Source organism: Citrus sinensis, chromosome 8 (assembly GCF_022201045.2).
Source record: "Citrus sinensis cultivar Valencia sweet orange chromosome 8, DVS_A1.0, whole genome shotgun sequence".
In the NCBI taxonomy this organism is placed as follows: domain Eukaryota; kingdom Viridiplantae; phylum Streptophyta; class Magnoliopsida; order Sapindales; family Rutaceae; genus Citrus; species Citrus sinensis.
The window spans coordinates 3733057-3862688 of NC_068563.1; the positions used below are offsets into that span (position 1 = coordinate 3733057).

Consider the following 129632-nt stretch of genomic DNA (forward strand, 5'->3'; position numbering starts at 1 on the left):
CAACAATGGCAGCACTTGCCAAAGTTGGGGATTGAAAATCAACATTCAAACATTCAAATCTTTGAATGAAGAAATTTAAGAAAAAATAATTTATTATTTTATAGCCATTTTTGGCTATAAAACGGGAAGTTCTCCATAAGTTTTAAGCATCCCTAAAATCCATTTTCTTGTGAGAGAAAGAGGGCTAAGGGATTTGTGAAGTTTTCTAGAGTTTAGTGAGAAATTGGGTGTATCTGAGGCTTGGATAAGAGAATTATTCATGAAAGTGTGGTTGTAATAATTTTTCACATAGTGAATATTTTTTCTCTGGTTATCTTTTAACAACGATCGTGATTTTTCTCTAGATTTAAAGTTTTTCACGTAAATTCTGTGTTATGGGATTGATATTATTCTCAATTTAATTTTTTCTATTGATTTGTTGCTTGACAAATTATTTAGAATGATCTTGGGAGGAAGTTCAATTTCCTAACAAAATTCACAGCATTCAAGATAATAATGAAAACTTCAATAATATAATTTTTCACCTCATATTCAAATAAGACTCAAATCTCAATGAACCTACTCATTCCTATCATCGAAAAACAAAATATATACATTTTTTGAGAAGTAAAGAAAAGTTATATATATTTGTAAATGATAGAATGAATAACTGAATACCATAAATGGTATAATAAATAATAAATTTTGTTGTAGATGTGGACATATCTGCCATCCGTGCATGTGCTATAAACCTGAGGCAGATGAAATCTTCAATTAGAACATGTATATATATATATGGCCTTATACGATAATGTATTTGTCAGTCATTATTGACCCCCTTTTTATGCATGTTTTTAAAGGGGGAAAAAAAAAGAGAAAAGAAAAGCAAAAGGACCAAAATTTAATGCCCATGTGTCGATAAGGCCCACGGCTCAAAGCGCATATAGCCGTTGAAATTTGAAAATTTGCTATAATCACAAAACGCCCTTATGATTTCGCCTTTTTACTAAAAAGCCCTTCTAAATTCAAATCCCAATACCGCGGTCTCACTTTCACCGTCCTTAATTTGAAATCTTCAGCAAATCTCAGCCGTCCGTTCCCTTCACCATCTCAGCTAAAATTTCAAAATCCTTAAAAACACTCACACTCACAGTCACAGCGAGAGAGAGAGAGAGAGAGAGAGAGAGAAAGATAGAGAGTAAAAATGTGTGATTATTTTCTCGATTTAAAATTTAATAATTTGATAACGCACTAACTTTTTATAATTTCATTGTAGCTAAATATCAGCTCAAAATTTGTCAAAAAGAATTGCAGGAAATCGATTTGCGGCTTTGTTTCTTAGTTCCTCTTTCAGGTAAGCAATTCAACTCTTCTTTGATTTCTAAAAATAATTTTTTTTTTTTTTAATAAAAATTCTGTTTATTTTTTGCTCTTTTTAATAACAGAATGTTGAGGGATTTTAAATTCTTGAAGAGAAATTCTTCGAAGAATGAAGAAATTGAGAATGTTCCAGTAAATCCTAGAGATTCATTAGGGTCTCAATCGAATGCCAGCACGGATTTATCGAGGCCTCCATTGAACTCGCTAAATCCTAAACTTGATAAAACCCCAACGAAGCCAATCAAGCCGAAGAATTCCGATCACGCATTGCCTCTACGGACGCCTGATAGGTACGGAGTTGGGAAGAATCGGTTTGGTTGGGCTAACAAGGGCGAATCTTGCGGTGAATTGCGTGATGATTTGAGGAATTTGACGCCTAGAGTAGGTAATAAGGCGGCGGCGGGGAAGGCGAGTTCGGGTTATAGCGAGAGTAATTCGACGCAAAGTACGCCTACGAAGAGTGTCAGTAAGCCTCCGAGTGTTGGGTTTAAGAGTAAGTTTGATTTGAATGGAAATGGGTGTTCGCGTGGAGGAAATTTTGCTGCCTTGTATAAGGGGATTCCCAGCTCTAGTGGGCCGACCACGGTTGTTAATACTGTTGAAGTTCCTCATTTTGACCTCAAGGAAGATCCATCTTTCTGGATGGATCACAATGTACAGGTATAATCGTTTGTTTAATTATTTTCGTCATCTCGGAAGTGACTGATGTTGTGACTTTTAGAGCTTTCTCAACGTTTTTCTGATAGTGGAAGAAAATTACAAATTCGATGTGTGACATTACTGGGGTTGAGAGTTACATTGTTATGCCGATGGTGTTTTGAATTTTACAGGTTCTTATACGTGTGCGTCCTCTCAATAGCATCGAGAAGAGCATGCACGGTTACAATAGGTGCTTGAAGCAAGAAAGTGCTCAGAGCATCACTTGGATTGGGCAACCGGAAACTCGATTTACTTTCGATCATGTAGCTTGTGAAACGGTGGACCAGGTCTGTTCAGAGACGTGGAAACAGATAATTCATTTGAATTGTCTTGATCTCAGTTGTATAAATATTGTTTGAAAATTGCATTTTCAGGAAATGCTTTTTAGAATGGCCGGTCTTCCGATGGTGGAGAATTGTTTGTCTGGCTATAATAGCTGTATGTTTGCCTATGGTCAGGTATTTCCATAAATTCCAGGATAATCTTATTGGCTAGTTTGTTCTTTTACCTTTTTTTTGGGATAGCACAGTATTGGAATAAGTGAGGAACTCCTTTAATTCTGCAATGATTTTATCTTGGTACATAAAAGGAGGCTTGTCTCTAAATTCCCTGACTTAGATATTTAATTTGATGATTTGATAAATTTTAAGATGAATATAAGCCTGTCTGCAGTATTCCATGTCATGAGGCTTTGCCATATAAAGCATCATGGTATTTGAATGTTGAACTAGAAGTTCCTTAAGCCCTTTCCTCAATTCAATTCTATTTTTGCACATTTATAGTGAAACAATTTCTATTGCATACTCATCCATATGAGGTTATGCAAAGGCGTGCACTGATATATAATAACTAAAACAAAATCAATTAAATTGTTTCTTTATTCTGAACTAAATCAACATGTCAGCCTAATCTAAATTGAATGAGTTCTTTGACGCAGACAGGAAGTGGTAAGACGTATACAATGCTTGGGGATATTGAAGATTTAGAAGTTAGGCCAAGCCCTCATCGCGGAATGACTCCACGAATATTTGAGTTCTTGTTTGCCAGGATCCAAGCTGTAACTTCACCATTCTTTGCTTGATCTAACTATGCCTTTTCCTTTTTTCACATAGATTCAAAAACTACAATCAATTCAAAAACTACGATCAATATTTGTTTCTCTAACTTATTTTTCATTGCAGGAAGAGGAAAGCCGAAGAGATGAGAAATTGAAATATAACTGCAAGTGCTCTTTCTTAGAGATATACAATGAACAAATTACGGACCTCCTTGATCCGTCATCTACCAATCTTCAGGTTAGATATACATACAGGTATATATATTTTAGTGGACATGTCCTTTTCACTATTGGATTTATTTTCACTGTGTTATTTTCTTTATTGTAGCTGCGGGAGGATGTTAAGAAAGGAGTGTATGTGGAAAATCTCTCTGAAATCGAAGTTCGAACAGTGGGTGATATCTTGAAGCTTTTGACTCAGGTTATAAATCTTTGATAGTTGTCTTGTCTAGTTTGAACAGCTGGAAATGAGGGAACCATGTCTGGCCTTACATTAAACTGTTGTTTGTCCTACATAGGGTTCTTTAAATAGGAAAGTTGCGGCAACAAATATGAATCGGGAGAGCAGTCGTTCGCATAGTGTCTTTACCTGTGTAATTGAGAGTAAGTGGGAAAAAGACTCCACAACTAACCTAAGGTTTGCAAGACTAAACCTTGTTGATCTTGCTGGTTCCGAAAGGTAATATGTCGTACATGAAATTGTTGAACTATGTATACATGAAGTTGTAATTGCATGATGCTGATAACCCCAATCAACTACTGTTATAGGCAGAAAACTTCTGGTGCTGAAGGCGAACGTTTAAAGGAAGCGGCTAACATTAACAAATCACTGTCAACACTAGGGTAATTTTACTATTAGTATATTTCTTTAAAATCTCTTTGCATTTGATGTTTCGGTTGTGTTTTATCTCTTCATTACCCAGTTGTCAATATTACGGGTAAAAAATATTATTTGCAGTCATGTAATTATGATTCTAGTGGAGCTGGCACATGGGAAAACAAAGCATGTCCCTTACAGAGATTCAAGGCTGACCTTTCTTCTTCAGGTTCATACTAATTCCGCATCCTGTACCTCAATTAGTTCTACATTTCTTGGTCCTGATGCAATGTCCGCCACCAAATACAATGCAGGATTCTCTTGGTGGGAACTCAAAAACAATGATCATTGCCAATGTCAGCCCTTCTATCTGGTTGGTTCATTTTATCACATGTTTGAAAACTACATCTCCTCATTTTAACTCCTAAAAAAAAAAAAATCAAATTGCTATTAACCTTTTTATTTGTTTGTATTTTTACATATTGCAGCTGTGCAGCTGAAACATTGAACACTTTAAAATTTGGTCAGCGAGCAAAACTTATTCAGAACAATGTAAATTACTTTTGTGATTAATGCCATATAATTAAATTTCTCGAAGGCATTGATTATTTTTTGACTTCTCTTCATTTATATTAATTTATTTAATCTCTCTTCATTTTATAGGCTGTGGTGAATGAAGATGCAACTGGGGATGTTATTGCACTACAGCACGAAATAAGGCTTCTAAAGGTGTTTTTTTTTTTTTTTTTTTCCGGATCTCATATTTTTTCAAATTATTTCTTGTGTACCCAATAATTTGCGATGTAAGTGGTTTAAATTTTTTTGAACAGGAGGAGCTTTTTTTTCTTAAACGCCAGAACATCTCTAGGTCCTTGTCATTTGGTTCAATAACCGTAGATAATATGCAAGCACAAGAAAATGCTTGTGTGGAGAACATATATGAATTGGATCAACAGGAGGTTGATAATTCGATTGGATATGAATCCAAAGGCGTCGTCAGAATGTCTACAAAACAGGTATGCTAGTTTATGATGCATAAGTTAGCCAATCTGTATGGTGAATGCATATGTTTGAAATAAGAAGGATTACAACTGATGGTTAAGAGAACACTTAAGGGTGCATGTCTATAATTTTCTGTGTTTATGTGAATATAAATTAATGTTCGCTACTTTATTTTAGTGGCCTGTCAAGTAAAAATTCAATATGCATGCCTTCGTGTGTAGTTTCCAAATTGAAATTCAACAGTCATTTACTTGATAGAGACTTGTTTGTTGATGTTTCCTGTTGTGAGCATTTTATATCAATGTCAATAAAACTATGTACTTAATTTCCTCCCTATTCGCATTACTGATTATGAATACTGCTGAAAATGATGATGAATCAGTTGAAATCTTTGGAGACAACACTTGCTGGTTCCTTAAGAAGAGAGCAGATGGCTGAAACTTCTATCAAGAAGCTTGAAGCTGAAATAGAACAACTCAACCGTTTGGTATTTTTCAACTCTTTATCTCCCAAACTATTAGAAAAAAAAAAGGAAGAAGAAGAAGAGTTAGTTTACCTTTGAATTGCCATGTAATTTCTTACTTAGGTTCGTCAAAGGGAGGAAGACACCAGGGGCACTAAAATGATGCTCAGGTTTCGGGAAGACAAGATTCAAAGAATGGAGTTACTCCTGGGTGGCTCGTTGCCTGCAGACTCTTTTCTATTGGAAGAGAACAGAGCACTCTCCGAACAGATTCAGCTGCTTCAATCAAAAATTGATAGGAATCCTGAAGTAACCCGCTTTGCGTTAGAAAATATAAGGCTCTTAGAGCAACTCAGGAGGTAGTTTTCTTGAATTAGCAGAGAGTTCCAAGATACCTTTTCCATATTTAACTTATTTCATTATTGTGGAGTAAATAGATTTCAGGAATTCTATGAAGAAGGGGAGAGGGAGATACTGTTGGCAGAGGTATCCAAACTGCGTGATCAGGTGTTTGTCGAATCTGATAGAAAAAAGGTGTCATTCTTTTATTTGATTTGTTCTTTGGAGCATGTATTAACTAAAAACCCTTTCTTTGCAGCTGCTTCAGTTTCTAGATGGTAACTCTCAGCTGCATAATGATGAAACTTTGGAAATTAAACCACAGGTCAATTAAAATTTCTTACTTTCTTTTATATTTTTAGTTTTTCTGAATAACCAATATTCTACTTTTGGAAAATTAGAGAGAATTTAATGGAAAGGAAAATTATCGTAGTCTTTCATTTGTTAGCAGTTCTGCAGTTTCCTTGGCTACTGCTGAACTCAATATCTCTTTCTTCCTGATCTTTGCAAAAACATTTTCGCTGATGCAGGAAGCTGTGAGCATTAGCAAAGAAAATGATTCTCTCCAGTTAGAGGTTGCTTCTTACTCTTACTAAGAAACATATCTTGAATTTTTCATTAATTTATCTGACATTCCCCTTCCTTCTTTTTGTTTCAGTTGAAAAACACTCTTGGTGAGTTAAATGACTGTAAGCAAAAACTAAACTCTTGCTTAGAAGATAATGCAAAACTTAATAGGTATGAAGATCTGGTCATCTGTTCAATTTTTTTTTGGGTATCATATTCAGAAATCAGGCCCCTTAGCTTGCAGTTTCATTGCATTTGGTTTCTTTTTTTCTTCTGCAGAGAAATACATGATCTACAGTCTATGTTGAAGGATTTCAATTCTGCATCCTATGGTCAAGATAAAGCATCTGGAAACATAAAGGTGTATATCTAGAGTACTTTTTCTACTGAACTGAGTACATATTTTATGATGAACATGAAGAAGAAAAGATGAGAAACAGATTAGCCTGATGCAGCCCTTAATTAACCAGTCTCACCCTGCAAATTTAGTTGCATTCCTTCTGTGGTGTGCTTGCTTATGTACTTTTCTTTTATTCTATTTCCTTATTTTAACTTAAGCCACATATGTATTATGGTTCAATTTTATATTAAGCAATCATTAACTTTTTCAGGGTTCTTTGGGAGCTCCAACTTTTGAGATGGACGAAATGGATTCTACGCAGATGATGAAACATGCTGAAGAAATTATGGATTTGCAGCTGGAATTAGATATACTAAAGATTATTCTCAAAGAAGAGAGAGCATCTCACACTGAGTTAGAGAAAAGGCAAAAATGCTTCAACGGAGACCTTCAGCTGGCAAAAGACCAACTTTTATTGATGAGCAAACAATATGAAGACACTTGCAATGAGCTGAATGAAGCAAAGTCTGTCATTGAAGCTCTTGAGTCGCAACAGATTCTTTCAATCAATGAGATGGAAGACCTGCAGCAAAATAACAATCATTATGTGAAACAACTGAGAGAACAGGAGCTTGAAATTAACGCTTTAAAGGAGAAACTTTCTAACAAAGAGTTGAGAAATCTTCCATCCTCTAATCATTGCAGGAGTGAGGGCTTGAAATTAGAGGCACAATTTAGGAGAATGCATGATTCTCTTGATAAGGCCAAACGAATGAATATCTGGTACCAAAGTGATCGTGACTTTCATGTGTCTAATGAAGCAGAAATGGATGAAGTTCGTCGTCAAGCTGAAGCTGAAACTGCTGAGGTCATTGTCTGTATGCAGGAAGAGCTTACAACTCTTCAGCAGGCAGTCCAAGATTGTTACTTGAAAGAGATGGAGACTAAAAATAGTACGAAACTTTTGGAAACTGACTTGAAAGAGCTGCAAGAAAAACTAAATCAGATGACTGAAAGTAATCAGTGGTTACTTCATAAGCTTGAGGAGAAAGATGAAGAACTAAGGACATTAAAGGAAGAATGGGAACTATTGGGTAGTGAAGTTGAGGAAGTTTTAACCCAGGGGCACGAGACACTGATTGATGCCTCTGATCAGCTTGACCTCATTTCCAGTTCATTTCCACAGAAAAGGATCTGGGTGTCTGAACAAGTTGGACGGTTGATTAGAATCATCTCTGAAAAGGAAATATTGATTGAAGAACTCGGGAGATGCCTAGAAGATGCAAACAGCAAAAGAAGTGAAGTGGAGTATATGTTGAAATCCTTGCGAGGGGCAGCACTAGTGATTAATGAAGCACACCAGCAAGAATGCATTGAAAAGGAAGAAGAAATACTCCTGTTGAAATCAGAGCTGAGTGAGAGAACATCTACCACAGTAGAACTGGAGGACCGGATGAAGCTTGCAGAAAAACATATCCATAAAATGTCAGTTTGCGCGACTGCAGCTTTTGTAATAATTGGTAGATTTTCAGAAACCACTGCTAATCATCTCAATGCATTAAAGGAAAAGGACCTCCAGTTTAAGCTGGTGGCAGAGGCAAACTTGAAGAAGGATGCCATTCTAGATGATCAGGCAGCAGTCATTGAAGAGTCAGAGAAACAGATCCAGTGTTTGCAAAAAGAACTAGCAGAATTGAAGGAAAATTGTACTGAACTTGGACAGAAGCTCTATGAGCAACGAAATTGTTATATGGAAAAAAAGCTTGAAGATATTGAAGAAAGTGACCTTTTGCAGACGAGGGAGAAATTAAATGAGCTAAAAGCTGGTGTAAGCGCACTCAGGTCATGCATAGGCTTGAACGTGGAGCACAATTATAGACCAGAAAGCCATAATACAGAAAGGGATACTTCTTGTGACGGCACTGATGAAGGACGGGTAAGCTAAGTTTTCCTTTCTAAACGAAGCTTAGTCATTCTCAATAATTTATTTATGTCCTATTTAAATTTTTCAAAAGATGTTTATTTAGTAATTGCTGTATTTGGCCGTTATTGCAGTTAGATGCTGAGACAAACAAAAGTGTAGATGTCCATTTTGTTGATGACAAGAAAACTGAATTTTCTGATTGTTCTTCTAGAGCAAGAAAGAGTTTGTGTGACTATTCTTGCAAACAGAAACAGATGGAATCTGGGAAAAGTTTTGATGATATGCATCAAAAAGATGTTACCATTGCTCTTCTGAAGAGGGAAATAGATTCTGCCATTGAAAGTTTAAAAGAGGTTCAGGCTGAAATGGCCAAACTACAGTATGAGAAAGAAAAGATGTTGATGTCTGAGAAACAGTATGAGAAAAACATGAAAAATCTCACAACTGAGGTGCTTACCCTCCAAGCAGCTATCAATGAGTTTCAGAAGCAATCGGAACTCAAGATAGAAGCTATCACTCACAAGGTCGAGGCAGTTGAACACATTGTGCAAGAAGCTGGAACTTATTGGTATGAAACAAAGGAGGTAACTAGATCTACTTTTCTGATGTTGTATTCCAAGAATCATCCTCTACAATTTATCCTCAATTTAGATTTTCTTTCTGGATCGGTATTTTAAAAATGTACATGACACTTTTTCAACCAGCACTTATCTCCATTCTTGATAATCTCTCTTTTAAGGAATAAATATCAACTTGATTGGGCTAATACAATCTATAGCAATAGCCATTAGGATCCACTGCCTGTTGATACCTTCTTGGCTCATTCCACTGAAACAGTAAGGCATAAAATTTGCATCATTTATATATTTTATCTGATCATCTAGTAACTGCATCAATTTGTTGTTAACAATTTTTACAGACTCTTGAACTTGAAGTTGGAGATGCAAAGATGGTTGCAGCTCAGAAAGCTGCTGAGGCTTCATGTGTTTTTGCTAAATTTGAAGAGGCACAAGATACAATGAAAGAGGCAGATATCTTGATCAATGGGCTGATGATAGCCAAAGAGACAATGAAGCTGGACATAATAAAGCTGAAGCAAATGGAAGTGACATTGAACAAGGAGAGAGATATGCTTTTAAATGAGGTTCAAAGATTGCAAACTATCAATGATATGAAGGATCATCAATTCAAAAACTTGGAAAATCAGTTTGGAACAGACTTGGTGGAAACAAGGGAGTCGGTTGTGGAGTTAGAGGGTATGATTGCAGATTTGCAGACTACATTTGATGAGAAGCTTATGCCCATAGCTCATGATTTTCAAGGAATGAAATCTCTAATTTCAGACTCGACTAAGTTAATGAGATCATGGCTGGAGGATATCTGGTCAGAGATAGTTGCGAAGGATTGTGGTATGGCGGTGTTACATCTCTGTCACATGGGAATTTTATTGGAAACAGTGGCAGGAGTGAATGCTGAGAATAGTTTGCTTGAACATGGCCTCTGTGAATCTAACTCTGTGATAGCTGATTTGAGAGAGCACAATCTTAAGTCAAGAAAAGAGCTAGAAATGTGTCGAGATATCAAGGGAAAACTACTGGCTGACATCAAGAGAAGTTTTGATCAGGTCACGAGGAAGGAAGAAGAAGCTGGGGAGCTTTGTGCCAAGTTAATCACTTTCGAGAAAAGAATATCAGACTTGCAGCTTCAAGAGGAGTTGATGTTTGAAAGGTTTAACCAGATGGGATCTCAGCTTGCTATTCTGATGAAAGAGATGGACTTGAGTAACAGAAACATTGTGGCATCACTATTGGATCAGGAGAAGCAGCGAAAAGATAATGAAGATGTTTTAAAAGCTGAGGCTGATTTCCTAATGTTAGATTCAAGTTCAAAAAGCTTTGAGTCACTTGTTTTGGCATTGAAGTTAGAAGAAATGGCCCTCCAAAAAGCTGAATCAGAAAGAATTAATATCATTTGTTGTGCTGTCATTGAGAGCTTAAAGAAACAAATGATTTTCTCAAAGGTAGATGCAGGGTTGATGGAGCAGTTATTGATGGATAATGATGTTGACCTGACCTTTCTACAGAAGGAAGTTGAAGAAGCTCAAAGGGATAAAGATGGCATGCTTTCAGAGCTGGAGCAAAGTAGACTGAGGACTACACAGTTGGACATAGAAAATAAGGCTCTTGAAGAAGAAATTCAGTCACTAAAGGAGGTTGCTTGTTCAAACAATATGCTGAGAAGTCAACTTGGGGAAGTTATGGAAACAAAGGTCACACTGTCAAGCCAGGTTCAAGCACTTGAATCCGAATGCCACAAATTACAAAATGATTTAAGGATGAAGGAGGCTGAGTTAGAATCTTCTTCCAGTAATATTGCTTCTCTCTATCAACAAAATCAGAAGTTGCAGAAGGACATTTCCTTGTTGGAATCTGCGATATGCAATCTTAAAAATGACCTGGCCATGAAAGATACAAAGTTAAGCAGAATGGGAAGTTTGGAGGAACACAACGAGTCACTGAAAAGTGAGGTAAGGAAGTTGGAGACAGTGAATAACTTGATTCTCCAAGATTTGGAGGAAAAGAAATCTGAATTTGAATCATCTCTTAGCCGCATTCATATCTCTGATATAGAAAATAAGAGACTGCAAGATAAAGTTTTGTCCTTGGAGTCTTGCATTGACAATTTGGAAACTGATCTGAAGACAAAAATGGCTGAGCTGGATGAACTCCAGCATTCTCAGTCTGTCATGATGGATGATGTAAGCTCGAAAGGCCAGGATTTGGAAATTTTCTCCAACAGAGTAAATACTCTGAGGGAAGAGAACATTTCCTTGACGAAATCTCTCTCCACAGCAAGCCTCAACATTTTGAAGTGTGTTGATTCTGTTAAAGCTATGGATAGGAAAGGTGGCAAATTATTTAATAAAATAAATGAAGAAGGTTTTACAATTCTTGATAACCTGTTTCACGTGATAAATGAAAATGAAGAGAGAATATGTAAGTTAATGAATGATTTTGATTGCCTGGAGTGCCATGTAGAAGAGCTGGTGTATGAAAACAAGAATCTTCGGTCTGAGATATCAAGGAAGGATGATGTTTTAGAAGGATTGAAATTTGATCTGAGCCTGTTGCAGGAATCTGCATCTGGTACCAAGGATCAAAAAGATGAAATTGAGGAAATGGTGGCTTCTATAGAGGCCTTAGAAGACGATCTTCCTTTAAAGTCAAGTGAGCTTGTGGAGGCTGTTACTCATAGTCAAATGCTTGAAGCTCAATTGCAGGAAAAGCTAAATGTGATTTCCACTCTTCAGTCTGATATCTCCAGACAGCAAGAGACTCTAAAATTGCTATCTGGTGAAAATTTGGAGTTGAGAGCTGTTATTGAAGATACATTGGCTGCAAAGAGTTCTGTTCAGGAAGAATTAGCCAAGAGAATAAATAAAACGAAGAGCTTGGAAATGGAACTCCGAGAAATGAGTAATGCTCTTGGCCAAATGAATGGTACAATTGAGTCCTTGAGAAAAAATCTGATTGATCTCACTGGTGAAAGGGATTACCTTCACATGGAGGTGCTTAGATTGAATGAAATGCTGGAAAGGGAACAAGCTCGGGCAGAAGAGAATGAAGCAACTGCTATAGAAGCTCATCAGGTTACTTATATTTAACTCTTACAAAATTTAAGAAGATTATTTTTTCCCCCTTCTAATTCAACTTTGCTACATTAGTTAGCTGAATCAAGAAAGACCTATGCGGAGGAGAAGGAAGCAGAGGTGAAGCTTTTAGAGAGGTCTGTTGAAGAGCTAGAATGCACTATAAATGTGCTGGAAAACAAGGTGAGTTCTGAAATGTGTTTGGTCAAATGTACATGCATTGTCACATTTGTCATGCTTCATGGATATGCCATTGTTAGGTTGATATTGTCAAAGGAGAAGCTGAACGACAACGGTTGCAGAGAGAAGAGCTAGAAATGGAACTTCATACTGTAAAGCACCAGATGCAGAATGTTGAAAATGTGGATGCTGACATGAAAAGGTCTTGGGCAATTATTCCCATTATTCTCTTGGTTGGATAGTGCTGATATTTGTGCTTAGACTGGATAGAGGTACTGTTGTTTTCTGATAAATTGCTGTTTTTTTAATTCATCTATAGCCATTTAGAGGAGAAGGAGAAAAACCTTCAACAAGCCCATAAGCAAATACAACTTCTTGAGAGGGATATAGCTGAAAAGGCAGCAGAGGTGAAGTTCTTTAAACCAAGATTTTTGTTGTCTTTGTATCGAAGAAAACCATTTTGTCGTTTCCCCTTGTTTTTAATTACTATAATCCAATGATTTGATGTGCTATGAATATGAAATGCTTATTGGCAAACAGATTTCTCAATGCGAAGCACATATATCTGAGCTAAATCTGCATGCAGAAGCACAGGCTAGTGAGTATAAGCAGAAGGTATGCCAGCAGATATCGCTGTCTGATTTAATTTTTCAACTGCAAATAGTTAGATGGCAGTTACAGCATCTGCTGTTTTTCTTGATTTTTCAAGTTCTTTAACATAAAAAAATTTCTGTATCAGTTCAAAGCATTGGAAGCCATGGCTGAACAAGTAAGACCAGAAAGCCACTCCAGCCATGTTACATGTTCTTCATCAAACAAAATAGAAAGAAATGCCTCAAAGCCTAGGGGTTCTGGTTCCCCTTTCAAATGCATTGGATTGGGGTTAGCCCAGCAACTAAAGCTGGAGAAGGACGAAGAGATTACTGCCGCAAGGCTGCGCATTGAAGAGCTAGAACATTTGGCCGTAAATAGACAGAAAGAGGTAGCCTTCATTGCCCAATATGATTCTGAAATTTCTCGGACATTTGATTTGTATAATAATTAATTATGATTCCATGTTTCCTTGTAGATATTCTCCTTGAATGCAAGATTAGCTGCTGCTGAGAGCATGACCCATGATGTAATCCGTGATTTACTAGGAGTGAAATTGGATATGACTAATTACGTGGTAATGGAATATAGTTCTGTACTCTGAATTATTCATGGTTGTTATACTTTGAATTGATTATGAAGATATAAAATTACTAAAAAAATGTAATTCCTGAAATGAGCATTTTTATGCTTTGTCTTACCCTTTGGTTAATGCAGTCACTACTGGATAATCAGCAAGTTCAGAAGATAGCAGAAAAGGCACGTCTTAGTAATGTAGAATCTCAAGTAAAGGTATTTTTGGTGCCTAAAACAAGGAAGTTACTTTTTTTGCTTTTTTTCCTCTTTTGGTTAAATCTTGAATTTTATCCTTTATGCAGGACCAGGAGATGATCAAGCTTAAGCAGCAGCTGAATGAATTCGTTGAGGAGAGGCGAGGGTAAGACTTGTGCAAACAATTTTGTTGTTTTCATCATTTTTCTCGAAAACGATTTTTCTGCTTGTCTAAGCCTTTTCAAGTCCTATTTTCCAGATGGCTTGAGGAAATTGAACGAAAACAGGCTGAGATGGTAGCAGCACAAATTGCATTGGAAAAGCTTCGCCAGCGAGATCAGACGCTTAAAACAGAAAATGAAATGCTGAAGGTTTTGTCTTGAAAATTTCTTTTCACTGGGCTTCTTGTAAAAATCAGTTATTGCACGAAATAAATTGTTGCCTCTACGACTCTTTTTCGTTTACTTTTTTGGCCTTACACCTGTTCATCTGTTCAGATAGAGAATGTAAATTACAAAAGGGCCGTGATGGAACTTGAAGGAGAAGTAAGGAAGCTGTCTGGCCAACAAAATCTCCATCAGCGAATTCATCATCATGCCAAAATCAAGGCAAGATATCATATAGATCGTGAATTTTTCTAAATTTGATCAAATCAATCTTTGTGTACAGTTCAATAATTAGGCTCTAGTCTGTTAAATCATCCAATGTTTCTGTACTTGCCTTTTACAGTTGATTAATGTTGAGTGAGAGTATTCTGTGTTGCAACAGGAAGAAAACAATATGCTTAAGATTCAGAATCAAGACCTTGGTGCTAGATTACGGAGAACTGAGGTTAATCTTTCACGTGCGAGGGAAGAGCTTGCTCAATATCGAGCTTCTGTAGGGAAAAATCCCTACATTGATTTTGATGCAGAGGAACGTTTAAATAACCAGCTGAAGGTAAGTGAAATTACAGACATAAAATTTGTGCTCAAGTTGTAGCTAGAGTCAATGGCAGTTAACTCAAGTGAATTTGCACCAGGAAGCTGAGGAAGAAAGAATGCAGTTAGCTCAGAAGTTGATCGGCTTATGTACCAGTGTTTTAAAGGCATGTGTAAATAATAGTTAGTTATTTTGTTGCAATACGGAACCGGATCATTGACATTTTTACACTGCTATAAAACTTTCAGGCAGCTGGAATAACGAAACCGGTTGCTGATATAAATCCCGCTGTGGCTGAAGAGGCGCTTGAGCAGCTCGAGAGTAGAGCTGCTTCACAAGAAAGGGAATTGCAAGACTTGAAGTTAAAGGTAAACAAAAGGACGAGTTCCGTTTCCTATTGCTTCATTTTGCATCAGCCATTGCCAAAACTTTTCGTGAACTAACAAACAATGTAAATTTGTTTCCACAGAGTAGGCTTAACGATGAAAGAAATCGATTATCCGAGATGATGACTCAAGTCTCTCCAATAAACCTCAGGACTGATCAGAACTGTCAAACTCCAAGAAGGTTATCTCAAGCACCATATCTTTCTGGTTTAGATAGATAAGGCACATCATTATACACGATGATACACGATGTACATTTGCTTTACACTAGCTCAACTGTATGTAATTTTGTTCGTTTAATTCTTGTTGTGGCTGCTTGAGTTGTATGTATATCAATCAATTCTTCCGCAGAACTGTAATATTCCAGTGTAAATTTGTGTGTAAGTCAATGGTGACATGTATATTTTTCATGAGTTTTTAGCGACACGGCCGTCCGATATTAAGGAGAAATTCTAGAATACATTTGACATATATGTATTTATCTTGTAAATCATTGCATAAGTGGTGGTTATATTAAATTTAACTACACATGTTACACATGCATCAATTTGTTATAATACGTCCGAGGTATTTTAGAATTTATCGATACTAAGAAGCTTAATGTAACGCCCTTGGTCATTTAATGCCGAAATGCTGAGTAGCGGGCAACCTGATGTGTCGGTGGAGTTAATGTACAACTAAGCAATTCGTTTATGCCTTCTTTATCTTCTTCCTCCTCTAGAAGTTCGCATTTTCTTTTCCAATGGCCTCTTGGCAGGCAAAAATTGGTTCAAGAAACATATTAAACAGACATATTAAGTTAATGGCGATGATCAAATCAAAAGTAATTGGTTAATTTGAGAAAATTTAAACCTCCAATATAAGTAATGGTTATTTGAAAAATCAATAAATTTCTAAATAAAACTATAAGCGGTCAAAATAATAATACTTATATGGTGCATTTGACACGTTGTATTACATTAGTTTAATACAAACGTATTGTATTTTGTTGTATTACAGTAACACTCTATTATAATATGGTGGTACACTATACTGTATTAATTTTTAATTATATTATGCTTGGTGTTGCACTGTATTGCATTAATTTTTTGTGATTAATTTAAATTATCTATTTAGAAAATTATCCGAGTAAGAATTATATGGTATAGGTGATAATATTTGATATTATTAATTTCAAATTAATATTATTTAAATCTATTCATATTTAAACATTTTATTATTGGTTATATTAAATTATTAAACAATAATCAATTTTTATAAACTAATTACAATAATATAACTAAATAATGTAATATTATGTTATTAAGTATTTATTATTAATTATATTACCTTATCAAATATTAATCAATTTTATATATTAATTATTATAATAAAATTAAATAATACATTATTTAATTATATTTTTATATAATAAAAATTAAAATATAATATAATATTATTTATAATAATAATTATAATACAAAAATAAAATAAAAATTAATATTATATTATATTAAAAAATTATAGTTATTTTTTATTATTATCTCATATATATATATATATATATATAGAATTGTTGGAACAGTTTTCGAGACAAAAACTAGTGGATGCACATAATGGGTCCCAACATGTGCAGCCAACCCGAAAAAAAAAAAAGAAACTCGTGGATTCCCAAATATCAACAGCCAACAGCCCCCGGTGGATTATATATATAGCCATATAGGTGCTAGTGCGGCTTCGGGTTTAGCTAATGCCACACATTAGTTTAGCTAATCCCGATTTGGATCACTGTTTGGGAATCCACGGGGGCTGTTAGATTTCAACAACCCCTGTGGCTTTTTTTTTTTTTTTGGTTGGCTGCACATGTTGGGATCCACCATGTGCAGCCACTAGCCTTTGAGCAAAATTGAACTGAAAAAAAATAATAAAAATCGATTTGGTTCTTTTTCTTTTTTAAATTCGATTTTTTTAAAACTAAAAATCTGAATTTATAAATACCGAACCGAATGGTTCGGTTTGATTCGGTTTTCAGATGAAAATTATAAAATCCGAACCGAATTGTTATTAAGGTGTTTTTGTAATTTCACTATAGCATATATAATACACAAATTACACATGTTTGCACGCTCGGTCTCGACTTTATTCTCTCACTTTCAGCTGCCTGCACGAAGCCACAAACCCAAATACTAAGTTCGATTTGCTGGTGGCCGGTACTGCCTTATCCTTAGTGTTGACTTGTCGTTGTCGTTCCTTCCATTGCTCTGTCGCCAGCCACCCAGCCAACTAACTTGCTCTGTTTTCTTTTCTTTTTCTTTTTCTTTTTGAAATGGGTCTTTTTTTTTTTTAAATAGCTCTTTGATCTTTTCTAATTTCATGTTTGCCTGATTTATTATTATTGTATTGAATTATTAATAGTATTTAGGTTTATTAGCTTTGTCTAGATATGCGTATGTCACTGTACTTCTTCGAATCTTCTATTGTGAAATTGTGCTGTTGGGTGAGGAAGTCAGGAAGTTGAAGATGAGGAAAAATAATATCATTTAGATCCCTCTCTTTTATGAAATTGTTAAATGGTCCAATATTTAGAAAATGTTTACGTATAAAAATTCCGTTATAGCCTAATTTGTTTGCAAAGTTTTCAAAATAGTCCTTTAATAAAACTTTTAAGAAAACCGAAATCGAACCGAAACTGACCTATTGATTTTGGTTCAGTTTTTATTTTCGTAAAGACCGAATGATTTTTTTTTTTTTAATTTTTGGGACCCGAATTGATCCGAAACCGAATTGAACCAAACAGATGCCCGCCCCTAGATTTTGGGGAGTTTGTGGCACTTTGATCATCAAGAAGACTTGGAGATACGCTTATTTTCATGTTTTTGAGAAAATAAAGGATTAGTTTCTCACATTTTTGGCATTAAATGTTGTTCGTCTAAAGAGAAAAATGTGGGAAAAGAGTGGAGCTAGGGAAACCTGATCTGAAGTTTCCAAACATGCGCGAAGATGAGTAATTCCTTCTTTTCAACAATGTTTAGAATTTGAATGGCTTAGAAGTGTTAGTAAATTTGTTGTACTACTGCAAGTGTTTTGTCATAATTTTTTTGTAATGCTTCAATCCTTTTGTGAAAAAAATAAACTTATAATACTGTGTAAGCTTCTAGCTACAAGAATATTATTTTTATCTGATGATTATTAATGTGTACACTTTAATTTGATATCAACCTTTACCGTATTCTCAATCATTTAATAAATATGATGTAGGAAACACTAAAAGCTTCTTTTAAAGATATTTCAAACAAGCATGATTTTTCCAATAAAGATGTACGTGAATATTCCTGATTTGAGTTTTATATCTGGTTGAAACTGTGCAAGAAACTCAAGTTGAAGAAACACCAATTGCTCTTGAAGATGATATAGTTGAAACAATTTTGCCAATTCAAGTTGAAGGCTCAAGAATTATTCTTGAAAATAATTTCCCCAAGGTAATTGATATGTTAATACCTATATACACTGAAGACAAGAAAGTTGTTCTTAATGAAAAAAAACAACTGAAAAGGTGAAGTTTAATGGAGAGCAAATTGAGCAAAATTTGAGGAAACACAAAAGTCAATTGAGCATTATTTGTTTGTGGAAATCTTTAAATTATCGAAGCGCCACTAACAAATTCAAGATGAAAATGAAGTACGGCTACTTTCGAGTTTTAAAAAAAAAGTTGATATAAAGTGCTACACATTCGCGTTGCACGATCAATTTCTCTTTCACTATAAGTTTTATTCTCCAGAAAATTTTTGTTTTCAATAAAACTCGAGTACGTACGAATTTTTTTCAAAGAGAAGGAGACTGACAAAGGAAGTGTATGGACATAAAATATATTAGAAATTGTATATTTTAAGGCAATTTAATATTTCCAATATTCTCACTTGTGCAATTTAATATTTCCAAATCGAATAAAAATGAAACGATAAAGCCCAAAATGCAGCCGTTTTTTGCTGTGATTGTTAATTCGCTTATATAACAGTTATGTGTAGTGTAGTGAGCAAACTAATTTCATTCCATTGGATCCAGTCAATCCAATTGCATAATTTTCAGAGGTCATTAAGGTTTTCAAATGTTACTACTCTTAATATGTTGTTTGGAAAAATATAATTGATGATATTATTATGGTTCGATCATTGTTGGTGCGGCTAAAATTTCTTGTATTTGATTTTTATAACAAGTTAGAGTGAGATTTGAAGTCCAAGATAACAGATAAAAAAAAAATGTGAGAATTGAATTTGCATATATAAAAAGTTTCAGATGCAATTATCTTTGTTCCGAAAAAATTCATCCGAATGTTATAATTGTCTCGTTTATGTTTGAAGTTGATGTTTATTTTATAAGTGTTTCCTTTATGTTGGAAGTAGCACTGCATCGAAGGAAAAAAAAAAAAAAAGGGCTAGAAAAAGTGCAAAATATAATGCAAATCACCAGTAAACGAAATTAAATTATCCATGGAATGACTTTAATATATAAATCTTAGATATTAAGTTATAAGAAATGCAGAGCTTTCAAGCTCAATCTTGCCGATTTTACACACCATTGTCAAGTCTGTTGACCAATTATGATCGAATATTGTGGACTAATGATGGAGAAATCGAGCTTTCCGCTCCATGTCTCAAGTGTTACACGCACGCCATGTGTGGTACCTGCGATGAACTTGACGGGTGAGTTTATCGCCTTCATGGTGCCTCGAGAAAGTACCTAAAGACAAGGGCTACTCAAGCATAAGATGAGAGGTATAGATTATCATATCTTCAGAAGTATCAGTCTTCAAAAGCATCCCATTGTCTTGCATTAAAAAAAAAGTAATAAATAAATGAATAGAAGCCGCTTCAAGGTACTATTAATGTGATACATATTTGTCTTGCTAGTTAATCAGAAATGACAAATATTATAAGAAACCAAAAGGCTAAAAATAGAGGAATTTGCTACTCTATCAAGATCCAAGATCCAAGATCTTTGCAAAAAGCCAGCTTTTCCACCCTTCTTCGAGAACAATAAAATATCTATACAAACCGTAAATACATGTAAATTGAGAAAATTGTCATAAGATGAGCTACACCTGCTTGAAGAAAGACTTTAACTTATTGGAACCAAAGTTAGTTGGTGTGAGTAGTTCGGCACTCTCACTCCTTAAAAGAGGTTAGGGGTTCAAGCCCCGCTCTCATATGGAGTCACCATTTTGCCCAGTACTTTATCCCTTATGGGCCGACCTGGTGCGAGTAGGAATTAATTTAGATTGTGGTACGGGCTAAAATGTGTCTCCCATAGTTAGGACTCACTCAGGACCACCTCGTGGTTCAGACAAAAAAAAAAAAAAAGACTTTAACTTATTGGCTTTTAGCTATCTGAATCGCGAATATACCAATTCCATTATGGCCTCCATGAACCTGACAGTTTAATAGCTATTGATTAAGCCCCCGCCATATTTAAATAACATTCCTTTTTCTGTCAGGCATTTGGATAAACAGCTTAAAAACAAATTGCGTTATGTTGGAGTGTGTGTCTTCTTTATTTTTTACCTTATCTCTTATTTTAATAAAATAAAAGTTATTTTATATATAGAGCTGTCAAAATTTGACACGAACCTTAGAATTATTATCATCACAATCTTAGAATTATTAGGTGTGAAGACTAATTCTAATAATACTTTATTATTCAATGCACTTAACTAATAATAAATGTTACTCGTTCATATAATAATCGTGACTCTCGTCATGTTCGTTGAATAATATCACAAAAAAATATAATCATGCTCATACAATTATGGCTATCTATTATATTTCTTTTTATTTAGATTGAAGACACCAAATGTTTCTATTATGCCGTGATTAGTACATAATTGAGTAGAACAAAAAGGTCATTTGCGAGGGCAAATACCTTTGGTAAATATTGTTTGGAGGTAAATTTGGGACATTGATTTAGACCAATTGGTAGGGGACACGTGGTGGTAGAGAATAAAATAGAAGAAAAGTCATCATTATAACTGGAATATGGAGGATCGCTTCAAAGCATCAACGTTAGGGCTGGGCAATTTCGGATTCGGATCGGGTTTCGGATAATTCGGATTGAAAAAAAATCCATCCGATTTTAATTCGAACTTCAAATCCGATCCAATCCGATCCGAAATAGTTCGGATCAGATTCGGATCAGATGAATATTTCGGATAAGTTTGGATTCGAATCGGTTCGGATTGCATTAGGATTTGGGACCTTTTTGACAATTTTTACCAAAAATTAATGAAATCTAGAATTAATGAAACACAAGTCCTTACACAATTCTTTCATTAGCTTCATTATCAAAAGCTCAGGGTGTTATATGATAATTACACATCCAAATATAAGTAAGTCGAGAGCTTATCTCTCTGCAGCAACCTTTCAATCTAGTGTTCACGCTTCGTCTTCTTGATTTGCTCATCACAGACTGCACATTCAATTCCTTAGACAATCAAGCAATAAAGACAGGAACCTTACACAATGAACAAGTCGGCTTTCGCGAGGTTGCTTTCGCCGTCAGTTGCTCGTCGTGAATGGCAACTGGACGTTGATCAAGATCCGGCTGGGTTCGTTCCGTTTGTGTTGTCGATGGCGTGAGTCGCCGTGTGCGTCAGGTTGTGGCCTGTGTGTGTGGTTTGTGGTCGTGGGTTGGTTTGGCTGGGTTGCGTGGTGCGTCAGGTCGCGTGGCTGGGTTGGGTGGGTTGTTTTGTGATTTGGGAATTAGGTTTAGCTGTTTAAGTTTTCAATTTTTCATTTAATTTCTGTTTCTTTTTTTTTTAAGGAGCAGTGCAATCCGATCGGATTAATCCGATCCGATCCGATCCGAATCAAATCCGATAGGATTGCACAAATTACATCCGATCGGATTTGAAGCAAAATCCGAATTCGATCCGAATTTGTTCGGATCGGATCTATCCAAATCCGATACGATGCCCACCCCTAATCAACGTAAGCCCTCAGGTGTGGGCGCTGCATGTCATTTCAAAAGGAATAAGTATCTTGTCCTTTTGGCTAAAATCTAGGGACCAGTAGAAAAATAGATTAGTTGAGCATAACAATTAGAAAAAGACACGTCATTATTCCTCAAGTATTCCCCATAAGGTAACAGGACCATTATAGCAGCACTTGTCACATGGCAACTGTCAAGAATTTTTAAGATATTCTAGTAACACTATTATATAGCTACACATGTTCAAATTTGAAGGATTTTAGGCTTCTTGGGATATGGATTCTGTAGAGCTTCCTCTTCTTTTTCCATCATTTATAAGGGTCAAGTTATGGTGTAATTGTAGTATTATATTATAACTGCGTTTAATTATTAGATTTAATTATAATGATAATTATGGGTTAAATTTAATGGTTGAGTGCAGCTGTGGTATGGTACCACCATCGCACCATAATTTTGCTCCATTTCTAAGGTTTTTTTTTTTAAGAATTTCATGAAAGATATTGACCACTTCATCTCCCAAAAGAGCATTTTCCCTATTCTTCTTTTCGATTATTTTTCTTTTTTTAACAAAATCTATTCTCTCCATCATGCTATCATTCACTAGAAACAAACTTTAAAAAGGTTCTATTTATATTGTAATGAAAATTATATAATACTTCACTTACATAGTAGATTGAAGATGTAGGCAAAAAGGCTGAACCACATAAAATTTTATTTTCTTTATGTTTCATCCTTATTTTCTACTTATTGTGATGATTTTGATGCCTAGATCACATTTCATTAATGAACTCACCTGTCTTATACCATGAGTTCTACTGAGCTCCCTAGCTAAGCTCTCCATAAGTATCTCCCAATTGCACCTTAAATACTTTAACTCTCAATATCAACTCTCTAAACTAACTCTCATGAGCTCCACTAAGCTCCCATATTAGTCCCCACTTAAAACACCTCCTATCACTTCCAACATCACCTTAGCTAAGCCACCTGCCCCCTCAAACATCAAAAAACACACTTAAACCATTATTAGCCCAATCTCCCTTAATTGTAAATTTATTTGTTTAAATTGGATTTTAGCTATATAAATTGTTGAAATCAGATCCTAACTAACTAAATTTGGTGAAGACATATACATATGCCCTTGAAAAAATTCATTTCCGAGAGAATCATGCCGTTGAACATCGTAGTATCAAGTTGCGTTGGAAAAAGATAATTTCCAATAAGTCATTGGAGGAAAAAATATTTTATTTTTATAATATGGTTGTCGAAAATAACATCAACTACCCTCAAAACAATCCCTTGGAAGTCAAATAATTACACAATTCCAGCTGCATTTGCCCTTGAAAATACTAATTTAGGCGGTCAAAAATGTGTATCCCTTTTCTTGAGTGTTCTCTTTTATTTATTCAATAATATTATTTCATAAGCTTTTTTCTTCTCTTTTCCATAATATAATATAATATGAATTTAATCTTTGAAGTATCTATATTCTGAATGAATATGAGATAACCAACAAAATAATAATACATAAATTAAACCCATTAAATGTAGCATTATTAATTTCAAAATTTCATAAAAATCACATTGGCCAACCAAAAGTACAATTTAAATGATAAGTTTTAATATTATCGTTTACGTAAAACTATCCTAAATGTATGCACAAATTAAGTGATCGCAAAACTTGAATATTTTCCTCTGGAATGTCTTCTTCATTAATGTCATTAAATCAGGGACTGATATAACTATGTAATAAAGGATTAATCTGAAATTACTCAAATTCCTACTTTTAAACTATATGCCTTTCGCCATATTTAGCACACAATACGCATAATAAAATAAATCAAACATGTCAAAAGCCATTTATATAAGTCCTGCAAACGAGGTTAAAGCTGTCCAGAAGCTAAGAATATACATATAAATATAACAAGCAACAAACTAGCATTACTCACTTCTCGAATCTGCAATGTAAAGACTGAAACAAACTCACTAATCTTATCCTAGGGAAGAACAGGGATCTCCCACCCCTGATAGGTACCATATTGAGGTATGAAGCAACCTGTGAAAGATAAAAACTCTTTAGAAGAAGAAAAAGAAGATTGAACTATTAGAAGAATAGATAACAGAGATTTAAAATTCCTTAGCCAGCCGCTCAGCCACCTTTTAAGTTTTAAGGAATGAATACAGATGTTCATGCATTAGAAAGAAAAGAAGAAAGACATTATTAGGATTATTTTCGTAAAAGTTTTTCAACAAAAACACTTGAAAGTTCAGAGAAGTGAAAAGCTAGCTCTCTGACTAAGCACTTGAAACAGCTCCCGGGAAAAAAAGAAAAAAAAAAGAAGTACCTATCAGCTGGTTTCAGAAAAAAGGCATTTCAGCTTACAGATGGCATTAGGTCTAGATCATATAAATAATTTTGTCTTTGTCTTTGTCTTGCAGGTGTGTTCCTAATTAAATAATACCAACTGCTGATATTACTTCTGTAGGCTTACACTTCCAATTTATAGGAGTATATATAATATATTTATTATATCATCACCGGATTAGTTTAGCCATCGAGCGTTGATTAGTGTTAAAAATTACATGTTTATTAAGGGGTAAAAATGTTATTTTGTACTGTTAATGTAATGTAATTTATACTTGTAATTGTGTAACATATTGTGAATTTCTAATTATTTTTCTAAGTATTTGATTTTGTGTATTTTTGTGTGTTTATTAGGTAAAAATAATAATTTCATGCAATTTGAAGCTTCAAACAAATGTACGGATGTCAAATTTAGATTCTGAAAGTCTGAGAAATTATGTCATTGTCGAGGAGGATCCGAGACTTTTGTTGTAAATTTTTAAGTTTTTACCATGGTAAATGTGGTAATTATAAAATTATAAATTTTTATCATGTTAGGTATAGTAATTGTTAGTGGAATGTATTGGATATGCTTGAGTGGATTAAGTTAGGTTTATGTTTTATTAGTGGGACAAATGTAAGGATGAGATGTAATTATATTTAATTATTTGTGTGATGTGAATTTACCATGTATTAGTATAAATAGACAGGAGGGGGAACAAACCTCTTCACACCTTCTCTTCTCTTATTTCCCCCCAATTTTTTCTTCTCATCTCTCTCTGTAACATATTTTCAATAAATAAACTTAGTTTTATTTTCAATTTTCAAGCATTTTTTAGTTATGTCTTTTTTTTTTTGTTTTTAAAGAAAATTCCTTTCATTTTAAATATGTTTAGCTAAATATTAGTAGTTAGGGGAAGGTGAAACTCTTAGTAAAAATATGGTTTAATCAAATTCTATTTTTAATTTTATAAATTAAATTATTTTCTATTTAATTTTATCCATATTTTATATTTTGAAATTTTGATTTATTGTAGACAAACATGGGAGTTTGGCACAATGAATTTTTAATATCTTAGTATAAAGTATGGTAAAGTGGTATTTTGATTTATTGTAGACAAATTAAGTTTTAGCACATTAGGTTCTTAATCCATAATAAAATAAATGGAAAAATAATTTTAATTTATACAATTAATCTCTTGGAAAATAAAAATAATTTGTTAAATTGTATTTATTACTAAGAGTGGATCCATAACCCTAACTAATTCAATTTCATAGTTTTTCTTAAATTAAATTGCATATTTTTAATTATAATTTTATTTTTTTTATAAACTTAAATAAACAATTTAAATCATTTCTTTGAGGATCGATTTCGGACTCACCGAGTTATAATAGAATAATACACTCTTATACTTGGGAGTTAGAAATCACTTTTAAATCGTGTGAAGAGTTATCAAGTATAACTATGTCTTTGGGAACGTAAGATGACAATTACATGCATATATGTTCATCTGTGAGTGTAGGCATAGAGTCAGTGTTCAAATTTACATGCAATTTTAAGTGTTTCAAATAATAGATGGGTTCAGATCTTTCACTGAAAACGGAGTCATGGATAACAGTTTACTCCAATAATGATGTAAACTAAATCAGACATGTCCACAATCAAAAACCAAATTAAAAAATAGGGGAAAAGGCTGGAAATATGAACAACAGAATTGCAGAAACATGAAGTAGAAATATTACAAGGCACTTGGACCGGGTACCTACTCTATGGAGTAAGCAAAGGCTAAATGATGATAAAACCCCTTTGATGCAATATAATCTTGATCATCTTTGCTCACGTTATTGTAATTTTCTTCTCACACAGGAATTCCATGGTGGATTGGATTGAGCAATTCTTTGCGTGCATCCACAGTTGAATTGCCGAACTTCGTTGACTCCACGAAATCTGATGTTTACTTCCAATAGTCTCCTTGGAAAACTTTAGCATGTACCTACTCGCATTCATAATTTCCGTGCATAAAAATTCTCCGGAGTGAAGGAGACGCAAAATGTTCATCCACTAAAATCACAACGCGTTTGTAAATCCATTATCAGCATAAATTTTACCCGAAACTTGCACCACAGAAGGTGTGGAGATGGAGAAATTCCACGTTTGCGTGCACTGCACACTAAACATATCGATGTCTCTCATTAATTCATGGAATTGTGAGGTCAATAACAGAACAGTCAGTCTTAGGATTTTATATGTATATATAGTAGTCTGAGTTGCATATCTTTTCAGTAAAACACAAAAGCAATCCTATTGCATATTGCAGACATGGGTGACAAAAATTGTGCTTCCTTGGCACTTCTGTCTATTTTACTGTTATCAGGAATTTTGCACCTGGAAACCATAAAAGCACTTGGTTCTGGTTGCAAAGAAGTTGAGAGGAAAGCACTACTTCAGTTCAAAGAAAACCTTGCAGACCCTTCAGGCCGGCTCTCGTCTTGGGTCGGAGAAGATTGCTGTAGATGGAGAGGAGTAAGCTGCAACAACAGAACTGCAAGTATCATCAAGCTCAAACTCAACAACCCATTTCGACACAGTTTTGACCAATATGAAGATGATGCAGGACACGAATTGGGTGGTCCGATTGGTCCATCTCTGCTTCAGTTGAAAGATTTGAAATACTTAGACTTAAGCATGAATAATTTTAAAGGTTTCAAAGTTCCAGAATTCATTGGATCACTAAAGGAACTGAGATATCTCAATCTGTCAGGCTCATTTTTCAGTGGGACTATTCCTCAAAGTCTTGGAAATCTCTCAAATTTGCTTTATCTTGATCTCAATAATTTTCTGGATCAATCAAATCAAATAGGCCTTGGATGGCTTTCTGGTCTTCCTTCCTTGAAGCATCTTAACTTGGGAGGGGCAGATCTTAGCAAGGCTGCAGCAGACTGGCTTCAAAGTATTAGTATTCTTCGTTCTCTTGTTGAGCTGCACCTGCCCAACTGTAATCTTCCCATTCTACCTTTCCATTTTCCATCTCTTAACTTCACATCCCTTCAAGTGCTTGATCTCTCCAACAATGGTTTCAACTCAAAGATACCTCACTGGTTGTTCAACATCACTAGACTTTCGAGCCTGGATCTCAACACCAACGATCTGCAAGGTGATATACCAGATGGATTTGCCAGCTTGAATTCTCTCCAACAGCTAGATTTGTCTGGAAATTCATTCCTCGGAGGCCGGCTCTCCAGAAATTTGGGAAAGCTATGCAATTTGAGGCCTTTGAGGCTTTCTACAAGCAATATCAGTGGCGAGGTGAGTGATTTCATTAATGGTTTATCTGAATGCACCAATGGCAGCTTATTAGAGAATCTGGAGTTAGGATTCAATCAACTCACCGGTGATGTAACACCCCAAATCTACAAGTGCGGAGCACGTGAAGAAGGAGGTTACTCACAAATCATTAATCTTTACTCATAAGTTTCAAACTGAAATTCCTCCAATTCTTATTCAAATAAATCCATAAATCCAAACGTCAAATACTAAATAATCTCTCTCGAGGACATATAAAAATAATAACAAAAGTCTCAAACTCCAAATTACACGTTCATAATAAAAGTAACTAAATAGAAACACAAGTTTATTCCTCCTCTTATTCAATAGCAAACGGAAACTGGAAATCACTAACTCCAAAGCTAAGTGCACCTCTCAAAAGAAACTTAATCTGCAAAAAAGTAATGACGAGGGGTGAGCCGTCAACTCGGTAAGTAAAACCATTCCTAACACACTAGGCCTATCGATACCAAAAATATTGCAAGCCTTCTTTTGTTTAAAGCATATATCATAATCCATAATTTTCATAAAACGATATATCACAATAACATAAGATAAATTCTTAATAATTCAGAATATTCGAAAGCATATTTACTTACGAAGCAAATCATGTAATACGTATACAGAAAACAAACAGGTTAGCTCATGTCACATAGTGTCACCTATAGTCCCGGTGACCCGGCCAGAAACAGAATCAGAATATCGTGTGCACATTCAGAACAGAAACCCAGTACTGGTCCAGACGGATATATCGTATATTACGATCAGAATCAGACTAACTATGGACAATGAGCCAAAGCATTAAGAATCTCATACAGTCATCATAATTGAAATCAAACATAGGTACAAAACATTCGTATCAGTTTCATAAAAGTTCATATCAATAATATAGGCTTGCATAACATTTTAAAGATAACATCATAAAAGGTTGTCATGTCATAAAATCATTTACATATTAAAAAGCATTTATAAAATACTTTGTTAAAAAGAATAGTTTGAAAACATTTACATAAAGCTAATTTTGTTATCAAAATTAGTAATCCTTTAAGTAGTATCAAAACATTTATACTTATAATAATAATATCAAAATACTTATACATATCCAGTACATTAGGAATGAAGTTACTTACCTCGACAAATGAACTTGGATTAACACACCTCTAAGCTTCTAAGAGCCTCAAACTAGGGGTGGGCAAAATCGGGTTCGGGTCGGGTTCGGGTCAACCCGATCGGGTTTCGGGTTGTTCGAGTTAGAGAAAAATTAACCCGAATTAGTGACCCGACCCGATCCGACCTGAATATAATTCGGGTCGGATCGGGTCGGGTCACTAATTCGGGTTACGTTCGGGTTGGATCGGGTTGGATTTAAATAACTATTAAACTATATATATACACCATGAAATATTGAATTTGAAATTATGAAACTTCAAATCTTCAAAACGAGTTCGGGTCGGGTTGGAGGCTTCAGCCACTGCAGCAGATGGCAGCAGCTCACGGCAGCAGCCCGTGGCAGTAGATCGCGGCAGCAGATGGCAGCAGATCGCGGCATAGATCGCGACAGCAGATGGCAGCAGATCGCTTGTTGGGTGTCGGTTTCGGCAGCAGATTTCGTTTCGGCAGAGTCAAACTTCAGGCCTTTAGTTTCGGCAGCACTCACAGCAGATTGGTTCTATTCTGTTTGTTGTTTGTGTGTTTCACAATTCACAGTGTGTGACTGTGTGTGAATTGTTGTGAGCTGTGAGGTTTGCCCTTTGCCATCTGCGTTTGGTGTGCAGTGTGCGTGTGTTGTAAAGTGTAAAGTGTAATGGGTGAGTGATTTTTTTTTTTTTTTGGGGAAGACCCGATCGGGTATTCGGATCGGGTCGGGTTTAAACCGACCCGATCACAACCCGATCGGGTTGGCTTTTCCTCATCCGATCGGGTTGCCATAACAACCCGATCCGACCCGAACCCGACCTTTTTCGGGTCGGATCGGGTCGGGTCGGGTATTTTGCCCACCCCTACCTCAAACACCTTCAAAACCTTAAACAAATACAAGATATGACAATCAATAACTTATTCTAAGAATTTGATTTTCTAATTCATACCCGTACAGGTCTGATTCTCGGAATTTTAACTCTTAATCCAAGTCTCAGAATGATATAAAATCCTATGGAACCATTTTGGACATCAATGAGTACCCCATGTAAAATTTACAAGAGAATCCGATATCAAAAACATTTTAAAAACTATTTACTTAGCAAATTCGAAACTGTTTTCACATAATCTAAACCAAACAGAATGGGTTCCGTGATTTTTATAAAATAAAATACTAATAAAAAAATTTTGAAATTAAAACTGGGAATCCTAGACACATATATTAACATACATATAAACTTTCAGAATTTTTTTAAGTTCATTTGGTGGTACAAATAGTCTTGTGAATCTGATCACAATACTGGAATCGTGGATTTCCAGTGCAGTGGTTTCTATTTCCAAAATACGTATAAAATTGAAAACGAAGTTGAATTTAATGAAATAAAATTTAATCAAGAAGCCCTACATGTCTAGTTTCCAGAAATATAAATTTTATAAGAAAATTCGTTCATAAAATATAGTTTTAAAATTCGAGATCCTCATGCTGTCCAGAATCATCCTGTGCTTAATACGTCAAGGATTGATTAACTAAACTCATACTAAATCAAAACCCTAAGCAAAGTCTAAATATATTCTAAACCATGCATCATGATCTACAACCATTAGAATCGTGCCAATATAAACCCTAGTTAGATAGAGTGATTAGAAATCTGTTGAGAACATGGAGAACAACTTACCCGTCGCTTTGATTTTCTCCTAAACAAAGGTTTGAATCCTAAGATTTGGGTAAGAGCGTAAAGAGCAGCAGAGAAGAAGAATAAACGTTGTGAACTTAGGGTTATGGAAGGGGGAAAAGTATGTATTTATAGGGGATCTTAAGAAACCCTATTCAATAAGGAAAAATAACTCTTTTCTAAAATGATCTCATAAATAACCTCTATTTAATTAGTACCCCTTTCTAAATAAGGGTTATAGGCCACTCATAATTCTCAATGAAAGCCCAATTTCCATAATTTAATATGTATGGGAATTTGTGGCGTTACAATTTCTCCCCTCCTAACAAAAATTTCGTCCTCGAAATTAAAAGGTTACCGTATGCATGGAAGAGTTGAGGATACTTCTCCAACATTTCTGCTTCTCTCTCGTAAGTGGCTTCCTCAATAGAATGATTCATCCATCGTACCTTCACTAGGGGAATAACTCTATTCCTTAATACTTGTTCGTCTCGATCGACAATCTCAATAGGCTGTTCCTCATACGACATGTCTTCATTTATCTGAATCGGTTGATAGTCTAGCACATGTAAAGGGTCTGCAATGTACTTTCTTAACACAGACACATGAAATACATTGTGAAGCCTAGACAGACTTGGTGGTAAAGCTATGCGATAGGCCACCGGACTAATTCTCTCTAAAATCTCAAATGGTCCAATAAATCTAGGGCTAAGCTTTCCTTTCTTCCCGAACCGAAACACCCCTTTCCATGGCGATACTTTCAAGAAAACAAAATCTCCTTTTTCGAATTCCAACTCACGTCTTCGACGATCTGCATAACTCTTCTGTCTGCTCTGAGCTGTTTGAAGACGTCCTCTAATCAACTTGATTTTATCAACAGTAATCTGTATTAATTCTGGACCCAAAAGTTTTCTTTCACCAACTTCATCCCAGCAGATTGGGGACCTACACTTTCTTCCATATAATGCCTCAAATGGTGCCATGCCAATACTCGAATGGAAGCTATTGTTATAAGCAAATTCGATCAACATTAGGTGCTCTTCCCAACCACCACTCAAGTCTAGGACGCAAGCTCGAAGCATATCCTCAAGGGTTTGAATAGTCCTTTCGGATTGCCCATCTGTCTGTGGATGAAAAGCAGTGCTAAATCTCAATTTCGTCCCCAACTCTTTATGTAAGCTAGCCCAGAATCTTGAAGTGAACAGTGGATCTCTATCAGACACTATTGACACTGGAACCCCATGAAGCCTCACTATCTCCTTAATGAACAACTTAGCTAGTTGCCCTACATTGTCTGTACTCTTCCTTGCCAAGAAATGAGCTGATTTCGTCAATCGATCAACAATTACCCAAATGCAATCACATCCCCTCCTAGAACGAGGTAATCCAGAAATGAAATCCATTGTTATGTGTTCCCATTTCCACTGAGGAATAAGAAGCGTTTGTAAAGTTCCTACTGGTCTTTGATGCTCAATCTTTACTTGTTGGCAGACTAAACACCGAGACACAAAAGCAGCAATATCTCTCTTCATATTCCTCCACCAAAAACTTTGCTTTAGATCACGATACATCTTAGTACTACCAGGATGCATACTGTAAGATGATTCATGAGCTTCTCTTAAGATCTCCGCCTTCAACTCTTCGTCTGCTGGCACGCATAACCTTTGTCCCAACCATAATCCATCCCCATTATCAAGTCTAAATCCGGGCTTATGTCCTTTGCCCACATCTTCATGGATTTTATTGAGTTCTATGTCGTTCTTCTGAGCTACCTTAACTCTATCAATTAGAGTGGGTTGGACTGTCAAATGTGCTAACACGTCTGCTTGCCCATGAGTAACTACCTCAATCCCACATCTCCTCAAGTCTTTTACCAAATGAGATTGCATGGTGATAAGATGAGCCATGCACCCAGATGATTTCCTACTCAAGGCATCCGCTACCACGTTTGCCTTACCTGGATGGTAATTAATAGAACAATCAAAATCCTTTACCAACTCCAACCATCTTCTTTGCCTCAAATTCAATTCCTTTTGAGTAAACAAGTACTTCAAACTCTTATGATCGGTGAAGATCTCACAAGTCTCCCCATACAAATAGTGTTTCCAGATTTTTAGAGCAAACACTATAGCAGCCAATTCCAAATCGTGTGTTGGGTAGTTTTGTTCATGATTCTTTAGCTGCCTAAAAGCATATGCTATAACCTTACCATGTTGCATTAAAACGCAACCCAAACCTTTTCTGGAAGCATCACTGTAAATCACAAAACCTCCACCTTCAGAAGGGAGAGTTAAAACGGGGGCAGTCACCAAATGACTCTTGAGCTCTTGAAAGCTCTTTTCACATGCCTCATCCCAATTGAACTTCACATTCTTCTTAGTCAAATTAGTCAATGGTGCTGCTATACTAGAAAATCCTTTGACAAAGCGCCTATAATAACCTGCCAATCCTAAGAAACTCCTTACTTCAGTCACACTAGCAGGCCTTTCCCAATTCACAATTACCTCCACTTTGGCTGGATCTGCTGAAATACCATCCTTCGTCACTATATGTCCCAAAAACATCACACGATCAAGCCAAAACTCACATTTCCTAAATTTTCCATACAACTTCTTCTCCCGCAATGTTTCTAATACAATCCTCAGGTGCGTCTCATGCTCCTTCTTACTCTTAGAGTAAATTAATATATCATCAATAAAGACGATGACAAATTGGTCAAGATAAGGTTGGAAGATTCTATTCATCAAATCCATGAACGCTGCAGGAGCATTAGTTAATCCAAAAGGCATAACTAAGAACTCATAGTGTCCATAACGAGTTCGAAAAGCTGTCTTCGATACATCCTCACTTCTTATTTTCAATTGATGGTAGCCAGATCGTAAATCAATTTTAGAGAATACCGCTGCACCTCGTAATTGATCAAAGAGGTCATCAATTCGGGGAAGAGGGTATTTATTCTTGACGGTAACCATATTCAACTGCCGGTAGTCTATACACAACCTCATTGAACCATCTTTCTTCTTTACGAACAAAACGGGAGCACCCCAAGGCGACACACTAGGACGAATGAAACCCTTATCTAGTAATTCTTGTAGCTGGACCTTTAGTTCTTTAATTCAATGGGTGCCATCTGATATGGTGCCTTGGATATAGGTGTAGTACCAGGAACTAATTCTATAGTAAACTCAACCTCTCGATCTGGGGGTAGTCCCGGAAGATCTTCAGGAAATACATCAATAAACTCCCTTACAATAGTATGTCTTCAAGGCACGCCCCATCGGGATGGTCAGCAACTATATACGCTAAAAATCCTTCACACCCCTTCTTTAGCATTTTCATTGCCTTAACCATAGAAATCAAAGCTTTATGACTCTTATGATTCCCTTGAAAATGAAATTCTTCCTCGCTAGGTAGGCGAAAAATAATTTCCTTAGCAAAACAATCTATTGAAACATGGTAAGGTCCTAACCAATCCATCCCCAAAATCAAATCAAAATCGTGCATCTCTAAAGGTAGGAGATTCACAAGGAATTCTTTATCACAAAATCTGATCACACATGACTTATAGACATGATCTATAAACTGGCAATCCCCCATAGGGGTACTAATTGTCACGTGAACATCCAGTGGTGTGATAGGCACATTAGCATAACGGGCAAACACACAAGATACAAATGAATGTGTAGCACCAGGATCAAAAAGAACTTTGGCTTCTCTAGAGAATAAGGACAATGTACCTGATACTACATCATTGGACACCTCAGCATCTTTTTCTGTTAGTGCAAAAACACGCCCTTGCACCCTTGGTTTCTTCCTCTGCCCTTCGTTAGTCGGAGTATTTGTAGTCTCGCTACGTCTCTTTGGGCAATCTATAATCCTATGCCCAGATTCTCCACAAGCAAAACAAGCTCCAGTTTTCCAATGGCATTCACCAGGGTGCCTCCTTTCACAATGTCGACAAATGGGGTAGTTCCTCCGAGCGGTGTCACCAGTAACACCCTTGTTATCCCATTTGTTACCTCCACCCTTATACTTCTGGGAGTGAGTGCCCTGCCTAAAGGAACTTCCATTTCGCAGTCCACCTTGTTGATTCTTCTTATTTCTCTGATCCCTTGTAACTTGGGCTTCAAGATTATCCTTCTCCGCAAGAATTGCTCGGTCCACCAAATCGGCATAATTGTTAATCTTAAGGATGGTCAATCGCCCTTTAATGTTAGGACGTAACCCTTCCAAGAACTTCCTACACTTACTACCTTCATTAGCAACCAAGGTATGAGCAAAACGAGAGAGGGCAGTAAATTGTTCCTCATACTCCGCAACAGACTTTGTTCCTTGAGTCAACCTCAAGAAATCAACCTCCATCTGATGTCGAACTCGTTCAGGAAAATACTTTTCATGAAAAGCCTCCAAAAATAACTCCCAAGTAATGGGTGCATCTTGCAAGCCAGCCCTTATGAGACGAGATTTGGCATCCCACCAGTGGTCTGCCTCACCCTGAAGGACAAATGAGGCTAATATTACCCTTTGATCATCATTACAACCCATAGCCATAAATATCTTCTCCATCTGTTTTAGCCATGCCTCTGCAACCATGGGATCGGCAGTCCCCTGAAAGGTAGGTGGTCCCAATTTCTTAAATCGTTCTAAGTTCACCATAGCCCCATGATCTCTTGCGCCACCTTGCCTTTCAACTGGCACATTCTCTTGTGCCCCAACTCTGCCTCTAGCCATATCTTGAATTAACTTACTTTGTTGTTCCATCAATCTAAGCATTGCGCGCATCATAGGATTTCCTTCGTTAGCCATCTCGTACAAGGTTGGGTCAGCGTCGTCAGCGATACCTAAAACATCTCTCGAGCTAGAGGCATGCCTAGCACCTCCCCTACATGACATCTCTTGACTATAACACGGAGAATAAATAAATAATTAAAAAGGGTAACTAATTCATAGCTAAAGGTCGTGCAAGCGTGCAGAGTACTGAATAAGTAGTATAACTAAGAAAATTTGATATTGTAAACAAGAGCAATAAATATTTCATTCTACGTTAATACCAAAGATCATATAACAAGAGTTATTACAAAGTCGCAAGCAACATAGAAAGCCAAAAAGACCAAAATAGAATTACTAGTCATAAATGATTACTCCTTGCCTTAAAATATTTAATCACTCTATTAACCTCAATAAAGTCTACAGAGTTTCATGTCCTACAGCCACAAAGTTCATAGGTGTACTCAACCGGATAGGAAAAAGGATCTATCTTTACTTTCCTTTCCTTAGTCGTGACTCCATCTGTCTCGATTTCCTTAGGAGTTCTATAAGGTAGTTTATTTAGACCTGGAGATACCCATCCTTTGCTATAGTAAGGCTTAAATCAAGGTCCTGTCCAAAATATGCGACGTATTACAAGCTTATTCTTGTTAGCTCCCTTGCCATAAACACGTAGTCCACGTATAGCCTCATTGAGCTTCTTTCTTGAAGCTCCAGGTCCTGGAGGAGTATCGATGTAGACCTCTATAGTCCGTCTTAGTCTATCATCCATTCGCTGCTTATGAAGTCTCCTAAGATCTTTGACAAGAACTCCTCCTAAGATAAATTGTTTGGTCCTATCAATTTCTGTCCATCCCTTATTCTTGGCACTTTTCATAACCATATTGTCCTTCTTCATGTCTACAAAGCAAATGTAATCGATTTAATTAGACAATCTAATTAAACCGTAAAAGAAAGTCTACAGAATCCTAACCTAGTTGCTATGATACCACAATTGTAACACCCCAAATCTAACACGTGCGGAGCACGTGAAGAAGGAGGTTACTCACAAATCATTAATCTTTACTCATAAGTTTCAAACTGAAATTCCTCCAATTCTTATTCAAATAAATCCATAAATCCAAACGTCAAATACTAAATAATCTCTCTCGAGGACATATAAAAATAATAACAAAAGTCTCAAACTCCAAATTACACGTTCATAATAAAAGTAACTAAATAGAAACACAAGTTTATTCCTCCTCTTATTCAATAGCAAACGGAAACTGGAAATCACTAACTCCAAAGCTAAGTGCACCTCTCAAAAGAAACTTAATCTGCAAAAAAGTAATGACGAGGGGTGAGCCGTCAACTCGGTAAGTAAAACCATTCCTAACACACTAGGCCTATCGATACCAAAAATATTGCAAGCCTTCTTTTGTTTAAAGCATATATCATAATCCATAATTTTCATAAAACGATATATCACAATAACATAAGATAAATTCTTAATAATTCAGAATATTCGAAAGCATATTTACTTACGAAGCAAATCATGTAATACGTATACAGAAAACAAACAGGTTAGCTCATGTCACATAGTGTCACCTATAGTCCCGGTGACCCGGCCAGAAACAGAATCAGAATATCGTGTGCACATTCAGAACAGAAACCCAGTACTGGTCCAGACGGATATATCGTATATTACGATTAGAATCAGACTAACTATGGACAATGAGCCAAAGCATTAAGAATCTCATACAGTCATCATAATTGAAATCAAACATAGGTACAAAACATTCGTATCAGTTTCATAAAAGTTCATATCAATAATATAGGCTTGCATAACATTTTAAAGATAACATCATAAAAGGTTGTCATGTCATAAAATCATTTACATATTAAAAAGCATTTATAAAATACTTTGTTAAAAAGAATAGTTTGAAAACATTTACATAAAGCTAATTTTGTTATCAAAATTAGTAATCCTTTAAGTAGTATCAAAACATTTATACTTATAATAATAATATCAAAATACTTATACATATCCAGTACATTAGGAATGAAGTTACTTACCTCGACAAATGAACTTGGATTAACACACCTCTAAGCTTCTAAGAGCCTCAAACACCTTCAAAACCTTAAACAAATACAAGATATGACAATCAATAACTTATTCTAAGAATTTGATTTTCTAATTCATACCTGTACAGGTCTGATTCTCGGAATTTTAACTCTTAATCCAAGTCTCAGAATGATATAAAATCCTATGGAACCATTTTGGACATCAATGAGTACCCCATGTAAAATTTACAAGAGAATCCGATATCAAAAACATTTTAAAAACTATTTACTTCTCAGCAAATTCGAAACTGTTTTCACATAATCTAAACCAAACAGAACGGGTTCCGTGATTTTTATAAAATAAAATACTAATCAAAAAATTTTGAAATTAAAACTGGGAATCCTAGACACATATATTAACATACATATAAACTTTCAGAATTTTTTTGAGTTAATTTGGTGGTACAAATAGTCTTGTGAATCTGATCACAATACTGGAATCGTGGATTTCCAGTGCAGTGGTTTCTATTTCCAAAATACGTATAAAATTGAAAACGAAGTTGAATTTAATGAAATAAAATTTAATCAAGAAGCCCTACATGTCTAGTTTCCAGAAATATAAATTTTATAAGAAAATTCGTTCATAAAATATAGTTTTAAAATTCGAGATCCTCATGCTGTCCAGAATCATCCTGTGCTTAATACGTCAAGGATTGATTAACTAAACTCATACTAAATCAAAACCCTAAGCAAAGTCTAAATATATTCTAAACCATGCATCATGATCTACAACCATTAGAATCGTGCCAATATAAACCCTAGTTAGATAGAGTGATTAGAAATCTGTTAAGAACATGGAGAACAACTTACCCGTCGCTTTGATTTTCTCCTAAACAAAGGTTTGAATCCTAAGATTTGGGTAAGAGCGTAAAGAGCAGCAGAGAAGAAGAATAAACGTTGTGAACTTAGGGTTATGGAAGGGGGAAAAGTATGTATTTATAGGGGATCTTAAGAAACCCTATTCAATAAGGAAAAATAACCCTTTTCTAAAATGATCTCATAAATAACCTCTATTTAATTAGTACCCCTTTCTAAATAAGGGTTATAGGCCACCCATAATTCTCAATTAAAGCCCAATTTCCATAATTTAATATGTATGGGAATTTGTGGCGTTACAGGTGATCTGCCCAATTCTTTAGGATATCTTAAGAACTTAAGATATCTTGGACTTTGGGGCAACTCCTTTGTTGGTTCAATTCCACCATCAATAGGAAACTTGACCTTTCTGAAGGAATTGCACCTCTCATCTAATCAAATGAATGGATTCCCGGAAAGTTTTGGGCAACTCTCAGCAATTGAAGTGTTAGATCTGGATGAGAACCAATGTGTTAGAACTCAAGTTAGAATGGAAGAAAATTCTTATCTCAGCAACAAGAATTAATAAATCTGATAATTCTTCTGTTATTTCAGAGTTCTCCAATTCGGGTTTGGAGTAAACCACAATGAAAAATCTTATTTTCCTCCCCCAACTACTTGTTTTACAACTTATTAAATAATGAAGCAAAGCAACGGCTAACTCCTATTTTAACTCAACTACTGAAGCTACTAACAAGATATAGAGATTTTCCAGCACAAGACTCGGCCCTTTATGCATCCAACACTTGACCAAGCCTTTTAGCCCCCACGTCATTCGTATTGCTCACATCCAGAAGTGCCAGATACTTTGGATTAGGCTTCCTAGCCCTGGTGGTTTTGCGAGGTTCAACATATCCTCCCCCTGAGACATTGACCTTGCCCTTAAGGTCAAAATCTGGAAACTGCTGCTTAACTTGATCCACCGACTCCCATGTTGCTTCCTCTTCAGGCAAATGACTCCAGTGCACCAAAACTTCCATATGCAACTTACCCGTGCGTTTCACCCACCTGAAATCCTTTACTGTTGCAGGTTGAAGTTCCAAAATTCCATCGTCAGATACAGGAGGTGTTGTATATAGTGGCACCTCGCCGTCTCCTATTCGCTTTTTAAGACAAGATACATGGAAAACGGGATGTATCTTAGTTCCTTCAGGCAGTTGCAATTTATAAGCTGAAACTCCAATTTTTTTTATAATTGGGAAAGGACCATAATATTTGCTGGCAAGTTTCTGGTTTGCTCTTTTGAATACCGATTGCTGCCTAAAAGGCTGAAGCTTTAAATAGACTAAATCACCAATATCAAATTGCACATCCCGACGGTGACGATCAGCTTGTTGTTTCATTCGATTTTTGGCCATCTCCAAGTTCTGTTTGAGAAGCTTAAGAAGATCATCTCTACTCATCAATTCCTTACCTACTTCATGCACATTAGAGCTCCCGGGTATATACCTGGAAACACTTGGTGGAGGTCTCCCATATAAGGCTTGAAATGGGGTGAGATCGATAGCACTGTGATAAGTCGTATTGTACCAAAATTCTGCCCAAGGAAGATGAGAACTCCATTGCTTAGGGTGCTGACTAACCATGCACCGAAGGTATTGCTGCAAACTCCGATTCACCACCTCAGTTTGCCCATCCGTCTCTGGATGGTATGCGGATGACATCTTAAGCTGCATCCCCTGCAATTTGAAAAACTCCTTCCAAAAGTTACTGGTGAACACAACATCGCGATCGCTGACTATAGTGCATGGGATTCCATGAAGTTGAGCGACATGATCTACAAAAACTTCTGCTATCTTTTTTGTTGTAAAAGGATGGTTGACCCCGATAAAATGAGCATACTTTGTCAATCGATCCACTACCACCAGTATCGCGTTCTTCCCATTGGAGTTTGGTAACCCCTTAATAAAGTCTAAGGAGATGTCTTCCCATACTTGAGATGGTACCGGAAGAGGCTGCAGAAGGCCAGCAGGTGATCGTGATTCAGACTTGTTGCGTTGGCAGGTATCGCAAGCGGCTACATATTTTTTAACATCGTTTTTCATACCATCCCAGTAGAAGTTTTGGGCAAGTGGTTTCCATGTTTTGAGAACACCCGAATGTCCTCCGATTTTAGCGTCATGAAACTCTTGTAGTAGACGAGTTTTGAGGGAAGACTCAGGTGGAATCACTATGCTCCCTTTATAGTACAGTAACCCATCTTTCCAAACATACTTATAACTCTTTTTTGAATCAGCTTCCCTTTGAGATAAAATTTGTTGTACCCACAGACTTTCTCTACTTTCTTTTTTTAACTCCTCCCAAATAACAAATTCTGGCCGAGAGATTGCATGTATAATTGACCCTCCTCCTTCCCTTGACAGAGAATCTGCATCACTATTTTCTTTGCCAGACCTATATTTAATGTCATATTCATATCCCAACAATTTGGTAACCCATTTTTGCTGTTCCGGGGTAGTTACTTGTTGCTCCAAAAAATACTTTAGGCTCCGTTGATCAGTGAGGATTTGAAATTTTCTCCCCATAAGATATGGTCTCCAACATCGAACAGCCTCTAAAATAGCTAGCATCTCTTTAGAATAAATTGGCCATGCTCTTTTTTGGGGTCCCAAAGCTCGGCTGAGAAAAGCTATAGGACGTCCCTGTTGAGAAAGAACAGCTCCTATTCCTGCATCAGAGGCGTCAATCTCAATAACAAATATTTCATTAAAGTTTGGGATAGCCAATACCGGCGTAGTAGTCATGGCAGTCTTGAGTGCCTCGAATGCCTCTTCGGCATTTTCTCCCCAATTAAATTGTCCCTTTTTTAGTTGTTGTGTGAGAGGGGTTGCAATGGTGCCATAATTTTTTACAAATTTTCTATAGTACCCAGTAAGTCCTAAAAATCCCCATAACTCCGTCACATTCCTCGGTCTCGGCCAATTTCTCATGGCTGCAATTTTTTTATCATCGACTTGGACTTCTTTTTGAGAAATAAAATGTCCCAAATATTCAATCTTGGTTTGTCCGAATGAGCACTTGGACTTCTTAAAAAAAAACTGCTGGTTTTGCAATATTTGGAGCACAACCCGCACATGTTCCAAATGCATCTCCCATGAACAGCTGTATATTAGGATATCGTCAAAAAAGACGAGAACAAACTTACGTAATATTGGCTTGAATATTGAGTTCATGGTTGCTTGGAAGGTTGATGGGGCGTTACACAAGCCGAAAGGCATGACCAAATATTCGTAATGGCCGTTATGTGTTCGAAACGCCGTCTTGTGAATATCTTCGGGATGAACACGAATTTGGTGGTACCCAGCTCTAAAGTCCAGTTTTGTAAAATATTTTGCCCCATGTAACTCGTCAATCATATCATCTACTGTTGGGATAGGGAATCGATCTTTGATTGTAACTTCATTCAATGCCCGATAGTCTGTACAAAATCGCCAAGATCCATCCTTTTTCTTTACTAGAAGAATCGGCGAAGAGAATGAGCTGTGGCTAGGTCGTATGGTTCCATTTCTAAGCATTTCATCCACCTGTTTCTCAATTTCATTTTTTTGAAAATAGGCATACCTGTAGGGACGCACGTTTACTGCTGAAATTCCCTCCTTAAGAGGTATTTTATGGTCTATATCTCGGACCGGTGGCAGTGAGCGTGGCTCATCAAAAAGTGGGGCAAACTCGGATATTACTCCCTTAAAGTCATGAGGAATTTCTTCATGTTTTTTGTTATTGTCTGTTGCCTCTCCAACCACTACAGCAAATAAAACTCCTCCTCTACTCAACTTCTTTTCAAGGGAGTGTAGGGAAACTGCTGTGGTATCGGGATCCTTTAGCCCGCATATCACTTTCGATTCCCTTTGCCAATTGAATTGCATGGTCAATTCATTTCAATCGCATAAAATAGGGCCCAACTCCCTCAGCCATTGAACCCCCAACACAACATCCAATCCCTGCAAAGGAAGAGAAAATAATGTTACTGTTATAGGGACTCCTTAAATATTCATGTATACCCCCTCATGTTTGTCTTGGCACGTTATTTGTCCTCCATCAGCGACCTTCACATTAAACTTTTCAGTGGAGATGACGGGTAAACGAAGATGGCGAGCCACTCGGTCGTTGATGAAGTTGTGACTTGACCCACTATCTACCAATACCGTCACTGGATGTTTGTCAATGTAAGCCCGAAGTTGTAGAGTGCGAGGTCCTTTTCATCCCGAAAAGGCATGCATGGTAATGTTAAAATAGTGGCCCTCATTTCCCTCATTTCCTTCATGTTCCATGATCGTGGCACTTGCTTCTGATTCGTCTTCCCCATTGACTCCTCCTTCGATCACAAAAAGCTGAGGCCTGTTGCATTTGTGGCCTGGTGTGAATTGCTCATTGCAGTTAAAACATAGGCCCTTCTCTCTTCTATGCTGCATCTCTTCCCAAGTTAATCGTTTTACCGGGGCACCTCCGGTTGGTTTCGAAGCCAAGTTGTGCAAGGGCGGAATGGTGTTGAGTGTCACAACCCGTTGCATCCCCGTTTTTCCGAATTCTAGCTTCCCTTGCCTTCGTCTCCTGGTGAGCTGATCGTCCTTCATTCTCGCTATTCCAATGGCATCCCGTAAAGACTGAGGCCTAGCCATTCGCACTTCATCAGCGATTTCCTCCTTTAAGCCTCCTAGAAATGTTCCAATCAAAGCTGACTGGGGCCATCCAATAACCCGAGTTGCTAATTTCTCGAATTCCCGTTGGTAATCTCGCAAAGTTCCCGTTTGTTTGACCCGAGATAATGCTTCATCAAAGCACTCGTACCCCGTTGGACCAAATCGTGCCATGATTTCCCTTTTGAACATTCACTGCCAGGTAATTATTATCCCTTCATCCTGGTACACTCGCTTAAGCCACTGCCACCATTGGTTAGCCTCTCCTTCCAAGTGAAAGGAAGCTAAGCTGACCCGTCTTTCCTCTGTGGTATCTTGAAACTCAAAGTACTGCTCCACACGGCTTAACCATTCTGTCGGATCGTCCCCAGAAAACCTTGGAAAATCCATTTTGAAGAAACGATTGTGTGGGTGGGTTCCCTCTTCTCGGGTGGCCATTCCTTGTAGCGAGGAAGAAGCCAACTCCCCTTGATTCAGTTGTGGTTTTTCTTGTGTCAACCGTAATCCAGAAAGGGCATCCAACACCTCCTTCAGCCTTCCCTCAATTCCATTTATCAGGACTCGCGTTTCCCCTGTTTCAGTCACTGATCGTTGCATGACTTGACGCATTTCTTGAAGCTCCATTTCCATTCAGTCGAGTCGTTCTTTGTTGGTGCCCATGACAGAACTTGCTCTGATACCAAATATGTTAGAACTAAAGTTAGAATGGAAGAAGATTCTTATCTCAGCAACAAGAATTAATAAATCTGATAATTCTTCTGTTATTTCAGAGTTCTCCAATTTGGGTTTGGAGTAAACCACAATGACAAATCTTATTTTCCTCCCCCAACTACTTGTTTTACAACTTATTAAATAATGAAGCAAAGCAACGGCTAACTCCTATTTTAACTCAACTACTGAAGCTACTAACAAGATATAGAGATTTTCTAGCACAAGACTTGGTCCTTTATGCATCCAACACTTGACCAAGCCTTTTAGCCCCCACGTCATTAGTATTGCTCACATCCAGAAGTGCCAGATACTTTGGATTAGGCTTCCTAGCCCTGGTGGTTTTGCGAGGTTCAACACAATGGGAGGGTATCATAACTGAAACTCATTTTAGGAACCTCTCAAACCTAAAAGAAATTTCATTATACAAACTATCGGCAAACATTTCCTTGATTTTCAACATCAGTTCTCATTGGATTCCTCCTTTTAAACTCACATTCATCAAGATTAGATCGTGCCAACCAGGTCCAAAATTTCCAACATGGCTTAGAAATCAAACTGAACTGACAACTTTGGTTCTTAACAATGCTAGGATTTCAGACACCATACCCAATTGGTTCTGGCAATTAGACTTGGCCCTAGATGAGCTAGATGTAGGTTCTAATGAATTAAGTGGAAGAATTCCAAATTCATTAGGCTTTCGCTTTCCAGGCACAGTTGATTTGCGTTCAAACAGATATGAGGGTCCACTCCCACTCTGGTCATTCAACGTGACAAAACTGTACTTGAACAATAATTTGTTTTCTGGGCCAATTCCTCGTGACTTTGGCCAAAAAATTCCCTTCCTGACAGACTTGGACATCTCTTTTAACTCTCTAAATGGTAGCGTTCCCAAGTCCATAGGCAATCTACAACAATTACTGACATTGGTCATCTCTAACAATAATTGTCCGGTGAGATTCCTCAGTTCTGGAGCAACATATCTTCCCTGTATATTCTAGACATGTCAAATAATAGTCTTCCGGGTGAAATTCCCGACTCAATAGGTTCTCTTCTTTCAGTCAGGTTCTTAATATTCTGTAACAATCATATTTCTGGGGAAGTCCCTCCTTCACTGAAAAATTGCTCAATGATGGAGAGTCTTGATCTTGGAGACAATCAACTGTCAGGCAACATTCCAGCTTGGATAGGAGAGAGCATGCCATCATTGTCAATTTTGCGTCTGCGATCCAACTACTTCAATGGAGCCATTCCTCCTGAATTGTGCAAGCTTTCTGCTCTTCACATATTGGACCTGTCCCACAATAACCTGTCAGGATTCATTCCTTCCTGTGTAGGAAACTTCAGTCGTATGAAAATTGAACCTCCACATTCTGTTGAATATGAGGGAAGTTTGCAAGTGGTGCAAAAGGAACTGAATATGTATTTTATTCCACTCTTTACCTTGTAAATCTTATGGATCTGTCAAGCAACAATCTATCAAGAGAGATGCCGGTAGAGCTTACAAGACTTATTCATTTGGGAACCTTGAACTTGTCACAGAATCATTTGGTGGGAAAAATACCAACACAGATTGGAAAATTGGAATGGCTGGAATCCTTAGACCTATCCAAAAACAAGCTTTCTGGTTCTATTCCTCCAAGCATGGTTTCACTTACATTCATGAATCACTTGAACCTGTCATACAACAACTTGTCCGGAGAAATACCAAAAGTCAACCAGTTTCAAAGCCTCAAAGATCCATCAATTTATGCGGGTAATCTAGCACTTTGTGGCGATCCATTACCAAAAAGGTGCTCAGAAATTGATGGAACGTCGTGGGTTCCTGATGGAGATAAACATGAGGAAGATGCAAATGAGCATGACAAGCTATGGCTTTCTCTCAGCGTGGCACTAGGTTTCATTGTGGGATTTTGGGGAGTTTGTGGCACTTTGATCATCAAGAAGTCTTGGAGATACACTTACTTTCAGTTTGTTGATAAATAAAAGATCAATTTCTCACATTTTTGGCAGTAAATGCTATTCGTCTGAAGAGAGAAATGTTGGAGAAAAATGGAGGTGGGGAAACCTGATCTGAAGTTACCAAACATGTGTGAAGATGAGTAACTATTTCATCAAAGCAATATTTACAATTGTAATGGCATACTATCTATTTATAAGCTTGTTGTAATGCTGCAAACCCTTTTGCGTTTAAAATAAAGCAACTTAAACTGCTGGTTTAAGAGTCCAAAAGGTAAGCAAATGTATTTATTAAAGATGGATCAATTTCTCTTTAAGAGACATTAAAGTGGATTAACTCGGTTTATTAAATGGCCTAATTTAAACAATTTACATCTTACGTGCACATTTGCAATCTTATCTCTAATATGAATACGTTCATTTGGTGTCTAAAAAAATTGTATCGTTCAACTTCGAAAATAAGTGTGAAAAAAATTTAGAATTCGAATTCCGCTCATGTTGGAGAAAAGAATTCAAATTTTAATCAATTTAGTAAAAGAAAAAAAATCAAATAAACCTTTTCAAATTACTATTTTGATTATGTTAATGGTGTAGTTTTGCAATTTTCAACGCATATTTTAATGTTGTAAGTTCACGTTTAATTTACACAGATTGAAATGGAGAGGAACATTACACAGTTGTAAAATTAAAAGGAAACGGGAGGATAAAAGAGTAAAATCACTGAGAAGCTCCATCCACCGACGCGCTCACGCGCTTCTTTGATAAGTCCACAGTAGGTTTCCTTAACCGACCAGGAATAGAACAAATCCATTAATACTCCTAAGCACTGCTCTTAAAATTTCATTTCTTAGTCCCTACTTTCTGAAGCACGAAAGAAAATCAACGTAATGGCGACAGCATTCCTTCACTCTCAGGATTGCCTTCGCAATTCCCGATCCTCTCCTCGCTTCAACAAACCTCCCCCCGGCCCTAACCCTAATCCTAGCCCTAAACTCTTCAACCATCGGCCCAACGAAAGCTGCGCTCCGGCGATGATCAGTCTCAGTCCTTGATGGCGATCAAATTACCCTCACAAAATAACCTTGTGATCGGCCGGGTCAAAATCCTTAAATGCGGCGAGGCGGTGCTGCCGCCTAGCTTGATCAAGAAGGAGGACGCTTCGGAGAAGTAAATCGCAGTTTGTAGCAGTAATGTTGAGTCTGATAACGTGGATTTTGTTGCTGGTATGGCGTTCTTCTCGTCGCCACCTCCCAGTACGGTTCCTCTTCCGCGGTTTTTGGCTATTAACGTAAACCATACGTCTACTTGTGGTTTGGTGTGACTTGTGAGCGCGGGTTTTCCTTCAAGTCTTCAAAATTCAAATTCAAAAGGATTAGGATTTCGCAAGCGAAAACAATGTCGTTTTAGTTTGATTTTTCACAGTTTCATTTCCTTTTCTCTCCGTGTAGTGGTAGTGGGTGTCCATATAGCCCGGTTGGGAGTATGGTAAGGTAGTTGAGCTGCCAAAGTCTAGTAAGATGTTTGATAACACTTGTAATTGGGCGTTGGCAGCTTAGCAAAATTTTTTTCCTAACTCTTACTCTACAGTTGTAGTTTTTACTCCACAGTAGTTACAGCTTAAAAGTCACAACACCTCATTCCCAAACACACCTATAATATAGTATATGTACTTGTTGACTGATGTTTGTAGCGGGAAAAGTTTTGTTTCTTAATGGCGTTCACGTAGCAAATTGCAGCAGGTATTCATACACCACGATAGTTTGAAAATTATTTCAGTACCTTAAAAATAGAATTTGCCAATTTTTTTACAAATACCCTATGAAAAGCTCACATGAAATTACTAAATTATCCCCATCTTAAAATACTTAAAAAATACTTACGCAGTTCAAACGTAACATTGCTCAAACAAACAAAATCAGATGGCTAATACGCATGAGCAAACCGAGCCTGGAAAGGAGAATCTGCCGTAACTGAGAAAGAGAAGACTGGTTGGTCATTGCACAGTCACCTGCGACATTTGAACTTTTGCAGCAAAATTGTCGAAATATGACTTCTTTAGGTAAATAATTCCTTGTAATTAGCTTTATTGTTGATATATAGAAAAAAAAATTAGGGTTTTATATTGAAAAAATAGATTAAATTAGTTGTGGGTCTCTCATAGGGTAATTTTTAAAAACCTCCCCTGAGGTTTAGGCTTGTTGCAAGTAGATGGTGAGAATCTGTTTATTTGTAAAATACCCCCTACTGTCAGTTAATTTTTACATTGACCGTTAGTTGACCGTGCAAAGACAATATTGCCCTTAAACAACAGTTTGTAGTCTGACACAACTAAAAAAAACTGAAATTGTTGGCGCGAAAAGGACAAACCTTATTTTTTAACAATTTTATCCCTGTCAATTCCAAAGATTTACAATATCATAAGTAAGAATTATGACTATTTTACCTTCTTTAAATTATTGATATTTCCTTAAAGTTCATACATAGTCATAATCATAGGTAAGGATTGTCACATTATAGGAACAATTTGTAGGAACTTTAAGGAAATATCAATAATTTAAAGAGGATAAAATAGTCATAATCATTACCTATGGTATTGTAAATCTTTGGAATTGACAAGGATAAAATTGTCAAAAAATAGGATTTGTCCTTTTCGTGCCAACAATTTCAATTTTTTTTTTAGTTGTGTCAGTTTACAAACTGTTGTTAAGGGCAATATTGTCTTTACACAGTCAACTAACGGTCAATGTAAAAATTAATTGACAGTAGGGGGTATTTTACAAATAAATGGATCCTCGCCATGTACTTACAACAAACCTAAACCTCATGGGAGACTTTTAAAAATTACCCGTCTCTCATAATACATTGAAAATCAAATTTCTAGCTATTTTGCTTAATAGAAATGGTGAAAAATTGATGGATTGTGCAAATTATAATTAAATCTTATAAGGCCATGTAACTCAATATTCAAGGTTGTGTTATACACATTAGTAGGGATGGCAAAAGAATCAGCCCGGATCCACAAAGATTCGGAAAATCCAGATTCGGAGTCTAAAAAAGAGGATCCGCACGGATCCAAATCTGGATCTGAATTAATTTTAATTATATTATAAATTAAATCAATTTTTTATTGGTAAATAATTAAAATATATAACCTAAAATTGCAAACAACAAATCGTGAAATCCAGTAACCCTAAAAACACACACGACTGCTCCCATGGCCCTGCTCTTGTACCTCACCTCATCGTCTGCTCCTGTACCCCACCTCATCGCCTGCTCCCTTGCTCGGCCTAAGTCTCATGCCGACAATGGAACACACACGGCCGCTCCCATGGCCCTACTCTTGCGCCTCACCTCATCGCCAGCTCCCCTGTGCAATTGCACCCTTGCTCGACCTCAACCTCACGCCGACAGTGGACAATTGACTGATACCTTCACTGTTCAGCTACTCTTAACCACCCACAAGCCACAAGCGACTGAAATCAGTCCCTGCTCAGCTACTCCCCACCACTCACAAACGGTCGAAATCAACTCGCTCCCCACTACTCACAAATGGACGAAATCAGAAACACAAAAGGTGAGCCAACTGCCAAGCCCACACCAATTACTTTTCAGTGAATCAATATTCATATTTTTAGTGAATTAATATATAAAAGCATAAATTTAGTGAAAAATCGTGCCTGGACCTTTACGAATTAGCTTAATTTCAGTTTTGTTTTAATTACTTTAATTAGATTTTTTATTTAATTACTTTAATTTCAAATTATTGAATTTCTAAATTACATTTTAAATTATTGAATCTTAATTTTGCAAGTTCGGATATCCGGAATATCCACCCTCATCCGTTATGGGTATTACCCGCATCTGGATCCGTATAATTTTTTACGGATCCGGATGCAAATCCAGATATAAAAATATATATCCGGATTTTTTCATCCCTACACATGAGTTCCTGTAATGCACAACCCTCAGTCGTTTATAACATGACTTTCTATAATATTACATGACCTTCGGTCATGTAGTAAAGGTCCTTCACGACTTTCGGTTGTGTATTACACAACCCTCATGTATTACACAGCCTAATACACAATTACATAAATAGATGACCTCAAAATTACACAACTTTTGCCATTATTATTAATTCATTAGAATAGTTTATTTCTTTGAATTATTGCTATGCAGAAAATGTCAACAAAAAATGTTCAAAAAAAAAAAAGAAAAGCAGCAAACTAAAAGTAAAAATTACTAATTTGTCATCTTTAGACTTAATAAGAATAATAAAAAAGAAATTTAGTGATGAACAACTGGGGATTCTTCGCAAATCATATTTTAGGCACTTTTTGGACTTAAACGAGTTTTAGTTTTGTGCCTAGTTATTGCACAAGTTGGTATTAAGGCACGTGCATTCATCTGATAAGGCAATGTATTTTAAGATATGAAAGAAAGTTTGTTGATTTTCAACGTTTGAATTTGCATTAATTACAAGATTGAATTGTGAATAAATTTATAAACCTAACTTAGACATTGTTAACAACGGTAGTCATGTATGTGATGTTTTGTTGGGTGGTTGCACAAAGTTCACCAATACAACTCGATCAGACATTTGAAGCAACCAAGTTCAAGGATGATGTGAAAATGGTTAAATTTGCCATGTTGTACTTTTTGGAGGTTGAATTACATTTAGTTTGATTTTTGAAGGAGATGAATAGATCTGATCTTTGTTGATTGTTATCAAAATACACATGAGCTCGCCTCTTAGCTATATAAATGCAGTGTTACTTGACATGTATTTGGCCAAAATATGATGTTCTTGGATAGAGCATTTTTATTGAGGAACTTAGAAGGAATGCAATAATGACCTTGGTTCAATTAGGCTCAAAATTATTCCTCTGACTTTTCTTGTATGGTGCAGATGCTTTTACCATATGGTAAGTCATTACTTGGACACTATTCTTTCTATCTAGTTATTAGTCATGATAAGTCATGGTAAGTCCAATTATGAGTTACTTAATATGTATCTAGTCAATTTCCTCTCATTGCTATACTTTTTTCCTAATTGATTTCATGGCATTATTATATTCAGGTAGTCCTCATATGTATAAACATGTGCTTGGGCAGAGGAAGAAAACACTTTCAAAATTAAAAAAAAAGAATAAAATGGTTGTAATCTTTTTAACTGCAATGTTCATTACTCTATTCTATCCAATATTGAAAAATCTCAAGAGAACTTTGTTTCTTGATAATAATTATGGAAATACGAAGGAAATAGGACAAAGCCAAGTAGTACTTTGGACTTGACTAGTACTGGCTATTAAGCAAAAGTGCCAAATTTTATAAAATTTCTTGGTAATTTTTCTTCCTTTTTTTTCTCAAACTATGATATATTTTCGACATAACTTTCTAATGTGTTTATTAATATATTAATAAATTTACATTTTACTAATGTACTATTAAAAAATAAAAACCATATATAAATTAATTGAAGCATGAGTCACACAAACAATTTATCAAATGTGAATGTTGAATTGTAAAATAAATAAAAAAAGCATGACTCTCTTCCGATGAAGGACGAGGTGAAGGTTGTCTATCCATAGGAATTGCCGAAGTTGATTTATGTTCAAAAGTAATGCAGAGTGGTTTTCTAAACTTCATTCCAATAGCTACTTCCTCTAAGAAAAGCTCCACATAATCGTTGGTTTGAATTGTAACTGATGGCATAGGATCAGATGTCTTAGACTTGAACTTTATTGTGATTTCAAATTCTGAAGTATCTATATCAATGACTTGAGCTACCTTCTCCACCAATTCCGCATATGTTGTCAATCGTGGTATTATTATCCCTTTAACCTTAGAACCTTTGAACCTATACTCGTCATTTTGTTCAATTCATTCATCATTGAAGAGATTAGACACACGTACCAAAACCATAACTATTAATACAATAAAAACAATAATATCAAATTTCACATATTAATAACTGCACGATTTACATGATCTATATGCCTAACATGACCTACATGACTACACGACCCACACAACTATATTTACTTACACTACTACATTACTTACACGGCTTACATAACTGCATGACCTACATAACGTACACGATGTTGAAAGGAATACACGACCCAAAACATTGTCACTATAAACACATGTTCAATAAGATATATCCTGCTAAAAAAATAATTCAACAACCTACATTACATGTATTTGGACATATAAGGAAATATAGTGAAAAATTTGAAAATAAAACATTATAATGTGAGGAAATTTTCTAAATTTTTCTAAAAAAATATAAAACTTAAAATCCAACAACTAGGGGTGGGCAAACGGTTCGATTTTTGCCGAACCGAACCGAAAATTTTGGTTTGGTTTGGTTCGGTTCTATGAGCAAAAACCAAATGGTTTAAAAAATCCTGAACTGATTGGTTTTTATTCGATTCGGTTTAAAACCGAACCGAACCGAAAAACCAATCGATTCGGTTCAATTTAAAAAAATATTTAAAAATTAAAGTGAAATAATAAATTTAAAATCAATTTCAGTAACAAAAATTCAAAACCCTAAGGCCTAAATCACGATTGCATACTGCTGCTACCCTTGCCTCTCTCCCTCACGCCTCTCCCTCGCGTCTCTCTCTCCTCACGGCGCAACTCCTCAACGGCGGCACCACCCCTCGGCAGTATCTTCCCCCTCTACGCGTGCACGGTGCGGTTCTGCTCAACCCCTCTCGGTCTCTTCTTCGCGTCTTTCCCTCACCTCACACCACGGTCAGCGCCTAGCACAGCCCCTCAGTAGCAGCACAGCCCTTCCCCTCACTGCTGCAGGTTATTTTGTTTAATCTATGTTGTGGCCTCTGTGTTTGAATTGAAGCTTATGTGGGGTTAAATTTGTGGAGGTGTTGGTGTTGGTGTATATCAGTTGCTGGCAGTGTGGAATTGTACAAGTAAAATAGTTGTGTAATTGTATATTGTGAGAATATTGATATGTAAATAGTTGTATAATTGTATATTGTGAGAATATTGATATGAATTCGGAATTTGGATACAGAAAAATGAAAAGGTTTCTTTTCAGACATCTTTGCTTAGCATGACCTGCCATTTTATATTTTTATGTACTGTTTTTTTATTGACATGGTTGCCTAAAAATTATGATCTTCATCGCAATGGCATCATAGATTTTTAAATTAGCTTGTTACTATGAGTTGATATGCAATAGTGAACACTTACAATATCTAACTTTGATGGGTAAACTGTGACTAGCCAGAACTTATGTAGTTAAAAGATAACTAATTTTTCCTGGAATGCACCTATTGCACCATATATCTGAACATCTCTAGGCATGTATGTAAATTGGGATTTTGTGCAAGTAATAGTGATATGTTTAACATTTCTGTAATGGCTTGGGAAAGTAGATTGAGATTATCCAAATGTGCTTAATTCAGTTCAATACTTCAAATTATTAAACAAATCATTTTTCTTATTTTTTTTTATTTGATTTATTTTAGATGTCTAATTATTCAAGAGTTCAAGACAACCTTGATTGTGTAGCCGATGATTTGGAACATGAAGTTGAAGTTAATGATAATGAAAATGATTCGGCAACAATTGTCACTGGTGGAAACAAGCGGAAAAAGTCATCCTCATCCAAACCACCACTACCGAGGAAAAAAATGGCTCTAAGATCACTAGTGTGGCAACATTTCACTAGAGTTCCAAATGATCATACAAAGTGTAAATGCAACTACTGTGGTCAAGAATTTGAATGTAGGACGGTCGGGTACGGGACTAGCACTTTGAGAACTCATAATCGTGAAAGATGTCAAAAGTTCAAGGACTTGCAAAAAAACCAAACAATATTAACTCAAGATGTTGGTAGTGATGAAGTTGTGGCAAGGGGATTTAGTCAAAAAGCTTGTAGACGGGCAACCGTGAAAATGATTGTTCTTGATGAATTGCCTTTTTCTGTTGTGGAGAATGCGGGTTTTAGGTATTTCTGTAGTGTTGCAGCTCCGAGATATCTTCTCCTATCACGAAGAACCATTAGTAGGGATACTCTTGAGATGTATTTGGAGGAAAAGGTTAAGTTGAAGAGTTTATTAGCGGGGAATAAGCAGAGAGTATCTTTGACCACGGATATTTGGACTTCCATTACAACAACTAGCTACATGGTCATCACCGCTCACTTTATTGATAGAGATTGGAACTTACATAGGAAGATTATCAGTTTTAACACTGTTAATGATCATTCATCGGAGACCATTAGTAAGGAACTTGAAAAATGTTTAATTGATTGGGGTATCGAGCGGGTGTTTACTGTAACTGTTGACAATGCAAGTCCAAATGAGGGTGCTCTTAGGTACTTGATTGATAGAGTGAAGACTTGGAGGGATGATGGCTTAGTGTTGAATGGAGATTATTTGCATGTTCGTTGTTGTGCACACATATTGAATTTGATCGTTACTGAAGGGTTGAAGGAATTAGAGCAGAGTATAGTTAGTGTTCGGAATGCGGTGAAGTATGTGAGATCTTCCATTGCTAGGATGCAAGCATTTCAAATTCGTGTGCAACAAGAGAAGATTAAATGTCGAGGAAGTGTGATTTTGGATTGTCCCACTAGGTGGAATTCAACATATTCCATGTTGAATACGACATTAAAATTTAAGCCGGCATTTGATCGAATGGCACTTGAAGATAAGCTTTATGATGCTTATTTCAATGAAAAAGAGGGTGGAAAGAAGAAAAGGGAGGGACCGCCATTGTACTGTGATTGGGAAAATACTCGACGCATAGTCAAGTTTTTAAAGACGTTTTATGATGCGACTTTGCAGTTTTCTTCATCTTTGAAGGTAACATTAAATCTTTATTAAATTTTTAAAATTTTTGATATATAATAATCTGATGAAGTTTATTTTAGCTTTATTAACATTGTTTTTATTTATATAATAGAATATAAAAGATAATTAAAAAAATTCTATAAGCTATATTATATTTTTTATGAGCTATATTTTTTTAATTTTTGATATATAATAATATGATGAAGTTTATTTTAACTTTATTAACATTATTTTTTTTTTAGGTGACATCAAATATTTGTTACAATTTGATATGTCAAATTGAACAATCTTTGGGATCATTGTCCACTAGTAACGATAGTCTTTTGAGTTTCATGGCAATTAAAATGAAGGAAAAATTTAATAAGTATTGGGATGGTTGTTTCAAGATAAATAAGTTGTTGATTGTTGCTTCCGTACTTGATCCAAGAGGAAAAATGAAATTCGCAACACATTGCTTTGAGAAATTATATGGCAAGGATAGTGCCAAATGTGTTGAGATGAAGGAAATGATCAAGAATTTATTGATTAAGCTTTATGAGTCTTATAATGCACAATACAAACCGAGTGGAAGTGGGAGTGCAAGTGGAAGTGCAAGCGGAAGCACAAGCGAGAGCCAAAATTTAACTAGTGGAAGTGGAAGTGGTTCGAATTTTTGGGATTTGGATGATGATGATGATGTTATGATTGAGGATCCTTTCTCCAAATTTAGTAAAGCGGTTGCGGTTAGTGAAGGTAGCCCGGAGTTATCAAATGAGTTGGATCTTTACTTGATGGAGAAGACTGAAAAAATTGCAAAAAGTAATTTGGGCACTAAATTTGATATTTTATTGTGGTGGAGGGTGAATAGTGCCAATTACCCAATCTTGTCAAGTATAGCAAGGGATGTTCTTGCTATTCCGGTGTCTACTGTTGCCTCTGAGTCTGTCTTTAGTACTGGAGGTCGTATATTAGATCAGTATAGAAGCTCTTTGACTCCAGACATGGTGGAAGCATTGGTATTGTTACAGAATTGGTTGCGGACTTCTCTTTTCGTGGATACAACGACGGACCTAAATAAATTAGTTGAAGACAATGAGTTTATGGATCAACTTGCGGAAGGTATATTTTGTAAAACTTTAATTTAAATTTACTTTTTAAGTATTATCAATATTATATAATTTGTTAAATTTTAATCTAAGTTTATTTTTTAAGTATTACTAACCTTGTTCAATTTGTCCAATTTTTTTATGTAGAACTTCGCAAATCAACAACAGCTGACCAACTTTGTAGGTCAACATGAAAATTGCGGTTGAACATAAACCATTTTAGGTAATTAAATTGATATATATTTATTAATTAATTATTAAATCGCTTTATTTTATTTAGTTTAATTATTGAGTGCTTTGGCTTATTTTGAAAGTTTGAATTTTGATGTAGGTGATGTGGGTGGCGGATGAAATTGTTGCTTGTGTATTGAAGTTGAAGGCTTCTCTTATTTTGTTTTGTTTAGAGTATGGGATTTTCATGAAGATGATGTGGGTGGTGGATGAAATTGTTGCTTCTCTTATTTTGTTATTTACTTGATGGCTTTGTATTTGAAGTTGTTGCTTGTGTATTTTAGACTACTTGTGTTTTATTTTTTTTGTTATGAACTTATAATTTGTAATAGATTTTAAATGTAGGTGTGTTTTTGAATTGTGACTATTTTGTATTAGGAGTTTTGTTATTTTGTTTTTTACTTGAAGGCTTTGTATTTGAAGTTGTTGATTGTGTATTGTAGACTTATTGTGTTTTATTTTTCTTGTTGTGAACTTATATTCTGTAAAATGTATGGAAAAATTGTAAAATGCAGAAAAATTAGGCGAAAAATGTAAAATGCAGTAAGATTTGGTTAAAACTGTAAAATCCATAAATATGTGCGAACCAAACCAAACCAAACCGAACCGAACCGAAATATTTCGGTTTGGTTCGGTTCTAAAATTCGGTTCGATTTGGTTTGAATTTTTTAGAACCAATTGATTCTGGTTCGGTTCGGTTCGGAGCCCGAACCGAACCGAACCGGAAAATGCCCACCCCTGCCAACAACATTAACATACCTTATTGGGTTGTTTAATGAGCAATGCACCTCCTTTCAATTGAAAAAAATGTGGGAGTTAAAGAGGTGAATACATAGTTGCATTTGTGTAAAAGGTTATAAGAGATTTTGAGAGATTTTCAATAGGAAGAGATTTTGAATGTAAGAACTAAGAAGAGAGTGAAAATGAATGAATTTGATGTTTTCATTAAGGGCATTTTAGATTTTACATACATTTGTTAGGGTATCCATGAAAATAAAAAAGAGAAGGGGTATTAAATAATTTTACAACTACCAAAGGGTATTTAATTAAAAATCCCGGCATTCACGTTGATGTATTTTGATCTAAACGATTTCGTTTAGTACCTGGGTTTGGTTATTGTTGATTAATATTTGTTAATTTTGTGAAAGAGAAAGATAATTTCAAAAAATTTATTGTGCTGTTTCTTGAAAAAAAAATAGTTTTAAAAGAAATATAGTAAATTAATTAATAGAAGAAAAATATGGAAAATCACTATAACCACTAATAAATAAATTTGAAATTAAGTCAGGTCAGACTCATTCTCAATTCAACCGACCCGATGACCCCTTCAAATATTTAGGGGTGGGCATCTATTCGGTTCGGTTTCAGAATAAATTTTTTTAGTTCGGATTGGTTCAAGTCCGAAAGTTAAAAAAATCATTCTGTCTTTACGAAAATAAAAACCGAACCGAAATCGATAGGTCAGTTTCAGTTTGATTTCGGTTCGATTTCAATTCCCAGTTTCAGTTTTCTTAACGGTTTTATTAAAGGACCATTTTGAAAACGTCGCAAACAATTTAGGCCATAACAGAATTTTTAATCGCAAACATTTCCTAAATATTAGGCCATTTAATAAGTTTATAAAAGAGAGGGGACTAAATGATATTATCTGTCCGATATCGTCAACCTCCTAGAGTCGTGACTTCCTCACCCAACAACACAATTTCAAAATGAAAAAACTGAAAAGGTACAGTAACATTCGCATATTCAGACAAACCTAATAAAATTAAATACTATTAATAATTTAATCCAATAATAATAAATAAGGCAAACATGAAATTGGAAAAGATTAAAGAGCTATTTCAAAAAAAAAGAAAGGCCCATTTTAAAAAAAAAGAATAGAAAACAGAGCAAGTTAGCTGGCTGGGTGGCTGGGGACGGAGTGATGGAAGGAATGGCAGCGCCAGGTCGTCAGTTCGGTTGGAGTTTTATAATTTTTCATTCGAAAATCGAATCGAACCGAACCATTCGGTTCGGTATTTCTAAATTGAATTTTTTTTTTTAATTTTAAAAAAATCAAATTGGGGAAACAACCGAACCGAACTGAATTTTTTTCGGGTTCGGTTCAATTTTACCCACCCGTTAGTAGGGTTTTACAGTTGATGCTCCTAGAACAAATTCGGACCTTTTTTGTTACGCAAAACTTAAAAGCACCCATTATTTATTCTTTTTCAGCAAATCCCACTTCATATTTCAATTTAACCATCCAATCGGACCAATATAAAATGTAAGCTTTGGTTTAATGCTCTGTACTCAGAAGCAACTTTTCTAAAATCTTATTTAATATGAATTTAATTAGCATTTGATTGTGCAGAGTTTGATACAAAATGAGTGCCGCAACTTTCAGTTCACTTTGTTTCTCTCGAGGGTGTTTCTGGAAGGTTTGTGTCCCTAAATTTTCAATTTTAATGCTTTAAAAAAAGATTAAAAGAAGGAAATTTAGTGATTTTTATGTTAATAGTTCATGCTATTGAGTAATTCTGAGCATGGATGTTCAATATAAATGAAAATATTTACTTTTCGTTACTGGTTTTCATTTTTTTTAATTTTAGGATGAGGCTAAGAATTCTCCAAGGGTGATGAAGGGAAGTGGGAAAGTAAAGATCAGTGGTATAAGAGGTTCTGCGACTTTGCCAACGAAAAGCTTGCAGGTAGAAGAGGGGAAGACTCAAAAGTCTGAAAAGCAAGTCCGCATTGGTCTTCTTGGCGCAAGTGGTTACACTGGTGCAGAGGTTTGTAGTACATGGGTGTGAGTATGCATGGAAATTGGGATGATTAATTGTTTGTTCAGTTGCAAATATGAGTGAATTAAGGGAACTAGTGAACAAACTGATAGCATATATGTTGCTAAGCTCATATGACTGAATTAAGGGAACTAGTGAATTCTTGATGAAAGAAAATTATGATTTTAGCGATGGTTGTGTCCTGGAGTTTTCCATTTTATTCCTTTTTAAGCTGTATTCATTTTGTATTCAGGAGTTTGCACTGGTTCCTTTTGAAAATTTAACCTTTCAAATCAAGCCATCTCTCTGCAACTTGTTGTCTGGTGACAATCCTTTTTACTTTTATCTTGCAGATTGTACGACTCCTTGCAAACCATCCATACTTTGGCATTAAACTGATGACTGCTGATAGAAAAGCTGGCCAATCAATTGGATCAGTGTTTCCTCATTTGATATCACAGGTCTTTGTCATTTATCTTTGTTCAGCTTGAGGTGATGTGATAGTTAAGTTTGTTGAAATAGTTCTACTCTCTCAATAACCAACATCTTCCTCTGTAGACTACATATGAGTTGCTTTTATGTTTGCAGGATTTGCCAACAATGGTTGCTGTCAAGGATGCAGATTTTTCAAATGTTGATGCAGTATTTTGTTGTTTGCCTCATGGAACCACTCAGGTCTTTTCTTGTTGCCTTAACATCTTTTAACCTATTCAATCTGTACTTTCTGGGCCTGATGAATTTTACCTTACTTATCATTATAATGCATTTACTGAAATAATATGTCATGATTATTGATTTTATTCACTATGTTCTCCAGGAAATCATCAAAGGACTTCCGAAGAGTTTAAAGATTGTTGATCTTTCTGCAGTAAGCTTTGAGTGCATAATTACCGCTTTCCATTCTTTCTTGGTTCCTTCTACAGCGACCTGCAAAGAATTTTGAAAATCTCCTCATATAAAGTATTATCTGACATTTTTCAGGACTTTCGATTACGTGATGTTTCTGAGTACGAAGAGTGGTATGGACAACCACATATTGCACCTGATTTGCAGGTGATTTTCTTTCATCAGCAGACTGCTGAATTTGAGGATCCAGAGTCAAAGTATATGTATGGTTCCTTTGGTATCATAAACAGTTTTGGGCTTCAAATAGTTTTTACTTAATTCTGAGAAATCTTTCTTGGCTTAGAAAGAACTCGTATGCATAGATTGGTCTAGGATAACAGTATTTGTTGCTTTGTGCTTCCTCAAACTACACAACCTATTTCAGTTATGCATTGCTGAAGGACTTTTTGTTGACTATAGTTTTCTATTCATCCCTGGAAAGATTTTGTCTGTCATTAAAATTTTTTATTCGAGGGAATAATGTAATGTAATATTGATTCGGCATCACAACCACAGCCAACTGCCTCTATTTTTCTTTATTATTCTTTTTGCTGACAAGTGGTTTTGTGATGGTCCAGAAAGAAGCTGTGTATGGTTTGACAGAAATTTTGAGGGAAGATATTAAAAATGCACGCCTTGTAGCTAATCCTGGTTGTTACCCAACATCCATTCAACTTCCTCTTGTTCCCTTGATACAGGTTTGCATTTATAAAAATTTTCTTTTAAGATTATTTTATTTTCCAGAGTTTATTAGCTATTGAGAATTTAATGAGAGAGAAGTAAATTGAAGTATCTTGATAATTTTGCTGCGGTAGCGATGTTTTGATATTTATCAAGCACATCTTCAAAGGAAATGGGTTTCCTTCTTTCACGTTTTCATTTTTTTATTTTTTATTTTTATTTTTTTTTAATTTTCTCCTGGAGGGTCGAGATTTATAATCTGAACATAAAGAACAGCAAGGAAGTAAGAGAGTGCATCATTTTGGATAAGATAAACTCGATCGATTAATCTTACCATTGAAGTATATGTACTGTAGTTTTTAGTTTATTATTTCATTTCACATATGGGAGTATATGTGTTCAATCAGTCATGCGGAGTATTCAGGAAGTTGACAACTTAGTTATTAGTTCCTGATGGCCTTGGCTGCTTGATTACTTCTATGCTCTATGGAAGTACCATCTATGAATTTGGAGATATTGGCTCGTCTTTAATAATTCGTGAGGATGTGACATAGAGGGAGAGTTATCTTGATTAAGGCCTTTAATTTTATTTTCCCAGCAGTGACATGTTACGCTTATAAATTCTATTATGATGGTTTAGAGGTTTTTTATTTCATTAGTTACTATTAAAGCCCTCTGATTTCTGATATGCTTCTGCTTTCAGGCTAATTTGATTCAATATAGAAATATCATTATTGACGCAAAATCTGGCGTGAGTGGAGCAGGTTGGGATGGATTCATTCACAACCCTTTATCCCTCTGCATATTGTTAGCCATTTACAATAAATGGTAGTTTTACTATTCCTTGAATGGCCTCTGATTTCTGGTATATTGCAGGACGTGGCGCTAAGGAGGCTAATTTATACTCAGAAATAGCTGAAGGCATTTATTCTTATGGTGTCACAAGGCATCGTCATGGTAATTATTTATCAACAGATGAGAACCACATTGCCTTTGGATGTATAAATGATATTTATGTAACAATGTCATGATCATGGGATGAAACTAATGAACCTTAACCTACTGCCTTAAAAGCCTGTTTGGGATTGGGGTGAGCATTTAAGGTACAGCTGTTGTGGAAAAAAAACAGTAATTATGAAACAAAAATTAATAGTATATAGTAAATACAATTTTTAAATAATTATTTTGACAAAATTATTAAAGATATAATAAATTTTTCATCATACAAGTGAAAAACCATATCAACATAGTTTTCAAGCTACAGCAGATAGTGTTTACCAAACACTTTTAAGCTACAGTTGCCCAACTGCAATCCCAAACGCACCCTAAATGCTTATCTTTTGTATTGTAACTGTTGATTCTGACATATTTTCTCTGATGCAGTTCCAGAAATTGAACAGGGACTGACTGGTTTTGCAAGTTCAAAAGTAACAGTCAGTTTCACTCCACACCTAATGCCAATGGTAACAGTTTCACTCAGATGTTTCTAATTTGTTTTTTTTTTTTTTTGGGTCTCTTCTTTGTTTGCAAAAAGAACTGTGCTTTTGCTCTTTTGCAGATCCGAGGCATGCAATCAACTATATACGTTGAAATGGCTCCAGGAGTGACAATTGAGGATTTATACCAGCAATTAAAAATCTCCTATGAGGTATCTCTTGCATAATAATTTTTTTTTAAAACACATTGATATAATACATATTGTTGTGCATGCATTCACATACATACTTTCATAGTGATAAAATTGGTGATGGTTTGTGTCTGATTGTGCAGCATGAGGAATTTGTGAAGTTGTTGGAAAAGGGAGTTGTCCCTCGGACTCACAATGTTCGAGGTTCTAATTACTGTTTGATGAATGTCTTTCCTGATCGAATTCCTGGAAGAGCAATAATTATATCAGTTGTATGTGGCAATTCCTCTACAGTTGTGCTCCACGTTCTTTTTCTTTCTAATATACTCGATATGATGTATCATTGTTGCTAAGCTCTCGAAACATTTCTGCAGATTGATAATCTTGTGAAGGGAGCATCAGGTCAAGCTCTTCAAAATCTTAACATAATGCTGGGATTTCCGGAAAATACTGGGCTTCTATATCAGCCCTTGTTTCCTTAGTTTCTTTTCTTAATATGTTTAAAGAGTAAGCAGGCATTTTCAACACTAATTAACAAATCCCTCTTAGCCTACCCAAAACTCTCTTGAAAATTAGTATATTTCGTCTGCCGACTATGGAGGCTGTTCAGGTTACTTTGGGGGAATTTTGTTTTCAAAGCTCCGACACCCTTTTGAAGAGTTCCTCTATTTTGTCGAATTGTCGGAGAAGAGTGGTGCTTGAAGCATGTAGAATGGTATAACAGGAGTCCATGTGTGTAATAATGAATATTCACTTATCAGTGTTGAGGGGATTTTGAGAAATTGTTTTAACATTTTGTGCTTGCAAGTGGTGGTAACGCTTCAATACACCAATACGAAGTGCTTTTTATTCAAGTTACAGGAGTCTTCCAATTGTTGGAATTACATGGCTGCCTCTTGATGATTGGCATGATCGTGTTCTATTACCACACATTTAATTATGTAAAATTCGATAATATTAACTTTCATCAACTCAAAATCAAACTTTTTGTATGGCTCAATTGTTAGTCATCAAACAAAGGTGGAGTTCTGACTTCCGAGAAAGCTAATTTTGTGATAACAAGGCCGCGAGGGGTTGACAACTCTAATTGTGAGGGAGGGCAGTTAAGTCTTTTCCTCATTCAGATGGTGTTAAACTTCGAAGCTTGGACACGTTCGTAATGTTTTGTCAAAATACGGGCGTATCTGTGACGTCAGCAGCGGATTCCGACTCAAATCCTTAAACCCTTTCCCAACAGAAAAGAGGCAGAAACATCAAAACCAAGCGGGTCTTCTGCTCTTCGTGATTTATTCAAGATCCATCTTATCCTCCAACAAAACACGAACCATGGCTTTTTCCGTTTCTGTTTCTCTTTCAAGCTCATAGCATAACAAAATTCCTTCAAATTTTCAATTTTATTTGTAAAACTTTTAACATTTTCGAAAATGGGAACCAACCCATATCAGTCTCACTTGGTATCTGCCTCCACTCATCTTCATAGGTCCTCTATATTACCTCTTCATGGACTCAAGGTCAGTTTCTTCGATAAAAAAACATTTTTTTAATAAAAAGAAATTAAAATTATATAAAATTCTCTTTTGCTTTTGTTTGGTTATGTATTTGGTGGTTCTGTATGGTTCATTTTCTCTGTAAATGTTCTTATAAAAAAAAAAGTTTCTCTGTAAATGTATTTTTCTGATGGGAAATGATTCTTCAGCAAATTTGGATGTGTCCTTGTTTGGGAATTCAGTGCAGGTTTGTTGGTTTATTTTATTCTTTATATTGCTCTTTTCTGAAAACTTGAAATCCCTTTAATTCATATTACAATCTTAATTTTAGCTGATGAGTCATGCCTCATTGAACTTTGTGGATGCACTCATTTTTCTGGTTTCATCTTAATCTAAAATGAAGTTTACTTATCCTTTTTTTTATTGAAAAGCTTTGAGAGTTAAAAGCATTTTTATGATTGTGCATAAGTTGGGATTGGAAGGGGATGGTTTCAAGGTTATTAGGAAGTCAAAGAATGTGTCTGTGTTAGTACTTGGTTGTTCATGACAAGAATTAGTAACAAGATTTGATTGTACGTCTCATTTACTGAGTATTTTTGGGGCTTGGACATAATCGTGTTAATGCTTAATATTTCTCTGGTAGTTTGAGATTTAATGTTCTGGTGGCCTTTTTGATAGCTGTAATATGATTTTTTTTTTTTAAATTCCCTAGTTTGATTCCACATTTTCGCTAGTACCCAAACACTCTTCTTTTAACTGGCAATGACATTTTATTTTTTATTTCTGCGAAGATAGATTGATATCTCAATGTTAACTTTTTTTATTTGTCACGTCATGTTATCATCTTACTATGAGGTGGCCCTCGTTGACACTCTTTACTTTCTAGCAAATAAAACACTTTTTTCCCAGATATCAGATGGACATAACTCTTATTGCAAATTGTGCTACCTAGGCCCCTGCTCCTCAGTCTACATTTTTATGGTGAATAATGAGCGAAGAGAAGTTGTTGGACTGGTGAATTTTGGTTGCCTTTTGCCATATAGCCAGAGGGATGCAATAGAAGTTGAACGGTTCTGGTTTAGTATATAGAAGATGCAATAGAAGTTTGAACGTTTCAGGATTAGTATATAGAACTATTATAGAATATGTTTGAGATTCATACCAGCTCTAATTCTGTAGCTAGCATCTTCCTTAATCATTGTACTGCTTGGCCACCAACAATCACCCTACCTTTCCATCAGTTCAAGTGTGACCGTCTGGTTTTGTGATCATAGGATATGCGTAAACTCGAAAGCAATTTTATTGAATGGCTATTTCGCAAAAAGAGTTCAGGATGTAGAAACAATATTCTATTGGTTTTCGTGTTTTACTTTAGAAAGTACTTATTTCTATTCTATTTGTGAGTTAACAATCTCATTTTCTTGTTTTAGCAGGTGTTACCTTATTTTAGAGCCAGTAAGTTAAGACTAGGTGCTAATCGAAATGGGCCCCTATGGAATGCTAAGGGCAATATCTGCTGTGCCATGAACATGGCTGCAGGACAGTCAGGTGATCCTGAAAAGTTAAATTTGGACCAGCTGGTGAACAGGGTAAGAAAATTGTGGGACAATTCTCCTCAGCCTGTGAAATCCTTCCCCTGGAACAGAGCGTTAGAGAACTTCATTCAACTCATACTTGATCTTTTCATGGCGGTTGTCAAATATCTGAGTGTACCTTTATTGGCAGTTTCCTCTCTCAGTGAGATGTCCTATTGTGCACATGAAAAAAAGTTGTTTCTTGTGCCAGTTCCCTTACTCATTGGCATGGCTATTTCCGACCTGTTAAGAGAAACTATTTTGGATCTATCTCCACTTCTCAAGGTAAAAATAATTATCAAGTTGAGTTGAGTATTTTGGAAATCGAATACATCAGCTGAATAGACCATGAGGATATTCTATCAAAATCCTATGCCATATTTGTTTGAGAGAGCTAAATCTCTCTTTCAGTTCTAATAGTTATTGATCCCGTTCTTCCAAGGACAGAGAAAAGTATATGTATAAAAAATTACATGCATGCATGTCTTTTATTGTATTTATTTTATTGTTCTCAATATGTTATCTGGTTTGGTTTGCAGGATGCAGAAGTTCCATGGCATCTGATTGCTATTGGGATATTCTTCACTGTGATCAAATTGCCAGGTCCGTACTATCCATATTGGGGACGCTTATTTATTCCTCACTTTGCAAATGGGGCTCTGTGGAGGACTCTGTGGTTTGCTTTTTTGTGGTATAGAAAGCCAAAGAAGGCATCAGAAGCAACACCATCGAATGATTCTGTAAACACTGGCCTTTCTGAACCAAATAAGCTCTGATTTCATCAGGTATAGTGTTTTGAACTTGGAGTAAATGCCTATCCTTAAAGGACGAGAGTATCGACCTTCTGCTAACGGAGGTGCAGTCTGACAAAATATTAACAAATGCGGCTCAGCCTTTTTCAATCTTTCTTTCATTTGACATCTTTCTTTTGTACTAAATCAGGTGATGCTTATTTCTACAATCAAGACTAGGTCTAAGGTCCAATTCAGGCCAGTTCGGCAAATTCCTCTTAAGTACAAGGTAGCTTTGAATTGAGCTTCAGATGTATTCTGCATCGGACATCATTGGTGAATGATAAATGCATTTGCAACATTTTGATAGATTTTCTTTCTTATTTTCTTTTCCCCATTTCTGTATACAAGGTTCAGGATAAGGCTGGGAACTTTTGTGTAAGAACTTTTTCTGTTTCATGATATTCGACTCAAATTACATTCCAACGACGTCAGAATTCAGAATTTCAGATCCCCTTTCAGAAACAAGAGCCATTTCATTTATTTATGCGGTGGTAATTTTAGATTACATTTTCAAGTTTCCCGGACACTTTGGCAAAGTTATAATGTTACATACTGAGACCAGATTTAGTTTTTGTTTGATCTCTGTTGTCGGACGCAACTTTAACTTCACTGCTTTATAACCTCCTGGAAAAAAAGAAAAAAAAAGAAAAGCAGAATAGAGAGAGAAGAAAAGTTGTATTCGGAAACCCAATTTTATACGAGGAATGGAATGCCACCAATTGGAGCATTTAGAACAGTGAATATTAAGCTTAACTTTTAAGTGCTATTGTTCCAAGGTTAACAACATTGCTTGGAGGCATACGACTGATGATATAAATCAAACTTCTAATGCAGAGTTGACAAAATGACAAAATATAAATCAAACTTTGGTCTGCAAGCCCGTTTGTATCTCTTAACTTAATTTTGAAAGTGAATCACCTGAAATGTTTTGACTAACACTTTCAATTTTTGTTCTGAAATTACATGGCAGGTTTCTTCATTTTCGGTCTTCCATCCTGATTCTCTCTTGTTTGGCTTGCTTGAACGTTGAATCCACTCTTGATCATGCAGTTCAAGTTCTTCTTTTTCCGCATAGATTTAGGCTTATTGGATTTCAGACTTGGAAGGTCTTTACCTGTTCCTGGGAAAACGCAGCATGTGGGTGATTCCATTTAATTAAATATGATTTGAACTCAAGATCTTTGATTACATGTAGCGAAGTAATTGAATTGAGGATGGAGGTTCAGAGCATCATACCATTAGCGAACCCATCAAATTCTTGATTCCTTCTGATCTGATCTGATACAGCAACAATTCTTTCACACCCATTTTTGTTGAAGATTTGAACGCTGAAACACGTATTTCCATCATACGTGAAGAGTAAAAACTCAGAGTCACCTAAAGAGTTGTCTCTGAGAAATTTCAGCCACCCATCCTGAAGAAAAACTCCAATGCCAGTTTCACTAAGTTTAACAGTCCATGAACGAGCAGAGCCTTGAACTGTTAGAGTTGCCTTTTCAGATGATTCCTTTGATATATGCTTCAAGAATTCTTGTGGTATTTGCTTCATCACATCAACAAGCATAAAGAAAAAAAGGATTAAGTTAGTGATGGATTCACAAGCTGAAACAAATTATATTAATCAAATGAAAAGAAGATTAGCCACAAGAAAATTAACATTACAGGAACTTTTCCGTCAAGGATAATATGGTAGAAGCATGGCGCTGCATCGCCTTGATTCTCCCATTTCTTCTCCATTTACTTCTTGGGCCAAAACAATAACAAAGCACAAGAAACTTTCACATGCACATTGAATCATTAATTAGTGCAACTGTGAAGATAGTATATATATTGAAGAAAGGATTATTCTAATTTCAAAGCTCAAGATGTTACCATATATAGTTGGGTTTGCATTGCGACTGATATTTGTATGATCTTGAGCAATCGAAGGGCTAAGATAGCTCGGCTTGTCTAGATCATGACCACTGTGCCTGAAAATTTATTACAACCTTGAGTTGAAGGTGAAGAAATTCTAAGATAGGCAATATTTTGAGCTGCCACTGAAGGCAAAACTATCTTATTTTATTTACCATTGAAAAAAAAACTACCATTTTACTATTTCGGAAATTTTATTTTGATAGGAAAAGAATAAATTTCTTTGAAAATTCTTAATAAAGCATACTTTCTATCGATAGTGACCATAAAAAAATATCGAACTATCAAAATGTTCCTAAACTACAACCTAAATCCCACAGGAATCCTATAATTGAAAACAGTGTCAACAATAGGGAAGCCACGTTGTGGGTTTTGACACCATTATGAATGATTAACTCAAGTTCTCTAAATTTTTCAAGCTAAAAAAGCAACACCATAGGTAGAAAACATTAGCACTGTAGAGATTTTTTGACCATTCCTTTCTATGTCTACTGTCTGTTTTTTAGTCCGCTTTCAACACTGGAGATTGGCAATTGAGCAATCATAATAGACTTCGTCAAAACACTTTGAAGGCATTAATGTCTACTCAAAATTGGTATTGGACAGGAACCCAATTGCATATTTATCTTTGGAAACATGACTTGATTCAATGGACCCATCGTTATCAAGGACGAGAAGGATTGGGGAGATGCTGAGAAGGATTAAGGAATTGATGATACAAGAAGTGAAGAATAATTGCAGAAAACGCATTTGGGGTAATCCGTCTCATAAAAGTGAAAGAATAATAGTTGGTAGGACATGGGCTCATAGCACACTCAAGCTTTCACTTTCTCGTGGCCTTAATTTTAAAAACAATCTTTAAACTTTTAAGATCTATTAAGACCTCGGAGTTCATGGCACTTCTAGTTTATAAAACCGTTTTGTAAATGCAAATGCGTATGAGTTTTCATTCACATATCATTCATGGACTGGGGATCGATCGAGAGCAGGAGGACAGAGGACTATACATACATACATTAAATTTGACGTCGACAAAAAGCACTTCTTCACTGTCTATCATTTCAGCTCAATGTTATTGGATTAAAAAACCAGCAAATTTAGTAAGTGATTAGAAATAGGGAAGGAATTAATATTCCCCTTCTCTAATGCTCTTTCATTTAGATTGGGAGCAGTGATTAGAGATGCAACGGGGAATGTCATAGCTGCTGCTGTTAAGACTTCAAGATTTCATGGGGATGTATCGTATGCGGAAGCTGAAGCAGTAAGATGGGGTTTACAGGCAGCTGTGGATGCAGGTTTATCCTCATTAATTATTGAAACTGACTCTCAAATGGTGGCTGATTTAATTAACAATAGAAAGGGCAGCAAGAATGAGATTTATTGGGTCATTTCAGAGATTCAAAACAAGCTCAAGGATCTCCGCAATGTTAAATGTCATTATACACTAAGATCTTGTAATGCGATTGCCCACTCATTGGCTAGCCTTTGATCACTTAGGAACTGTTGTTTGATTGGGTTCTTTTTCAATCGAAATTATAAATGTATTCAACTTTTTTGTTTGAATGAAAGTTAGTATTCCTTCTAAAAAAACAAGCAAATTTTAAATTGTTGTATTTCTCCGACTTACAGGAAAATCTTGTCTGTAACTTGTAAGAGTCAAGATGCTGACCTCATATTAATTATTTAATTTCCAGACTAATTTTATGCGCATTTAATGCTCATCAATTTGGAAAGTAAGGGTGTAAAAGAATAAATAAATAAATTGAGGGAGATTGATAATTTTAATTTTTCTCGTGACTTATATATTAAGCCTGAATGTTCAAAAGTCATCTCATACACAAGTTACAGACTCTAGTTTTCTCTAAAAAGCTGCCATTGACATGGACTCTGAGAAAATAATGAAGCTATTTGATACATGCTGGTTTGAGATGGAAATCTTGAAAAAGCAATCAATCTTCTCAACTTGTTCAAAAGTTGAAGCAAACCGAGATCACCGAAATGAAGAAAAGCCATTGAAAGTAGAGTTTTTGCAATTCCCTGCGCCTTTCACCGTCGAATTGGTCTTGAACTACAACCGCGCCGATATACAGATCAGTTTCCGGAGCCGTGATCATGGGATAGCTATCCTTTTGACAGTCCAGGAAATATAATGGCTCACTCTTTTCGGTCGACTGATGGGAGGTTTCGTCTTGATGCCGATCAGAATTGGGTGGTGGGCACAGTTCCAGGGAGTTCTGATATGCAAACTGTGGCTTTGCATGACCTTGGTCGTGAATTCTTGTAACTACACCTCCATTAAATTATAACCTTCTTATAATAATAAAACTACTTTGATTCCAATTATATGAAAATAGAGAAGCTTTACTATATGTTAATTTAGAAGTGTCTGCGCGAGCGGAGACACACACAATATCGCTAGTAACCCAAAATTAGCAAGTATGAATTCTTATTATATAAAAAATGAAATATTTGTACCTTTTGAAAGTTACATTATATTGTAACTTACAACAGTTCAAGAAAGTAATTCCCAGCTAAACTATATTGGTGCAACTCTTAGGTTTTGTGTAATTAATATCATTATTATGGATAAAACTGTGGTGCAACTGTGGTACCGTGCCACAGTTGCACCCAACTGTTGGATTTCTACTTATTCAAGTGGACCCCACTCATTTGAGTGGATCCAACGGCTGGTGCAACTGTGGCACGGTACCACAGTTGCACTGTAGCCTGACCCCATTATTATGTTAACATACAATGTTCAAATCAATGAAATTAAACTTTAATAATATTTGGTTTGACATTCAACAATCCGAAATTAAATAAATATTTATTTCCTTCATGTTGTCGAGAAAATTATATTTCACACTCTTTTATCTTAAATTTCTTTCTGCATCAAGAAATTTTTTACGCATTTTCTCATTTGATGTGTCTGACGTGTAACAATTTATCATCTTCGATAATTTCTTTTTCCATTCTTTTTCCACATATTTTCTCAAAGAAGATAATTTGTGAAATTTAAGTGGGAGAAGATGAAAATAGATTGCGGAGCCAGATCGGAGGGTTTTTTGTATGAGGAATCGTAAATTGACTGGTCAGAATCTCTTCACTCAGGAAAACCAACAAACCCATCCTTAACTACAAAGTTAAAGAAGATCCAATCACCTACTGACAATATCTGAGGTTTAAAACAGCCTTGTTCCGCTGGATTGCATGATAAAAAATATCTGCTTCCAGATGAAGCAATTATGCAGAAGAACAAGACAGCCTCCATGTTATTAGAGAATACAATTCACGTGCTTTCTGCTTGTAAACGTCAGCCTTCTCCATTGAATTGCTGCAGCTGCCATACTTTGCATTCCAGAAACCTGAAAGCTCGTAGAAAGCAACTTTATGATTCATTCGAGGAGAAGCCTGAGAGCTGAATTTTTACTGTAATTACACTGAAATGGCCAAAATTTTATATGTCAAAGGTAGGCCAAAACTGAGAGCCAACCCCCTTGCTTGTTGGGCGATTCTCTCCTCCATTTTACATTTTTATGGTAAGCAGTCCAAGTACTTCCTAGTGGTATGAATGATAATTTTTTGGACTGCACTTGCCACAATGCCAGTTAAGTTTTGTCAGGACAGATTACTAAATTGTAATATCGGTATAATTGTAAGAAGAAATGCATGGCAATCATTTGCATCTCAAATGATCTATTATTAATAATAGAATAATAAAATTAATTTGTACTTAATACATGGCAGTCATAGATTGGTCACACTTATTCTAGGATAGGAACTTTACAAACATAGATTAATTAAGGTGGGTCAGGCTGGCAACACCAAGTTAGGGGCTCAGTTGATGCAAATGCATAAACTACATACGTTTTGGAAATCATAAAATACTCAGGAATTCAAATGTTATGTTATTATTCGCTGAAGATAATGCAATTTTTGCTTTGGTGGTTGAATGGAACTATCAACTTGGAAGCCACCCAATTTAATTTACATGGCGTTTTAGCAAGGATGATTCTGATTTCAAAGTTTAAAATGTTACCATATATAGTTGGGTTTGCACTGCGACTGATATTTGTATGATCTTGAGCAATCGTAGGGCTAAGATAGCTCGGCATGTCTAGATCAGGATCATTATAACCTTGAGTTGAAAGTGAAGAAATTCTAAGATAGGCAACAGTTTTTTAGCTGCCGATGAAGGCAAAACCGTGAAGAAAATATTTTTATTTTACAATTAAAAAAAAAAAGAAACTACCTTTTTACTATTTTTCGAAATTATTATTTTGATAGGAAAAAAATAAAATAAATTTATTTGAAATTTCTTTGTAAAACATAATATCTTAAAATTTATGATACATGACATGATATAACTCATTAAAAGTTAATTAAAACACAACAGAACCATGGATCATGATAACCTATTTGAAAATTAATTTTACAAAAAAAATACATTGAAAATTCAAATAAAATAGTTTTTTTTTAATATAACAAATAGGTGTTATTTTTTCTTTCATTTTTCTTCGTCCCTTTTACATTATGATAACACCGAACTTCCGAAACCGTTTATGTAACAAGATCCACCTGGCATCCAACATAATCGTTTCCCGAATTTTTAAGGGAGTTTCCCTTGAATTTATTTATTTCTAGGAATATCAAAGACTCACTCAACACAATTTTTTTTATCACCTATTAATATGTTTTATATTTATTAATACAATAATTCAAATATCAAATTTCGGAAAACTCCAGCTTTTCATTAAAGACCCCATCTCTGTTTGCCCATGCTTCATTGCTGAATTTTAAAGAATATATTTTTGAGCATTTATTGGAGAATATTGAGCTCTCTCATGATATTTGAGGGATGTTTAATTGTTCCCTTTTCTTTTTTAAATCAAATTCTTTTGGTTAATATTTCTAATTTGATTTGTATTTATATTCCGCAAATAATTGATCATTTCTCTTTATCATCTTTAGTTGCCATTGAAATTGGTTCCCTTTGTTATTTTCTTGATAGCTTTTTAATTTTGTTTTCTTAATAAATAAGTACGCTGTTTCTTGGCCAAGATGGGTAAATGTGGAAGTCACATGATGAGGAGAAGAATGATCATGGTGATACACATGATGATCGTGGTGATGATGGTGAAGAATTATGCATATGCAGATACGAATATAATCTTTAATCCTTGTGATGATACTAAAGTTAAGAGATTGGATGGTTTCACATTTGGTCTAGCATTTTCAACCAAAGAAGCCTTTTTCTTGGATCAAATTCAACTCTCACCTTGTGATAGTCGCCTTGCCTTGGCCACCAAGAATGCCAAACTCACCATTTTCAGGCCGAAGGTCGACGAGATTTCCCTCCTCACCATCGATGGTACCAATTTCAATCCGGTACATACTCAAAAAACGACATTAATTTAGTTTCAAATTAAAATTCGGTTAAACATTTGCCCTTGGAGTACACGTTAAGAGCAAGTTTGCCTATCATCTTTCTTTATTTTATTTTTTTCCCAATCAGATTTTGTCTGGTGGGTATGTGGTAGCGTTTGCCGGGCGAAAATATGCAGCAAGATCGGCCCCAACATTGGTCGCTGATAGTACTCACACTGTTACCAATCTTACTTTGGTAAACACATTAGCATAAGCAATCTTTTTTTTTTTTTTTTTGAGTCCTTATTTTTGAGCTGCAGCAGAATTCTATTGTTCCACAGGTTCTTGAATTTCAGCAGGGTACACTCGAGAACTTGTATTGGAAGAGCTTGGGATGCGATTCGTGTTCAGGGGAAACATCTGTTTGTATCAACAACACAGTCTGTGCGGTGCCAAACCTCAAGTGTCGGAACCATGGGGGTCCAATTGATTGCAATGTAGGTATACAGTTGACATTTTCAGGCACAGACGAGAAGCGACAAGTGCTTAATTCATGGTACGAGGTGGAAAATCTTCGAAAGCTTTCTTTGTATGATCTTTACTCTAACGTTGCTGAAGCTGTACCCGGGCACCCCCAATGAGAAGCGTTTACAAGAAACTATGCAAAGCTTCCCCAGGCTACACAGTATATATACATGTGATGAACCATATTAGTAGAAAGTGTTTCTGTAGCAAAAATGCTAAACAGATAGCTCGGTTTGCCTAAGAAAGTGACGAGTTTAATAAAATATTTTGATGCTTGACGTTCATTATTGGTTTGAGGCTGAGCCACCCTTGTTTGTATTGGTGCCTGTGCACCAGATGCCGGCCTTCATCAAATTTTCAGCAATTTTAAAGCATTACTTCTCGTCTCGATTTCTTAATAGTTTTACCAAATCAGATTAAACTCAATGAGTGATCATCGGTAAAAGACACCAAGATGTGCAAGCCCTACAAATCAAAATAACAGAATTACTGGGGTTAAAAGAATGGATTTCCGGAACTTAATACCTCTCACCCTTTCTCGCTTTGGCAAATACAAGAATTTTGTTAGTAATTATTAAAAGAAAGAATAAATCTCGGTTAATTATGCTCAATAACGAAATCGTGGCATAAGGTCTTTACAAACACATAAATACAAAGATCAAACAAAGATCCTTGTAGATTTTGGACACAGTTCAATATTTGCTGAAAATCCATAAAAGCCTTGTTCCTCAAGAGCACTTAATACTAAAAGTCTCTGAGAATTGAGAGAACCAGATACTAGCGGATGTACTGGTGAAAGAATTTTCATTTCAAATTTTAACGAATTTTGGCACCATAAAATTATTAATGTTCGGAAGATCCAGAATCAAGAATAATGAAAGAATATCATTGATGCCTCGTCAGTATCTGTACACACTCCGCAGAATACAAAATCCTTGTAAAATGGTATTGCTTGAGTCAGCATAAAGTACTACAACAGCTAAGAAATTGCTATACATACTCTTAATGTACAATTCTGTACAGTTGGAATGAGCAATGCGAAGCTCCTCAAAAATTCCCGAGTGTTTCATCAATCCCAGTGCTTGTTTCATAATATGATCACGGGCAATGCCATCAAAAACTCATGGCGCCTAATGACCAGATCATATAATCTTCCAATTCTTGGAAAAGACTTGCAGCATCTGAGCCTCTTAATTGCTGGTGAAGAAAGAGAGCTGTCTCAAAAGAAGCAAAGATGTATACTTCCTATGCAGGCGGAGCAGGCATCTTCTCACGAAGACTTAACAGAAGATCTCGTAGCTCAGGGAATACTGACAAGATTAGGAGTTCAAGGATGGCATATGCAAGTTGCTTCACACATACAGTAGACTGCATGATTGGGGGGGGGGGGGGGGGGTTAATAAATTAAAGCTATTTTAGGTCAGATAAAATATCAAAGAGCACAAACAATTACGGGGAGAATACAGAAAGATAGATTCCACTCTTAACAGCCAATGGGCAAACACATAAGGAGATTAACCTGAGTGAAATAGTAAATGTCTCTTGCACAACGCTTGTATTGCTTACTCCCAATCAAGCTGACCAAGGCTGTAGGAGCTCCATCTGCAAAAAGGAACGAAGTTTTATGTTGATTTCTAATCCTAATCAAATAATTAGCAGAGAAAGTAGTTGCAGTCCAGTAGTTTCCGAGAGGAGGCCATGAAAATCAAATAAACTTGCGAGAATACCACGAAACAAAGATCAAGCTTTAAGTTCAAATGACTGATCTCAAGACGAATAAATGTCAATCTTTACAATAAAGAAGATTACTCACCAAAGAGCACTTTCTTGACATCACTTGCTCTACGAGCAGCCTCAAGTTGTTCCTCAAAGGATCCTGGTTTTAAAACCTTACTCCCACCAAGTTGGCTTACAGCTTGAAAAGATTTCAGATCTGGTTGAGCATCGTCTTTGGTCTGAATATTCCCCACTCTAGTAAAAAATGTGCCACCAGGCCAGAGAACCTGAAAGAAAAGCAATAATTAGGAACATAAAATAAAAAATTTCAAATGCGTCTCCTCTTTTCACCAGTCAATTCTCTCAATCATATCCCATTTATAAAGGACCTTGACCATCACACCAAATTTAAACTTGGTACACTTCAAAATAAATTATGTCAACCAGAGGCACATCAAATGATAGTCGCTCCTAGATTTCAGCAAATGAAACGGAATGTTTCAAACAAATAATCAAGTTAAAAACAATAAATAAATGAAACGTGACATGTGACCGGATGCAAATGGGAGACAATAATAAATCAAAAATAGCAGCTCAAAGTATCTGAATGTATCTCTATACTTTCATAGAAAACAATTTTAACATGCAAATAAACAGAAAAGCTCACACTAAGCAGGTTTTATATGCATGCACTTGTCAAATATAACTGTCATCAGCATACTCATCCTGTGGGTCTATCGGACATTTGACAGCATTGGGTTCGCTCATTACTGATTGTTAATAACTTAAACCCACACTTGTTTTTAACCTTCCGACATGAGAAAGGCAAAAGGGCATTCAGCAGAAGTCAATTCAGTGTTACGAACTATGAAGAAGGCCAAGCAACTCAATTTGGCTTTCACCTGACTTTTCAGAGAGACCATCAAAGTTTTCTCTCATGCTCTAGCACTGACGAGCCAGAGTATCATTAACACTCTGGTTCTATGGTCTCAGAAGATAGTCCAGCACAATGCTTAAACAAAGATGCTTTCTTTCATGGATCACTTTTAGCATCAAATAACAAGAGATCTCTTTCTACATTGTAACTCAAATAATGTTCTTGCCAATTGCACATGCTAACATTTCTCTAGTTTAAACTCTAAATCATTTAGTCAGTTTCCTGAAACAAAACATTGCAGGGCTAGTACAAGGTTAATGATTGAAGCCTTCTTTAAGGAAATTTACAAAACATATAAAGTGGATTTATTTAAAGAAGCCTAGGACTTTATGGGTTTTTAAAACTGAGCTATCTATACAGTGGGATTAAAATGGATGCAATGGCGCTTCAGCTGCCTACGTTCAGCACAAAAATCTCAGCTTAAAAGTCCCAGTAGGACTATGCTAAATCCTGTCAAATCTGCACACTTTGGAGCTGATGTCCAAGCGTGAACTCTAATATACTTAAATACACAGCTACCCAACTTATATATGTTAAACCTATGAAAAAAGCAGAATCAGCTGTTAATAGGCTGCGTTTATAATACTTGTTTGAAGCCTCTCACCAACTGATGATTGCATGTATAGCTTTAGATTACTGAACTTGTCAACATAAAGTATATAGTTGACTATTATAATTAGTTTGAATCTTACATCTTGAAGCCACCGAATCCCTAGCGCAATATTGTCTTCTCTTCGAAGGCAATATATCTGCCTCAAGAGCCAGTCATCAATAGCATCTTCCATTACTAGCTGAAGTATTTGCTTTGACATCCAAAAGACCTGTCGTCTGCGTTGACCAAATACATACATGATACATATTAGACAAAAATTATACAAATCCTTGATAGTAGAGCGTTATGTTTGATGTGGTCATATGACTGCAAAAAGATAATTGCTTTAGGGTAAACAGACATGAATATAGGAAGCCTAGAAAGCTGTGAATAACCATTAGCAAAGTCTGGAAACGGTTAGTATTGTTTGGTTCCAACTAACAAATTCCTTAAAAGTTTCTATCATGCACACAAAAAAGTAAAAGTGAAAATAAGCCAGAATACAAGAAATAAAAATAAATTATAATACTCAAAAAATAGAAGTTCAATGCTACTAAGACCATGCTTAAGTTAAAGTTCATGTTCATGGACTGGATGATCATATATATGTATTATGTAGCAAAGAGAATGTCATCAAGGTAATAGCTCAAGAAAGTTCACAAAAAACACAGGAAGGCCAAAGGATAGCTTCTTAAAATAAACTATCAGTAGTAGAAATGCTCAAATGTTATCCATTCAAAATGTGATGGCAATAACAGCAGCATAAAAGAGATCTCAACCAAGAAAGTTGTTACCAGAAGAAGAACCAGAAGAAAAGAACATGACACTTGATCATAAAGTAACAAATGTGACAAATCTCAGTCGTTAGCACTTTGTAGTTAAAAGAGCGATGAAAAGAGAACACTCTTAATTATTGAAACCCTCTAGATCATTGTCATACATAATTCCAAATTCTCGAATGCAAGAAAACAACAATTCAATCACAGTTTCTGGTAGATGAAAGGGCACATCATAATTGTTTACCACTCTCAGAACAAATTCACACAATTGACCATGCAACGAACCAATACTAAGATGTTGAAACAAAAAATGATCGCGCAATTACTCAAGGCAGGAAAAATTTTAGCTCACCTTAGCCAGCCTCTTCTCTTAAGTTGAAATACCTTGTCCACTAAATTCAATAGAGGCACACTTACGTTGGACGGAGTCCACTGGAAGAAAATCAATTATAAACAATAAAATATCTCATACAAAAATATACCAGGTTAAAAAATTTAGCAAACAGGCTATATTCTTGACCTTACGGAAGTAAATAAAAATAACAATGAATGCACCAAAAAGAACTGGATGCAAACTTATATATACAAGTAGTACGCTCAAAAGGTACGCAAGAGAAACATGAATATCAAATAAAACACAGAAATCTAAAAACCAAACATCACTCTATTAAGTGAAAGAGATAAAGAATTACTTGAATCATCATAAAATTGCAACAATCCCAACATAAACCAATAAGTACACTCTAAAGTCTTTAAGGTCATCAATGCATTTATACATAGTCTGTATGGAAACTTTCAATACACTAGTTATCTCTATATCACACATATTGTTTAATATTGCCTTTAAAACCTAATATCATTTTCAACCCAGTCCAAAATTCCCTTGTCCCTGAAGACATTTCTACTGACAAAAAAATGGAGCATTAAATAGGACAGACGGTGAAATCAATTATTAGCAATTCCTTGAAGTGGCAAAAAGATATATCATCACCGATTGAGCTTGCTAACAGGTATTCATTATTGAGCACTTCTGCCATTTTTGCCTTGCCACCCTACACCTTAGCCTTCGACTCAAGAATTTAACTTAATGGATGTTTCATCATACCGTGAAAACTCCAAGAACTTTTTACCATGCTACCTCAAATATGATAGGTATTTAAAATTAACACGGTATCAAGATACTCAAATTCATGCGCAAAACCAATATAATGCCAATTATATGAACATTACCTCTGGAGGCATTCCAGCTGGATCTTCCAAATGATCTGGGATTAGTGGAGAACTGGCAGCAGGAAATCCAACCTGGCCAATCCCTTCAGTTTTTGCCTCTAAGCTAAATTCCTTCTGTGTGGCTAAGTTCCTAGACTCTTCACCACGTTTCACTACCCGAGGTGGAAAACCTTTTGAGTTCAATTCATTGTCTGAATGCCACCCAGTTCCTTGTGCAAAAGATGTGACCTCCTGAAGGTCATAGCTTCCATCTTTATCACCGTCTTCATTGTCAGAGAAGCTGTTCACGGTCTCAGATGTATTTTGCCTTACAACACATTTACTAATTTCATCGGTACTCAATGACAAGTTTCTACCAGAGATTGAGGAGGCATCATCAGTGGGGGAAGGTGAACCAACAACTTTCCTCATCAAGCCATCCGAAACCCCTTTAAACTGCCGTACAATGTCATCCACGGCATCATCCACATTTACTGTAATAACAACAAAGGACAATTAAATGGTCAGAAAAATCACAATAACTCATCTAGGCTAAAATCAAAATTCAGGAAGAAAACAGAAATATAATTTTGCCAGAACATATTGGGTGAACTACTTATTTTCAATCACAAAAAAATTCATTAAGAATTGAGTTCCATACGCGCGATAGTTCCTCCTCAAATAGTTGGCAAAATAAACTAATTCCATTTTACAGTTTCTCACATATGAATCAGATTGAAAACGAGATGTTCAAAGCCATCCAGGATACACACACAAGCACCAGTATGGACAATAAGAGACAGACTTCTGATGGTCAAAATTGAATAAAAATGTGTGTATGTGTATGTGAAAGAAAGAGAGAGAGACTTTGACAAATTGAGATCGTTAAAAAAAAAATAATAATAAATAAATAAATAAGAAAGAGGAAAAACAAATTTATGACATACATAGTGATGAGGAACATGCCACTTCTATTAATAAAGGAAAAATATGTCCGGCTAATAGAATAAAGTACACTGAGTAATAATATTAAATAAAAGTCTTACTAATGACCAACTCTTAGAAAAGTGCAAATGGTAAGCCAGAAGATGAAAGAGTTTGTTTAAAATCATGAAAACAACTATACTGGATAATTGTCGCAGTTGAAGAACCTATGAAAAATCCACGTGATGGGATCTCTTGCACTATAAGTAACAGGATAATAAAAGGCAATAAAAAAAAATGTATAAAATTCAAGAGTGTGGTAACAACAAACAGAAAAACCACATACCTGCTAGGGTTCTCATCACTGATGATGATTTTCCAAAAGAATAATTCTTCAAAATCAAAAGGCTATATTAGTGATTAGATATATCTCAGCTGACCAATAGAAAATGTAAATTACTGTTGTAAATGAGTTACAGTATTTAGCCAGAAAACTAACACTGACTGTCATGAAGATACAAACCTTCGAATTAACACTTAAAAAATCCAAGACTTCATGTTGTTCAGCAACATTGGCTATAGAAAGGAGATCCTGTGGTATAGGTAACAAAACTGAGACAAGAAGAAAATGGTGCTGCCATTGAAGAGAATAAGACAGAGAAGGAAGTCAGAGTACTTGTAGATATTTGTCAAGCTGAATACAGCGCTGATGAACAAAAGCATCCTCGGTGCTTGACGAGAATATCCTTTTGGGGGGTAAATGTAATGTATAGTTTGGGAATTCTTTAAGATGTCGATGTAATCGTTCAAAATTTCTATATCTACATGGAGACAAGAACAAGAGTCAAGTTAAAACCAGACTCAAATCATTTCTGCTACAAAATGAAGCATACTGATATGGAAACTCCAGGAACTTTCTTATTAACTCATTGCAACCAAACTAACTTGTGGTTACCAGACAAATTCTCTAATGCGTATAAAACATGTGATCACATGGTACTCTTGTAGATATGAAATAGGCAAGTAGAAACCTTCTTTTCACAAAGCAAGTTCTTTTTTCTGAATCTGTCACTGCAATTGAATACACTGCAAAAGATTTTGACCCAAGTTTCTCAAAATAAGCTCCCATTACCTGTACACATAGGTCAGGAAAGCATACAAAATATAACTATGACTTGAAGAAAACATCATCCATGATATATCTAGAGACACAAGCTCAACAGAAAAGGATTGTAATGGCTGATCATTTTATATTTTATGCATCTCACAAAAATTTTAGATAAAGATGCTCACCCGGCACTTGAGCTTGGGGCAATGTTGTCCATCACTGCAAAGCATTACATCTGAGGCATTCTTATGCCCAAGTTCTTCCCCACTCCTTCCAAAATCAGGGCTGTAAAACTCAGCAATGATGGACCCTCCACTTTCTCCTGTAAACGCTTTTTTTGAATCAGGTTCAGTTTTCAAAGCAGAAGTGCTGCTGGATTTCTTAATCCTACTTCGATTTGCATCTGCACCAACGCTATCAGTATTATTCAACAGATCCCCATCAAAATTTTGAAACAATTGTGTTTCCTTTTTACTCCCCTCACTTATTTGAGTTACAAGACTTAATCCTGGTGGTAGCCCCAGGAGTGCTTTCTCCCCTGTTCCTGCAGATAATCCAATCCTGTTGGTGAGCACATCCTTCCCCATATTCGTAGTAGGTACAGCACTATGTATTCCTTGACCCCCCATATTCGTAGTAGGAACAGCACTATGTACTCCTTGACCCTTCCCTAGGTATTCCCGGACTCCAGCTTTTTCTGCACGTTTCTGCTCTTTCTTCTTATAATTTCTTCCTTTTGTCCACATGTTTTCAAGATTTTCGGGAGTAAGAACTTCAGTTCTTCTTTGGGTCACAGCCTCCAGCATTTGTGCCCACTCAGCAGCTCGCAGATGCACAGACTCTTCCTGGGATGTATTATCATCCAAAGACATTTCTCTTTGATTCCCAAAATTTGTTGGTATCATATCAGTCCCTTGATTATGCAACGAAGAGAATTGTCCTGAGATCGAATCTCCCATTTTCATTTCCCCTGTACGCTTATCAACACTCAACCCTCTATTGCTATCATCTCTGATAGCAAGTAAAATGACTTCAATCAATTCATTGATATACCTGGTTAAAGAAAGAATTTTATCGGATGGTTAGACATTCAAGAGAAGAGAAAGGCATAGAATACTTCACGTCCTCTGAGAATTTCTAAAAATAAAAACTCAAATGTATGCTGTTACATGTATAATCCGTTGAAAGTATGGTATGATTATCATTCCCTTTCCCTCACTACATTAAGTGATGTATATTGGAGTTGTAACAATGTCCTCAACTCAGCATTTCAGATGATTTTAACAACAAATATTCCATTTGCAAAATAATTAGTTCAAGAAACAAGTCTAGTCTAGCACAGTCCACAGGTAGTTCAAAAGCTTGGACTTTCAAGTACCCTTAAAACCTCCAAAACCCTTCAGCATTAACCAGTCATCTAGGAGAACGCAAAAAGAGAAAAAGAGAAAGAGCAAAGTTGAAATTACTACAACGATAAAGCATCAAAATAAATCATCATGAAATTATATACTGATTTACTAAAATTATTAGAATTCAACATATCCAGAGTGTTTCCCAGATTAACACGTGAACTGTGTGTTAAGAGCTAAAGTTATCCCATCTTCACACAAATTATTAGAGAAAGAGAAAAACTAGAAGATATAGTTTTATTTTGGAAACCAACCATGAAGATTTAAACATTTTTCAGACAAAGAAAGCTTAAAAATCAAAATATTAAAGCTATAAAATATTGAATAAGAATCAAGAATTGTCAAAAAACTTACGAAGGACTTGCCAAATTCATAACAGGTTGTATCACCAAACAAGTTACAAGCTCTCTAGCAATTGTCCGAACAATGGGGCAATGAGCTTCTCGCGGTCTTAGCACTACCGTTAGCACTCCACTCATTATGCGCTGAAGAACCTGAGAGAGAGAGAGACAGCACAAATTTTTTAAGCAGACCACAAACAGAAAAATGTCAAGATAAATTAAAGTATTAATGGAGCTCTCCAACCACACCTTGTACTCACTCTCAGGAGATATCAATGCTGGATGAAGCTCCTTAGATGCCGTAAGATGGTATTTCAATCTTTCATCCCTCTCCTCAGATGATAGCGTTCTCATAACATCAACACCTATAACTGCTTGGTTTCTTCTGAAAAGATCTAAGTGATCACCTATTAGATCGACTACATCCCTGAAAAATAACACAGTTATTTCTTGATGTTCTTTAAGTGCCCTTCTATTATCAAACTTGAGAAAAAAATTTTAGACTTATAAATTTCATTTTATTTTATACCTCGTTAGCAAGTCAACAAGATTTATTGTTTTGACCCTTCCCGATATTTCACCAATTGCATCCATGATAATGCTTCGCATTAGCTCAGGGGCCTCCCTATCCGGTGTAATATCTGAATACCATAAATCATCCACAAAATCCTTCAAAATTTTATCGATAAACTCACTGATTGCAGACTCCACAATAGGAGAATCAATTTTCCGCTTCCATTTTTGTGGGGCTGATGCATTAGAAAGACGTGAATCATTCACAGACAATTGTTTCTTCTCCAACAGAGAAAGATAAGTTTGAGGATGTCGTGCCTTAACTTTCCAGGATATTTCTACCTCATTAGATAGCATTCGCAATGCACAAACAATAAGAATTGATATGGGCAAATTCACCAACATTGATGTGCTTGTATCTGCATTGAATAATTAAAAAGAAAATAAATATAGTACACAGATAAGCAGTACATTATACAGAAACATATTTGAAAAGATAGCATATCAATCTCCCAAAAACTGGTACTGTAAGAAAAACAATCAGTACCAGCATCAAAGAGTTAGACCAAGATTCTCCATGATTTGGTTGCTCTCAGAGATTGAAAAAACACTTTAATAAAATCTGGAATCCAACTTGGCATCATTAACTTAAGCAATGAAAAAGCTAAAAGAAGAACTTACACTAGCGTCATAAACATTTTGCTGAGGTCACTGAGGTTTTCCATTTTACGGCCCCTGAAGTGTTTTCTACTTGACAGCTAATGTCTACTTACTATCCACTGCTAGTGATTTCATTCTACAGCAGCCGTGGACTAAAAGCCACAACATCTCAACAAAAAACATACCCTTAGTTCGGCGCCACCAAATTCAAAGTTATCCTTTCATAAAAAAGGTATATAAATGAAGACTGGCCCTATCATTAACACTAATTTCCAATTTCAAATTACCAAACACAGCTTAAACACCAATAATAAGACACCATAAATACCAGCTAAAAAGCACACAGAATTAAATGATGTAAACAAGTTCAACAATGCAACGACAATTCAAAATTCTAAAACGACACCCTAGCTTAACCTAAACTATAAATTAAATTCAACACAAATTAACCGAATAAAGCAAAAAAAAGAAAATTTAAAAAAACACGAGAATTTGATTGTTATCGTACGCGATAAGAAATAGCAGACCGCGAATATCAACAAGGCCCACCACACCGTCCGTACTTTGGCTTCCTCGATCAGATCTTGTATCGTCTCCATCGCCTTCATTTTTTTTTCTCTGTTTAATTAACAGAAAATTGCTTAAATTTTCAATTGACTAGAGACATCGATATCGCTCGAGGATATTGATCGCGCGAAAAGTAAGGCCTTGTTCGGTTTCTGGAGACGTGGTGGCGTCTGTCAGCTAATTGACTTTATACAGCAATTAATTTGTACGCAGCAAACATGAGGGAACATCAGACTCAGAGCATCTGAAATTTGATTTCGCTAGCTTCTGTTTTTGTTTTTTTTTTTTGGCATTTTTATATTTTTATTTTTAATTTTTTTTCTTGGTCTTGTAAATGGAAACAAATTATACGTGCGAAAAAGAAAATTTGCTAAGCGTAGTTACGCTCGTTGTTCCGTTACTTTACACGTGTAAAGTCGGGGATCTTCTCAGTTCATCTGAAAATTATTTCGATAAATTTTTGCTATTTATTACTGTAAATATTATTATGAAAGTTATGCATAATAATGCCTGATAACCAATAAGAATGTTTGCTACTTAATTGAAGCACCTGACAAAAATTGATGCCGGTAGGAGGCGCATATGGGTGACAGCGTGGACAACGTGGATAATACAAGTCAAGTTGGCGCTGTGTTACAAATGTTTCCAACTCATTCCTGCGATATGATTATGAAAACGGTCGGGCAGAACAGAAGTATGCTTCAATTAAAATACCATTCCAGAGGACAAAGGAAAAAAAAAGTTTTGAATTATATGATGAATGGGCCGAGATGGGTCATTTCTGGGCTTTGAATGCCCAATTGGTTTAAAGCATCATCATGGATATAAGTTCGACAATGGGCTTTAGTGATAGGAGTCAAGAATCATAATATTTGTGATTGGCCCATCTGCGGTGGCATTTATTTATTATATCACATAGAGAATCCAAAATAGTAGGAATTCCCTTATCCCATTGAAAAATAAGCATATCTTATAATTATCTATGATCGTTTGCGTCTCTAGTGTGATCGAATCCTTCCAGTAGTAATCAAATGAACTGCGTTATAGACATAAAAGCGTAAGAACTCAAGGTACTCTATTGTTCCCATCTTTATCTAATTCGAGGAGTAGAGTCAGGATCCCTTGAGTTCTTAACAAACATAATATTATGTTTTGCTCCTATAAATAAAAAAAAATGGATAACTTTTTTTAATGCATCATCGTGCATAAGAATATTAGATTACCCAATATAAAAGATTGAAAAATCATCACAAACCACCCTTTTTTTCTTTTTTATTTTGATTTTTGAATTTTTTTAATGGTATCTTTTAACTTTCCATATATAGAAATAGAAACAAATAGACTTAAATATTAGAATCTTGTATTATTGTCAATATTAAATTTATAAGACAAAAGATAAATCAAGTAATGAGTATAAATCCGGTGAGGTATTAGTTACAGTAACTTGTAAGGTATCTTTGTACACACTAATATGTTTTTAATAAAATGTATCTTGATATTATTTTTATTTCGTATTTTATTAGGATACAATCCAAATTTTTATATTTATCCTTGCAATTGCAAAGACTTATGTCCTTTGTTTCTATTGAAAGAGTTAGTTATTAGGTTTTGAAGACGAAGGCGATGGTAGCGAAACCAACTTAATTAAATTTTATTTGGAGTCAAATTTTTAACTTGTTTTCTTTTGGCTAAAACTAATTTTGTTTTAGTTTATTGTGAATAGGAGAGATCAATGACTTCTTCTTCTTTTTTATTTTTTTATTTTGGGGTGACGGGGGTGGTGAGGGGAAGTATAGCATAAAAGTGGTCATTTTATAAAATCAATCAATTGAGATTTGACTTGTTTACCTCATCTCCTTAATTTTAAGGTAGAGGGTTCAAGTCTCATTAAGTACCTATGAGAGTTAGTTTTCTATCATTACTTATGCAGAGATTTAGTTTTTATTTTGAGTTTTGATAGGTTGGCTATGTTGGACATTGATTGTTCATTTATATTTTGGCTTTGGTTGTATCATATAAAATATATATCAAAGCAAATAAAAATTAATAATCTATCAAAATAAAAAGTCGATCTATGGTCTTATTGGTAAAAGCCTAAAAGTTCATTGATCCAAACATTATCAACTAATTATTTTTGGTTGGAAATATTTTCACCCCATTATTTTTGTAAATCCACCACATTTCTAGAAAATAATTACAATGAATTTACTTTTTTTTTAAAACAAAAACAAATCAACAAAAGTTTTGTACAATTAATCAACTAAATCTTTCTTATATATATATATTTACCACTTAGGTTTTTTTGTCCATCTTTGATTACAAAAGCTACTTTGATATAAATTTTATCTGACTATTTTATCCTTATGATATAAAATGATCAAATTACCCTTATAATCATAAGTTGTTGTATCTAATAGTCTAGATATTTAATTTTATGGCTTATAATTTAATGTTTTTAAATGAATCTAATAATTATTTTTTATATCCTTACATGCTAATGACATAAATTTGATAGTCCAATAATTTACGTGAATATTCTATCTTAAAGACATTATATTAGTTTAATTAAAAATTAGTGATCATACTAATAAAGTAATATTAATATATTATATAGAAACAATGAATTCCAAATAAAATTAAAGTAAATTTTTAGTGCTTTTATTTTATAAGGGTAAAACAGCCTATTAAACTAACCCTAAATCAATCATTATAATCAAATATAATAAAAAATTAAGTAAAAAAAAGTAATGATATAGTTACAAACTCTTGTATAAATTTATTTTATACAAACTGATGTAGTATTATAAAATTGGTTGAATTAAATATCTTTCTACTCACATAATTTATTTATATTATTTTATATTTTTATTCAACTAATAAATTAATGTCACATTAATTTTTATAAAATAAATTTATATAAAAATTTGTAACTATATTATCGCCAAAAAAAACTAAAATTTAATTGAAATGTCCCTATCCATTATTTTTTGGATAAGTTTGAAAGAAAAAAGTCCCCTGCCCCCGGCCCACCTCTCATTGTGCCCGTTGTCCGCTGCCCGCGGTATCGGCGCAACGCTACGTTTCGACAACCCACTTTTAAACCAATGTGCCACTTCCGCATGCCAATTTCCCCCTTATTAAAATCATTATATACCAATTCCCCCTTACTATTTTCATAATGACCAATTTCCTCCCTGCCGTTATAACAGTAACAGAAGTTGCTCAATTTTTAAGTACTTTTACCTATTTGCCCCTAGTATCCAAATGACAGGAGATTGGCGCCAATTTTCTTAGCTCTAGTGGATAAAATTACACAATCACCCACATGTTTTAATTGATATATAACAAAGTGAAATTTTAAAAGTGCCCTTACTTTTAGAGTCAAAAAGACTTCATTGCCATTAATATATGGATTGAAAAAATGAATATTAATAGGAAGACTAACGTTTATTTTCTAATTTCATGAATCAAGCTATATATACCCGTAAAACACAATTGCAATAAGCCTAATTTGCGTCATTTCTGTCAAACCACATTCCTTGCACAAACATTCCCGAATATTCTATCATTTCAACCATTTATGTCTCCACAATTATAATCTTGCAAAAATATAAATACCCAATCACTTATTACAAAAACAATCTAACAAAATCTTACCGCATTGCCAAAAAAAAATTATATATCTTCGTTATAATCAAAATCAAGGAGTAATCGTTTGACGCATCAATGACATATAAGCTAAATGTAATCATAATATAAGAATATTCCATCATAGCTGACCAAAAGTAAACACAATATTCAAATGGGTATGAATTTTATTGCCACGTACCCAACGAATGAAGCCACCTTTACCCCCTGCTACAATAGTTAACAAAACTAATTAGATATCATATTTTACAAGATACTACATGCAACCACCAAAGCCATCGGGCATAGAAGCTGATGGTTGAGTTGCATTCAACCTATCTTTGCTCTCTTTTCTGACTTTTTTTAGAGTAGGCTTGGTATTAATAACCCCATCATTGTTGTTGTTACCAGTTCCTTGATCATGCCCTTGTCTAGCCCTCCTTTGCCTCGCTATAATATATGCAGGTTGTTGTTGTTGTCCAATTGTACTTTGAGGTCCATATATTCCTAAAAAGTATTAATTTAGTTATTATTCATGGACATAAAAATAAGGAATTAACATAGAAGTTGAATATTACCTGGTGCTTGTTCAGGTTGTGCTTGTGCAACTACTTGATAAATTTGTGCTTGTGAAGCCTGCATAGACCTTACTTTACTTTGCTTCACTTTAATGGATGTAGATAATTTTTGTTGTCCAATTAATTGGTGAGCTTTATTTGTTCCTGAAAAAAATATTATTATTACTCACAAACATTAAATATAGGCACTTTTTAAGGTTAGTCCACTATATGCTCCTACTGGTAGAGCTTCTCGTTCTACTAGCGCTTGATAATTCACAGAGCTTGAGCAAACATCCTTCTCTTTTTACAATGTCAAAAGCTACATCAATTCAATAAAATTTTATTTCAGAATTTATTAATATTTAATATTTATACCTTGTAAGTTGGGCATTTTTTTTTGTTGTGCCCCATTTCATGACATATGCTGCATTTCACAGTGAATCTTCTCTTATAGAATGGTTTCTTTTTAGCTTCATTCACTTCTTTTCTTCTATTCAACTTGGGCCTCCCCGGTTGAACTTTTTTTACAGGAGGCTTTAAAATTGGCCTATCAATTTTAGGCCAATTAGTCCTGTCTGGAAGGGGATTAATTGTTGCTGAATAAGTAAGCAGATATGCCTCCCTTGTTAAGCTCTTGTCAACATAATCAGATGGCTCGCCATGACTATGTAAAATTCCAGCCATGGCATGCTTGCATGGAAGCCCACTCATCTGCCACCCACCACACTCACAATACCATTTGTTCAAGTCCACAATATAGTGCCTTTCCATGTCAGGCATAATCTCTACAACTTCAAATTGATATTTGTTTACTTTTATAATTGACACACATCTTGCAGCCTTGGCAATCTTAGCAATTTTTTTTTGTACTCATGGAGGTATATTTGACTCCCAATCCTCACACTTCTCCCTTCTCTTTATCATCCTTTTCATAAGCTTCATTCTAATAAATTCAAGAAGCTCTAGAATCGATTTCCTTTTATACTCATTTAGATAACTATTCCATGACTCTGACATGTTATTTGTCACATGATCAGTCTTGTAGAATGGGTCAAAATGATGGCATGACCATGTGCTTGGATCATTGTCAACTAGCCACTCGTAAGCATTTTCATCAATTTTGTTTATTGTTGTCATTACATCATCAAAGTCAGTCTTGTTAGTGGCTCTTGCCGCTTTCCAAAAGTGTTCCCTCAAAATCTCAGCTAAATGTTGTTTTCTAAAGTTGGCATACACATGTCTTGCACAATATCTAGTTTTAGAACTTGGAAAAACATCTTGAAGAGCATGAATTAAACCTTTTTGTCTGTCAGACATAAATGAGATAGCCATATCATTGTGGATATTCATATGCTCTTTAAATAGTTCTAGAAACCATGTCCAACTCTCCCTCGATTCAACCTCACATATACACACAGCCAAAGGAAAAACACCATGTTTGCATCTAAAGCAACAGCAGAAATCAAAATGCCTCCAAAAGATGTCTTCAAGTGGCAACCATCTAAACCAATGAATCCTCTGCACCCCTTCATGAACCCTTGCTTTGAAATTAATTTTTACTGTTGCATCGTTGTTAGTCATAAGCAAAACATTGGCATAATCATTTAGTACAGCATATGAGTTAATATAATCACCCTCGCACATTTTTAATACCCTTTTCTTGGCCCTGTATAGCCTTCTCCTATTTGTAGCAGTACCAAATCTATTTAATAATACAGAAGCTATAAAAGATGAAGAAATCCCAGGATTTGACTTAATTACACCAAATAATTTCTTAGCCACCCATTTACTGGTTGTCTCAGGGTTCTTAATAAGTGGTATGCACATGTGCGCTCCACCTTTGATTGTTTTGATCATGAAACTAATTTTATCTACCATCAATGAAGCATGAATTCTCCACTTGCATCTTTTGTTTGCACATAAAGCAGTGACTCTGGCCCTCTCATTCTTCTCCCTGTGTAGAACACAACCTTGTTGGATTGCAAATTCCTTAAGGACACTCCTGAATTCGTCAACAATAGAAAACACCTGACCAACCTCCAATATGATTTCTTCATCAGCCATTTGTCTGAACCTTTGTGCTCTTAATTCTCTGGCCAGCATTTGAATACTATCTTCATCTAAGTTCAAATGAAAATCATCAGGTGAAGTATCCTCATCACCACTTTCATAATCAGATAGAAGTGCCTTATTGTCAAAATCAGAATTATCACTAGAATCTATTATGTTTTCTACATCCTCATTGTCAATCTTCACAATTTCCCCAATTTCATCATCAGTCCAATTTATAAAATCCACACTGTTGGCATCGTCATTGTCCAATGGTTCATTATCATCATTGTCTAATGGTTCGTCAGTCCATTTAGTTACTTGTTCATGATGAATTGCATCTGCCATTGTAGGTTTATTGCCTTCCTCATAAGCCTCAAACATCCTTTTAAGAGTATTTTCAGAAGAATTTTCAGGAATAAAAGATGTTTGATGATTTTCAAGAATGTCTGATTGCATTGCCTCCGATGGCAATGACTTCATTTCTAAAAGTAATAAAGTAATTTTTCTAGATAGCATTAGGTTCACAAAACTCAACAACTCCATGTCAGTCTCTAGTAACTGCTTAGCACCTGAAGAAGGAATTTGAGCCATTATCATGAACTTTTCATCATCCAGCCGATGTCTATTAACTACTTTCTCCATAACATCATTAATTAGAGCCACCAAGCTTAAACATTCTATCTCATATTCACCTAGGTCAATTAGTTTACCATCAAAGTGAACCTTGACATGTATTTGATCCATCTGTCAATATAAATATTCAAATCATGATACTTAGAAAAGAAAAATTAACATTTTTTTTTAATTCAGGCACATGATTCAAAATAACTAACAATTAAAAAAATAATTTTCTTTAACACTTATAAAGAAGAATACCTTAAAACATAAACAAAGCCAATTTTTTTCCCCAATTCAACATCAATCCGTACACTGAAAAAAAAAATACAAAAATGAGTTATTCCTTAAAATAAAAAACCAGAATACCGATTACTTAGCATCCATATTATTTATAGGCCTAAATATATTTATCAGAAAATTTTTCTGAAAATACCCATAAGATTATCACTTCAGCATCAACAGACAACAATTAGTAAATAAAGATAAAAATTTCGGTTGTATTAAATGTGTGCTTTTAAGCATTCACTAACCTGGAATGGTAATAGAATCATCTCCACATGTACACAAATGCTTTAGCAAAAAGACAGTTGAAAAAAATTTGATTTTGAAACTTTTTCTCTGACACCCGAACTAATAAGAAGTAAAGAAAATGAAAAGCCACTTTCTCTTTTGGATAAATTTACTTTAAAAACCTTTTATTTTCATCTAAGTTTATATTTTATTGTGTTAAAACCTAATTTTTTACATCACATGTCAGAATAGAATTTAAAATTCAAAAAATAATAATTAAATGACATTCTTATCCTCATTTTCAATTACTGTTATAACGACAGGATGGTAATTGATCATTATAAAAATAATATGGTGGCAAGTGGTATATGATGATTTTAATATGGGAGAAATTGATAATCCCCCTAATAATAATTCAGGATCTCCAATACAATTATTCCCATCGACGGCAATCATTATATCTTAAAAAAAATCACAACCGTTCAATAATTAAAAAAAATCTTTTAAATGATATAATAAAAATATCTTATCCTTATCCACTAACCTGGTCCCATCGCTACACTTTCCCAGACCTTCCAGCATAAGGAAGAGATATTCATACTCGTTAGTATTTAACCCATTCTCCACGACCAAGCAAAATATAATGTCTACAGATACAAAAACCAAAACCACTCTGTTTGGTTACGATGTTAAAGTCGATCGTTGCTGGCTCTTGTTCTGTTCCGTTACAGTTGCAAGCTAAAGATAATCTTAATGCAGGAGCATGTTTCTCTGATACAACGAAATCCGCTTCAGTGGCTTGCCGTTCTTCTTCTTCGAGAACCAACGCTTATAATGTCCCAAAACTCGAACCCTTTAGCCGTACTAAGTTAGAACGTGCCGTCAAAGAACCCTCCTTGATCGAAAAATCTGAAAACGATCTTGCAGGTCCATTTCCGTTACTTATTTTCAATTTTTTTTAATAAACTTTATTTGATCTTATTTTAAATAAGCCTTCTGTTATCGTTTCTTTGCAGATTATTGTTCAACACTTGAAGGAGATGATTCCTACAGTTGCTGGAGAGCTTACTTTGAGCTCAAAGATCTTGAAGTAAGTTTATCCATTTACTTCATATCATATTGCCCTTATCTTAAATTCAAATGGAACTTTGTATGTGAACTTTAGTTCTGTGTGAAATTGATCAGAAAGAATCGCCAAAAGAAGAGGTCGAGAAACTGGTCCTGCAATTGGGTGGTGTGAAATCTTTAATTGGGTGCTTACATGGGATTTCATCAATACGCAAAGCAAAGACTGATGGGTTTGCTTCGGAAGAAAAACCATTTGGTTCCAAGAGAATAGAAAGCAGTTCGCGTCCTGTCCCGGATGGGCTGCCCAAGACCCTGGAAGAGCTTGAGGAAGAAGAGAGAGCGAGAATGCCTGATTCTCCATACACGAGATTGCTTAGAGCAAAAGGGAGACTCCCTGCTTGGTACTCGCTTGCCCCTGATCACGAAACAGATTGATAATTTGGGCGAAGAGGTTTAACAAGTTTTGTGTTGGTTCATTGCCGATATTATCATGGATCTGGTCTATTATTTAAATGTGGGATTTTTGTTCTTTGATTGATTGTCGTAGCGAAGTATACAGTTCCATCAGTTGATAAGTTATATAGTCTTAATATCGAATATGTGCTTCAGAGCAAACACCTTTTTGCATATAAATAACTCCAGCTATTGAAATCTTCTTGCAACATTCTTTATAGCAAGGCTAATAATGCTAACTTACGGTTCCCTCACATGAATAGTAAATTATGTGGGTTCACTTACTATTTATATAAGAGGAGGATGGTAAGTTACATATATGTAATTTTGGGAAATCCTTATAGCAATTTGAGCTGAGCTGAAACAGACTGTTTGTTTGGCTGCTTTGTTGTTTCATTATAAATCTTCATAAACAGGGTGGCATGATAGTAAATTTGGTTTCAATTATCAGTGTATGTTCTCTATGTGACACATTGAAGTCCACTGATCATTTCCAGGCCACAAAAGAATAAGCTTGACCCAATTATCAATGAAATCAACCGGAGAACAGAAACTACATCTCAATTAATTGAGCCAATTCTGCTTACATGTGCAAAGTTCAACGGTAAAGCCGTAAAGGAGGGCTTCTCAGGCTGAACTTAGGAACTTGTGAACTAATATAAGCTATAATTTTAATCTCATTTAACGGTGTTTAATCTCTGCGGATTTTATTGATAATGATAAATAAGATCATCCTTAACCGTTTGATTAGTGAAAACCATGGAGTTGTCTGCCAAGTGGCAAACAGGGTGAACTTCAATTGCCTTCCTCATGTCATATTCTTCTGATTAAATACAATCAATTTTGTCCGACTGATTATCATATACAATCGGTCAATTGCCATTTTTAGCTTTGCTCAAACAAAGAAACAACTTCCATTAACTTATCTAAAGTTTAGTTATGCACCAGGGGTGCTCCAATCTCCCGGCAAAATTGGTGGCGAAAAAACAGAGACATTTTTCCTTTTTCTTTTCCCAGTCTGTCAGTGGCTCGAAATCCTTAACCTCTACCTCTATATATAACACCTCCCCTGCCATTGGGATCCACAGCCTGCTATATGCAGCCTTGGACTTGAAACCAAGGTGTTAACAAGTATGGCTAACACCAGAGGATTGCAGGTCTTTGGCTGTGTTGTTCTCGTCTCCCTTGCATGCTCGTCTTTATCATCCATTTGTTCTGCTTTGACTGATGCTGAAGCGGCTTTCATTGCTCGCCGCCAGCTCTTAACATTACCAAAGGATGGAAAACTTCCTGATAATTTCGACGATGAGTATGGTCTTAAGAACAAAATTTTTTCCAATGATAGGCTGAAGAAAGCATATGTTGCCCTTCAAGCTATCAAGGTAATAGCTCAAGAAAGTTCACAAAAAACACAGGAAGGCCAAAGGATAGCTTCTTAAAATAAAATATCAGTAGTAGAAATGCTCAAATGTTATCCATTCAAAATGTGATGGCGATAACAGCAGCATAAAAGAGATCTCAACCAAGAAAGTTGTTACCAGAAGAAAAGAACATGACAATTGATCATAAAGTAACAAATGTGACAAATCTCTGTCGTTAGCACTTAGTAGTTAAAAGAGCGATGAAAAGAGAACACTCTTAATTATTGAAACCCTCTAGATCATTGTCATACATAATTCCAAATTCTCAAATGCAAGAAAACAGCAATTCAATCACGGTTTCTGGTAGATGAAAGGGCACATCAGAATTGTTCACACTCTCAGAACAAATTCACACAATTGACCATGCAACAAACCAATACTAAGATGTTGAAAAAAAAAATGATCGCGCAATTACTCAAGGAAGGAAAAATTTTAGCTCACCTTAGCCAGCCTCTTCTCTTAAGTTGAAATACCTTGTCCTCTAAATTCAATAGAGGCACACTTACGTTGGGCGGAGTCCACTGCACGAAAATCAATTATAAACAATAAAATATCTCATACAAAAATATACCAGGTTAAAAAATTTAGCAAACAGGCTGTAATCTTGACCTTACGGAAGTAAATAAAAATAACAATGAATGCACCAAAAAGAACTGGATGCAAACTTATATATACAAGTAGTACGCTCAAAAGGTACACAAGAGAAACATGAATATCAAATAAAGCACAGAAATCTAAAAACCAAACATCACTCTATTAAGTGAAAGAGATAAAGAACTACTTGAATCATCATAAAATTGCAACAATCCCAACATAAACCAATAAGTACACTCAAAGTCTTTAAGGTCATCAATGCATTTATACATAGTCTGTATGGAAACTTTCAATACACTAGTTATCTCTATATCACACATATTGTTTAATTTTGCCTTTAAAACCTAATATCATTTTCAACCCAGTCCAAAATTCCCTTGTCCCTAAAGACATTTCTACTGACAAAAAAATGGAGCATTAAATAGGACAGACGGTGAAATCAATTATTAGCAATCCCTTGAAGTAGCAATAAGATATATCATCACCGATTGAGCTTGCTAACAGGTATTCACTATTGAGCATTTCTGCCATTTTTTCCTTGCCACCTACACCTTAGCCTTCAACTCAAGAATTTAACTTAATGGATGTTTCATCATACCGTGAAAACTCCAAGAACGTTTTACTATGCTACCTCAAATATGATAGGTATTTCAAATTAACACAGTATCAAGATACTCAAATTCATGCGCAAAACCAATATAATGCCAATTATATGAACATTACCTCTGGAGGCATTCCAACTGGATTTAGTGGAGAACCGGCTGCAGGAAATCCAACCCGGCCAATCCCTTCAGCTTTTGCCTCTAAGCTCAATTTCTTCTGTGTGGCTAAGTTCCTAGACTCTTCACCACGTTTCACTACCCGAGGTGGAAAACCTTTTGAGTTCAATTCATTGTCTGAATGCCACCCAGTTCCTTGTGCAAAAGATGTGACCTCCTGAAGGTCATGGCTTCCATCTTTATCACCGGCTTCATTGTCAGAGAAGCTGTTCACGGTCTCAGATGTATTTTGCCTTACAACATATTTACTAATCCCATCGGTACTCAATGACAAGTTTCTACCAGGGATTGAGGAGGAGGCATCATCAGTGGGGGAAGGTGAACCAACAACTTTCCCCATCAAGCCATCTGAAACCCCTTTAAACGGCCGTACAATGTCATCCACAGCATCATCCACATTTACTGTGATAACAACAAAGGACGATTAAATGGTCAGAAAAATCACAATAACTCATCTAGGCTAAAATCAAAATTCAGGAAGAAAACAGAAGTATAATTTTGCCAGAACTTATTGGGTGAACTACTTATTTTCAATCACAAAAAAATTCATTAAGAATATAAGAATGAGTTCCATACGCGTGATAGTTTCTCTTCAAATAGTTGGCAAAATAAACTAATTCCATTTTACAGTTTCTCACATATGAATTAGATTGAAAATGAGATGTTCAAAGCCATCCACGATACACACACAAGCACCAGTATGTACAATAAGAGACAGACTTCTGATGGTCAAAATTGAATAAAAATGTGTGTATGTGAATGTGTATGTGACACAAAGAGAGAGAGACTTTGACAAATTGAGATCGTTAAAAAATAATAATAATAAATAAATAAATAAGAGGGAGGAAAAACAAATTTATGACATACATAGTGATGAGGAACATGCAACTTCTATGAATAAAGGAAAAATACGTGTGGCCAATAGAATAAAGTACACTGAGTAATAATATTAAATAAAAGTCTTACTACTGACCAACTCTTAGAACAATGCAAATGGTAATCCAGAAGATGAAAGAGTTTGTTTAAAATCATGAAAACAACTATACTGGATAATTGTCGCAGTTGAAGAACCTATGAAAAATCCACGTGATGGGATCTCTTGCACTATAAGTAACAGGATAATAAAAGGCAATAAAAAAAAAAATGTATAAAATTCAAGAGTGTGGTAACAACAACCAAAAATACCACATACCTGCTAGGGTTCTCATCACTGATGATGATTTTCCAAAAGAATAATTCTTCAAAATCAAAAGGCTATATTAGTGATTAGATATATCTCAGCTGACCAATAGAAAATGTAAATGACTGTTGTAAACGAGTTACAGTATTTAGCCAGGAAACTAACACCGACTGTCAGGAAGATACAAACCTTCGAATTAACACTTAAAAAATCCCAGACTTCATGTTGTTCAGCAACATTGGCTATAGAAAGGAGATCCTGTGGTATAGGTAACAAAACTGAGACAAGAAGAAAATGGTGCTGCCATTGAAGAGAATAAGACAGAGAAGGAAGTTAGAGTACGTGTAGATATTTGTCAAGCTGAATACAGCTCTGATAAACAAAAGCATCCTCGGTGCTTGACGAGAATATCCCTTTGGGGGGTAAATGTAATGTATAGTTTGGGAATTCTTTAAGATGTCGATGTAATCGTTCAAAATTTCTATATCTGCATGGAGACAAGAACAAGAGTCAAGTTAAAACCAGACTCAAATCATTTCTGCTACAAAATGAAGCATACTGATATGGAAACTCCACGAACTTTCTTATTAACTCATTGCAACCAAACTAACTTGTGGTTACCAGACAAATTCTCTAATGTGTATAAAACATGTGATGACATGATACTCTTATAGATATGAAATAGGCAAGTAGAAACCTTCTTTTCACAAACCAAGTTCTGTTTTCTGAATCTGTCACTGCAATTGAATACACTGCAAAAGATTTTGACCCATGTTTCTCAAAATAAGCTCCCATTACCTGTACACATAGGTCAGGAAAGCATACAAAATATAACTATAACTTGAAGAAAACATCATTCATGACATATCTAGAGACACAAGCTCAACAGACAAGGATTGTAATGGCTGATCATTTTATATTATATGCATCTCACAAAAATTTTAGATAAAGATGCTCACCCGGCACTTGAGCTTGGGGCAATGTCGTCCATCACTGCAAAGCATTACATCTGAGGCATTCTTATGCCCATGTTCTTCCCCACTCCTTCCAAAATCAGGGCTGTAAAACTCAGCAATGATGGACCCTCCACCATCTTCTGTAAACGCCTTTTTTGAATCAGGTTCAGTTTTCAAAGCAGAAGTGCTGCTGGATTTCTTAATCCTACTTGGATTTGCATCAGCACCAATGCTATCAGTATTATTCAACAGATCCCCATCAAAATTTTGAAACAATTGTGTTTCCTTTTTACTCCCCTCACTTATTTGAGTTACAAGACTTACTCCTGGTGATAGCCCCAGGAGTGCTTTCTCCCCTGTTCCTGCAGATAATCCAATCCTGTTGGTGAGCATATCCTTCCCCATATTCGTAGTAGGTACAGCACTATGTATTCCTTGACCCCCGATATTCGTAGTAGGTACAGCACTATGTATTCCTTGACCCTTCCCTAGGTGTTCCTGGACTCCAGCTTTTTCTGCACATTTCTGCTCTTTCTTCTTATAATTTCTTCCTTTTGTCCACATATTTTCAAGATTTTCAGGAGTAAGAACTTCAGTTCTTCTTTGGGTCACAGCCTCCAGCATTTGTGCCCACTCAGCAGCTCGCAGATGGACAGACTCTTCCTGGGATGTACTATCATCCAAAGACATTTCTCTTTGATTCCCAAAATTTGTTGGTATCATATCAGTCCCTTGATTATGCAACGAAGAGAATTGTCCTGAGATCGAATCTCCCATTTTCATTTCCCCTTTACTCTTATCACCACTCAACCCTCTATTGCTATCATCTCTGATAGCAAGTAAAATGTCTTCAATCAATTCATTGATATACCTGGTTAAAGAAATAATTTTATCGGGTGGTTAGACATTCAAGAGAAGAGAAAGGCATAGAATACTTCACGTCCTCTGAGAATTTCTAAAAGTAAACACTCAAATGTATGCTGTTACAAGTATAATCCGTTGAAAGTATGGTATGATTATCATTCCCTTTCCCTCACTACATTAAGTGATGTATATTGGAGTTGTAACAATGTCCTCAACTCAGCATTTCAGATGATTTTAACAACAAATATTCCATTTGCAAAATAATTAGTTCAAGAAACAAGTCTAGTTTAGCGCAGTCCGCAGGTAGTTCAAAAGCTTTATTGTTTTAGACTCATAAATTTCATTTTATTTTATACCTCGTTAGCAAGTCAACAAGATTTATTGTTTTGACCCTTCCCAATATTTCACCAATTGCATCCATGATAATGCTTCGCATTAGCTCAGGAGCCTCCCTATCCGGTGTAATATCTGAATACCATAAATCAACCACAAAATCCTTCAAAATTTTATCGATAAACTCGCTGATTGCAGACTCCACAATAGGAGAATCAATTTTCCGCTTCCGTTTTTGTGGGGCTGATGCATTAGAAAGACGTGAATCATTCACAGACAATTGTTTCTTCTCCAACAGAGAAAGATGAGTTTGAGGATGTTGTGCCTTAACTTTCCAGGATATTTCTACCTCATTAGATAGCATTCGCAATGCACAAACAATAAGGATTGATATGGGCAAATTCATCAACATTGATGTGCTTGTATCTGCATTGAATAATTAAAAAGAAAATAAATATAGTAAACAGATAAGCAGTACATTATACAGAAACATATTTGAAAAGATAGCATATCAATCTCCCAAAAACTGATACCGTAAGAAAAACAATCAGTACCAGCATCAAAGAGTTAGACCAAGATTCTCCATGATTTGGTTGCTCTCAGAGATTCAAAAAACACTTTAATAAAATCTGGAATCCAACTTGGCATCATTAACTTAAGCAATGAAAAAGCTAAAAGAAGAACTTAAACCAGCGTCATAAACATTTTGCTGAGTTCACTGAGGTTTTCCATTTTACGGCCCCTGAAGTGTTTTCTACTTGACAGCTAATGTCTACTTACTATCCACTGCTAGTGATTTCATTCTACAGCAGCCGTGGACTAAAAGCCACAACATCTCAACAAAAAACATACCCTTAGTTCGGCGCCACCAAATTCAAAGTTATCCTTTCATAAAAAAGGTATATAAATGAAGACTGGCCCTATCATTAACACTAATTTCCAATTTCAAATTACCAAACACAGCTTAAACACCAATAATAAGACACCATAAATACCAGCTAAAAAGCACACAGAATTAAATGATGTAAAAAAGTTCAACAATGCAACGACAATTCAAAATTCTAAAACGACACCCTAGCTTAACTTAAACTATAAATAAAATTAACACAAATTAACTGAATAAAGCAAAAAAAAAAGAAAATTTAAAAAAAAAACCCGAGAATTTGATTGTTATCGTACGCGATAAGAAATAGCAGACCGCGAATATCAACAAGGCCCACCACACCGTCCGTACTTTGGCTTCCTCCATCAGATCTTGTATCGTCTCCATCGCCTTCATTTTTTTTTTCTCTGTTTAATTAACAGAAAATTGCTTAAATTTTTAATTGACTAGAGACATCGATATCGCTCGAGGATATTGATCGCGCGAAAAGTAAGGCCTTGTTCGGTTTCTGGAGACGTGGTGGCGTCTGTCAGCTAATTGACTTTCTTCAGCAATTAATTTGAAAGCAGCAACAAGAGAGAATATCGGAGCATGTAAAATTTGATTTCGTTAGCTTCTCTTTTTGTTTTTTTTTTTTTTTGGGATTTTATTTTTGTTTTTTAATTTTTTTTCTTGGTATTTTAAATGGAAACAAATTATACGTGCGAAAAAGATAATTTGCTAAGCGTCGTTAGGCTCATCGTTCCGTTACTTTACACGTGTAAAGTCTGGGATCTTCTCAGTTCATCTCAAAATAATTTCGATAAATTTTTGCTATTTATTACTGTAAATATTATTATGAGGGAAAATATCCACCGTCCATCTATTTTTTACATCTTTTTAAAAAATATACAACTCTTTCATTTTTTGGCTGAAATCCACCTAAAGTTATATTTTTTTCACTTTTCCACTTCCGTTTGGAATCCGTTAAGAAAACTAACGGAAACTTAAAAAAATGACAATTTTACCTCCAAAACGAAAATTACAATTTCACCTTAAAAATTATAAAAAATAATCAGATTAAATCTAATAATTTTCTCCATCGGTCAATAAAAAAATTAATTCCACAACCATCAAATACAAATTTTTTTAAAAAAAATATGTCGGTAATTAGAATGCTAAATTATAACAGTGGTATTAAAAATAGCCTAATCTCACAAACCATCAATTGAATTTAAGATAAATAAAGTTTTATTATTCATTGAGTTATAATCTCTAGTAGTTAAGATTTTTTTGTACTTCATTAACGTACCAATAATGATATTCATTATTAAATCTTATTATTTTTGGTATTTTTTATGGTGAACTTGTAATTTTCGTTTTGAGGGTAAAATAGTCATTTTTTTAAGTTTCCGTTAGTTTTCTTAACGGATTCCAAATAGAAGTGAAAAAGTGAAAAAAAATATAACTTTAGGTAGATTCCATTTAAAAAATAAAAGAATTGTATATTTTTAAAAAATGTGTAAAAAATAGGTGAACTGTTGATATTTTTTATTATTATATAAGTTATATAAATTTAGGGACAAAATGCCTGATAACTAATTGCAGCGAATGACAAAAATTGATGCCTGGTAGGAGGCGCATATGGGTGACAGCGTGGACAACGTGGATAATACAAGTCATGTTGGTGTTGTGTTACAAATGTTTCCAACTCATTCCTGCGATATGATTATGAAAACGGTCGGGCAGAAGTATGCTTCAATTAAAATACCATTCAAGAGGAAAAAGGAAAAAAGAAAACTTTTAATTATATGATCAAATGGGCCGAGATGGGTCATTTCTGGGCTTTGAATGCCCAATTGGTTTAAAGGATCATCATGGATATAAGTTCGACAATAGGCTTTAGTGATGGGAGTCAAGAATCATAATATTTGTGATTGGCCCAACTGCTACTGCATTTATTTATTATATCACATATAGAATCCAAAATAGTAGGAATTCCCTTATCCCATTGAAAAATAAGCATATCTTATAATTATCTATGATCGTTTGCGTCTCTAGTGTGATCGAATCCTTCCAGTAGTAATCAAACGAACTGCGTTATAGACATAAAAGCGTAAGAACTCAAGGTACTCTATTGTTCCCATTTTTATCTAATTCGAGGAGTAGAGTCAGGATCCCTTGAGTTCTTAACAAACATAATATTATGTTTTGCTCCTATAAATAAAAAAAAAGGATAATTTTTTTAATGCATCATCGTGCATAAGAATATTAGATTACCCAATATAAAAGATTGAAAAATCATCACAAACCACCTTTTTTTTTTTTGGATTTTTTATGGTATCTTTTAACTTTCCATATATAGAAATAGAAACAAATAGACTTAAATATTAGAATCTTGTATTATTGTCAATATTAAATTTATAAGACAAAAGATAAATCAAGTAATGAGTATAAATCCTGTGAGGTATTAGTTACAATAACTTGTAAGGTATCTTTGTACAAACTAATATGTTTATAATAAAATGTATCTTGATATTATTTTTATTTTGTATTTTATTAGGATACAATCCAAATTTTTATATTTATCCTTACGATTGCAAAGACTTATTTTCTTAGTTTCTATTGAAAGAGTGAATTCTTAGGTTTTGAAAACGAAGGTGATGGTAGCGTAACCAACTTAATTTTATTTGGAGTCAAATTTTTAACTTGTTTTCTTTTGGCTAAAACTAATTTTGTTTTAATTTATTGTGGATATGAGAGATCAATGACTTCTTCTTCTTTTTTATTTTTTATTTTTGGGGCGAGAGGACAGTGAGGGGAAGAGTAGTATAAAAATGGCCATTTTATAAAATCAATCAATTGAGAATTTGACCCGTTTACCTCCTCTCCTTAATTTTAAGGTGGAGGGTTCAAGTCTCTTTAGCACCTATGAGAGTTTGTTTTCTATCATTACTCATGCAGGGATTTAGTTTTTATATTGAGTTTTGATAGGTTGACTATGTTTGACATTAATTGTTCATTTATACTTTGGCTTTAGTTGTATCGGGTAAAATATATTTCAAAGCAAATAAAAATCAATAATCTATCAAAATAAAAGGTCAAACGATGGTCTTGTTGGTAAAAGCCTAAAAGTTAGTTGATCCAAACATTATCAACTAATTATTTTTGGTTGGAAATATCTTCGCGCTCCACTATTTTAATATTTTTGCAAATCCACCACATTTCTAGAAAATAATTACAACGAGTTTACTTTTTTTTAAAACAAAAATAAATCAACAAAAGTTTTCTACAATTAATCAACTAAAATTTTCTTATATCTATATATTTTTTACCGCTTTCTTTGGCCATCTTTGATTACAAAAGTTGCTTTGATATAAATTTTATCTGATTATTTTATCCTTTTGACATAAAATGATCAAATTACCCTTATAAACATAAGTTGTTGTATCTAATAGTCTAGATATTGAATTTTATGGCTATAATCTAATGTTTTTAAATGAATCTAATAATTATTTTTGATATCCTTACATGTGAATGGTATAAATTTGATAGTCCAATAATTTATGTGAACATTCTATCTTAAAGAACATTATATTAGTTTAATTAAAAATTAATGATCATACTAACAAAATAGTATTAATATATTATTTAGAAACAATGAATTCCAAATAAAATGAAAGTAAATTTTTAGTGCTTTTATTTTATACGGATAAAACAGCCGATTTAAACTAACACTAAATCAATCACTATAATCAAATATACTAAAAAAAGTTAGGTCCCAAAAAAAAAAACTAAAATTTAATTGAAATATCCCTAATCCATTATTTTTTGGATAAGTTTGAAAGAAAAAGTCGTCTGCCCCCGGCCCACCGCCCACTGTGCACGCTGTCCACTGCCCGCGGTATCGGCGCAACGCTGCGTTCGACAAACCACTTTTAAACCAATGTGACAGTTCCGCATAATAATAATTCGGGATCTCCAATACAATTATGCCCATCGACGGCAGTATTTTTTTTAGTATTTATATCTTAAAAAAAATCACAACCGTTCAATAATAAAAAAATCTTTTAAATCATACAATAAAAATATCTCATCCTTATCCACTAACCCGGTCCCATCGCTACACTTTCCCGGACCTTCAAGCACAAGGAAGAGATATTTATACTCGTTAGTATTTAACCCATTCTCCACGACCAAGCAAAATCCATAGTCTACAAACACAAAAACCAAAACCACTCTGTTTGGTTACGATGTTAAAGTCGATCGTTGCTGGCTCTTGCTCGGTTCCGTTACGGTTGGAATCTAAAGATAATCTTAATGCAGGAGCATGTTTTTCTGATACAACGAGATCCGCTTCAGTGGCTTGCTGCTCTTCTTCTTCGAGAACCAACGCTTATAACGTCCCAAAACTCGAACCCTTTAGCCGTACTAAGTTAGAACGTGCCGTCAAAGAACCCTCCTTGATCGAAAAATCTGAAAACGATCTTGCAGGTCCATGTCCGTTACTTATTTTCAAAATTTTTTAATAAACTTTATTTGATCTTATTTTAAATAAGCCTTCTGTTATGGTTCCTGTGCAGATTATTGTTCGACACTCGAAGGAGATGATTCCTACAGTTGCTGGAGAGCTTACTTTGAGCTCAAAGATCTTGAAGTTAGTCTATTCATTTACTTCAAATCATATTGCCCTTAAAACTTATAATTCAAATGGAACTTTGTATGTGAACTTTAATTCTTTGTGTGAAATTGATCAGAAAGAATTGCCAAAAGAAGATATCGAGAAACTGATCCTGCAATCGGGTGGTGTGAAATCTTTAATTGGGTGCTTGCATGGGATTTCATCAATACGCAAAGCAAAGACTGATGGGTTTGCTTCGGAAGAAAAAACATTGGGTTCCAAGAGAATAGAAAGCAGTTCACGTCCTGTCCCGGATGGGCTGCCCAAGACCCTGGAAGAGCTTGAGGAAGAAGAGAGAGCGAGAATGCCGGATTCTCCATACACGAGATTGCTTAGAGCAAAAGGGAGACTCCCTGCTTGGTACTCGCTTGCCCCTGATCACGAAACAGATTGATAATTTGGGCAAAGAGGTTTAACAAGTTTTGTGTTGGTTCGCTGCAGATATTTTCATGGATCTGGTGTATTATTTAAATGTGGGATTTTTACTCTTTGATTGATTGTTGTAGCGAAGTATACAGTTCCATCAGTTGATAAGTTTTATTGTCTTAATATCGAATATGTGCTTCCGAGCAAACACCTTTTTGCATATAAATAACTCCAGCTATTGAAATTTTCTTGCAACATTCTTTATAGCAATTTGAGCTGAGCTGAAACAGGCTGTTTGTTTGGCTGCTTTGTTGTTTCATTATAAATCTTCATAAACACGGTGGCATGGTGGTAAATTTGGTTTCAATTATCAGTGTATGTTCTCTATGTGACACATTGAAGTCCACTGATCATTTCCAGGCCACAAAAGAATAAACTTGACCCAATTATCAGTGAAATCAACCGGAGAATAGAAACTACATCTCAATTAATTGAGCCAATTCTGCTTACATGTGCAAAGTTCAACGGTAAAGCCGTAAAGGAGGGCTTCTCAAGCTGAACTTAGGAACTTGTGAACTAATATAAGCTATAATTTTAATCTCATTTAACGGTGTTTAATCTCTGCAGATTTTATTGATAATCATAAGATCATCCTTCACCGTTTGATTAGTTAAAACCATGGAGTTGTCTGCCAAGTGGCAAACAGGGTGAACTTCCAATTGCCTCCCTCATGTCATAGTCTTCTGATTAAATACAATCAATTTTGTCCCACTGATTATCATATACAATCGGTCAATTGCCATTTTTAGCTTTGCTCAAACAAAGAAACAACTTCCATTAACTTATCTAAAGTTTAGTTATGCACCAGGGGTGCTCCAAACTCCCGGCAAAATTGGTGGCGAAAAAACAGAAAGAAGTTTTTCCTTTTTTTTCTTTTCCCAGACTGTCAGTGGCTCGAAATCCTTAACCTCTACCTCTATATATAACACTTCTCCTGCCATTGGGATCCACAGCCTGCTATATGCAGCCTTGGACTTGAAACCAAGGTGTTAACAAGTATGGCTAACACCAGAGGATTGCAGGTCTTTGGCTGTGTTGTTCTCGTCTCCCTTGCATGCTCGTCTTTATCATCCATTTGTTCTGCTTTGACTGATGCTGAAGCGGCTTTCATTGCTCGCCGCCAGCTCTTAACATTACCAAAGGATGGAAAACTTCCTGATAATTTCGACGACGAGTACGGTCTTAAGAACAAAAATTTTGCCAATGATAGGCTGAAGAAAGCATATGTTGCTCTTCAAGCATTCAAGAAAGCCATTTATTCTGACCCTTTCAACATAACTGGGAATTGGGTTGACAATGATGTTTGTTCTTATAACGGTGTTTTCTGTGCTCCGGCGCCGGATAATCCCAATATTACCGTTGTGGCTGGCATTGATCTGAATGGTGACGACATTGCTGGGAGTTTTCCAGCCGAGTTGGGGCTACTGACTGATCTTGCATTGTTTCATGTCAACTCCAATAGGTTCTGTGGGATTATTCCCGACAACTTATTTGACTGGAAACTAATGTATGAGTTTGATGTCAGCAACAACAGGCTTGTTGGTCCTTTCCCAAGAGTTGTTTTATCCTGGACAACTCTGAAGTACCTTGATCTTCGATACAACAATTTCGAAGGAGAGTTGCCATGTGCACTTTTTGAGATGAAACTCGATTCACTTTTCTTGAATCACAACAGGTTCTGGTCCAACATTCCTGAAACAATAGGTTATTCAACCGTCTCAGTTGTGACATTTGCTAACAACAATTTCAGTGGTTGCATCCCACGATCTATTGGCAACATGCAAAACTTGAACGAGATTATACTCTCAAACAATAAGTTGTCGGGGTGTTTCCCATCCGAAATTGGGTCGCTTAAAAACTTGAGAGTCTTCGATGCCAGCTCTAACTTATTCCATGGAAGTGTGCCGCAAAGCTTTTCAAGCTTGGAGAGTATACGAACATTGGTTCTTTCGTATAACAAGCTCACAGGATTTGTGTCCGAGCAAATTTGCAAGTTGCCAAGCTTATCCAATTTCACATTCTCTTATAATTACTTCCAAGGATTGGGAAACGAATGCATTCCAGGTTCGAAGGTGAACAGTGCATTTGATGATACCAGCAATTGTTTGGCAGAGAGGCCAAGTCAGAAGTGGGCTAACACATGCGAGCCGGTGGTGACCAATCCTGTGGATTGTAGTAGAGACGTGTGCTCGGCAGGAGGCACTCCACCATCCATACCTTACGCTGCTCCTCCAAAGCCAACGACAATTCCGCCAGCACCCGAACTGAAGACCCCTACACCAGCTCCTCCAACACCACGAGAAACTAAAGTCTTTCGTCCAAAGGGCACAACTCCACCTCCACCACGAACACCATGGGCTCAAACACCTCAGCCGTCAAAACCATCACCATCACCACCAGTGCAATCTCCCCCAATAGGAGTGCAGTATCCACCCCCAGTTTCTCCTCCACCACCAACACCGTTACCACCTGTGCAATCACCATTGCCACCAGTACAGTCAGCTCCCCCACCTTCTCCTCCGTCACCACCACGAGTGCAACCGCCAGTGCAATACCCACCTCCAGTTTCTCCCCCACCACCAACACCATTACCACCTGTGCAATCACCATCGCCACCAATACAGTCACCTGCCCCACCTTCTTCTCCGACACCATCACCGCCAGTGCAACCGCCAGTACAATATCCACCCCCGGTTTCCCCTCCGCCACCAGTGCAATCACCTCCGCCACCATCTCCTTCACCAACGTCACCACCCCTAATCCAATCTCCACCTCCACCACAGGTCCAGTCACCTCCCCCACCGTCGCCTCCATTAGCTTCGTCTCCCCCAATTCAATCTCCACCGGCGCAACCTGTCCACTCTCCACTCCCACCACCTCCTTCACCTCAACCATCCCTACCCCCTCCTGTCAAGTCTCCACCCCTATCTTCACCTTTGTCTCCTACAGCATCAAAACCATCATCACCGGTGCCTGAACCATCTAAACCATCATCTCCGGCGCCTGAACCATCAGCACCAACACCTGTAACATCGAAACCTTTTGCGCCAGTACCTGAACCTTCCAAACCATCAGCTCCGACCTCGACACCTTCAACGCCATCGCCAACACCAGCACCAGCACCATCAAAACCACCTACTCCGACACCTGAACCATCAAAACCATCAACTCCAACACCTGAACCATCTAAACCGTCATCACCAGCTCCTGAGCCTTCCAAACCATCACCTCCTTTACCAGTTCTATCGCCAGCACCTGAGCCATCAAAACCATTAGCTCCAGCTCCGGAGCCGCCTAAACCGTTAACCCCAGTGCCAACACCAACACCTGAGCCATCAAAACCACCGGCTTCAACACCTCCCCCAATTCAATCTTCACCACCTCCACCAAGGCAATCTGCACCCTCACCGTCGCCAGCTTCACCTCCGCCACCTATTCAGTCTCCACCTCCACCTTCACCTTTGCCACTTGTAAACTCTCCGCCTCCTCATTCGCCTCAACCATCACCATCCCCACCCTCACCTTCACCTTCGACAACATCACCTCCGCCGTCTCCTTCACCTCAACCGTCACCACCCCCACCCGTCCAGTCTCCACCACCAGCAAGTTCAACACCTCCACCAAGGCCAGTTTACTCTCCCCCTCCGCCTGTTCAGTCTCCTCCACCTCCTGGACAATCCCCACCTCCACAAGCATATTCTCCACCACCTGTGATCAACTCTCCTCCGCCGCCGGTACAATCTCCACCTCAACCAGTCTCTTCTCCACCACCAACGCCAACTGCATCTCCTCCCCCTTCTACTGTTCCTCCACCTACGGATTTCGTCCTCCCGCCAAACATTGGTAGCTTGTACCCATCACCGCCTCCGCCCATCTTCCAAGGATACTAAATATCATAGTATTGGCAAATTTACTTTTTGCTGATGCACATTTCGAGTTGCTGAATGCAACGTGAAAATACATTTTGTTAGGAGTATTACTAAATAATGTCTTGGATTTTTTCAACAGCCTTATTCATTGGCATTAAAATGTGACAATCGGGAGATGATTTTGTATCAAATATGTAGGCTCTTTTTTTTTTATTTTTTTTTTAATGTATGATCTGATCTCTTTGTGCTCCAATATGGCATATCCCTTTTGTACTTGTCTTATGTAAAATCACTCTACTAAAAGAATTTGACTGAATATAATGTGTGTTAGAAGAATATATATGAAGTATTTTTCCACAGAGCCTTGAAAATGCATGTTGTGTTCAGCCTGTCCATTTGTTTGTTTTTCATTTTTTGACTTTAATTTTTAATAAAGATTGACGCGTCCTGAATTGAAGGAAATTTAATTTCTCGTAGCCATGATTAATTATCCCTTACGGTTATATTAGAAAACTTGTGTCCTTTTGAGGGATACACAAAGTTATATGCAATATGTTAAGTCATGAGAGGGTAGAGAATGGATAGTTTCCTACTGCATTCATGTCTATAAAGAAAGGAGCTAAAGAATGAAATATTCAGAAAAGTAGTCCTTACATTTACATCCCTCCGCAAGCATGTACGCAAATTATCAGTTAGTGTTACAAATGAAATCATGGCCTGCTGTAATTTTCTTTTAGCATTTCAATTTTGTTTCCATTATTTGCACGCATACGCACACATTTAAAGATTGCGTGAATGAACCAACAAAGTGTTGGCTTCACTGGCAATAGAGTCCCCTTAAGTGGCTTGACTGAGTTTGCTCCCCAGTTCGAGTCGCAGGGAAGTCGCCTTTGTTGGGAGAACCTGTGCCTCTCAGTTCGAGTGGAGACTTCTAGTTTAGGTTGTGGTACGGGCTTAAAGGTGTCTCTCACAGTTTGGGCCCTCCCCAAAATACCTCGTGGTCAAAACCAAAAAAAAAAAAAAAAAGATTGCGTGAATGAACATAAACTCCATCCTACAAACTGCCAAGCTAGCACTCACCTTAACGCTTTAAAATTACACCACATTTTTACCTATGTTCTAATTGTTTTAAATCTCTGAATCTACGTACTAAATTATGAAATTTTCCATGACTGAATGAATAAATCAACCAACATTTATTTACAATAAATTTCAAATTTAAATTGTCTTGAACTTTTTAATACCAATATATAGCAGTAGTGGGGGTTACGGTTCTCCGCCTCATGCTGCCTCTAAATTTATAAAACTTTGTCACATCGGCGCTAAAATGGTCAGTTCAAAAATGCAAAGTCTTGTTTTGAGAAACTAGTTGTGATTGGATCGATGAATTCAATCCATCCTCCAGAAACCAAAGACTAGTGGCTGAAATCAGGATTTTTGTTCCATGATGGACATAACGGAAGCTAGTAAACTTAAGGAGGTTATACCATAATATCTGTAAAATTAAGAAGGCCAAAAGAGTATACTAGAAAAATGATAAGCTATAGTAGGTTGTAACAAAAAATAAAAAAATTAAAAAAGGTAAAAGTTAGGGAAGCCAAATATAAAACATAATTATGGGAAAATTTTCAATTCCCGCCAAAATAAAAAACTTAACTAACGTTTGACTCGACTAACCGCATGTGATTCTCTCATGACAATGCCAGCTTAAGTGATGAAAACACTAGCTGAAAGAATTAGAGAATAAGGGTGCTCGGCAAGCGAGAAAGTATAGGAACTCATGACAATGCCAACTTAATTGACAAAAACACCAAGGTGAAAGAATTAGGTAATAAAAGTTCTTGGCAAGCGAGAAAGTAAAGGAAAATCACAGAGAAGATATAACGAACACAGAAAGAAATGAGCTTTTTATTATATTGAGCATATTGTTAGGAAATTAATAGGTGAAGTAGGATCACAGCTAAAATGAAATTGAAAAAAAAAATAAAAAACAAGCAAAAAGAGGACACTAAGAAATTACGTGGTTCAACTTTTAGCCTACGTCTATAGGCGAAAACAGAAGAAAAGTATTTTATTAGTAATATGAGGATTACAGATATTGTAATATTTTGGCTCACTACCCAGAACCCCAATACACCTAATTTTTTACTCACTAGAAACAAGAGCTTTATAATTTTAAGCCTTTAAAATTACTCAAGCTCCCTACTTTCTCTCTCACGAATTTTTTGGATGCCAAAACGAAATGGGGAGCTCTCCCTTTTTATAGCTAAAATTGGCTATTAAAATATATTTTTTTTCCACCTCCATTATCTTCTTCATTTTTCTTTTTCCTTCTTCAAAAAAACGTTGTTGCCAAATTCTATTTTTTCTTCTTCTTTCTTTTTGTCTTTGTTCAAATTTGGCAGCGTCAACTCTTCCTTTTTCTTCTTCCTTGTTTTCTTTGGGCGGCACCTTTCCCCTTTAATATTTGTTGTTTCAAAGTTTCTTCATTCTTCTAGATTGGTGGTTGTCCAAGCCAATTTGAATTTGGCTTGTTAAAGCCACCAGCTTTGTCAGCCATTATTTTGACATTCTCCCACTTGGAGATTTGATTGAGGATCAATCAATCTCCACACCATCCTTTTTGTTTCGCCATTGTCATACTGTTTACGTCTCTGCTAAGCCACAAGAGGATCTACTCCATACAAACTTGTCAGTATTGATTGGCTTGGTCATAACATCTGCTAGGTTATCTTTCGTATGGATTTTATGTAAATCCACACTTCCGTCTTCTACTACTTCTTGAACAAAGTGATATTGTACCCTTATGTGCTTTCTCTTGAAATGAAAGACTGGATTTCTTGTAATGTGCAAGGCACTCTGACTGTCACAATACACAAAAATTTTCTCTTGTTTGTGCCCGAGTTCCTCCAATAACCTTTGTATCCAAATAACTTCTTTGCAAGCTTTTGTAGCCGCCGTGTATTCTGCTTTTGTTGTAGATAAAGTCACAACGGTTTGCATTTTTGAAACCCAGCTTACAGCTCCTCCCGCAAGTGTAAACACATAGCTAATAGTGGATTTCCTTTTATCAAGGGCTCTTGTAAAATTTGAATCCACGTAACCCTTGATAGTAAATTCTAATCCTCCATAACATAATGCAACATTAGAGGTTCCTCTAATGTATCTCAGAATCCTCTTCACAATTTTCCCATGATGTCCACTAGGATTTGCCATGTGTCGACTAATTACTCCCACTGCTTGTGCAATGTCTGGTCTAGTACATATCATAGCGAACATCAAACTTCCAACTGCTGATGCATATGGTATTGGAGACATCTCCTGCCTCTCTGCTTCATTGATAAGACACATACTTGAAGATAATTTGAAATTAATAGAAAGTGGGGTAGAAATTGGCTTACAATCGTGCATGTTAAAGCGTCGCAAGATTTTCTTCAAGTAGTTCTTCTGAGAAGTCAAATCTTCCTGTTATTTCGATCTTGGTAAATTTGCATCCTTAGAATCTTGTTTGCTGGTCTTAAGTCCTTTATTTCAAACTCCTTAGTCAATTGTGCCTTCAATTCTTGGACTTGATCTTTGTTCGAGCTTGCTACCAACATGTCATCCACGTATAACAGCAAAATGATGAGATCATTATCTTCAAACCTCTTGTAATATGAACAATGGTTTGAACTGAGTCTGTTGTATCCAAGCCTCATGATGAAGGAATCAAGTTTCTTATACCAACACCTCGGTGCATGTTTGAGACTGTATAGAGATTTGTTCAACTTGCAAACCAAGTTCTCCATTCCTATTTCAGCAAAACTAGCTGGTTGGAGCATATATATTTCTTCTTCAAGTTCTCCATGAAGAAATGCAGTTTTCACATCTAACTGCTCAAGATGCAAGTCAAATGTAGCACATATCGCCAAGACTACTCTGACTATTGTAAGTCGAACCACTAAAGAAAATATCTCATTAAAATCAATACATTCTTTCCGAGCATATCATTTCACTACAAATCTTGCACGATACCGCTCTACTTGGTCATTGCTATCACATTTAATCTTATAAACCCATTTGTTACCAATGATTTTTCTTCCGCGTGGTAGTGGTACAAGTTCCCATGTTTTGTTATTGTGTATAGCCTCAATTTCTTCCTATATTGTTGTCTTCCACAAAGCAACATTAGAGTTGTTTAAAGCTTCATGGAAAGTTGATGGCTCTTCATCCTCTATTAGAAGACATTATGCAACATTGATCTATGTGACATACTTCGAGTGCCACGCTGGTGGTTGTCTTTTATGAGTTGACTGACGAACTTCTGAAGCCTCGGACTCGACTTGTTCTTTTTCCTCGTGCTCTGGTGCTAATTCAGAAGAATCTAAATCTTCTTTTTCCAGATTATTTTTCACATATATTGGTACAGTCTCTGACTTTTCTTTTACAGTGCTATCATCTTCATTTCTCTTTTACAGTTCATCTTCTACAAAGATAACATATCTGCTGATGATAATCTTGTGGGTAGTGGGGTCCCACAAACGATACCTCTTTACTATATCAGCATACCCCAAGAAGATACACCTCATAAATTTGGATATAACTTTGTTCTTTTTTGGGCATTGTACATTACATACACAGGACATCCAAATGCATGTAGGTAAGAGTAATCAGCTGACTTTCCAATCCACATCTCCATCGGTGTCTTCAATTCAATTACCGTGGATGGTGACCGATTTACTAAATAACAAGCAGTTTTAGTTGCTTCTACCTAGAATGAATTAGGTAGACCAGCAGTTTTTAACATAACTCTTATCATTTCTGTAAGAGTTCTATTCATCTGCTCTGCTACTCCATTTTGTTGAGGAGTATATGCCATTGTGAACTGCCTCTGAATATTATTTTTCCTCAATAGATGTTTTATCTTCATTTTCTACAACGAAAAATTAGTTTCGTTGAACTTCTTAATTTCGTATTTTGCCGCCATCGCTTTTCACCACAAACTAACTTTGATAAGATCGGTTCCCACTGTTTCAAGTGAGCAGTACCGTATATGTAAATACTACCGTATATGTGAACAATACCATATACGTGAATATCACTGTATACGTGAATAGTATCGTATACATGAATAGTACTTTTACGTAAACAGTACCCTGACTCCAAAGAATACAACCAGTAACTCTGATACCACTGTTCGAAAATTAGTGGGTGACGCAGGACCACAACTAAAATGAAATTAGAAGAAAACATAAAGAACAAGCAGAAAAAGGACACCTTGAAATTACATAGTTCAGCTTTTAACCTACGTTCACGAGAAAAGATAGAAGAAAAATATTTTACAAGTGATATAAGGATTACAAGTATTGTAAAGTCTCACTACCCAGAACTCTAATACACCTAATCTTTTACTCACTAGGCTCACATGAGTTTTATAATTTTAAGCCTTTAAAATTACTCAAGCTCCATTCTTTCTCTCTCACGAATTTTTTGGATGCCAAAATGAAATGGGGAGCTCTCCCTTTTTATAGCCAAAATTGGCTATTAAATTATAAATTTTGTCTCACCGCCATTTTCTTCTTCATTCTTCTTTTTCCTTCTTCAAAAAAATGCTGCTGCCAAATTCTATTTTTTCTTCTTATTTCTTTTTGTCTTTGTTCAAATTTGGCAGCTTTAACTCTTCCTTTTTTCTTCTTCCTTGTTTTCTTTGGGCGGCACCTTTCCCTTTCAATATTTACTGCTTCAAAGTTTATTCATTCTTCTAGATTGGTGGCTGTCGAAGTCAATTTGAATTTGGCTTATTAAAGCCACCGACTTTGTCAGCCATTATTTTGACACACATAGCTTAAAATTGGTATTTATCCTTATGGCACGCTGCTTTTTATTTATTTTGCGGAGTTTGAGCATGAAATTTTAAGAGTTAGAATTCGGATGTGGGGCTTTGATAATTTAACTTTAACAATTTTTGGTCGCTGCTAAGAAAGGGCTTTATATTATTGTAGAATTGTGAGAAGAGTTTGACAAATGATATCGACCATAGCGTGTTTGAAGACAATCAAATCCATTTATAAAGTTGGTTAAATTTTCGACGCTAATTTACATGAGAAGAAATTATTGATTACGTATATGGTGTAAAAAGACAAGTTACATCAGCTCAAGGAAAAAGTCATTGGGTCGCATGTTCTAGCTCGATCAGCGGTCAGTGAAGAGATTAGAATCAGGTCGCATTAGTTTTGTCTCGTACCTCATATTGTTGGGTTTTTACTTAAAAGTACGTTCGTAACGTATGAGCACGATTTGATATAATAATTAAAGCGATCGTACGTTACAATAGTAGCGCAGTAATTACACAAACGAATGTATTCACTCTTGCATTTAAATGACGCATTCAATTGGATAACGGTCGTACATTGAAGATCAATTGATACTTGAATTGTCTATAAGAAAGGAGAAAGATCCTGAAAGGGGGGTCTTTTTGGTGGTTCAAAATACTGAAATTACAAGTGTGTGAGATATCATTTTTTTTTCAGATAAAAGCCCAATAACTAACTTGAGCGTCGAAAGGTTAAACGCCGAAAAAATGCGGCACCCCTGACTGTATTCTGTGGTTGCAGATTATTGAAAGCGTCAGTACAATTCAAATTCTATTACAGCAACAAGAGACTGTTGGGGAAAAATTAGGTTTTTAATTTTTTTTTATAAAACCTTTTAAGGACTGCTCTCATATAATATATAAGAATTTGTATTCTAGAAATCGTACCTTGAAAATCCGAGTTGGCTTTTTCCGCTGAAGTGATTTAGGCTCTTAGATTACGATCCGCCACCACCATTCTTGTTAGATCACAATCCGTCACCACGACGCTTGTTAAATCACGAACTGTCACCAATGATCTTCCAGGTTATGACTCAGGTTCGATCTGCACTTGACGTGTGAGCGCCTTTATCACTACTAAAGCAACTAGCACGAGAAAATTTTTCTCTCAACAATAGAGAGAAAAATCTTATTCTCCGATCTGTATAAAGTTACTACTCCCTTTTTTTCTTTAGAGAAAAATAAGCCTTTTATATCACCCTTTAGTGAAAACCCTAGACTCCAAATAATAAAAAAAAAACCCACGTTATTTGCTTTTTCAATAGGGGACCCACCTTGTAAAATAACATAAGGCCCCTTACACAAAAGCTAATTAAATGGAGTCTCCCACTAAATGATATATTTAGGCTTTTGACCCAAATAGCTAGTTATCTTACTTATTAGTCCAGTATAGGTGCAATCAATTAAATGAGCTAACCCGGGGATCATTTGAGAACATACAATAGTGGCTACAATAATTAAGCCTGTAATTAAACTAGCCCAATTATTTAATTCTAAATCTACTCCACTAAAAGATTGGAAATGACTTCCATAATTGTATGTTTGAATAATAATTCGTCCCAAGCCACATTGATTTCTTTACTGCACAATCCTTTGTATCACATCGTTAATTAAATTGATATCTCAGCTGTCCAATCAATTTAATAACATTTTATTCCTTGATCCTTACTGGTTTTCTCTAATGATCATTTTCAACATACTAAATATGTTGACACACTCTGACCAGAGAATTCTATGATCAAGTGCCGAAAACCTATCAAGAGATGTGTTGTACAAATTCTATATTGTTAATCCATAACTCCAATACTCATAATTGCTCTCACTAAGATACCGGGTAATCTTGACCACAAGGATGTGTCGTGCCCATTGGTAACTCAAATGGAATAACAATTACAATCATGAAATCATTATTAACTCAAGATTAAGATTACAGTAAAATCAACGCCTATGAGATTTAATAAGTCTGACAGTTATTACAAAGTTAATTAAATCTCATATGTGATCCTGTTCAATGTAGTCGTACTACATCAATAAATTCATACATGATTAAGACAAATCATTCAATGAATTTATTACAGTCTATACCTAAATAAAGTGCCTAACTTTATTTATCAACTGCGAACTAAATTTATCTAATCATAAGATAACTTGTATTTATGTCTTCTGTGAATCCACATGGTGATCACATAAATACATATAACATGATTAAATGGACTTTAATACAAATATTAATGCAATTAAGATATTTGAATAAAATACCTCATATATTTTATTAATCAGAAAAATTATTTATTACAATTAAATAAACACATATGCTTTTAAAGAGCATATTTTCCCTATAATCTCCTACTAGCTTTCAAAGCATATTTGGCATCTCACGCATGCCCATGGATTCTAAGTGCAAGTTAAAAGGTTTCCCAGGTATGGCCTTAGTAAAAGGATCTGCCAAGTTCTACTGTGACGCAATCTGAGTAACCTCCACATTATCTCTCTGCACTATATCCCTTATAAGATGATACTTCCTCTCAATATGTTTTTGTTTCTTGTGGTTCCTTAGTTCCTTAGATTGAGCTACTGCACCACTATTATCGCAAAATAGTTGCAGGGGTGCAGTTACAGCAGGTACCACCTCAAGATCTTGTAGGAACTTGCGGAGCCACAGCTTCTTTTGCAGCTTCGGATGCAGCCACATATTCAGCTTCAGTTGTGGAGTCTGCGATACAAGATTGTTTCACACTCTTCCAACTAATAGCTCCACTTCCCAATGTCAACACATAGCCGGAAGTTGATTTTCTAGAATCCTTATTTGACATAAAGTTAGAATCAGTATAACCCACTGGAATGAGTTCATCACCAAAATACACAAGCATATAATTTTTAGTTCTTTTCAGATACTTCATTATATGCTTGACCACAATCCAGTGTTCAGGTCCAGGATTAGATTGATATCTACTAACCATCCCTACTGCAAAACAGATGTCTGGCCTAGTGCAAAGCATGGCATACATAAGACTTCCCACAGCTTCTGCATAGGGAACTTGTCTCATTCTCTCTATCTCTTTAGATATTTTAGGTGATTGATCCTTAGAGAATGTAATTCTATGTCTGAATGGTAATAAACCAGTCTTGAAATTTTTCATGCTAAATCTAGCCAATATCTTATCAATATAGACCGCTTGAGACAAGGCTAAAGTTTTATTCTTCCGGTCTCGTAGTAACTTGATACCAAGAATATAACTTGTCTCTCCCAGGTCTTTCATATCAAATTGTTTTGCTAACCAAATCTTTATTGTAGTCAATACTCCTATATCATTTCCAATCTGGAGAATATTGTCTACACAAAGAATTAGGAAGGCTACAAATTTTCCTTGAATTTTCTTGTACACACATGGTTCATCAATGTTCTGAATGAATCCAAGCGATTTAATCGCTTGATCAAATCTGATGTTCTATGACCGGGATGCTTGCTTCAATCCATAAATGGATCTCTTCAACTTACATACCATGTGTTTTTGGCCTTTTTTGTATAAATCCATCTGGTTGCTGCATGTAGATGTTTTTCTTCAAGATGCCTGTTAAGAAATGCAGTATTGACATGCATTTTCCAAATTTCATAATCTAGCACTGCAGTAATGGAGAGCAGAATCCTCATGGATTTAAGCATAGCAACCGGAGAAAATGTTTCCTCATAATCGATTCCTTCTTTCTGAGTAAACCCTTCGGCTACTAATCTTGCTTTAAATGTTTCCACCCTTCCGTCTACTCCTCTTTTTCTCTTGTAAATCCACTTGCACCCTATAGGTTTTACCCCATTTGGTGCCTCTACAAGTTCCCAGACTTTATTGGAATACATAGATTCCATTTCTTGATTCATGGCCTTTTTCTAAATTCAATATCTCTATCTATTAGAGCTTCGTTGTAACTAGTGGGATCTTGTACATGTTCATCTGAGATAGCCGTATATGTTTCTCCCAAAAGCATGTATCTCATAGGTAACCTAATTACCCTCCCACTACGACGAGGTTCTAAAAGTGATGGTTGTTCAAGGATAATCCTGTGCTCACCAGCTGGTTGTTGCTGTTCTTTCTGTTCTATAACAGGTGTTGAAAGACGATCATCAACCTGATCTCTTTTATTTCTCTAGTTTTACCTTACTCTTAGGTTATAAGTCATTATATAGTCTTCCTCAAAGAAAGTAAAAAATATTTCTATAAATACATTCCTATCTTGAGGACTATAATTTAGACTTTCCTTTATTTCTTTAAGATACCTAAAACATGCAAGTTTCTGAACACGAATCCATCTTCTCTATCTCTGATTCTAGTAGAAATACTAGTAAACTCCAAATACAAATGTGTTTCAAATCATGTTTGTGACTTTTTCATAATTTCTTGGAGTAGTAGACACCGAGATAGATGAAACTAAGTTCAATAAACTTTGTAGTTTTAAATATTAGTATCTGGAATCAAAAAGGTAAATGATAAACCACTTAATATATATCTTGTCTTATCCAAAAGAATCTTGTTTCTCCATTTAATTACACTATTGTATCATAGTGTTCATTGACAACCAAATAGTGCTTGAATTCTCCATAGAGATATTCTTTATTTCGATCATATCGAAGTTCTTTTATATTCCTGTCTAATTGCTTCTATCTTATCCACGTACTCTTTTGAATTTCAAAAGCAATGGAATCATGACGCATTTAGACAAACATAAATTAAAATGAATATTCATCAACAAGATTGATAGAATACTCATAACCTCTTATAACATATAAACTGATTAGTCCGTATACATTTGTATGCGCTAAATCACCAAATACAATGTTATGCTTTTAGCTCTAAACGTGCATCCTCGTCATATTACTTTTCTAAATAAGATTTATAGAGTTACAATGATCAATCTTAATAGGCCAACAAGTCTATCATTAATCATTTTCTTAAAATCTTATTATAGTTTATATGACTTAATCATAAATATCATAGGTAATTTTAGTTTGAAGAAACATTTCTTTTCTTAGATAAATGCATATACTCTTTATCATTATATCTTGCTTTGAATAGATCAATGGACTTATATGATATAAATTGTCTTTATAAATAACCAATAATAAACAGAGGATAAAAAAATATCAGTGTACTCCTGTTTATTAAAACAATTCACCGAAATTAAATTCCTCTAATATTTAGAAAAATAAAGACAAATATCAAAACTTTAAGTCTTGTAAAATTGATCTAGTCTTTCAATTGATATAAACTAGCATGTCATCAACTGCTGTTTGAAGCTTTCTTCACTTAATCTCTTGGTTTCCTGAAAACCAAATAAATGAATTACAAACAAAATTAGTTATCTTAGAATTCATTATTGTATGAATCAATAGAAATCTGAACTAATTAGAAAGCTTAAAGATTTCCTATACCTGATTTTAATAATCTTAGGACAATCTTTCTTTTAGTGACCCTTTTGTCCACATTTGTAACACTTCCCTTTTGGCTTGCCACTCCTTTTAGTGGACAGTTTGCCGATCCCAACTCTTGTTTGCTCATTCTTGTCTTTCGACTTAAGCCTTGAAGAGAATCCTTTTTCAGGAAATTTTCTGCTATGATAAAATTCTTCTATAGCATGTAGTTCGTGCATTAATTCAATTAAGGTCATATCTTTATTGTTTAAGATATAACTGACCTTAAACTCTTTGAATGTATCAGGTAAAGATTCAATCACAATGTTAATTTTTTATTTATCATTGATTTGAACACCATGAATCTCTACCTCATTCAAATAGTCCATCATTTTAAAGACATGATCACGAACTCTTGTGCCCTTCCCCATTTTATTGTTCATAATTCCTTTCAGCGCTGCTTGTCTCGCAGAGCGAGTACTCTGCCCGAACATCTGTTGGAGACTATCCATTATTTCAGTGGCAGTCTCCAAGTTCTGATGTTTGGTCTGCAGAATATTAGAAATCGAGGCTAAAATGTAGCACTTTGTCATTTCATTGGCCTTTTGCAATTTCTTATAAAGCCTCCTCTGATTTCTATGAGCATCATCCGCTGGAACTGGGGGGCATGGCTGGGTTAAGACATATTTATAATTTTCAGCAGTCAAGACAATGAATAGATTTCTTTTCCAATCTATATAGTTCTCTCCAGTGAGTTTGTTTTGACTCAGAATAATAGTAAGTGGACTCAGGGAAGACATTTTCTGAAAAATAAAACATCAATGAATAAATAATTTGAAATAATATTCACAATAAATGACAAAAATGCATAAAACCATAAATGCATTTTAATTTATTGTAACGATAATCTAGTTCTGCTTTGACAAGCTATCCGGTGGAGAAGTCATGTCTATACTTATTAGACCCAATTACCCATTGGATTATTTACTTTCATGTAGAGACGTGATAAATAATTATCGTTATCTTTTTGGGCCTAAATTTGTTAACAGAGCTTTATTGGGAAGGTTAATAACAAATTTTAGTTGAGTGTAAAACCATTGTTTCAATCTAGATATTTTTCATATCAATAGTCACCGTTGGGGTGAACAATCGATTAAAAAATATTTCAGTTTTATCTTTGAAGAAGTTCATCAAATAAAATATCTAATATATATACCCTCCGAAGGGAGCATCACCGTATCATGAAGTCGAGGTATATATATAATTTTATTATTGAACTAACAATGGAGCTCGTGGGAAAATTATCTTGAATTTCCCTCTCCCACTCTATATTTTAAAATTGGTTTTTCCTTTTTAAAACATACATATTGTTAATTGCATGCTTCCTATAATATTATTTAGATGATATCAAATATTATTAAGCATATGCAAATTTCAAACAATATAATGAAATTCATTATTAATGAATGACATGTATCATTATGCATAGAGTGGCACAACCTGTTCTATATGACACGTTATCATGGCATGTTATCATCCAAAACATAACATATAGAAAAACAATTAAATAATCTTAATTCATGGCTTTCCTAATAATGAAAAAATACATTAACCCTAAGCCTAATCTTCATTGGACTTCTTGTCAATGTCCATCTTCCATAAGCTTGTTTTTGTTAATGGACTAGGGGAAATTGGGCTTTTAAATTTATAATTGGTTCAATTTTAATTTTGAAAGGAAATAAATTAATAAATAATTAATTAAATTTTTTTATTAAAATAAAACTTTTGGACCAAAAATAAATTTAATGTATTTAATTTTATCTATGCATTTTTAATCCATTAAGCCCAATTGAAATTGGGCCTAAAACTAGGATTCATTAAATCCAAAACTGTTTTTGGATTTAAATGCAAAAAATTAAAAATTTTCTGCCCAAATGAAAAATTATAGAACCATAGGGACCTCTATGATAAAAATTATGAAACCCTAAATCCATATTTTTCTTCCTCTCTTCCCCAGCCGCCATCTCCAAAAACCTCAGTCGCTATTCATGATTTTCTGAGGCCGATTTGACCATCACCGCTGTACGAGAAAACTACCAAACGACATCCTCCGCTAGCAGCAACCGCCTGCAAGTCTCCATCCCCGGCGCGCGCGCTCACGTTGTTGGCAGCGCTGCTGGTCACGCGCTTCTGCTGCGCGTGGTTGCTGGCTGGCAGCGCGAGCTTGCTGGCAACATGTGCTGTTGGCCGCACGCTGCTTGCTGCTAGTTCGTTGCCGCAGTTTCCAGCAAGTTTCCGCAATTTTCCAGTGATGATTCTTCATTGATTTACAAATTCTCAACGCAAATTTTGGCTTACAAAATTTCAATTACATTAAAATAAATCAAGAGGGAAACATGGTGATAATAAACCACTCCTCTTGTTACAGATCCAAATGAAAAATACAGTAGAACAACTAACCATGAATTAAGACAAACCATAAACATGCTTTATTCATAAATTAAACAAATAATATATATCTGAATAAAATGTGCCACTCTAATAAATAAATTTCAAGATTAATTTCATACGAAATTCTTATATATTAATATGAGGCTGCTCTGATACCAATTGTTGGGGAAAAATTAGGTTTTTAATTTTTTTTATAAAACATTTTAAGGACCGCTCTCATATAATATATAAAAATTTGTATTCTAGAAATCGTACCTTGAAAATCCGAGTTGGCTTTTTCCGCTGAAGTGATTTAGGCTCCTAGATCACGATCCGCCACCACCATTCCTGTTAGATCACAATCCGTCACCACCACGCTTGTTAGATCACGAACTGTCACCAATGATCTTCCAGGTTATGACTCAGGTTCGATCTGCACTTGACGTGTGGGTGCCTTTATCACTACCAAAGCAACTAGCACAAGAAAAATTTTCTCTCAACAATAGAGAGAAAAATCTTATTCTCTGATCTGTATAAATTGGCTGCTCCCTTTTTTTCTTTAGAGAAAAATAAGCCTTTTATATCACCCTTTAGTGAAAACCCTAGGCTCCAAATAATCAAAAAACAAAACCCAGGTTATTTGCTTTTTCAATAGGGGACCCACCTTATAAAATAACATAAGGCCCCTTACACAAAAGCTAATTAAATGGAGTCTCCCACTAAATGATATATTTAGGCTTTTGACCCAAATAACTAGTTATCTTACTTATTAGTCCAGTAGTGGTGCAATCAATTAAATGAGCTAACCCGAGAATCATTTGAGAACATACAATAGTGGCTACAATAATTAAGCCTGTAATTAAACTAACCCAATTATTTAATTCCAAATCTACTCCACTAAAAAATTGGAAATGACTTCCATAATTGTATGTTTGAATAATAATTCGTCCCAAGCCACATTGATTTCTTTACTGCACAATCCTTTGTGCCACATCGTTAATTAAATTGATATCTCAGTTGTCCAATCAATTTAATAACATTTTATTCCTTGATCCTTACTGGTTTTCTCTAATGATCATTTTCAACATACTAAATATGTTGACACACTCTGACTAGAGAATTCTATGATCAAGTGCCGAAAACCTATCAAGAGATGTGTTGTACAAATTCTATATTGTTAATCCATAACTCCAATACTCATAATTGCTCTCACTAAGATACCGGGTAATCTTGACCACAAGGATGTGTCGTGCCCATTGGTAACTCAAATGGAATAACAATTACAATCATGAAATCATTATTAACTCAAGATTAAGATTACAGTAAAATCAACGCCTATGAGATTTAATAAGTCTGACAGTTATTACAAAGTTAATTAAATCTCATATGTGATCCTGTTCAATGTAGTCGTACTACATCAATAAATTCATACATGATTAAGACAAATCATTCAATGAATTTATTACAGTCTATACCTAAATAAAGTGCCCAACTTTATTTATCAACTGCGAACTAAATTTATTTAATCATAAGATAACTTGTATTTATGTCTTCCGTGAATTCACATGGTGATCACATAAATACATATAACATGATTAAATGGACTTTAATACAAATATTAATGCAATTAAGATATTTGAATAAAATACCTCATATATTTTATTAATCAGAAAAATTATTTATTACAATTAAATAAACACATATGCTTTTAAAGAGCATATTTTCCCAACAGAGACAACATTTAATCAAGACAAATTAGAGCGTTGACAGGACAATCTGGTCACCATCATCAGCTCGACTAGATTTCGACATCAACATTTTGGCGCCATATGTGGGGATCGATACAGAAAGCCAATTTGTTCTCTCTATCAATTTTCATCTAGCCAAAGCGAAGGCAAAATACTATCACGTGTGAATCGAAGCAACCTCTCTTTTATTTCCGAACTCACGTGAAAGAAAAGAATCGAATTGGTAAAAACGAATCCAATGTTTGACATTCAGGAACTTTAGATCGGTAAAATCTGTCGCAAATTCATTTTCAGATTGTATTTTCAATTAAATTACTGCAATTACTTTCAATTTACTTGTCTGTGGGCATGAATATATTGCATCAAATGATCAATTGTGCATCACACAGCCTCGGTATCGCTTGAATTCATTTCTCCATGAGTATAATGATCATCAATTTTACTTCAATTCAGGGATTCAATCGTATAATTGCTACGAGTTGTTTGTTTGAATTGTAAATTTGGTAAATTTGTGCACGATTGATCGATTAAACATGCATGCATTTAGTATTTATGTCCGTAAATTTCATCTTAGCAGCTTTTGTTTTACATGCATTTAGTCAATCAAAATCATGCAATCGCCTTGGTTTTCTTAATTAGTGAACTAAATTACAGTAGATCTAAGCCGTAGTAGTAGATCAAACAGAATAGTTAGCTTGAATTTGCTCAATTGATATGCATGAATATAGTAAAATCTATGTAATAACATGATACCGATTGGAAAAGTTCGGTCTACTTCTCACCGATTCAATTTATATTTAGCTTAAATGAGCATGATAAATTGATTACGAAGCACGGATTTAAAATATACATATAGTGTATATATGAAATCATATCACATACTAGTGGCCACATGCTTGAAATCATATCACTCTTGATCATGTGCTTGCCATTAAAGTTTTGCATATGTATGAGTTTAGAATCTCAGCCACTTTCACAATCGGATTGGGCCACGGTTTTAGCATATTTGTTATAGATTAATTCTTTTAAAATAAAGATTTGACTATTAATTTGGTGCATAGATATATGTAGCGTTTACTTTTTGGATTGGAGTGGGAATCTTAGAATTGAGAGTGTAGAGTGGGAGTGGGAGTGGGAGTATGTTGTTTACTTACACTGAAATGGAAACATGGAATGAAGATCATAATTCAATTTATGTGTTTACTTTATCTTGTATTGGGAGTAAATAGTTTCAAATTACAATTTTATCCTTATTTAAAGAATTATAGTTTTTAATTACAAAGTTAATAAAAATATATATTTAATGAATAAAAATTTATTTTGTTATATTTGTAAATTTATAATAATTATTAATATTCTTAATTATGTACATCACAATTTTTTATTAATTTTAATTTTAATTATATAAATTAAAAATTATTGATAAGGGCAATATAAATGAAACATTTTTACTATTAACATAGTATGAAATTAATATTTTCTTAAAATAAATTATTTATTAGTATTAATTATTAATATTAAATAAATATATTACTATTATTTTTAAATAAATATAATATTATTATATTTTTAAATAAAGATGGTATATAGTAATTTTATTAATTCTCTATTAATATAGTAATATTATTTTAAAGTAATTTAAACTTAGAATCAAACCAAATTATTATTTAGTTAAATATTATAATATTATTTAAATATTTATTAAATATAATTATAGTAAATTTAACAAAAGGAGGGTAAAAAAGAAGGATAAATATAAAATGAAACATTATTTTATTTAATATAATTATATTAAATTTAAATATTATTATATAAAATTTATTATTATATAAAATAATAATATAATATTATTTAGTACAAAATTAATATTTTCTTAGAATAAATTATTTATTATTATTAATTATTAATATTAAATAGATATAGTACTATTATTTTTAAAATAAATATAATAATATTATATTTTCAAATGAAGATAGCATATAATAATATTTATTAATTCTCTATTAATATAATAATATTATTTTTAAGTAATTTTAATTGAGAATCAATGCAAATTATTATTTAGTTAAATATAATAATATTATTTAAATAAATATAATATTATTTATTTTATTTTATTAAATATTAAATTAAATAAGAAAAAATATAGAAATGGGAGAGGTGGGAGTGGGAATCCATGGGAGTCTCACTCCCACTCCCCACTCCAAAAATGGGTGGGGTCCACGGAGTGAGATTCACAATCCTTCTCTAAATTGGTGAAGTAAACATTCGAGTGGGAAGAATCCATACTCCTCACTCCCACTCCAGAAAATAAACGCAGCCTATAATGTTTTATGGTTTTGGAAACAGGTGTTAGAGGCTATTTGTTTAAAGTGGTTATATGGAATCACGCGCAGCAGATGCTTGACGAAATGACACCTCAAGAATCAAGAGTAAGCTCTCTAGTAAATTCACTTAGCTTTTAATCATGCTCCAATTTGATAAGTAAAGTCATACACTTATCTTAATTTACTGATGAGTGCACGATAATTCATGAAATCTCACATGCAACAGCATCAGGTCTATATTCTTGTTTTTACTATTGTACAATAAGTGATTTATTTGCTTTGATAACTATATACATTTATTTGTCTGTCAAGCATCATAATGGTATATCATGCATGGATGTGAATCTAGATCCTTGATTACTTTTTTTATTCAACATGCTTCCTTAGAAAATTAGTCTATGAATCAGTAACATATACATCACAATTTTAGTTTTGCTTCAATCTTTTATGATTAAATTGTAATATACATATGACTTTGAATAAAATAGATGCAATTGAAAAAAAATTCCATTCATTTTTTTTCTTTTCTTGTTTAAAATTGCTTAAGTTAGTGAAATATTAAAAGTCTTTAAAGATGCTCTAGATAAGGTATAAAACCTTAAACTAATAAGAGTTATTTAAAGTTGCTTAAGTCAGTACAATGTTAGAAGCCTTAAAGTCTATTCCAAGTAAAGCATAAGACCTTAAACTAATAAGGGTAGCTTAAAATTGCTTAAGTCAGTTAAAGATTAAAAGCCTTGAAACTTACTCTAAATAAGACATAAAATTTTAAACTAACGATACCTGCTCACCCATGGCGCGGTCAACAAAGAAAGCAAAATAAGTTACTTAAGATTTTAAGTTTGTAAAAACTATAAACTTTAGAGTTTCCAGTCTTGATTCGTTTCATTTTCAATCTTAGAAACTGGGGGACTGATGTTTGGGGATAAAAAAAGAGATTAATTAATTAAGAAAATGGAATTGTTGGTGGGATTTGTTGAAGAGTTATGTAAACTCCTCATTTTTCTCCATCACTCATCTTACTTGCAAAATGCAATGACCAAACAATCCTCACCAAAGCCTAGACATTTACTTGTGTATTCAAAGGCCATTTTGGGGAGGCAAGCATAAAATGTTACAAAGGATAGTGAGCAAAAGAAGGAAACGGAAGGGGGGAGAATAAAAAAGGGGAGTGGGGTGTTACCTAAGGAGGAGGGCTACTTACTTCTCTGTTATGTTTCTTTTAGAGGTAGAAGGATTCGGCCAAGCTAAAAAAAAAAGAAAAAGAAATTCATTCTTCATATTGGTATTTGACTTTATTTTTGAGTTTTTTATCTCTATTTTTTGTTTTAAATAGAAATTATTTATTTTTATTTTAGTAAATCCATAAACTGACTTGAGCGTCGGAGGGTTATCCCCGAAAAAATATCCGGCGCCTCTTACCATTGTTTGTGATTTTAGGTTTTCTTAGGTTATTTGGTAATGGTCACACGGTGTTCTTAGCGATTGGAAAGCTGTTCCACCATCACAAAAATTTAATGCTAATACAGGCATCTGAGACTTGAGTCATTAACCAACTCAATCAAATTTCGGCTTCAACATTTTGACACCGTATATGGGGAATTTTCAATTCAATATCATCAGGAATGCTATATTTCATCCTAAGTTTGTCTAAATCTTCTTGAGTGGTTTCGCAGTCCATGAAATCGATAGAGTAGGACTCAATTTATCCTATGGCTAATTTTGGCTCTCTTTGTTGACTGAGATTCCTCTGAAGAACTTTCATCGCTATCCTCAACCTTACCAATAACTGACACCACACTAGCACCCGGGTTCCTATCAGTATCTGTTTCTTTCTCATCAACTCTTCCAAGGGGTCCACCTTTTTCAGATGAAAACGAGATCTCTACAGACATTCTCCTAGGAAGCTCCTTAATTCTAGATGACACAATGTCTTCTATGGGTCTTTGAGGGTTAGGGTTTGACCTATCGGGATAATTAGGTGAGACACCCAATTCGTCCCCACTACCAGGGTTTATTGATGTATGTTTTACCTTAGGCATTGTGGCAAATAGAACCAAAATCCAAACAAAAAGAAATAAAATAGTGGTATAAGGAGCAACCGAGTAAGATTAGAGTTGTGATTTAATGCCTGCAAATGTTGTAACTGGGAAGGCGAATACTACAATTTTGGCAATAAAAGGGAAAGCTCTTACTTGAATCTCAATAGAAGAAAGGGAAATGAAAAAGAGGGAAGAGAAGAAGGAGGAGGAAATTTTGAATTTATAAAAAGAAAATGGTATTTCAGATGGGTCACGAAGATTCAAAAAGACACGCCGATTTAAAGAGATGTACTGGGAAATCCAAAAGCCGCCACTTCAAAATTCAAATGTTTGGACCAGGCTGAGCCACGTCACACATATAATTAATGCGACAAGATAGAAAAATCAAGTCATTGCCTCTTGGCCAAATTTATAGTTTCTAGTCTTGTTCCGCTTTACTCCAAATACTAGAAATTGAGGGACTAGTGTTTAGGGCGTAAAAAGACAAGTTACATAAGCTCGAGGAGGAAGTTATTTGGTCGCATGTTCTAGCTCGATCAGCATTCAGTGAGGAGATCAGATTGAGGTCCCATTAGTTTTGTCTCATTCCTCAAATCGTTGGGTTTTTACTTAAAAGTACGTTACAATAGTAGTGCAGTAATTACACAAACAGATGTATTAACTTTTGCATTCAAACGACGCATTCAATTGGATAATAGTCGTACATTGAAGATCAATTGATACTTGAATTGTCTATAAGAAAAGAGAAAGATCCTAAAATGGGGGTCTTTTTGGTGGTTAAAAATACTGAAATTACAAGTGTGTGAGATATCATTCTTTTTTTAGATAAGAGTCCAATAACTAACTTGGGCATCAGAGGGTTAACGCCGGAAAAATCTAGCACCTCTGACTGTTTTCTGTGGTTGCAGATCATTGGAAGCGTCAGTACAATT

General features: G+C 35.3%; 11 protein-coding genes and 1 pseudogene across 32 annotated transcripts; 8 read left to right on the plus strand and 4 right to left on the minus strand.

The window, feature by feature from the left end:
* The first annotated feature begins 1143 nt into the window (after positions 1-1143).
* LOC102615914 (kinesin-like protein KIN-12D) lies at positions 1144-15478 on the plus strand. Its single transcript, XM_052432971.1, has 38 exons — positions 1144-1333; positions 1425-2019; positions 2190-2345; positions 2433-2516; positions 2996-3115; positions 3240-3353; positions 3444-3536; positions 3634-3794; positions 3884-3958; positions 4074-4161; positions 4247-4305; positions 4421-4484; positions 4596-4661; positions 4763-4948; positions 5317-5421; positions 5521-5756; positions 5835-5904; positions 5996-6061; positions 6267-6311; positions 6395-6474; positions 6583-6664; positions 6915-8579; positions 8699-9151; positions 9487-12216; positions 12292-12399; positions 12477-12598; positions 12716-12803; positions 12937-13011; positions 13136-13378; positions 13466-13564; positions 13705-13779; positions 13866-13924; positions 14018-14129; positions 14256-14366; positions 14527-14697; positions 14780-14849; positions 14932-15047; positions 15149-15478. The coding sequence occupies exons 2-38, from the start codon at positions 1426-1428 to the stop codon at positions 15284-15286; spliced, it is 8979 nt and encodes a 2992-aa protein (XP_052288931.1). The 5' UTR covers positions 1144-1333; position 1425; the 3' UTR covers positions 15287-15478.
* An 18269-nt stretch (positions 15479-33747) lies between these two features.
* Positions 33748-35394, minus strand: LOC107177356 (uncharacterized). The gene has a single exon (XM_052432092.1). The coding sequence runs from the start codon at positions 35392-35394 to the stop codon at positions 33748-33750; it is 1647 nt and encodes a 548-aa protein (XP_052288052.1).
* Positions 35395-43521: 8127 nt separating this feature from the next.
* LOC127899119 (receptor-like protein EIX2) lies at positions 43522-45869 on the plus strand (annotated as a pseudogene).
* A 2875-nt stretch (positions 45870-48744) lies between these two features.
* LOC127899120 (zinc finger BED domain-containing protein RICESLEEPER 2-like) lies at positions 48745-55797 on the plus strand. Its single transcript, XM_052432093.1, has 4 exons — positions 48745-49104; positions 53033-54373; positions 54604-55459; positions 55778-55797. Exons 1-4 carry the CDS (start codon positions 48745-48747, stop codon positions 55795-55797), a joined length of 2577 nt encoding a protein of 858 aa, XP_052288053.1.
* A 1807-nt stretch (positions 55798-57604) lies between these two features.
* On the plus strand, positions 57605-62486 carry LOC102613867 (probable N-acetyl-gamma-glutamyl-phosphate reductase, chloroplastic). Of its 2 annotated transcripts, XM_052432197.1 has the most exons (15): positions 57605-57623; positions 57892-57943; positions 58031-58097; positions 58269-58448; positions 58793-58900; positions 59028-59114; positions 59257-59307; positions 59421-59492; positions 59903-60022; positions 60709-60769; positions 60882-60962; positions 61389-61468; positions 61564-61653; positions 61776-61904; positions 62007-62486. In XM_052432197.1, exons 3-15 carry the CDS (start codon positions 58044-58046, stop codon positions 62112-62114), a joined length of 1221 nt encoding a protein of 406 aa, XP_052288157.1. In that variant the 5' UTR covers positions 57605-57623; positions 57892-57943; positions 58031-58043; the 3' UTR covers positions 62115-62486. The 2 variants fall into 2 exon arrangements, with proteins under 2 accessions (XP_052288157.1, XP_006480150.2); XM_006480087.4 differs by lacking the exon at positions 57605-57623 and having other exon boundaries at positions 57709-57943.
* A 321-nt stretch (positions 62487-62807) lies between these two features.
* On the plus strand, positions 62808-65952 carry LOC102614739 (uncharacterized). 5 transcript variants are annotated; one of them, XR_008050984.1, is made up of 5 exons: positions 62808-63143; positions 64550-64978; positions 65233-65549; positions 65636-65713; positions 65836-65952. XR_008050984.1 is itself a non-coding variant. In XM_015530917.3 (4 exons), exons 1-3 carry the CDS (start codon positions 63057-63059, stop codon positions 65467-65469), a joined length of 753 nt encoding a protein of 250 aa, XP_015386403.2. In that variant the 5' UTR covers positions 62811-63056; the 3' UTR covers positions 65470-65478; positions 65636-65952. The 5 variants fall into 5 exon arrangements, 2 of the variants coding, with proteins under 2 accessions (XP_015386403.2, XP_006480153.2); XR_001508405.3 differs by having other exon boundaries at positions 62811-63143; positions 65233-65478; XR_008050983.1 differs by having other exon boundaries at positions 65636-65952.
* A 242-nt stretch (positions 65953-66194) lies between these two features.
* LOC102616502 (B3 domain-containing protein Os01g0723500) lies at positions 66195-67352 on the minus strand. Its single transcript, XM_015530889.3, has 3 exons — positions 67150-67352; positions 66724-67030; positions 66195-66607 (listed from the first exon to the last, which is right to left on the minus strand). Exons 1-3 carry the CDS (start codon positions 67222-67224, stop codon positions 66447-66449), a joined length of 543 nt encoding a protein of 180 aa, XP_015386375.2. The 5' UTR covers positions 67225-67352; the 3' UTR covers positions 66195-66446.
* A 4725-nt stretch (positions 67353-72077) lies between these two features.
* On the plus strand, positions 72078-73670 carry LOC102615233 (uncharacterized). 2 transcript variants are annotated; one of them, XM_052432192.1, is made up of 3 exons: positions 72078-72789; positions 72917-73024; positions 73092-73670. In XM_052432192.1, the coding sequence occupies exons 1-3, from the start codon at positions 72463-72465 to the stop codon at positions 73407-73409; spliced, it is 753 nt and encodes a 250-aa protein (XP_052288152.1). In that variant the 5' UTR covers positions 72078-72462; the 3' UTR covers positions 73410-73670. The 2 variants fall into 2 exon arrangements, with proteins under 2 accessions (XP_052288152.1, XP_052288153.1); XM_052432193.1 differs by having other exon boundaries at positions 73110-73670.
* A 488-nt stretch (positions 73671-74158) lies between these two features.
* Positions 74159-100601, minus strand: LOC102616795 (uncharacterized). 12 transcript variants are annotated; one of them, XM_052432180.1, is made up of 16 exons: positions 100342-100600; positions 83990-84090; positions 82838-83240; positions 82558-82735; positions 82322-82461; positions 80744-81611; positions 80482-80582; positions 80127-80271; positions 79974-80042; positions 79797-79842; positions 78548-79020; positions 77670-77749; positions 76639-76774; positions 75107-75296; positions 74813-74895; positions 74159-74661 (listed from the first exon to the last, which is right to left on the minus strand). In XM_052432180.1, exons 2-16 carry the CDS (start codon positions 84087-84089, stop codon positions 74539-74541), a joined length of 3135 nt encoding a protein of 1044 aa, XP_052288140.1. In that variant the 5' UTR covers position 84090; positions 100342-100600; the 3' UTR covers positions 74159-74538. The 12 variants fall into 12 exon arrangements, with proteins under 12 accessions (XP_052288140.1, XP_052288139.1, XP_052288141.1 ...); XM_052432179.1 differs by lacking the exon at positions 83990-84090 and adding an exon at positions 99413-99489 and having other exon boundaries at positions 82838-83163; positions 100243-100600; XM_052432181.1 differs by lacking the exon at positions 100342-100600 and having other exon boundaries at positions 74159-74443; positions 74511-74661; positions 83990-84388.
* On the minus strand, positions 87554-91576 carry LOC127899147 (uncharacterized). 3 transcript variants are annotated; one of them, XM_052432190.1, is made up of 5 exons: positions 91436-91576; positions 91164-91217; positions 88611-91031; positions 88254-88397; positions 87752-88182 (listed from the first exon to the last, which is right to left on the minus strand). In XM_052432190.1, the coding sequence occupies exon 3, from the start codon at positions 91029-91031 to the stop codon at positions 89106-89108; it is 1926 nt and encodes a 641-aa protein (XP_052288150.1). In that variant the 5' UTR covers positions 91164-91217; positions 91436-91576; the 3' UTR covers positions 87752-88182; positions 88254-88397; positions 88611-89105. The 3 variants fall into 3 exon arrangements, 2 of the variants coding, with proteins under 2 accessions (XP_052288151.1, XP_052288150.1); XR_008050981.1 differs by lacking the exon at positions 88611-91031 and having other exon boundaries at positions 87755-88182; XM_052432191.1 differs by lacking the exons at positions 91164-91217; positions 91436-91576 and having other exon boundaries at positions 87554-88182; positions 88611-91152.
* On the plus strand, positions 92027-105229 carry LOC102615817 (CCG-binding protein 1). 3 transcript variants are annotated; one of them, XM_006480094.4, is made up of 3 exons: positions 92027-92342; positions 92432-92505; positions 92601-93140. In XM_006480094.4, the coding sequence occupies exons 1-3, from the start codon at positions 92102-92104 to the stop codon at positions 92916-92918; spliced, it is 633 nt and encodes a 210-aa protein (XP_006480157.2). In that variant the 5' UTR covers positions 92027-92101; the 3' UTR covers positions 92919-93140. The 3 variants fall into 3 exon arrangements, with proteins under 3 accessions (XP_006480157.2, XP_052288154.1, XP_015386186.2); XM_052432194.1 differs by lacking the exons at positions 92432-92505; positions 92601-93140 and adding exons at positions 104509-104582; positions 104683-105229 and having other exon boundaries at positions 92028-92342; XM_015530700.3 differs by lacking the exons at positions 92027-92342; positions 92432-92505; positions 92601-93140 and adding exons at positions 104108-104419; positions 104509-104582; positions 104683-105229.
* An 801-nt stretch (positions 105230-106030) lies between these two features.
* On the plus strand, positions 106031-111122 carry LOC102609669 (pollen-specific leucine-rich repeat extensin-like protein 4). The gene has a single exon (XM_006480008.4). The coding sequence runs from the start codon at positions 106031-106033 to the stop codon at positions 108920-108922; it is 2892 nt and encodes a 963-aa protein (XP_006480071.2). The 3' UTR covers positions 108923-111122.
* The last annotated feature ends 18510 nt before the right edge of the window (positions 111123-129632 follow it).

Bases quoted from the DNA above. Each gene is read 5' to 3' on its own strand.
- LOC127899120 (XM_052432093.1), top strand. From the start codon at position 48,745: ATGGCCCTGCTCTTGTACCTCACCTCATCGTCTGCTCCTGTACCCCAC. The intron at 49,105-53,032 runs GTGAGCCAACTG...GATTTATTTTAG, and splicing joins CGAAATCAGAAACACAAAAG to ATGTCTAATTATTCAAGAGT. The intron at 55,460-55,777 runs GTATATTTTGTA...ATTTTGATGTAG, and splicing joins TATGGATCAACTTGCGGAAG to GTGATGTGGGTGGCGGATGA.
- LOC127899147 (XM_052432191.1), bottom strand. From the start codon at position 91,031: ATGGATCAAATACATGTCAAGGTTCACTTTGATGGTAAACTAATTGAC.
- LOC102616502 (XM_015530889.3), bottom strand. From the start codon at position 67,224: ATGGAGAAGAAATGGGAGAATCAAGGCGATGCAGCGCCATGCTTCTAC. The intron at 67,031-67,149 runs GTAATGTTAATT...GATGTGATGAAG, and splicing joins TCCTTGACGGAAAAGTTCCT to CAAATACCACAAGAATTCTT. The intron at 66,608-66,723 runs GTATGATGCTCT...GCGTTTTCCCAG, and splicing joins ATTTGATGGGTTCGCTAATG to GAACAGGTAAAGACCTTCCA.
- LOC102615914 (XM_052432971.1), top strand. From the start codon at position 1,426: ATGTTGAGGGATTTTAAATTCTTGAAGAGAAATTCTTCGAAGAATGAA. The intron at 3,959-4,073 runs GTAATTTTACTA...TATTATTTGCAG, and splicing joins AAATCACTGTCAACACTAGG to TCATGTAATTATGATTCTAG. The intron at 4,306-4,420 runs GTTGGTTCATTT...TACATATTGCAG, and splicing joins AATGTCAGCCCTTCTATCTG to CTGTGCAGCTGAAACATTGA.
- LOC102613867 (XM_052432197.1), top strand. From the start codon at position 58,044: ATGAGTGCCGCAACTTTCAGTTCACTTTGTTTCTCTCGAGGGTGTTTC. The intron at 58,449-58,792 runs GTTTGTAGTACA...TTTATCTTGCAG, and splicing joins GTGGTTACACTGGTGCAGAG to ATTGTACGACTCCTTGCAAA. The intron at 58,901-59,027 runs GTCTTTGTCATT...TTATGTTTGCAG, and splicing joins TTCCTCATTTGATATCACAG to GATTTGCCAACAATGGTTGC.
- LOC102609669 (XM_006480008.4), top strand. From the start codon at position 106,031: ATGGCTAACACCAGAGGATTGCAGGTCTTTGGCTGTGTTGTTCTCGTC.
- LOC102616795 (XM_052432180.1), bottom strand. From the start codon at position 84,089: ATGAAGGCGATGGAGACGATACAAGATCTGATCGAGGAAGCCAAAGTA. The intron at 76,775-77,669 runs GTGAGCTAAAAT...TGGTCAACGCAG, and splicing joins AAGAGAAGAGGCTGGCTAAG to ACGACAGGTCTTTTGGATGT. The intron at 74,662-74,812 runs GTTAATCTCCTT...CCAATCATGCAG, and splicing joins ACATTTACTATTTCACTCAG to TCTACTGTATGTGTGAAGCA.
- LOC107177356 (XM_052432092.1), bottom strand. From the start codon at position 35,394: ATGTCATGTAGGGGAGGTGCTAGGCATGCCTCTAGCTCGAGAGATGTT.
- LOC102615817 (XM_006480094.4), top strand. From the start codon at position 92,102: ATGTTAAAGTCGATCGTTGCTGGCTCTTGTTCTGTTCCGTTACAGTTG. The intron at 92,343-92,431 runs GTCCATTTCCGT...GTTTCTTTGCAG, and splicing joins ATCTGAAAACGATCTTGCAG to ATTATTGTTCAACACTTGAA. The intron at 92,506-92,600 runs GTAAGTTTATCC...GAAATTGATCAG, and splicing joins TTGAGCTCAAAGATCTTGAA to AAAGAATCGCCAAAAGAAGA.
- LOC102615233 (XM_052432192.1), top strand. From the start codon at position 72,463: ATGGGTAAATGTGGAAGTCACATGATGAGGAGAAGAATGATCATGGTG. The intron at 72,790-72,916 runs GTACATACTCAA...TTTCCCAATCAG, and splicing joins ATGGTACCAATTTCAATCCG to ATTTTGTCTGGTGGGTATGT. The intron at 73,025-73,091 runs GTAAACACATTA...GAGCTGCAGCAG, and splicing joins CTGTTACCAATCTTACTTTG to AATTCTATTGTTCCACAGGT.
- LOC102614739 (XM_015530917.3), top strand. From the start codon at position 63,057: ATGGGAACCAACCCATATCAGTCTCACTTGGTATCTGCCTCCACTCAT. The intron at 63,144-64,549 runs GTCAGTTTCTTC...TTCTTGTTTTAG, and splicing joins TACCTCTTCATGGACTCAAG to CAGGTGTTACCTTATTTTAG. The intron at 64,979-65,232 runs GTAAAAATAATT...TTTGGTTTGCAG, and splicing joins ATCTATCTCCACTTCTCAAG to GATGCAGAAGTTCCATGGCA.